Consider the following 144,179-nt stretch of genomic DNA (forward strand, 5'->3'; position numbering starts at 1 on the left):
GGAGCTCCACTTTGGAGAGTTGCAGAGTCGCTGTCAATCAGTGTGACTGGCCTGGGGTAGGGTAGCTGCACTGTGGGCCCAGGGGTGCCTTGCCTAGTGACAAGCAGGTGGGATAGGAGGCTTGTAGGGGAGACAGACTGGTCTTTTCTCCTTAGGGCAATGGCAGCTCACTGGAGGTCTGGCTAAAGCACTCAGGATCTTTGCTCCTTTCCCAGTCTGAGGGCAGCAAAGGCAGCACCACTGTGGAGGCAGTGGCGGAGGGTGTCTGGGAGCTCCACTTCAGAGAAATGTGGAGCCTCTGCTACTGGGATTGTTCAGCCAGGCGGTGAGCTGGCTATGCTGCTTCCCCAAACTGGGGACTGTGCTTGGTCAACAGTAGGGAGTTAAGTGCCTTGGGGCGGAGAGACTGGGCTCCTCTCCTTATGGTGACTGTAGTGTACTGGAAGCATGAATGAAGCCCTTAGGTTCTTTGTTTCTTCCCACAGAAGCAGAAGTGCTACTGTGGCAGTAGCAGAGGAACTGTCAGTTGCCTCTGGGAGCCCCTCCCAGGGAGAACACAGAGCCACCACCACTGGGTGTGCTCAGCCGGGAGTGGTACCGCTGATCTGCAGTCCTATGCTTGGGGTCCTGCCTGGTGGAGAGTGAGGGGTGGGAGCCCACAGGGAGGAGAGACTATGCTCCTCTCTGCATGGTGGCTGCGGTGTGCTGGAGGTGCCAGAGTAGTGACCAGGCCCTTTGTTCCTTCCCCAGCCCAAAGGTACTTAGAGTGATACCACTGCAGCTGCAATGGCAGAGGGGCTGTAGGTTGTCTCTGGGATTTCCTCCTCAAAGAAATGCAGAGCCACCTCCTATGGAAGTGTTCACATGGGGAAAGGGTGGTTGTGGTGGAATCCCAGGTGGAGAGGCCTTGTCCAGTGAGGAGAAGCAGGAATAGAGACCCATGCGGAAAATAGTCTGGCTGCTATTCTGCAGCGCAGCTGAGCTGTGCCGAGGGTCTACACCAGTCTCTCACCACCATGCACCCTACAGAGCCGAGGGCAACAGTAGTGAGGGCTGCAGGGCAGCAAAACGAGCAGCCTGCCTCTCCCTCTGGGAGCTCCATCCTAGGGAAGTGCAGAGGTCCGACAGGCCCAAGAGCCCAGGCAGGGCTGGCGTGGCCATGCTGGAGTCCCACATCAGTAGGCCTTGTCCTGCGAGGTACAGCCTGTGGCTGCTCAGCCCTGTGTATTTGGCTGCTTTTCTGGGGGTAGGTGAGGGACCCTGACTTTCCCTGTTGCCAGAGTTGCAGCTGCGGATGCCAGGATGCCTGGGGATCCAAGGCCCTTGGCACTTCGTGTGTGCCTGAGTGGCAGCTCTGCCGAGACTCCATATGGCTCTCCACGTCAGTCGGGCAGCCCCGTGGGGGCGTTCACAGGTCATCTCCTGAGCCCAGGGTTCCGAAGGTCCATAGCAGAAGGGTGGGTCTCCGGGACTCACTCTCAATCACTCACCATTTCCTGCAGTTGGGGGACCTTCCCTGTCTCCATGCCTCTGACCCAGGTACATGTTCATCCTGTCTTGGTCCTCTAATTCTCCATGAGCTGCGTTGTTTCCTTGATGAATTCCAATGTGTCCATCTGGATGGTCCAGTTGAAGAGCTAGTGTTTTTCAGCTCCTCTTTCCCCTCTCTGTGACAGTGATGCACACTGGCTGCTTCTTGGCCCTCCCCATCCTGTATTGTTTTTTTTTAACTTTTTACCTCTACCTTCTTTTATTTTTATTTATTTTTTATTGCTTGTTCTAGGACTAAGACTATGCATTCTTATAAAAGTCAATTTAACATCGGTAGTATAACACTTCATTCTGCACACTTGATGCTTGGTGCTTACCACTGTAATAACATTATAGCAACACAATTCCGTTTACCCATGACCCCTTCCTTTGTGCTATTATTACTATATCTTTACTTCTATTTATAAGGCCTATCTTATGATGATGTTATTTTTTCTTGCTCTAAATAGGTAATTATCTTTAATGAAATTATAAGAAGAATAAAAACATTTTATATTTACCAAATTTTTCAATAGGTTTTTTTTCACCTCCTCCAGATTCAACCTTTTATTTGGTTTCACTTTCCTTTAGTCTGAATAATTTCCTTTGGCATTCTTGTAGTGCAAATGCACTGAGGATGGACTCTATTGCTTTCCTACCTAAAAATCCCTTATTTCATACCTATTTTTTGAAGTATACTTTTGGAAGGTATATAAATCTTGGATGATTTCTTATCTTTTTTATTTCAGAACTTTAAACATGTCTTTTCATTTTCTCTGTCTCTCATTGGTTTCTACTGAAAAGTGGATCATGTTTTTTATCATTGTTTCTCTACAGGCAATGTGTGTTTTCTCTTGCTGGATTTAAAATGTTCTCTGTAGCTTTGGTTTACAGCAACTGCATTATAATGTGCCTACATGTGGTTTACTCTGCCTGTCTTTTAAAAATTATCTCAGCAGGGCCGGGCGCGGTGGCTCACGCTTGTAATCCCAGCACTTTGGGAGGCCGAGGCAGGTGGATCACCTGAGGTCACGAGTTCAAGACCAGCCTGACTAACGTGGAGAAACTCCGTCTCTACTAAAAATACAAAATTAGCCGGGGTGGTGGCATATGCCTGTAATCCCAGCTACTCGGGAGGCTGAGGCAGGAGAATCGCTTGAACCTGGGAGGCGGAGGTTGCGGTGAGCCGAGATTGCGCCATTGCACGCCAGCCTGGGCAAAAAGAGCAAAACTCTGTCTCAAAAAACAAAACAAAACAAAACAAAAAATTATCTCAGCAATGTTTTGTAGTTTTCAGTGTACAGGCTTTACCCATTTTTGTTTGTTAGACTTATTCCCTAAGTAACATATATTTTAGGGTACTGCAAATGTTATTTTAAGGTATCAGTTTCTGATTGTTCATTGCCAGGATGTAGAAATACAGTAGACTTTGTAGTAGAATGCAGTTGATTTTTGTATATTGGTCCATTCTATAACCTTTTAAAATCCACAGATTACTTTTTATAAGATGAAGATTTTATTCTATTTCATATATCATGTTAGATTATTATAACTTTTGGTTTATTATTTGGTCATTGCTTTAGAATATATCATATTTAATTTTAACTTATACAATCTATCTTCAGATAATATCCTACATCATGTGTAGAAACTGTGTAATAATATACTTTCATTTTTGTTCTCCTTTCCTTAATGTAATTACATACATTTTACTTACATATGCTTTATATGTACCATAATATATTGGTATGATTTTTGTTTAAACAGTTAATTATTGTTTAAATAAATTTAAATGAGGGTGGGCACGGTGGCTCATGCCTATAATCCCAGCACTTTGGGAGGTTGAGGTGGGTGGATCACCTGAGGTCAGGAGTTCGAGACAAGCCTGACTAACATGGTGAAACCCCGTCTCTACTAAAAATACAAAAATTAACTGGTTGTGGGGGCATATGCCTGTAGTCCCAGCTACTCAGGAGGCTGAGACAGGAGAATTGCTTGAACCCGGGAGATGGAGGTTGCAGTGAGCTGAGATCATGCCATTGCACTCCAGCCTGGGTGACAGAGCGAGACTCCATCTAAAAAAATAAAAATAAAAATAAATGATAAGAATCTGATTTATTTACCTATATAGTTACCGTCTCTAGTGTTCTTCACTTTTTTCGCTTCCAGCTGGCATATTTTTTTTTTTCTGTCTGAAAAACGTTTATCCTTTGTAGTGCACATCTGAAAACTCAGCTCTTGTATGTCCAAAAATGTTTTTATTCCACTTTTTTATGAAAGATATTTTCCTCAATATAGAATTTCAGGTTAACTGTCCTCCCCTGCCCTATTGCTTTAAAGATGTGACTCCACAGTCTTCTCTCCTGCCTTGTTCCTAATGAGAAACCTGCTATTAACATTATCTTTGCTTCTCTGTATCAAATATTTCTTTTTCTCTCTGTCTACTTAGAAATTTTTTTCTTTATCATCAGTTTTCAGATATTATGATATTCTCTTGGGCAATTTTCTCATGTTTCTTGTGGTTGGGATTCATTGAGATGCTTTGATCTGGGGGTTTCTTGTTTTCATCGAATTTGTGTAATTTTTAGCCATTAGATTTTCAAGTACTTATTTTTTCCCTTTCTCTACATTGTTCCACAGCTCTCTAGTGTACTTTTAGTTTTCTTAAATCTTTCTTTCTGTATTTTATTTCACATAAATCTCTATATATAGGTCTTCAAATTCATTATTTTTTTCTTCTGCAATGCCTAAACTCCTAACCTAATGCATTGTCTTTTTCATCTCAAATATTGTAGTTTTTGTCTTATAGATTTAGCCTGGTTCTTCAAAAAATCTTTCATATGCATAATTTTTCAGATGAATACAGTCAGGATAATAATTTTAATGTGAATTCTAAACATTGGTATCACCTCTAGGTTGATTTAGGGAGAACTGATTAATTTACTTCTAATTATGGGTCAGCTTTTTCTGATTTTTTGCAGGCCCGGTCATCTTATATGCTAGACATTGTGAAATTTACCTTGTTGGATGGTCCATATTTTCATACTTCTGTATATATTCTTGAGCTTCATTTTGAGAGTAAGTTAAATTACTTGGAAATAGTTGGATTATTTCTTTATTTTTCCTTGTCTATTGTTTTTCTTTTACTTTAATTTTAAGTTCCAGGATACATGTGCAGGACTTGCAGATTTGCTGCGTAGGTAAACATGTGCCATGGTCATTTGCTGCACCTGTCAAACCATCACCTAAATATTAAAACCCACATGCATTAGTTATTTTTCCTGATGCTCTCCCTCCCCCACCACCCTGACAGGCCCCAGTGTGTGTTGTTCCCCTCCCTGTGTCCACGTGTTCTCATTGTTAAACTCTCGCTTATAAGTGAGAACATGTAGTGTTTGGTTTTCTGTTCCTGTGTTAGTTTGCTGAGGGTAATGGCTTCTAGCTTCATCTATGTCCCTGCAAAGGACATGATCTCATTCCTTTTGATGGCTGCATAGTATTCTGTGGTGTGTGTGTACCACATTTTCTTTAACCAGTCTATCACTGATGGGCATTTGGGTGGATTGCATGTCTTTGCTATTGTGAATAGTGCTGCAGTGAACACACAGGTGCATGTATCTTTATAATTGATTTATATTCCTTTGGGTGTATACAAAGTAATGGGATTGCTGGGTCAAATGTAATTTCTGGTTTTGTCTCTGAGGTTTCGCCACACTGTCTGCCACAATGGTTGAATTAATTTATATTCCTGCCGACACTGTAAAAGCGTTCCTATTTCTCCATAGCCTTGCTGGCATCTGCCGTTTCTTGACTTTTTAATAATTACCTTTCTGAGATGGTATCTCAAAATAATAAGAGCCATTTATGACAAACCCACAGCCAATATCATATTGAATGGGCTGGAAGCATTCCCCTTTGAAACTGGCACAAGATAAGGATGCCCTCTCTCACCAGTCCTATTCAACATAGTATTGGAAGTTCTGGCCAGGGAAATCAGGTAAGAGAAAGAAACAAAGGTATTCAAATAAGAGAGGAAGTCAAAGTGTCTCCATTTGCTGATGACATGATGATCTTATACCTAGAAAACATCATTTTCTCAGCCCAAAGCATCTTAAGCCAATAAACAACTTCAGCAAAATCTCAGGATACAAAATCAACATGCAAAAATCACAAGTATTAATATATACCAACAATAAGGAAGCAGAGAGCCAAATCATGAATGAACTCCCATTCACAGTGCTACAAAGAGAATAAAATATCTAGGAATACAGCTAACTAGGAAAGTGAAGGACCTCCTCAAGGAGAACTGCAAACCACTGCTCAGGAAAATCAGAGAGGACACAAGCAGATGGAAAAACATTCCATGCTCATGGATAGAAAGAATCAGTATCATGAAAATGGCCATATTGCCTGAAGTAATTTATAGATTCAATGCTATTCCCATTAAACTGCTACTGACATTATTCACAAAATTAGAAAAATCTACTTTAAAATTCACATGGATTATTTCAAATCTGGTGATTGTTGCTGATAAAGGTAGGCTTTGCATCCCCACCCAAATCTCATCTTGAATTGTAATCCTCATAGTGCCCATAATCTCCATGTGTCAAGGGAGAGAGCAGGTGGAGGTAATTGAATCACAGCAGTAGCTTCCCCCATGTCGTTCTCATGACAGTGAGTGAGTTCTCCCGGTATCTGATGGTTTTATAAGGGGCACTTCATGCTTTGCTCAGCGCTTCTCCTTCCTGCTGCCTTGTGAAGAACCTGTCTTGATTCCCCTTCTGCCATAATTGTAAGTTTCCTGAGGTCTCCCCAGCCATGCTGAACTGTGAGTAAATTACCCAGTCTCAGGTAGTTCTTTATAGCAGTATGAAAATGGACTAATGGAGTAGCTTTTTCTGTTATTATAATAATTGTTATTATGTAATTATTGGAAATGTTGGCAGCACATTTTGCAAACTAGATCTCTTTCCTGAACCCTGCTTCTCTTACCTCTGTACAATGAGCATGTAGCTTCCTATGTCAGTTTGCCTCCAGCAGTAATGTGATGTCTGTGTGCAGTTGGTAAAACAAATTTTGCACGGGTCTACTCAAAAGGTATTTTTTACTTCACACCCAACTCACCTGTTGCCACGATATCCTCATAGTTTTTAGGTTTAACTAATTACTACACCAGTCCCTGGCAAAGCTTTTCAGATAAGGTGCTAGAGTCCCAGCTGCCTTAAATAAGAATTGTTAATGAAGTCTTGGGATGAATAAAATATCATGTCTTCCATCACCCCTTTATAGGATGTCCAGGATTACTTGTACTTTGAAAATGGCTATCATTCTTTAATGACAACTTGTTAACATTTAGATTACCATTTTGTGTTCTATCAAGTAACCATGCTGGCAGACTACAAAAGGAAATTGGTATGAAAGACATGAACAGTCCTCCTGCCTGGAATGCATAACTTGTTTTCATTTGGTTCATATGAAGTACCCACTGAAACAAAAAAATATCCAGCTGCTCCAGTGAGCCCAGAATACTTCTATCCTAAAAAGTGCATTTGATCCTCAAACTGACGATGTGTGTTGTTTCTAGGTTTACAGTGCACTAAAATTGGAGCCATAGAATTTACTGAAAAGTATGTTAAAACAAATGATACAGGGTCTTGCTACTCAAAGTTTGTTGTACAGATCAGCAACACCAGCATCAGCTTGTTAGGAATCTGGGCAAAGCTCAGATTTTCTGAACCCGAAGCTGAATTTTAATAGTGTTGCTAGCTAATTTGCAGGGATGTTAAAATTTGAGAAGGGTGAGTCTACAGCAATTGTTCCCAAATTTAGCTGAATGTGACAATCACCTGAGTTCAGTTTAAAAATACATATTCTCAGAGCCCATTGAAAATTATAGTTATGTGGACCCTAACCCTGAAGATACTTTTTTGATGGATTCTGAAGGTTTGAAAACTGCAAGTAAGAGCTACTGAAGAACCAGTGAGCCGGCTACCATGAAATGTGCAAAAATTTAGCAAAAAAATAGAAAATGAAGTGATTTCTATTGCTTGGTTAAGACTGTTATTGTGTGTATGTGTGTCTGCATATATGCATGTGTGTACATGTATGTGTATATGCATGTGTATATATAGCATATACATGTATATGTATATATGTAATATGGGTAAATGTTCAGACATATCTATAATACAAACATCAATGCAAGAATATGTATTATGCTATATATATGAGCATATATTTAGCTATTAGTACTTATGAATAACACAACAGCAATAATATCTAATACTTATTGAGAGTCTATGTATGTGCCAAGCACTATTTGAAGCCCTTTTACTAACTTATTTCGTTACCATGACAATTAGTAATTATCATTCTAAATATGTGTATATTTAGATACATATAAACATATATGCTTTATATAAATACATAATATATCTGTACGTATAAATTTATAGGCATATATAATATATATGTATGTATATATGTTATACATATTTGTTATAATAGAATCAAGTCCAAATGTTAAGTTATTTTAATTTATGCCAACAATAGTGGCCCATTCCTATTTTTATTTCTGATACTAAAGAAGCGAGTTACAGTTACATTTGTAAATCCCGGCAAAAGGATTTTTATACCTGAAAAATCTGCATTTTTTTCACATTCAAACACACACACAATGCAAAAATGCAGCTTACGTAATGACAAGGCTGGTTGCAGGTGATATGGGGACCCATTCCATGGGTTCCAAATTCTTGCACTAACCTCTGAGATCCTTAAGGGAAGAACGTGCCCTTATTGGTATTTTTACCTCTGGTTCCCGATACAGTGTGTAGCACAGTGGGAGCGCCCCAAAACTAGCTGTTACATTGATCATATAACTTTATTTATTTATTTATTTATTTATTTATTTATTTATTTATTTAAGTCTAGCTCTGTTGCCCAGCTTGGAGTGCAGTGGCTCGATCTTGGCTCACTGCAAGCTCCGCCTCCTGTGTTCACGCCATTCTCCTGCCTCAGCCTCCTGAGTAGCTGGGACTACAGGTGCCTGCCACCACACTCTGCTAGTTTTTGTATTTTTAGTAGAGACGGGGTTTCACCGGGTTAGCCAGGATGGTCTCGATCTCCTGACTTCCTGATCCTCCCACCTCGGCCTCCCAAAGTGCTAGGATTACAGGAGTGAGCCACCATGCCCGGCCGATCATATGACTTTTTTAATGGTCAGCAATTTAATTCTTGATTTTCACTTTCATTGAATGAGAGAAAAATGTCAATTGTAGTGAGAAAAATTATTGCAGAATTTGGATGTACACTACACATAAGTCCCCAAACAGCGCTTCTTGCACTTCAGTGTGCACGAGAATCATTTGGGATTCCTGTTAAATGCAGATGTTGATTCAGTAGTTCTGGAGTGGGGCCCAAGATCCTCTATTTCTAATAATTCCCCTGGGGATGCTGTTTACACTGGTCGAAGGATCAGCGTACCTTGAGGTGCAAAACAGTAGAAGACACATAGGGAAAAGAAAGGAGCTTTGGTTCACATTCCAGCTTCTGCATTACTAACTTCACAACCTCTGTTAATTTCATTCATTCAGTGCATATTTATTGAGCACTTACTATCCAACATGCAGTACTTCAGGCCTAGAAATAGAGTAGTGGACAAGATCAATACTGTCTTGTTCCTATTGGATCTAGTTATCTAAATACCTACACTTTAATAATAGAATCTTTTCTCAAAAGCTTGTCGACAATGAAATGAGCTTATGTAAATAAAACACCCAGCACAATGCCTAGCACATAGTAGGTGTTCCATATATTACTTATTTTGAGGACATAAGCTCAAATGCCCTCATATCGTTTCTGTATGCAAGCTCTTCAGGGCTAGCCTTGATGTTGGCAATACGATAGCCAGCTGGAAATCAATGAAGGGCAGTAAATCAAGGTTCTTATGAATAATACATTAGGTTAATATTATGCAGTATAATGGGGAGCTGACTATATATAATTTAAAGAGGCTGAATGACTTTTTGGAGTAAATTCTTGGTCATGAATCAAAAGCCATGATCTCTAATCTTCAGTTTTTCACTGAAGCTTTTTGAATTTCTAGACAGATCCTCGTAATTTACATTCTGCTTCCTATAAAATAAGGGAGTATGGAATTAACTCATGTGGAAATTGACTGTTAAAACACTTAATAATTCAATTCAACAAATATTTATTGAGCTTCTATAATAAAGTATTCCCTACTGAGGACAAAACATGGAAGTAATAAGTGAATATTCAAAGAACTTTGACATTATCAGGAAAACAAGTTGCATTTGTTCATCTGTTTTATTCATTCATTCGCTCATTCAGTGCATATTTATTTATTTATTTTTGAGATGGAGTCTCACTCTGTCACTTAGGCTGGAGTGCAGTGGCGTGATACTGGCTCACTGCAACCTCCGTCTCCCGGGTTCAAGCAATTCTCCTGCCTCAGCCTCCCAAGTAGCTGGGATTACAGGCATGAGCCACAACGCCTGGCTAATTTTGTATATTTAGTAGAGACAGGGTTTCTCTATGTTGGTCAGGCTGATCTCCAACTCCCAACCTCAGGTGATCCACCTGCCTTGGCCTCCCAAAGTGCTGGGATTACAGGCATGAGCCACCACACCCAGCCTCAATGCATACTTATTAAGTGCAGTTAAGAAGGAACAAAGAAGATGACAGTTCTCGATCTTGAGGGGGCACTAAAAATAGATGCGAACAAATTGCACAGAACTGTTATGGGGTGAAATGGACAATCATATGAGGAAATGGCAAAAAGAGAGTCACAGATAACAAGAATTCCAGAATTCCAAAATTAATAGAGAAAAGAAAAATCTGCATATATTTGAATGTTTAGCAACAGATATTTATATCACTGGAGTGTACTTAAGGCTGATTATTAAGATTTGGTCAGGTTGGATGATGATGGAAAACATTATTGAAGAGAAAAACAGTGCAACTTGTTTCCAATGATATTGATTACTTGCTATGCACGATGGACCATAAGAGCAAGTACACTCTGTCAGGGGAGAATTTCTATCCAACAGCAAAGGCAGGTAAATGAATTAAAATCAATTATACTAGATACCCAAGTAGAACTATGTATGTACAATGTGATTAGAGTACAGAAGTGGAAGAATTGGAGCATAGAGGTGGAAGGATTACATTCTGTAAAACTGGGAGAGTTTTTTTTTTTTTTTTTGAGGGGTGGGAGTTTGATGATTTAGAGAACTCAAGGAACCTTCTTGAGAAGGTTGTGTTTTACAGTTCAAATAGGAGATTTTCAGGTGGGAGAGAGAAAGGGGGACACTCCAGACAGAGGAATCAGCATGAGGAGCAACGTGGACATGTAAAATATTCACTGTCTTTGGGAACTGTAGTCTGCTGTTGCTGGAACCTAAAGAGTGTGAGGCAGGGATTGATGAGGGAAGAAACCAGGGTGATGATTACAGAGCAGGTTTGAAAGGGTCCCAAATAGCTTGATCTCTGAAGGGAAATGTTGTGGCATGAGGAAATAGGACTAACTGAAGAAAAAGGTTTGCATGAGACAACTGTGGTTTTCTCTCAGATCAAATTCCCTAGAAGCAGATCCTGAGATGAAGATCCATGAGAAAGTCACTTAGAGGAGGTGTTCCGGGGAGAAACTGGTAAGGAAGTGAGGAAAGCAGAATAGCAACTGGAGGGGGGGTGTCTAATCCCACAGAGGTGTCCTCAGCCTGATCTTGCAAGGGGTTGGGGATTGTGGACTATGCCTGAGAGTCATCCCGGCCTCAGGCAAAGACACTGGGCTTCCAGAGTCTTGCACCAGTCAGTCACTGGCTAAAGGCTGCCCCTGGAGGGACAGAAAACATTTCTCATTCTCTGCTTTAGAGGACCAAGTGGTTCCAGAAAGCATGAGCAGCTTTCAGAAAGAGACACAAGGGCAGCCGTTTGTAGTTGTAAAAGCACACTGAAGCTGGGAGGGCAGGAGAGGTGAAGAAAAATGCTAGGGAAAAGTAAGTGGTTAATATTTTATAAATCTCATCTTCAACTCGAAAGAGAGCAAGCAGCAAGGCTATTTTCCTCTATTTTACCCATTATCTACATTTTATCCTAATTCCTTTCGTTTCATTTAATATCTGTGTCAATCTAAGATGCACATTGCAATCTCTTGGGAGAGCTTCAAAACTCTACTAATTTCTGTGTCTCATTTCAGACCAATCATATCAGAGTATCTAGAGGTGGGATTCAGGTATTAGTATTCTTTAAGCTTCATGCATTATCCCAATGTGGATCAAATGGAGTGGGGACAATGGTGCTGTGGATTTTTATTGGTTAGAAATGTTGTGATGTGTCTGGGCGTGGTGACTCACGCCTGTAATCCCAGCACTTTGGGAGGCTGAGGCGGGCAGATCACGAGGTCAGGAGTTCAAGACCAGCCTGGCCAACATGGTGAAACCCCATCTCTACCAAAAATACAAAAATTAGCTGGACGTGGTGGTGCATGCCTGTAATCCCAGCTACTCAGGAGGTTGAGGCAGGAGAATCCCTTGAACCCAGGAAGTGGAGGTTGCAGTGAGCCGAAATGGCGCCACTGCACTGCAGCCTGGGTGACAGAGCGAGACACCATCTCAAAATAATAATAAGAAGAAGAAATGCTGGGATATGAATACTAGATACAACAGTCAGTGGAAAAGGACTGACACATCACTCTAACTCCAAGAATGGTTATACCGGCTACAGAATTGCAGTGCCTTTCAAGTAGACTCCCAGTGTGTTTCCAAATGAAGTCCCATCTGAGAGCTGGTGTCTCTAAGGTACGTTTTTATTTTAAGCTGTATCCCTGGACCTGAATAATATATTTTGTACCCATTTAATGGCATATAATAGCATATTAAAAATAAAGAGCTTTTCAAAAGATGAAACAGATTTAAATTACTTTAGATTATTTATATTACTAAAATTAAGTGTTTATGGGCCAGGGAAATCACTATGTTCTATATTTTGTGTTTGGTTATCACCATGGGGAAAAATGGCTTTGTATTGTAGAAGACACCTTAATAAAGTCACATAATGCAGTGATTAGAACCATAAGCTGAGAGTCAGACATATCCAGGCCCAAGTCTACCGTCTGTAGCCAGAGTCCTTATTCCTTCCTTGGTTCCTTATTCTGTCCTTGGCTGGTTTGCTGTTTTACCAAATGGAGATAGACATTTCTACCTTATAGAATTGCTGGGAGGATTAAATGTGATAAATAGGTTAATAGGGCATTTGGCATACAGTGAACGCTCAATGAATGGTTGCTATTATTGTTGTTTTAATTTAATTTTCTCATTGTAGTTCATGTAAATAAACAAATAAACATCCTTTAAAGAGTATTGGAAGTTGTTTTTTTTTTTTTTTGCCCTCCAGGGAAGAGGCACAGAGTCCTTCTTTCTGAATGCCTGAAGCCCTCTTAGTTGTACCTCTGAATTTGAAGCCCCTGGATGCATCTTTTAAGCAAAGGACATATGCATGTTTTGTGTATGCACCAAAAACTCACATTCATGAATTTCTTATGTTGACTTTAATCTGCAAATGACAATCTGTTTCTGGGACTCCAGATTGTGTTCAACATTGATCGATAATTATCACATTTCAGAGTTGGGTGCTCAATGTCGAGCTGCTAAAAGTCTGACAGACATATTTCATGCCAGGCTCATTTGTCATCTCTGATAAGTAGAAAGTACAGAGTTTTCCCAGAGTAGTTAGTGCCATACGCTGCTGTGCAAGATCCCTTCGCTCTGATGTGCGCTCCAAGATTAATTTTCCATCCCAAGTGCTCTCGGAGACAGCCACAAGCCTGATTCTCTTCTCATTAATATTTGGTGGCATACATGCTGCCAGCTTCGTGGTGAATAAGTGGCGATGATTATTCCAGGTCAGGTGTGGACTTCAGTAGCTGCTGTGTCTAAATAGCAAGGTCTGTGTTTGGGAAAGAAACATGCTCATTGGACAAGAATGAGACAGTATAGTAATAAGTTCTGCATTAATTTTGAAAATAATAAAATATCCAGTATAATTTGAAGGTCAGGGACTGTGTGTTACCAGAATTTTTACATACATTATTGGTTTTTCTCTCAGCATCCTTAAATATCATACACTATCAGTTCCATTTCACAGATTAGTAAAGTGAGGCTAAAAAGGTATCTTCCCTAAATTCAGCTGGCTAATAAGTGGTGGAGTCAGGATTTCAATGCACATTTTGCAAAATCTATAGCTAGATTCAGATTTTCCACTGGACCGTGCTGTACCTCATGTTGTCAATTTCTGTTTGTAAAAAATCTTGTATTCAATCAAATATGACCTTGTTTTCACCCTATCATCTCTTCCTATGTAATTTCCAGAGAAAAACTTTTTAAAAATCTGTAGGTAGCACCTTCACTTCTAACTTCCACCCCAAGAGTATTACTGTCTGACCTTGATTGGTAATTTGATTGGTTATAAAATTCTACAATCAATTTGGCTAATTACAGAATTCTGAGTTCGGCATCTTTTGCCCTCAGAACATTGAGGATTGAACTCAGCCTTGAGAGGTAGAATTTTTTTTGTTTTGTTTTGTTTTTGTTTGCGATTTTGTTTTGTGGTGTTTTCTCTTTCCAGTAAATGTTTCATAATCATCTTCTTCATTACCATTCTGAGTGTATTATATATTTCTTTCTACTTAATACTTTAAATTGTCCTTTCAGGCTGAGGGCTTATACCACATTTTTCTTCATCTAAGGATTTTATTCTATTATTCTTTGATTATGTTCTATCCCTCATTATTTCAGTTCTCTACTTTTTCTAACTCTTATTAGTTGAATTCTGGACCTCTTGGATCTTTTTATTCATGTTTTAAGCTTTTCTCTTTTATTTTGATCTTTTTTCCTCTTAGTTCTTTATGAAGAAAACTTGTTCAACTTTATCTAGTTTTTTTCTAGCTCATTAATATGGCTCTGAACTCTACTCTTTTTTTGTCTCAGTCTCAGAATTGTTTATTTCCACATCATAGTTTTAATTCAAAATCTCTTTTCTTAAAAAAAATGTTGAGGCCGGGCGCGGTGGCTCACGCTTGTAATCCCAGCACTTTGGGAGGCCGAGGCAGGTGGATCACCTGAGGTCGGGAGTTCGAGACCAGCCTGACCAACATGGAGAAACCCCGTCTCTACTAAAAATACAAAATTAGCCGGGGTGGTGGCACATGCCTGTAATCCCAGCTACTAGGGAGGCTGAGGCAGGAGAATTGCTTGAACCTGGGAGGCGGAGGTTGTGGTGAGCCGAGATCGCGCCATTGCACTCCAGCCTGGGCAAAAAGAGCGAAACTCTGTCTCAAAAAAAAAAAAAAAAATGTTGTGATTGCTCTTTTTAAATAGCAGCACATTCTTTATTGATGGCTGCAATATTTCTTCTGAGAAAAATGGATGAAAGTTACTCATGGACAGAGCATCTGTCTTATGCTTTTCCTTTGTACCCAGCCCTTGAGCCTCTCTACCACTTCTCTCTCAGGCTCCAAGACTCACCAGGAGCCTTTCCCAAGGTAGTTCACCGCTGGGAAAGCAGTCTACATAAGGCCAGATTTGCTGCTGTCTATAAGAGGGAGCCCCATCTTCCCTGGCTGTTCTGAATGCTGTGCCTCAATGAATTAACTGTAATTAATGATGCCAGTTGCCATACGACTACTGATAAGAGCATTTAGTTTAATTGGAGAGTTGTAGGTCAAGCAAGTCTTTTTGGAGGAAATATGCTTAAGTTGAGATTGGAAGGATGTGGAAGATAGAAATCAGTTTTCAAGATCTGCACATTCTTTTCTAATCTCTCCCATCTGCAATCTCATTCGATGCTTCTGTGGGGCAGACCCTGCTAGTTGCCTACCTAATGCCCAAGACCGCTCCACTCTTTTATTAGCAGAATCCTGATTTTTGTTCAGGGGAAATAATGTGCCAGCCAGATAATTTGCTTTGCTTTCTATCCAACCACTTTCAGAGCTGGAGAGAGGAGATCCTGTAGCACAGTTTTGGTTATTGAGATACAGGTAGAAATCCCTGGCAAAGACAGTCCTTCCTAAATAAAATCAAAAAGCCTGTCTAGGAGAAAGCACTTGATTATTTGCCTTGTTAATGCCTGGTACAGGGATGCAATACCTGGAGTTACAGCACACATTCTGAAACCATGAGGAACCATAAGCCACATGCCATACACACCTGAAATGGAAACGAAACCTCAATTTTTAGTTACAATCTTGAGCAACTACATTGGCCATGGAAATGTTCCTCCAGAACTTTTAAGGAAGAAAAATAAACTCGTGTAATTGAGTCATTGTTGGATTTACTGTCATTTCTAGATCAACATTATCCTAAAGAACCATGCTAGTTCAGTGGTCCCCCAGCTCTTACGAAGCTACTAGATGAGTGGTTCTCCAGGTGAGGACCCCCAGACTAGCAGTATCAGCACCACCTGGGAACTTACAGAAATGCAGATTATCACGCTTTTATCCCAGACCTACTGAATCTCGTACTGTGGAGAAGGGATCTGAGCAATCTGTGGTTTGACAAATGTCTCAGCTGATTCTGATCCACACGCTAAAGCTGGAGAGTCACTGTAATAGAGTCATGATTCAATGGGCTACTTTAAATTTAGGCTTTCTTTCCTTGATATTTTATTAGTACATTGCAAAATAAATATCCTTCTAGTGAAGTTACATATATTGTCTCTTTTCTGCTAAAACAAAACTATCATGTCTCCCCATCACCTACAAGACTGAGTAAAAGCCTCTGAGTTAATTCTTTAAAGTTGTTGAAAATACTGTCTTAGTCATATTCTTCATTTAAACTTTTCTTGTATATTCAATATATATATTTTTCAAATCACATGGGTGAGGCAAAAGTACTAACTTACTGTGGACTGAATACATTTCTCAACTCACTAACCCACCCTGGGATCTGTATGTCATGTCTTTGTCCTCATCTCTTTGTTTTTTTTATTTTTGGGGTTTCAATATTTTATTCAAGTTATTTTTAAGTGATGTTAATTACAGCATTTGAAGGGGAGGATCTGATTGCACGCAAAATGGAGGTCTCTAACATGCATCCATTAAACTGCTAAAAAACAAATTGAGCGGTGAGAATGCAACAGAAGTCCAATTTACATTCTAAGTGTTATCCCCTTGTGATCACAATCACACAGGCTCTTCCAAGCTTATAGCCAGAGCTCCTGGAAGCTATTTCATATTCGGTTGCAAGGGCAAAAAAACACAACACAAGAAGGAGTAAGTCCTCACTGGCTTCATCACATCCACCCTGTCCACCCCAAAATGGCGCAAAAGAAACAGTGACCACACCCTGCCGACCTTTTGGTATAAAAGAGGTGATGATGAACTGGGGTGGGAACAGGTCATGTTTATCGTTATCCTTGGAAACTCTGGTCATCATTCACCATGCATGTTATATACGACCACTTTCATGAAGCCCGGAGGAGGTTCTCTTTCTTTGGATCATGTGAACCCTCATTTGTCCCTTTCAATGATACTTTACATTGTTGTCATGGTATTCAGGTGTTAATTTATGGAACTGAACAATATACCTCAATAATTATGTATAAAAAGAATGCAACATATAATTAAAAATGAACAAAGTTAATTTTATGCATAAATGCATTTTTGAAAAATGTGTAAATGTTGACTCTAATTATTACAATATGAGAATATGAGTGCTAAGTTGCTATTAATTGTTAACTTTTTTTATCATGCCGTCGGGGACTCTGGCACTGAAAGACAGTAATAAGTACTTCCATTATCAACAAATGATTTTAAATTTAAAGGTGGTAAGAGATTTCTTTAAAAATAAAAAGCAAACTTCATGATTACAGCACAACAAGTGTCTTAAATTATGCAGAAAATACACTTTTTTTCTTAAAGAAATATGTTAAGATATGAAATTACATAGGTCTGTCATATTTTGTCCTTTAAAAAATGAGTCTCAGAGGATGGAGAGCTATTCATTTTATTTCAATAACTCCTGGTTAGAAGACTCACCCTTTATTTACATAACTTAACTCACAGTTTTTACATTCCTTGAAAAATTACCATGCAGTGAGTTTTTTTTTTTTTTTTTTTGAGAGGGGTAAGAAACTATATTTAATTACATGACAAGGCTCGCTTTTTCTATTGAGAATAATTTTGAATACTTTACTGAAAAATAATATGCAGAATGTTAGAAAAACATGATATACACCCAAGGGATCACAAAAAAGTTGATATATTTAACACACTTTTCCAACTATTTAATACTGCATATACATAAAAATGCATACACATAAAACTTTGGTAAAACTAAAAACTCACCCCATATGTTCTTAATATCTATCAATTCCCATGCCATTCTTTCATTGCATTTATATGTAGACATATACATATTTTTTCTTACCGCATATGATATGCTACTTTATATCATGCTCATTTACATGCTGCTTTAACCTTTTTAATTGTATCAAATATAGAATTTTACTCCATTTAAAAATAATGTATTATAAAAATACAGGATAATTTATTTAATTAGTCCTTTATTATTACAGATTTATTTTATTTCCAGAGTGTATTATAAACCAGAGGGCAATAATTGTTCTTGAGAGGAAAATTATCACATACAAACATGACTATTTTTTCTTTAGGATACTGTAGCAACAGTAATTGTTGGCTGTATGTTTTTAAAGGCTTTTCATATGTAGTTCCTAGCTTTCCTAGCTTTTCTTTATTATTATTATTATTTTTTTGTGACAAAGTCTCACTCTGTCACCCAGACTGCAGTGCAGGGGTGCAATCTCGGCTCACTGCAACCTCTGCTTCCCGGGTTCAAGCAATTCTCCCACCTCAGCCTCTTGAGTAGCTGGGATTATGGGTGCCTGCCACCATGCCTGGCTAGTTTTTCTTTTTCTCTTTTCTTTTCCTTTTTTTTTTCCATTTTATTATTATTTTTTATTTTTTTATTTTTATTTTTGTAGAGAAGGGGTTTCGCTACATTGCCAGTCTGGTCTCGAACTCCCGAACTCAAGTGATCCTCCCACCTCTGCCTCTCAAAGTGTTGGGATTACACTTGGCCACCACATTTGGCCCCTAGCTTTTCTTACAGTCATTATATTCTTATATATGTACTTGCATTTTTGCCCCAACATTTAGAGAAGTGTTTTATTGGATTTCAAAAATGTAAGAGTTTTATTTTGTTACTTATTTGTAGTTAAAATTATTTGTTACTGTGGCCAGGAAATGTTTACCTTCTGAATTTAATTGATTTTTTTTTCTTAAATAACAAAAGAGGTATTAAATTTGGACATTTAAAAAATCAAGTTGGGGCTGGGCGCAGTGGCTCACACCTATAATCCTAGCACTTTGGGAGGCTGAGGTGGTGGATCATGAGATCAGGAGTTTGAGACTAGCCTGGCCAACGTGGTGAAACCCCGTTTCTACTAAAAATACAAAAATTAGCTGGCCGTGGTGGCAGATTCCTATAATCCCAGCTACTTGGGAGGCTGAGGCAGGAGAAAGGAGAATTGCTTGAACCCAGAAGGTGGAGGTTTCAGTGAGCCGAGATTGTGACACTGCACTCCAGCCTGGATGACAGAGCAAGACTCTGTCTTTAAAAAAAAAAAAAAGCAAACAAAAACACAAAAAAACAAAACAACAACAAAAAAATCAAGTTGGACTGTCAGAAAGTGAAAGAAGTGTTCATTCATGTATTCTTTAATGTGTTCATAAATAAGTCATACATGGTTCCTGTTGCCTTTAGATAGATTGGGGCTATTCCTACATAAAAACTCATGACATTTATATGTCTGACCTTTTACTGAAGTAATTTAGTTATGTTAATTCAGCTTGTTCAATTAGCTTGTATTCCAAGTATTTTAATAAGGAATTGTAATTCTTTTGAGTTTTTAATTGTGATTTGTTTATTTTTTATATGCTTTTAAGTTTTTAATTTATAGATTCAATGCTATCCCCATCAAGTTACCATTGGCTTTCTTCACAGAATTGGAAAAAACTACTTTAAAGTTCATATGGAACCAAAAAAGAGCCCACATTGCCAAGTCAATCCTAGGCCAAAAGAGTAAAGCTGGAGGCATCACACTACCTGACTTCAAACTATACTACAAGGCTACATTAGCCAAAACAACACGGTACTGGTAGCAAAACAGATATATAGACCAATGGAATGGAACAGAGGCCTCAGAAATAATGCCACACATCTACAACCATCTTTGACAATCCTGACAAAAACAAGCAATGGGGAAAGGATTCCCTATTTAATAAATGGTGCTGGGAAAACTGGCTAGCCATATGCAGAAAACTGAAACTAGACCCCTTCTTTACACCTTATACAAAAACTCAAGATGGATTAAAGACTTAAACGTAAGACCTAAAAACATAAAAATCCTAGAAGAAAACCTAGGAAATACCATTTAGGATATAGGCATGGGCAAAGACTTCATGACTAAAACACAAAAAGCAATGGCAACAAAAGCCAGAATTGACAAATGGGATCTAATTAAACTAAAGAGCTTCTGCACTGCAAAAGAAACTACCATCAGAGTTAACAGGCAACCTACAGAATGGGAGAAAATTTTTGCAATCTATCCATCTAACACAGGGCTAATATCCAGAATCTATAAGGAACTTAAATAAATTTACGAGAAAAAAAAAACATCAAAAAGTGAGTGAAGGATATGAATAGACACTTCTCATAGGAAGATATTTATGTGGCCAATAAACATGAAAAAAAGCTCATCATCACTGGCCATCAGAGAAATGCAAATCAAATGAGATAGCATCACACACCAGTTAGAATGGTGATCATTAAAAAGTCAGGAAACAACAGATGCTGGCAAGGGTGTGGAGAAATAAGAACACTTTTACACTGTTGGTGGGAGTGTAAATTAGTTCAACCATTGTGGAAGACAGTGTGGCAATTCCTCGAGGATCTAGAACCAGAAATACCATTTGACCCAGGAATCCCATTACTGGGTATATACTCAAAGGATTATAAATCATTCTACTATAAAGACTCACGCACACGTATGTTTATTGAAGCACTATTCACAATAGCAAAGACTTGGAACCAACCCAAATGCTCATCAATGATAGACTGGATAAAGAGAACGTGGCACGTATACAACATGGAATGCTATGCAGCTATACATAAAAAAAGATGAGTTCATGTCTTTGCAGGGACATGGATGAAGCTGGAAACCATCATTCTCAGCAAACTAACACAAGAACAGAAAACCAAACTCTGCATGTTCTCACTCATAAGTGGGAGTTGAACAATGAGAACACATGGACACAGGGAGGGGAACATCACACACTGGGGCCTGTCAGAGCGTGGGGGGCTAGGGGAGGGATAGCATTAGGAGAAATACCTAATGTAGATGATGGGTTGATGGGTGCAGCAAACCACCATGGCATGTGTATACCTATGTAACCTACACGTTCTGCACATGTATCCCAGAACATGTATCCCAGAACTTAAAAGTATAATAATAAAAAAAGAAAAAAGAATTCACCATTTTTCAATTTGTGTTAAAGATGTAAGCCTGCTAATGTTAAAGTAGTTGTGATATACAACATTTTACCCATTCTCACAATGATACAAATATCTAAGACCTTAAATTGGTAGTATTTTTTGGATCAGCACCATATATAAGCTATTACGTTATTTGTAAAATACATTTCTGTCACCTTATAATTTTCATAATTCTGTCAAGGATCTACTTGTATTGTCACTGTGAGAATAGATCATTAGGTGCAAAATGCATCGTAACTATGCCTTATGTTTGCACTATTATATGTTGTTTTGATTTTTAAATAGTTTAATAATTTATTATATAGCAATAATTCTATTTTTTTTCTTTTGAGATGGAGTCTCACTCTGTCACCCAGGCTGGAGTGCAGTGGCACGATCTTGGCTCACTGCAACCTCCAACCCCTGGGCTTAAGTGATTTTCTTGTCTCAGTCTCCCGAGTAGCTGGAATTACAGATATGTGCCACCACACCTGGCTGATTTTTGTATTTTTAGTAGAGATGGGGTTTCACCACGTTGGCCAGGCTGGTCTCAAATTCCTGACCTCAAGTGATCTGCCTGCCTCAGTCCCCCAAAGTGCTAGGATTATAGGTGTGAGCCACTGCACCTGGATATACAGTAATAATTCTAATATTGCTATATTTTATCCTAATATTACAGTCCTAGTACTGCTTCTTTATTTTTTGGATGAATGAAAACATTCATTCTGCTTTGAGAGTCCTGACAGTAGAGAGTAAATACATTGAGAGACATTAACTGGAGAGGCAATTTTAGATATAAATTAATGAGGAAATGGAAAAATTTAAATAGTCTTAGTTTGCACAATAGGTAGTAAGTTTATGGAACTCATTGCCCTGAGTTATAATTAATAGGTTAAAGAACACTTAGATAAATACAGAGACTTTTGTTGATGCATAGCTAACAGTAGAATTTGAAATGAAAGGACATACTCTCAAATAACTAGCGCTTCACAAAAGCAGAACAGAAGCTGCAGCTGGGGTAGTGAGGACCTTATGCTTGGATGTGCCCAAGTATAGACCGGGTTTCACGGTTGGGGATGTCGTAAAGTAGTTTCCAGTACTGGGTGATTTTTCAACTGCCTCCAAGTGTTCGTGTCTATGATTAGTGACCATTCTCTATGTTCATGATTTCCTTGCCAAAGAGATGTAAGTGAGCTGGAAAAATAGAACTTTAAAACTTGATTCACCATCATGGTATTCCCCATAGCATTGCTTCAGACTGAGGAACTTACTTCGCTGCAAAATTGAGTGCAGCAGTGGGCCCAGGCTCGTGGACTTCACTAGTCTTACCATGTTCTCCACCATTCTGAAGCAGCTGGCCTGATGGAACAGTGGAATGTCCTTTTGAAGACTCAGTTACAGCACCAGCTAGGTGGCAGCACCTCAGAAGGCACGGGTAAGATTCTCTACAAGGCTGAATATGCTCCAAATACTGTCCAATATCAGGTGCTGTTTCTCCAATAGCTAGGATTCACGAGTCCAGGGATCAAAGGTGGAAATGGGAGTGGCTCCGCTCGGTATCCCCCTCAGTGACCCACTAGCAAAAGTTTTGTTTTCTATTCTCGTGACCCTAGGCTCTGATGATCAAGGGGTCTCAGTTCCAAAGGGAAGAATGCTTTCATGAGAAGACACAACAATTGTTCAAATGAACTGGAAGTTAAGACTGTCACCTGGCCCCTTTGAGCTTCTCATGCCTCTGAATCAACAGGCAAAGAGTGAGTTAATACCATGCGGGATGAGGTGGCTAATCCTCTCTACAGAGGAGAAATTCAACTGCTACTCCACAATAGAGGTAAGAAAGAACATGCTTGAATTTTAAGAGATCCCTTCGTGTGTCACTGAGTGCTACCATAGCTTGTGATTATAATCAATGGAAAGCTACAACAACCCAATCCAGGAAGGACTACTAATGGCTCAGACCCTTCAGGAATGCAGATTTAGGTCATTCTACCAGGGTAAGAACCATGATCAAGTAAGGTGCTTGCTGAAGGGAAAAGGAATATAGAATGACTAGTGGAAGAAGGTAGTTACAAATGTCAGCTACAAGTGACCAGTTACAGAAAAAAAGAGGATTGTAATTGTTATGAATAGTCCTCCTTATTTTGTTTAGAATGTGAATATGTTTTAAATATATTTGTATGTATTAAGAAAATATCTTGATTCACTTTGGGAGGCCGAGGCGGGCGGATCACGAGGTCAGGAGATCGAGACCATCCTGGCTAACACGGCGAAACCTCATCTGTACTAAAACTACAAAAAATTAGCTGGGCATGGTGGTGGGCACCTGTAGTCCCAGTTACTCAGGAGACTGAGGCAGGAGAATGGCTTGAACCCAGGAGGCGGAGCTTGAAATGAGCCGAGATCGCGCCACTGCACTCCAGCCTGGGCGAGAGAGCAAGACTCAAAAAAACCTTTGATTTTCACTCTCTCTGATTCTTTTGTCATGTAACAGCAGATGTATTGACTTTATATCATAGTTAAGTATTGTTAATTGTCCATCATAGTATTTCAGTTACAAGACATCAAGGAGACGAGTAAATTTCAAAGACTTTGCCCCCTCTTCTGGGGAAGGGGTTAGTGCATTTTTAGTTGTATGCAGGATAGTTATATCATGTTTGGTGAAATTATGACCTTGTTATTGCCTTTATTTTGAGGTGAAGTATGGCTTAAGGAGATGTATATGGGTGACAAGTTGACAGAGGTGGACTTGTGATGGTTAATTTTATCTGTCAATGTGACCGGGACATGGGGTTCCCAGATATTTGATGAAACAGTATTCTGGATATATTTGTGAGGGTGTTTCTGAGTGAGATTAGCGTTTGAATTGGTAGACTGAGGAAAGCAGATGGTCAGTGTTTTTAGTCCTCCTCATCCAGTCTGTTGGAGGCCTGAATGGAACAAAAGGTGGGGTAAGAGAGAATTTGCTATCTCTGCCTGACAGCTTGAATTGGGACATCAGTCTTCTCCTACCCTTGGACTGGGATTTATACCATGGGCACTGCTGATTTTTAGGCCTTTGGACTTGGACTAGAACTATACCACCAACTTTCTACCACCACTTGCATCATGAATTCTCCTGGTCTTGGGCCTTCAGACTTGGACTGGAGCTATGCCACCAGGTTTCCATGGTCTCTAGTTTATAGACCATAGACCGCGGGACTTCTCAGCCTCCATAGTCATGTGAACCGGTTCCTTATAATCTCTGTCTCTCCATATATATATATATGTGTGTGTGTGTGTGTGTGTGTGTGTGTGTGTAAGATATAGCTATCTCTCCTACATATACATATAGGAGATATAGATGTATATATCTCCTATTAGTTCTATGTCTCTGGAGATCTCTGACTAATATAGTTGATCAATTCTTGCATTCATTCAGCAATAAACAAATATTTACTGAATGTTAAAAAAATAAATTTTGCTTTGTTTTGTAGGAGAATGTGTATGATTGGCTGTTTAAATATTTCAGCACCAAACAAATGGAGAAATGGTACTATCAATGTTCATATTGCATGCCTTTACTTCTCTTTCGAATTTGAATTTGCCTTTTATGTTTTGTCTGTTTTTGCCTCTGAGGCAGGAACATTATGGATCTACCACTGAGCCACTGTGTGGCTTTAAGAAAGTAATTTAACTTCATTGTAATTTTAGTTTCTAAGCTGTAAAATGATTATAAGAGGTCCCTACCTTTTGTAATTGTTATTAATATAAAATAAACAATACTTAGAACAGTGACTGCTAAGCATTAAGTGCTCAACAAATGATTTCTAGTCTTTTGTTTTCCTCTTCAATAATTTTTATTTTAGTTATGTTTCTTGTAATTACTCTTTAGTTAAATGTTTAAAAACATAGCAACTAAGATCTTTTGTCTTTTAATGAAGTGATTTAATCTGTTTTTATATTTTCTATAATGAGGTTGAGTTTAGCTTTTTTTGTTTTTCTTGAGATGGAGTCTCGCCCTGTCACCCAGGCTGGAGTGCAATGGCCGCGATCTCGGCTCACTGCAACCTCTGCCTTCTGGGTTCAAACAATTCTCCTGCCTCAGTCTCCTGAGTAGCTGGGATTACAGGCACCTGCCACTATGCCCAGCTAATTGTTGTATTTTTAGTAGAGATGGGGTTCCACCATGTTGGCCAGGCTGGTCTCAAACCCCTGACCTTGTGATCCGCCCACCTCGGCCTCCCAAAGTGCTGGGATTACAAGTGTGAGCCACTGTGCCCGGCCCACGTTTAGCATTTTTATCTGTGCTCTGGGGTGTACATTTATGTATTTCTCTGTTCAAGTGTTTCCTATTCCTTCCTTTACATATGATGCTGTTCAAACAAAACATGATCTGGAAGTATGTGCAAACATATGTTTCCTTATTTTTTTTACACTAATAAATTTAAAACTTAACCTTACCCCATCCCTAAGCAACATTGCTTGATTTTTCCTGGTCTCCACCACTTGGCTTTTCCCCCTTGTGCCTTTACATGGATTCTTCCCACAGTCTTTTCCATTTTGGGGACTTTTCTTTCGTATGTGAGGTTATTCACTGTGATTCCTTTTTATTACATAACATATTAGCTGTAATTTGTGGTGCTAGACATTCTAAAAATTGCAAACCCCTGGCCAATTTCTCAACGGTTTCTGGTATGAAATAGATTTCCTTTGATTTTTATATGCATTGGATCATTTGAATGGGAATTTGAATAAGGAGTGTAGGGAAATAGGTAAACTCAGGTTGCCACTTTGACCTGGAAATACACTATGGCATTTTTTTTCAAGAATATTATTCCCTTTCTTTTTCTTTCCTGGTAACAGCAAAGGCTGCACCAATATTGTGCTTCATATTTTTTTAGCTGGTGAAATAAGCAATCCCTCTGCTTACAGGATTATAAGAGAAAAGCTGGACCTTTGGATTATCATAGCCTGGTGTCTCCCTTTCATTATTAGCATTCTCTGTCATAAAGATGTGCAGAAGTCAATATAGCCGTGGCTTGACAAAGCAAAAAGAAAACCCAACTTTGATTTCTTTATGTTAAATTTATTATTTAGAACTAGAATCTGGTTTATCTTGATGGTGGGCTCCATGTTGAAAGAAAATATAATGCAAAATAAACTCCTTTTGCTCTTTCCCTGTGATGGAAGCTGCACTTCTGTGCACATTTCTTCATCAGGATCTCTTTTACCTCTCTATATCCAGGGATTCACTGTTCTGCTTTCCTTATTAAAACAAAAAGGTAGCACTTTGGGAGGCTGAGACGGGTGGATCACAAGGTCAGGAGATCGAGACCATCCTGGCTAACACAGTGAAACCCTGTCTCTACTAAAAAATACAAAAAACTAGCCGGGCGAGGTGGCAGGCGCCTGTAGTCCCAGTTACTCGGGAGGCTGAGGCAGGAGAATGGCGTGAACCCGGGAGGCGGAGCTTGCAGTGAGCTGAGATCCAGCCACTGCACTCCAGCCTGGGTGACAGAGCGAGACTCCGTCTGAAAACAAACAAACAAACAAACAAACAAACAAACAAAAAAACCTAAAAGGTAGACATAAAATTTGAAAAAGTCTTCAAAAGAAAATAAACTTAGGAAAGCTATGGTAACAAGTATATGGAATTCTTTTACAAACTCATAGAGATGAAGAAGTTGCCCCAAATAAATGATCCCACATTTCTGCCTCCTCTTTTCTAGTTTTGTTTGTTTTTCCAAAGCAACACTTTCTCATGACACATTACATGTGTCAACAGAGAATTCGTTTCATGGAATATGAGTGTCGGAATATTTTATTCCTAAATCCATCAAGATTACTCATTTTCAGTGAAATCTGAAACAGGATGTTAGATCCTGGCTAAAAACATGGGTAAATTTTCATTCTGGCTTCTTTACTTTCACATCTCGCTTCCAGTTGCACACAGGTAGCCATAGCGTACCCTTCCTCTCACCCTCCAGCCCTGGTCCATACTCATGACCACACTCATCATGCTTCATCTTAGAAAACTGCCTATACCTTGCCAAAAGGGCAGGTTTGGGAAGAGAGCCTCTATCCAGTCTCTCCTCATTGTGATCATTGACGTCCCGTCTGTCTATTCTACTCGCCAGTTGGAGAGTGGGCCAGGAAGTATGTTCACAATGGAGAATGAAAAAAATTCTAGTTACCCTTGCAAAATTGTCACCCTAGTCAAATGACCCCTGGCATTTTCCAGAACTGATATTTTGCTTCCTTGAAGCAATGGCCACTGATCTGCCAACACTTATTTTATGCATCCTGACTACACTGATATTGATGTGCATTCAGAACAGAAACATTCTTAAGTTTTTAGGGTTAGTTCAATCACTTGTATTTCTAACCCAAGTCTCCCCACACCCACCCCATAGTTTCATGTTCTGCGTGGTGTAGATATACCTCCCAGACTCCTCTCTGGACCATTCCCCATGAGTACATTCCTCATTGCACCACGTGCTACTCTTTCTTGAATAATGCCAATTTGATTTGCACATGCCTTTTAAAAATTATTACTATGACATTTACATGAAGAGAGAGTGTGGTTTCTGAGGACAGCAGGACTGGTATGGTTGCCTTTGGTCTTAGTTATATTCTTCACTTCATTTGACTAAATTTCAACTGGGTTCTTGGCTCATTTAACTTCTGTGGTTTCATGAATATAACCACTGTGACGTGTTATCCATGTTTTCTTGGCTGATTCCCTAAATACACACTTGCCTGAATTCCCCGGTTAATGCTTTCTCTTGGTATTAATTAAACTTGATATGTCATATTCAAAATGAATTGTTCTGACCTTTCTCCTTTTGAGCACCATCAACATCTCTCTCTCTCTCTCTCTTGCTCTCTCTTTAATTCTCTGGCTTGTTCTTTCTTTTTAAAATATCTTCTGGTTTCTTTCTTTCTCTCTAAGTCTCACCAAATGCTTAATAATGGTCCACTCATAAACTGCCTAGTCTGCCTCCTAGGTATGGGTTTGTGAGACTATGTGCATTTACAGTTGGGTGACCTAAGGCAGTAGAAGAGGAAGCAAATATTCCTCATTTGGTTTTGGATGCTTTCTGTGCCTTTGTTGTAAAGATAATCAAATGAGACTGTAAGAATAGCAATATCTTGGTGCCTGCTGCCCCCACTCCCAAAAAAATCTCTGAAAGGGCAAATAAGATACTGTTTAATTTCAGTATCCTCTCAGCCATTCATAACAACAGATAAATGAAGTAATCTCTCATAAAGAGTATCCTCTGAATCAACCAAGAAAAAAAAGAAGCATGACTGATTTCAGTGCTAATAAAAGTTTAGAGACTTGTGTAACATCTAAATTCCCTTATTCTACAGAAAATAAACACAGTTCAATTTCTTCAGACTTAGAATGAATGCTTGCCAATAAGGGGTGTAATATTATTCATGAGGGTGATGGAGAGGAGTCTATGAACAAGGCAACTGGAAGAGGTCTGTGGAGGATCCACGTGTCCCCACACCTCCACCTCCACTGCGTGCCTCAGAGATGGTGGCAAGACTCTTCTGTGGCATGAGTGTGAAGCTGAGAGCCAGGCATGTTACTGCATACCCATAATCCCAGCTACCTAGGACTCTGAGATGGAAGGATCACGAGGCTGAGAGCTGGGGGATGCAGTGCACTCCAGGGATGATGCCTGTGAATAGCCGCTGCACTGCAACCTGGGCAACACAGCAAGACCCTGTCTCTAAAAACAAACAAACAAAAAACAGACTACTTTTTTTTTTGAGACAGCGTTTTGCTCTTTTTGCCCAGGCTAGAGTGCAATGGCACGATCTTGGCTCACTGCAACCTCCACCTCCTGGGTTCAAGCTACTCTCCTGCCTCAGCCTCCCATGTGGCTGGGATTACAGGTGCTTGCCACCACGCCTGGCTAATTTTTTGTATTTTTAGTAGAGACGGGGTTTCACCATGTTGGCCAGGATGGTCTGGATCTCTTGACCTCATGATCCACCCACCTTGGCCTCCCAACGTGCTGGGATTACCGGCATAAACCACCGCGCCCAGCCATCAGAGTACTTCTTAAATGGGCTCTTATTAGGCATCAGGTTTTCTTCTAAGAGTCTCATCTGTGTTGTTTTAATGTTTATAAATACCTCATAAAGTTGACAACTAACATTTTCTATGTGCGTGCAGCATACAGGCATCCCAGCTGGGATAAAAACTAATTGGGCTGATTCCATAATCCCTAATCCATATTCCTACATTGTACATGGGATCTTTGTGTTACAGAGGGGGAGGCTTCATCTCATTTGAGGTTAATTGGATGTTCTTGTGCCCTATAATTACAAGTGCTATTTTAAATGAGAGGAGGAAAAGAGGGAAAAGCGGGGAAGGGAGGAAGAAAGAGAAAGGGGGGGTAAAGAGAGAGGGAGAGAATATAATTTATTATTAAATAATAACAATAATCTAATTACCCACTGTTGAGAATGTAGATTATTTTTTTTGTGGTAGATATTGCTTAATCCTTTAGCCCAAAAGAAAAAACCAATATGCAGGCAAAATGCAACCCAAGCAAAAGACTACATTGGCCTTTTTCCCTTCCTTCTTTTTGCTATAACATTTTGTTCTAAGGCAGTAATGAATTTCTGATTTGATTTAATTAAAAATCTGCTTCATTTCTAAACTAACACTCAGGTAAGTGTCAAACTTCCAATTATACACATAAAAAATATGTTTGGAACCTAAGTTAAAAACTCTATTTGCATTAGGCTTTAATCATCATAAAAGAAAAATGTAAATGTTTCCAAGAGGTCCAGTTACATAAATAATCATCCATTTCTTAAGTGCACAGTAGAGTTTTCCCCTGAGAAAATTCTTAACTTTGAGAGTAATGCAATGGTAATTAATTGCCAGAAAGAGATTAATACTGCATGCCAAGAATGATAAAGAAATGCACAGAGGCCCTAAAAATGCAATCTGAAGGACAGAGAGGGAAATGTACGAGCCTATTTAATTTAAATTTCAGGCTTATTTCATGAAAAGTTACCCCCTCCTTTTTAAAATTAGTTATTTCAGTTGAATTCCTCTTCAACATCACCTCAACACTTGTGATAATCTTTTCATTGGCCTTCATGTTTCTAAGATTGTATCTCACCTAAACTTTTGTCTTAGGAAATCTATGTCTTGCTGCTCCCAAATCATCTCATAATGTCTCAGTTGTCATTGTTCTCTGCTCAAAAATTTCCAGTGGCTTCCTATTGCTTTCAGGATATACTGCAGTCTTTTAAGAAAGACTTCGAGATTTTTCATCAGTATGACTTTGACTAAATTTATTCTATTCCTACATTACTTGCTCCTAAGAGGCCCACCTTTTACCTACCCGTTGTTTCCTCAATGTGAAGGCTAAAAAATAATTATTGGGACAGTTATGAGTTAAAACTACAGATTCCTAGGCCTCTTCCCAGGAATCAGATTCTCCAAGAAAAGGAACTTGGAATCTCCATTGTAACAAGTGATCCACGTCTTTCAGGCAGGTTTGGAAACTCCGTCCTAAGCAAACCCCATCATTTGCCATCCCCTGAACATGAGCCACACTTCCCCTTCTCTACCCTCTTTGCTTACCACAAACCATTTTCCTCACTGAAATCCCATTATCATGAACAGTTCGATCCTGTGTGTCTTTAGTATAGTTTCCTGAAAAGTAGAGCTTACAACAAGACTTTGAATGCAGGCGGTTTATTTGGGAGGTGATCATGGGAAACAGGAATGGGGAATAAGGAAAGTGAGTCAAGGAAGGGAAACACATAAAAAATATGTTTGGAACCTAAGTTAAAAACTCTATTTGCATTAGGCTTTAATCATCATAAAAGAAAATACACATACTTTATCAAGGTTATTGCTGTAACTAAGGACAGGTCAATCCTACTGACTCATTGACAATCTCCTAAAAAGACTTTCTGTCTTCTAGAACTGTCTGTCTGCAGGGTGAAGCCTTGGCATGTATCCACCTGCTCCCTTCTTCTTCTGTGTGGGTGACTCCCAGGGCATCAAATTCCCTGCTCTTCTAGCCTAGAGATCCTTCAGTGTTGAAGCAGTCCTTGGTGCAAAAAGGGGAAAGAGGGACAGTGCATATTCCAGACGTGACTCTGCCAGTTAGGGGAGGGCCTGAGTGCTCATGGCACCATTCACTGCAGCTGGAGTTAAAGTCAGAGGAGGGCCCAGGGATAGAAACTGGGCTGCAAACACATTCACCGAATGCATCCTCCATACACCACATTAGTTAACTATTGTGTAACAAATTACCCCAATAACAAATCATGTAGCCCCATTTTTCACAATGCAATTATTTGACATTTCATGTTAGTATCAAAACATCTCATGTACCCCATAAATACATATACCTATATACCCACAAATTGTTTTAAAAAATTAAAAAAACAAAATAACAAAACAAATCACACGGCCTTCTATACACCATTCTTACTGAGAAGCTTCTGTGGGTCAAGAATTCAGGTGTGCAGTATGGCCATTTTCACGATATTGATTCTTCCTATCCATGAGCATGGTATGTTCTTCCATTTGTTTGTGTCCTCTTTTATTTCACTGAGCACTGGTTTGTAGTTCTCCTTGAAGAGGTCCTTTACATCCCTTGTAAGTTGGATTCCTAGGTATTTTATTCTCTTTGAAGCAATTGTGAATGGAAGTTCATTCCTGATTTGGCTCTCTGTTTGTCTGTTACTGGTGTATAAGAATGCTTGTGATTTTTGCACATTAATTTTGTATCCTGAGACATTGCTGAAGTTGTTTATCAGCTTAAGGAGATTTTGGGCTGAGACAATGGGGTTTTCTAAATATACAATCATGTCATCTGCAAACAGGGACAATTTGACTTCTTCTTTTCCTAACTGAATACCCTTGATTTCTTTCTCTTGCCTGATTGCCCTAGCCAGAACTTCCAACACTATGTTGAATAGGAGTGGTGAGAGAGGGCATCCCTGTCTTGTGCCAGTTTTCAAAGGGAATTTTTCCAGTTTTTGCCCATTCAGTATGATATTGGCTGTGGGTTTGTCATAAATAGCTCTTATTATTTTGAGGTACGTTCCATCAATACCGAATTTATTGAGCGTTTTTAGCATGAAGGGCTGTTGAATTTTGTCAAAAGCCTTTTCTGCATCTATTGAGATAATCATGTGGTTCTTGTCTTTGGTTCTGTTTATATGCTGGATTATGTTTATTGATTTGCGAATGTTGAACCAGCCTTGCATCCCAGGGATGAAGCCCAATGGCCATACTGCCCAAGGTAATTTATAGATTCAATGCCATCCCCATCAAGCTACCAATGAGTTTCTTCACAGAATTGGAAAAAACTGCTTTAAAGTTCATATGGAACCAAAAAAGAGCCCGCATCTCCAAGACAATCCTAAGTCAAAAGAACAAAGCTGGAGGCATCACGCTACCTGACTTCAAACTATACTACAAGGCTACAGTAACCAAAACAGCATGGTACTGGTACCAAAACAGAGATATAGACCAATGGAACAGAACAGAGTCCTCAGAAATAATACCACACATCTACAGCCATCTGATCTTTGACAAACCTGAGAGAAACAAGAAATGGGGAAAGGATTCCCTATTTAATAAATGGTGCTGGGAAAATTGGCTAGCCATAAGTAGAAAGCTGAAACTGGATCCTTTCCTTACTCCTTATACGAAAATTAATTCAAGATGGATTAGAGACTTAAATGTTAGACCTAATACCATAAAAATCCTAGAGGAAAACCTAGGTAGTACCATTCAGGACATAGGCATGGGCAAAGACTTCATGTCTAAAACACCAAACGCAACAGCAGCAAAAGCCAAAATTGACAAATGGGATCTCATTAAACTAAAGAGCTTCTGCACAGCAAAAGAAACTACCATCAGAGTGAACAGGCAACCTACAGAATGGGAGAAAATTTTTGCAATCTACTCATCTGACAAAGGGCTAATACCCAGAACCTATAAAGAACTCAAACAAATTTACAAGAAAAAAACAAACAACCCCATCAAAAAGTGGGCAAAGGATATGAACAGACATTTCTCAAAAGAAGACATTCATACAGCCAACAGACACATGAAAAAATGCTCATCATCACTGGCCATCAGAGAAATGCAAATCAAAACCACAATGAGATACCATCTCACACCAGTTAGAATGGCGATCATTAAAAAGTCAGGAAACAACAGGTGCTGGAGAGGATGTGGAGAAATGGGAACGCTTTTACACTGTTGGTGGGATTGTAAACTAGTTCAACCATTATGGAAAACAGTATGGCGATTCCTCAAGGATCTAGAACTAGATGTACCATATGACCCAGCCATCCCATTACTGGGTATATACCCAAAGGATTATAAATCATGCTGCTATAAAGACACATGCACACGTATGTTTATTGCGGCACTATTCACAATAGCAAAGACTTGGAATCAACCCAAATGTCCATCAGTGACAGATTGGATTAAGAAAATGTGGCACATATACACCATGGAATACTATGCAGCCATCAAAAAGGATGAGTTTGTGTCCTTTGTAGGGACATGGATGCAGCTGGAAACCATCATTCTTAGCAAACTATCACAAGAACAGAAAACCAAACACCGCATGTTCTCACTCATAGGTGGGAACTGAACAATGAGATCACTTGGACTCAGGAAGGGGAACATCACACACCGGGGCCTATCATGGGGAAGGGGGGAGGGGGGAGGGATTGCATTGGGAGTTATACCTGATGTAAATGACGAGTTGATGGGTGCAGCACACCAACATGGCACAAGTATACATATGTAACAAACCTGCACGTTATGCACATGTACCCTACAACTTAAAGTATAATAATAATAAATAAATTAAAAAAAAAAAAAAGAATTCAGGTGTGGCTTAGCTGGATCGTTCAGCTCAGGGGTTCCTATAAGGCTTAAGTCATTTCGAAGGCTTTACTGGAAAAAATGTGTGCTGTGGACTAAATTTTCATGTCCCCCCCAAATGTATGTGTTGAAGCTCAAATCTCCAATATGATGGTATTAGAATGTGGGATCTTTGGGAGGTAGGTAGGTTGAGGGTGGGGCCCTCATCTGTGAGATAAGTGCCTTTATAAGAAAAGACAGGAGAGACCGTGGTGTCTTTCTCATCCATGTGAGGTCACACCAAGAAGGTGGCTATCTGCAAATCAGAAAGAGGGCCTTCACCAGGAACCCAGTTGACCAGCACTTTGATCTCAGTCTTTCCAGTCTCCAGAACTGTGAGAAATAAAGTTCTGCTGTTTAAACTACCCAGTTTATGATGTTTTGTTATAGAAGCCTGAACTTACTGAGACAACGTGCTTCCCGGCTTACTATGTGGTTGTTGCAGTATTCTGTTCCTCGGGAGTAATTGGACTGAGGGCTCCATTTGATTGCTGGCTGTTGGCCAAAGGCCTCCCTGGGTTCCTTTCCATAGGAGCCTCTCCACGGAGTAGTTCATAACATGGCAGCGGGCTTCATGAGAGTGCTCCTGCAGAAGGGAGGGTGAGAATGAGACAAAGTCGGCTTTTTGTAACCTGCTGTAGGAGTGACATCCCTTTGCTTCTGCTGTATTCTGGCTATTAAAAGAGAGTCACTAGGTCCACCCCACCCTCAAGGAGAGGGAACCCCACAAGGGCGGAATACTAGGTGGGGACCATTGGGTACTATGTCGAAAGCTGTCCCTCACAGTGGTCTTTTCTAATTTTCTCAGGGTGACTTCTATTTTTTCACACTTTTGTTTGCAGCTCCCTGGTAGTATCTATCTCATTCAGCTTCTTCTTAAATGTATTGGTTTATATATTTTATCCAAAGACAGAATAGAATAATGATGAAAATTTCGGTTCTGGAGTCAAATGCTGGCTCTTTCCTGTGATATCTTTGTGATATTGGGTAAGTTGTTTAGCTTCTCTGAGCCTCAGTCTTCGAACAGTATATAATCATGTCGGCTGTGAGGTTTAAAGGAGACAAAGGGCATTTCCATGCCTGGAGCTCACTGTGTGTTCTTATAAATGTGAGTCCTCGTTATTAGAACCTGCTATATGGTAACATCCTTGAGGGCAGGAGTCATAATTTCCCAAACCTTATAGTCCCCCTGTGACCCATTATCAGTGTTTGAGAAATCATCCATGAATTAATGTCATGATAAAACTTTATGACAAATGTCGTTTTGCTGTTTTCCCTGTCAAATTTTAAATGTGTTTTTCTCTACATTTGAAACGTTTGTAAATTTACGGTAGTATAGAACTATGGAGAGGGAATTTGAATAAATCACTTGACATCATTCTCAAAGAATGTTCTTTTAAAATTAATTCCTATGAAGCTAGTCAAGAGACAATAAGAACTATGAAAATGTAAGACGCTGTTAGCTTGTAATTAATTTCTCATGCTACGTAGGTGTGAAAAACAATGTAAACCATTACAGTTATGAGACTTACTCAAAGCTTAAAGTGCTGTTGTGTTAAACCCTTTGTTTATCAAACCAGCTCCCTGTTACATGGCGAAGAGAGCACTGGACCTACCCACTGAAGTCCTGGATCTGAGTCACATAAGTTCTTAAATCATCTGTACCTCAGTTTGTCTCCTATTCAATGAGCGGCCCTAATTTGAACCTCAGAGAGTTTATCACATACACGGGTTCGCTACTTATGATGGTTCAACTTGTGATTTTCAACTTCACAGCGGTGTAAAAGTGATAGGGCATTCAGTATAGTCCTTGGCTTACAGTGGGGCTACATGCGGATAAACCCATTTTAACCTGGAAATATAGTGAAATCTCACTTTTGACTTACAATATTTTCATTCACAGTGGATTTATCTGGATGTAACTCAGTCATAATTCAAGTAGTAGCATCTATACAGATTAAGCACCTACTATGTGATAGTCTCTGGAAGGCACTAGTGAAAGTGCCCACATACTGTCTGGCATACTGTTGGTATGTAATAGATGCCAACTGAGCCTATCTTTGGTTCTAAGTAGAGAGTTATTTATCACTAACGGGAGCTTCTAAAGATTTGTCTAGCCCAGAGTGGGGGACTGGAAAATTGCATTTATAATGTAATGACATTTATATAAGGCAGCTTGAAAAATTTCCAAGAGTGGAAAATGTTGTTGCAAGAGTTTGTTCTTACTTATAGTTTGAATAACTAGAAGGAGTTGGAGTTCTGAGTCTACTATAGAGCATCAATTATTCAACATATATTGATGGAGTCCCTCCCACGTTGCATATCCTCGTCCCTGGGGATACTTGGTCGAATGAGACAGGCATGGCCCTGACCCACTGGGGACTGCAGACAGCAGATTCACGTGGGGAGAGGAAGTGCCGTCACATGGGGCCGGAGCAGTTATGAGCAATAGGTGAGCAATTGTGTTTGTGTGGGTGAAAGAGGATGCAGACATGTAGGGGGTTGCCGGATGCTCATGTTCATAGTGACACGCTTAGCCAGCACTGAGGGGCTGATGATAGCATTTGTGGCAACACTGAGGTGTCTTTTTCTCTGTCACAGCACAGGGCTTGACAGCATGTCCTCTGCAAACAGCCTGCCTGGGTTTGATTCACGCCTTCATCATTAATTCCCTGTGTGATCTTGACTGTGCTACTTGATCCCTTTGAACTTCAGTTTCCTCATCTGAAATGTGACGATAATAATGAGACATATTTCATGGGGTTATTATGAGGACTGAAGGAATTGATACCCATAAAGTTTTTAGAGCAGTCTGGCAAACAGTATCTTGCAGCTGCTAATGCTGCTGCTGCTGTTGTGTTGTTTCTATTGTAGTTGTTACTGCCCCTGTTGTTCTGACCAATCCTATTATTGTTATTCTCAACAGAAGTGGTAAGCCTCAAAGTCCTGTCTTTCTTGCCCACTGCTCTTCTCTTCTATGTCTTATTTTCTTGGGTCTCCAGCATATTTCAGCGATTCCTTGATTTATGATTTTTAGTTAAGAATCACCTATGCTGGGTGTGGTGGATCACGCCTGTAATCCCAGCACTTTGGGAGGCCGAGGTGGACAGATCATGAGGTCAGGAGTTCAAGACCAGTCTGGCCAAGATGATGAAACCCCATCTCTACTAAAAATACAAAGTTAGCTGGGCATGGTGGTGTTTGCCTGTAGTCCCAGCTACTTGGGAGACTGAGGCAGGAGAATTGCTAGAATCCAGGAGGCTGAGGTTGTGGCGAGCTGAGATTGTGCCACTGCACTCCAGTCTGGGTGATGGAGTGAGACTCCATCTCAAAAAAAAAAAAAAAAAAAAATCGCCTAGAAAATTAAATCCAAGGTTTTTAAAAAATATCTGGGGTGTAAGTTAAAATGCAGATTTGAGGGACCCATTTGGTTGAGTCAGTTGATCCTGGGGCTCAGACACTGGTATTTTAATAGGTCCTCAGGCAGACCACACTTTGAGAAAAGTATTCCTTAAGTGCTGTAATTGTGAAAACCAGAATTTACGGCAACTCTACTTCGCTTCAGACACTGGGTTAAGAGCTTCATATATATCTATATCATTTATAATCCTCAAAACAGCTCTGCTGGGTCAATATTGCTATCTCCATTGAGTGATGAACAATCTGAGGCTCTGAAAATTTAGATATCTTTTCGAAAGTCACAAAGCTAGAAAGTTGCAGAGCCCATCTGTCTCTTAAGCCTGTTCGTTTTCTGCTATGCTGTGCTCTGCTGCACTGTATGAAGACCTGCTGGGTCCCTTTTAACCCGTCAGCCCCCAATACAAAGTCATTTGGCTGACCTGAGCAGGCTCACCTCTAGCTTAGTCTCCGGGTTCAGTGTAACCTCAGGCTGGGGAAACACAAGAACCTCCAGATCTTAAGCATGATAGTTGCACATGAAACCATCCTTGAGAGCCTTTTTCTTACTTCTAGCTCTGGTTCCAAGAGTAGTACCTTTGCCTTGTTCTTGAAGACCAAAATCTTGCCTCAGAAATAACCTTGAGAGTCACCTTGTGTTTTACACCTGTTTTTCATTTGGCCTTATATTCTCTAGTTCCTCTGAGATAAAGGTCTTTTATAACTCTTATTAATTTCTTCCCAACACTGATAAGCCAACCAAAGGAGTCCAGAGTCTGACTCTGATTTTCAGGCTTAGGCTATGCTGGTGTAGGTATAGAGTCCCAACCAAGCCATGGAGAATGAGTTTTCCCAAAAATAAGAAGGAAAAGGAGTGCTTGGCAAACAAAAGTAACAGCTGTTCACTGTGGTGAGATTTTATAGGGGAGGTAATAGCAGAGTGGCATTTTGAAAGCTAAAGGTATCCTAGACAGGTTTGGTATTGAGAAAGGTAATGGCAGAGGAGGTAGAAAGATTGGGCCTGCCTGGAGGATTGAAGGGAGCTTCTTGACACAGAGCGAAGTGCATGCAGAAACATGGTGCTTGGGGTGATTGGAGCGGTCAGAATGATCCTTATAAGGAATAATATGGCAACTAGTGCTCAGGAGTTGGTGGGGAGCCACTGGAGGATTTTAAGCACCAATGGGATATGATTTCCATTCATTGAGTACCTAGAATGTGCAATATATGAATGCCAATGCTAAGATTTACATGACCTGTAAAACCAACATGACCTGAGAGTGTTTGTGTTTGTCTCTGTGTGTACGCGTGTGTGTGTGCATGTGTGTGTGTATACTCATGTGCACACAAGGACCAGCATATTTCACCATAGAAAACTTTCCTTTATAGTTTTAACACATTTCATGGTTCTTCTGAAGTTTTGCTGCCAGAGAGATATATGGATGTACCAAAGTAAACTTAAAAGTCAACCAAGTATTTGAAAGCAAAATTAACTTCTTGCTAATGGTTGAATCTTTTTTATAATTTTATCCTAAATAATTCTCTGCATGCTTTTTCTTGACAAGGATATCATTTAAAGTCACAGTGGAGTAAATGCAACTAATACATTTCTCATTCCCTCTCAGTGGCAGATTTTTAATATAAGTGTCAGCAGATAAATCTTCAAAATCCACCCTACCACCTCTCCATCAACTCTCTCCACTTTAACACTTTAGAGATGGTGTCAAGAACATCAGCAGAGGAATAAGTGTATCACTTTTGATGTCCCATTAAAACAATTTTGGCAACTATTAATTGAATTTCCTGGGCACCAAGGCCCACACCAGACAATAGGAGCTCTAAGATGAATTCAACATGGATTGTGCCCATCCAATAAGTGTGTTGATGGGTACATATTCAAGGTGTAAGTTTGGGGAAAGAGTTGTAAGTAGAGTGATGGTGCAATATGTTGGGCTGGGTACATGAAGTCAGTTTCATATGACTGTAGTATTAATAGTAAATGCAAAAAGACATGAATGACAAATGTGTTGAAAAGCTTTATAAGCTATGTTAAAAACAGGCATGGATTCTATTTATTTTATGCTAAGAACAGTGGTGTGAAGCTTTTGAAAGATTTTAAACAAGAGGCTAACTCTAGACAGCATCTTAGAAGAGACACTTTGATGGATAGTGAGTAGGGCTAACACTAGCCCATTTTGAGTAAGTGATAACTTTTTTTCAAAAAATGTGGCCTTTCCTCTAGGGAGGTGGTAGAGGCTGGCACCTGGATTCATAGCACAGAGATTGGGGTGGGTAGTCTGGGAGGGGGGTGTTTTGAAATACAGGCATGGCTGGATAACAGCCTCTGCTCCTCCTGGGCAGACAAAACTGGCAAAATGGCCAGCCCTGAAGGGTGCAATGGGGAATGCAAATAGGAGGCCATTGTACTAGTCCTAGGCAAGGAGTAATGAAGTCCTGAACCAGGCAGTCACACATAGGAAGGAGGAGAAGACAACTTTAATAAAATCAGTGGAACTTGGGCTTGCTTGAATATTGGATTGTGAGGAAAATAAAGGTACCTAAATTTCTGACGTGGTAATTTTAAGATGTCCAATATAAATATCTCCATATGAGATTACATTATGTTAACATTCAGAATATCATATGGTTTAAAATATGGACTAAGATGCTTGCACATTGTTTAATGATCATTATTTCTGATGATTTATGATAACCTTTTTAGACTCTCTCAAATGACTGCTAACATACCTCTCAAGCAAAACGAGATTTAATTTTATTTTCCCCTCATTTTGTTGTTGGACGATATTCTGTCTGGAAACCACCGGTGTATAATTTCTGAGTCCTTTATGATGCCCCATTTCATGGATGTCCCTGTGCCTGTTTCAGCAATAGTCAGAACCTCTTCCTTCCCTCACCTGAACTGCACACAGTGATATGGTTTGGATGTGTGTCCCCACCCAAATCTCATGTTGAATTGGAGGAGAGGCCTGGCGGGAGGTGATTGGATCATGGGCACACACTTCCCCTTGCTGTTACGGTGAGTGAGTTCTCACTGGATCTGATGATTTAAGAGTGTAGCACTTTCCCCTTCTCTTTCTTTCTCTCTCTCTCTGTGTGTGTGTCACACACTCTCTCTCTTTTTTCCTGCCACCAAATGAAGAAGATGCTTGGCTCCCCTTCACTTTCTGCCATGATTGTAAGTTTCCTGAGCCTTCCCAGTCATGCTTCCTGTTAAGCCTGCGGAACTGAGTCAATTAAACCTCTCTTCTTCATAAATGACCCGGTCTCAGGTAGTCCTTTATAGCTGTGTGAAAACCAACTAATACACACAGAAAATGAGTTAATCCTGTAAAGGCAATATCCCCCCTGCCCAATATCATACTGAAAATGTTTGGCACTAAGAGAAATTCACCTTGTGGGTCAGCTCTTCACCTTAGAAGGGGCAGGTGGAGATGAAAAAGGTCCTGCAGCAATAGCTACCTCCTCTTCTAGAAACTGCCTGTGTGTGTTGCCATGTGGTGGATCATTTACCTGCTTTTGCCCATGCCATTGAGTCGCTGAAGACATTTAGTGAAAAATGAAAATAATATCTTGCTACTCAGCACTTCAAGGACACTAAATTTTAACCAATCCAACCATATAATTTAATAAAATATCCCAATGGTCAATTTTCACACAAAATTAACGCCTGTTTCTCAAGGCTCTAATCACGTTTCTTGCCCAGCCCCAATCTTAAAAGCCTGCTTTATTACTTTGCTTTCAATCTTTTCTTTTTATTTTTTGTAACCATGATACATGTGTGGACAAAAGCAAAAACAGAATAAAAATGTAAAGAAGAAAAAGAAATTCTTTCCTGAACAAAGGTTTTCTGAAGTGTTTCTTCAGAGTGGGTTTTTAAAGAATTTCTTCAAGGACAAGAGGCCAAACTCACAAAATAGCAAATAAATACATTTTCCCCCCTCTTTGCGTAGTTCCTGACCTTGAATAAATGCTGATCCTTTCAGAAAATGGATTTGCTGTGGAGTCGAGAGGGCTGTAATGTGTCCGTTTTACCTTGAGAGCCACCTGGATTCTTCTCAGAGAAGCACAGGTCAGAATTCTCCTTCCCTTTACAAGCTGGAGAAGGAGGAAAGGAGGAGAAATGACGTCTTTGAAAGTGTGCCAGGAACAGACATGGAAAGACTATAGACAGGAGAGAGGTGTTTCAGGGCCATCCTCATGTCAAGTACCTTTACCTGTTTCTGTTTTATTTGTGTGATTGTTTGAGTAGGTAGCACGAGCTGTGCCCATACCATGTCATCCTGCCTAGTGGGAACACAAATCCGTCTCTAGAAGTGGAGGAAAAGGTTGTGACTGCTTCTGTTTTGTGATCATTGTAGTTGGCACTTGCCACTGACTAGTCATTTTGGTTTTACAGCGACACAGAATGAAAAATGTTCAGTATGACTAAATATCTGTCTAGCCTCCTGCATCAACAATTGCCTCATTCTCTTTAAAATTGCCATTTCTGGATTTTATTTTTATTTTCTATCATTTTTATCCGACATGGTTTCCAACCATCCAATGGCCTTTGGGTTACATTTCATGGAACTCCTGGGATGCTCCATTGACCACACACCAGACGACCCTTGCTTTAATGTTTTTAGCACTGTGCCTTTGCGGTGTGATAAAGGAAGATACGTTTATGACATCCTCATTATCTCAAATTGCAGCCTGTTTGTCTTAAGTTTAAATACAATATAATAACACAATGGATTTAAAATGAGGAATGAAAGGTAACCACTGACACAAGCCATAGTCTGTGACCTTTTGTTACGGATAAACATAACTTTAGTGAATTGTTCTGTCATTTTTCTAGTAACACAGTTAGAACAGTTAGACTGGAGGAGGCTGTTTAAATTTCCTGCTTATGGCCTCTTGCATTAAGAATGATTAAGTGAAAAATATGGATTAATTCAATGAATTACAGCCAAGTATACTTCTCATGAAAGTGAGAGTGTGTTTTACTGAGTGATGTTTTCTAAGGTCATACTGTTTATTGTGTTACCAAATTTATTTAATAATCAAATTTGTGTGTGTGTGTGTCTACTATGTGCCAGGCTTGGGCATATTAATATCAGATCAATGCTGTATTGTCAAACTTAATTCAGTAAACAATTATGATGGAACATCTTATTTTCTTATTTAGAACAACGGTTCTCATCAGAATGTCACAAAAATCATTGAATAATACTTGGGAACTAAATTAAGAAATAAGTGCAATTAAATCTCAATATTTGTTGCTGTAAGTTGTGAAGAAATTTTTACCAACTTTGGAGGGTACTTTTACAGTGGATTGCCTTTAAAATAGTCTGAGGGGTATAGATACAATTCATTGTGGGTATGTGTATTTTGGAAAGTTCCACAGGAAGCTGCCGTCCTCCAGAAACTGAAGCCAAGACCAAGACAAGACAGGCTGGTGCGCTGTGTGGCTGGAAAAGGCAGGTCATGCTTATGAAGTGACTGTAGAAAAAGAAAAACTCACATTTTTGTTTGTTTGTTTGTTTTGTTTCGTTTTTGAGATAGAGTCTCCCTTTGTCACCTAGGCTGGAGTGCAGTGGCGCAATCTCTGCCCACTGCAACCTCCGCCTCCCGGGTTCAAGCGATTCTCCTGCCTCAGCCTCCTGAGTACCTGGGATTACAGGTGCCCACGCACATGGTGCCCAGCTAATTTTTTTGTGTGTTTTTAGTAGAGACGGGGGTTTCAGCATTTTGGTCAGGCTGGTCTCGAACTCCTGACCTCGTGACCTGCCGGCCTTGGCCTCCCAGAGTGCTGGGATTACAGGCATGAGCCACTGCACCTAGCCAGAATCACTCACATTTTTAAGAAACACATTAATTGTCATATGGGTGTTGGACTGCAGCTTCAAGCACTGACTCATGTATGAGCTGCTTCCTATGTGAGCAACTCTGTAAGAGCTACCCAAGGGTAAACAGCAGAAAAGTTTTATTTACAGATTAAACAGTGGCTTTTAATACTCCTGAGGATTAAATAGCAATAGCCAGGACTGGTTGGTGATAATAGATAAGGTGGTACATTTTGCAGATGATTCACTTCTGTTGTAAATTATTGACAACTCAAGATTCTACTTGTAACTATACCTCTTGTCACAGTTTCCCATCTGACATGCTTTCTTGAATGCCTAAGGGTAAAATTTCACCAAGTGTCCTAAGAATCTAGGGCCCTTGGGCATGCTTCGAAAAGTACTTTCCATGTACTTAACTATTGTTCTTTATATGTGATGTGGCAGAAGGTAGGCTGAGACAGAAGGCAGGCTGTCCAGGTCCCTTGCTCCTCAAAGTGTGGTCCTGGGACTCTGGGCAGTATTGATACCCCAGGAGCTTGTTGGAAATGCAGAATCTTAGCTCCTCCCCAAACCCATTGAATTAGAGGCTGCATTTTAACAAGATCCGTAGGTGATTTGTATTTATATGTGCATTAGAGTTTAAGAAGCACTGGTCTTGAAGGCTTTTTTTTTTTTTTTTTTTTTTTACGCTTTGCCTTCTATTTGTCAATTTCCCAATGCAGTTATGATGGCAGTATAGCACCACCTCCCCTCACCCCCGCTAAATCAAAACGGTTTTTGAAGCAGAAATCACTTAGACCTTGAAGGAGAAAGTGGGGAGGGGGAAGAGGTTGCATTTGGAACTCAATGTTGGATAACCATGATTTTTAAAAATACTAAATTTGTTCATTTAAAAATTCTAAACAGCCTTGTCTCCAGATGTCATAATTTCAACAGATCGCTTTATCTCTTTACCTATATTCAGGAGGAATAGATGTGTATTTTAAATGCACGTGTACATGGCTTCCTTAATGAAAGTTTTACTGCAAAAACATTTTGTTCCTAATGCATCCTTAAGTGAAGTTTTGCATTCTTAATTTTCCACTCAAGTAATTTAGAAACCATTAGTTAAAGTGGAACTCGAAGATAAAGTAGGATCCTTGTAAGTTTAGATGGTTTCCTCTGAAGATTGCTCTTATAATTGTCAGAGAAAGATAAATTCTTAATTGCATTTCATTACATCTGGGTAGCGGATGTATGTTTGCTTTCCAGATACCTGTCTGGCAAGAATGAAGGAGAATGGGAGATTGAGTGATATGCTAACATCAAGCTAAAATACTCCAGAGTTCATGACTCATGCAGGTGGCCCCTGGAAGTTTCTTTCCTCCTTACTAGAAAAAAAAGAAAAAACCAACGTTTTTCCTCATCTATCTGCACCTCCTTTCTTAAGTAGTCAAGTCAAAGGCATCCTGTTTTTCTATTGTTCCTCTTACTCATATGGTTTACTATGTAGCTGGATAAGAGAACGATGGCTGCTCTGAGGTTAGAGATGTTCGTTGTTGCCTTCTGAAATTGGCAATCCCAGATGGTGTTGGCAGTCAGGTCCGAAGGAGGTGCCCTTTAGTTATTTCTCTCCTGAAAACTGGCTCTGCCTTGTGACTCTTTTCAAACCTCATCTCAAAATCTTTTTCTCTTGTGCCTGAAAGGTTTGATTTCTCTTGCAAGTTAGAGGTCTCCCAGAGAAAGACTTTGAAGTACAATCAGATCCAAATTTCAAAAGTAAAGAGATGTGTTTTACTGATCTAAAGAAAGGAATTGCATTTGCAGATACTAATATTTGCCTAGTGCCCTTTCCGAAGTGTAAGATTTGCCCACGTAGATAAGTCTAAATGTGTTTTGCAGCTGTAACTTAAGATCGAGTTTCTAAAATACCTTTCAATATACAGATCCTATGTAAGCTGCTTATATGGAACATCTGACTTCTGACTTCTCTTTTTCAGATTAATGACAAACGTTATAAACTGAAATCAGAAATTCTACCACAGTTTCTAGTTTTATATTTTAAAAATTACTAACCTATTTGGTATTTCTGAGTGTATTTGATGCAATTCAATACCAGAGAACTGTAAGAAGTAAAATTTAGACACTCAGAAATTCAAATGAAGGGGTTTGCACTATGAGCAATATTTTTCTGGTAAATTTCTCTTCTTCTGGGAAGGGAAATTGAGGTTAAAGGGATCTACTTACACCTCTAGGTCAAGAGTATTAACAGTTGGATGATCTGGGAAAGACTGAGTTTGTATACATCCTTATATGTGTATTACATTTTTTCCCCTGGGCAAAAGGCACAAACCTTCATTGGATTGCAAAGGGGCCCATGTTAAAAATACTTAGCATTTATGGCTTGAATTATTCACAACTCATTAATCTCTAGGCCCATTAAAAAAAAATTTGGGGACCCTACAGAGGTATGATTTTCATGTTCTTTTTTTTTTTTTTCCTTATTTCATTCTCTGCTCCAGTCAGAACAATATCTGTTTGATATTGAAGTATATAGATTTGAGCTTTCAGGAGAAATATTTCTTCTTCATGGGTTTTGTAAACCATACTGGTTGTTGTGAGCTTTATATTGCCTATATTACCTATGCCTGTCTGTATATAAGTGTGTTCACATACACATATATATATACATATACACATGATATGCACATAAACACCTGCATATATTATGGGTGGACACATTTGATGGATATCTTGGTGTATGTAAGTATGCTTATATGTATTTTGTATGCATGTAGTATATGCTGTACACATGCTTGTGTTTATATATGTATTTATCTGTGTATATGCATGCTTACATGTGGATTCATATGCATGTATGTATTTATATTTGTATATATTTCTATATATGTACTTGCATGTATATTCAGGTATCTATACATATGTGTATATATAGTATTTGCATTCACCTGCTTGTGTGTGTGTGTGTGTGTGCATATACAGGTGTGTAAATATGTAGATGTATGTGTCTCTATGCCATATAGATGCTAGTGTTTTTGCAGTCATGCATGTGTCTGCACTGTTATTTTTCCTTTTTAAGTGGGAACCTTGCAGTTATAAACCGAGCATAAGGGATGCTGCAGAAACATAAGGAGGATGGGTCATGGTGTTCAGACGAAAGAGGATGGGTCATGGTGTTCAGAGGAAAGAGGATGGGTCATGGTGTTCAGAGGAAAGAGGATGGGTCATGGTGTTCAGAGGAAAGAGGATGGGTCTTGGTGTTCAGAGGAAAGAGGATGGGTCATGGTGTTCAGAGGAAAGAGGATGGGTCATGGTGTTCAGAGGAAAGAGGATGGGTCATGGTGTTCAGAGGAAAGAGGATGGGTCATGGTGTTCAGAGGAAAGAGGATGGGTCATGGTGTTCAGAGGAAAGAGGATGGGTCATGGTGTTCAGAGGAAAGAGGATGGGTCTTGGTGTTCAGAGGAAAGAGGATGGGTCATGGTGTTCAGAGGAAAGAGGATGGGTCATGGTGTTCAGAGGAAAGAGGATGGGTCATGGTGTTCAGAGGAAAGAGGATGGGTCATGGTGTTCAGAGGAAAGAGGATGGGTCATGGTGTTCAGAGGAAAGAGGATGGGTCTTGGTGTTCAGAGGAAAGAGGATGGGTCATGGTGTTCAGAGGAAAGAGGATGGGTCATGGTGTTCAGAGGAAAGAGGATGGGTCATGGTGTTCAGAGGAAAGAGGATGGGTCTTGGTGTTCAGAGGAAAGAGGATGGGTCTTGGTGTTCAGAGGAAAGAGGATGGGTCTTGGTGTTCAGAGGAAAGAGGATGGGTCATGGTGTTCAGAGGAAAGAGGATGGGTCATGGTGTTCAGAGGAAAGAGGATGGGTCATGGTGTTCAGAGGAAAGAGGATGGGTCATGGTGTTCAGAGGAAAGAGGATGGGTCTTGGTGTTCAGAGGAAAGAGGATGGGTCATGGTGTTCAGAGGAAAGAGGATGGGTCTTGGTGTTCAGAGGAAAGAACTGGCTTCCTTCTCCTGAGCAGGACTGAAGGAAGAGCCAGGTGGAGGAAGCCTTGGCACATTCTACCTCAGAGCCTTTGGCTTCCCTAAGACTGAAGTTGCTTAGATGATCCTTTCATTAGCAGCTTCCCAGTTACATGTGGCTGAGGTCAAATGATTTTTTCTTAGTGATTTAAAGTGTGCATGCCCAGACGGTTTTCCTTGTGTTAATGAGCAAGTGGAGGCCGGTGTTTCATGATGAATATCCCTTTTTGCTTTTGCTGGCCCCTGCTTTGAGTAGGAGCAGAAAATCGGAGGATTGGCAGTGGCTATGGATACTTGGTCATCTTTTCTTGCTAGAGCATGGTGTTCTATTTTCCTTGCCCAGACAATCTCATTACTCAGAAACACTGAGGAAATATGTTATTAAGCAGCTGTGAAATGTGCTGCTTCTTTCATTGGGAACAGAAAACAAAAGTGCTTAAAGTTCTCTTTTCCCTACTAGTTGGCTTATGGATGCTGACAAAAGAGATTGGTCAATTTTCTACATTCTTCTTTCTAACTCTTAATCAATTTACTTTAAAAATTAAAAAGAAAACATTTCTTTAATTTTGCACATTGAGTATACAATGGTTGATTTCCCTGTTGTTTAATGATAATCCTGTTCTCAACCATTAAATTGTGAACAACTTCATTTAATAACTTGATCAGTTATTCATGACATTGTAAACTAACTCTCTGTAGGCTGGGTGGGACTGTTTTTATTTTTCTAGTATATTTGCTTTCGGGCAGTGTTAAAATTGTATTTATTCATAATTGATCAGAGACAGATAATGTTTTACTGCTATCTAATCTCCCTTAAGCTATAGTAAAACTTACATGCTTATATTTCCAAATAAAGTTTTCAATCAGTTCTTCTTTCAAGCAATACAATGTGAGGGCTGGAGAATTGAAACAGCAAGTAATATCGAAAATGTCTAAATAATAGTCTCACTGTTTCATTTGATAGTACTGGAAGAAGACGGCTTCTCTATCCTGTTACCTCTATGGCTTAGTTCAAAAGGAGTATAATTTTTAATGGAAAAAACTTCAAGGACACAATGAGTGGGAACACTTTTGGTTTTGAGAATAATCTAAAAAACTTGATAAACAGAGCTTCTTGTATAGAGTCTATGTTTAGGATAATTATTTGCTATGATAGTATTATTATCTATTATTTAAGCTGATGTAAGTTTTCATAGTGATTCTGAAAAAAATAGGCATATAATTATTTATATCATTCAAGAAACAATGATAATGTTGAAAACTGTAATAACAAATCACCCATTGCAAATTCTCTTTCTGTTCCCCAGTTGTGTTGATAGCATCACCATTATCCTCATTCCGCTAGTCACCATGACATCATCCGCCCCTTCTCCTCAATCCTCAAGCCCACCCTCTTGTTGAGTACAACTTTACCTTGGCTTTGGTGTGTTGAATCCCTTGTCCATGATGCTAGTTTCATATTCCACACTACTTCACAAATTGTAGCATCCCCCTTCCTGTCCACGTGCTGTGCTTTTCTGGGTTCTTTTCTCCTTATCAACCACCCTGTAAAATATTCAGTTGAAAGCCCTTCTAATGCTCCAACCTCCAGGCTGCTCCCATGTGCAGCAATTGTAATTGGTGCCATGCAGTCGTCTCTACTCAATTCAAATGGACAAACATTATTCAGCCAAGTGTCTGCCACATGCCAGGGACTATGCTGGGATATAGGAAATATACCTATGAGTTAGACTTTATCCCTGTCTATGGGAAGCTCTTGGTCTAAAGAAGGAAGATAAGACAGAAGAGATACCATGTTACAATAGAACATATTAACGAGTACAGGGGAAGGAACTGAAAAAGAACTGTGGCATTTTGGGGGAGGTACCAACCAATTCAATTGGGTGCAAAGAGAGAAGGTTTCACAGAACTAGTAACAGCAGGGATGGATCTTGAAGATGAATGACTTAATACCCACCTTTCTGTGTCTGCCATGGATGTGTTTCCGAAAGCTGGTGCCATCCTTCTGTTATTACCATTATCTATTAATAAAGATTAGGTGACTTTTTAATAATAATCTAATAATTACAAAACTATATGATTAAATAATTTTTAAAGAGCATATGATCATTACTAAAGTTACCATTTGTTAAACAATTACTAAGCCAAACCCTTTCTTTAAATTTAAATTCAAATTTTAAGTTCTGGGTTGCAGGTGCAGGACATGTAGGTTTGTTACGTAGGTAAATGTGTGCCATGGTAGTTTGCTGCACCTATCAACCCATCACCTCAGTGTTAAGCCGAGCCTGTATTAGCTATTTTTCCTTGCGCTCTCCTTCCCCAACCCCATCCCCTGACAGGTCCCAGTGTGTGTTGTTCCCCCCCAAGTCTTCATGTGTTTTCATTGTTTGGCTCCCACTTGTAAGTGAGAACATGGGGTATTTAGTTTTCTGTTCCTGCATTAGTTTGCTGATGATGATGGGTTCCAGCTCCATCCATGTCCCTGCAAAGGACATGAGCTCGTTCCTTTTTATGGCTGCAAGAATTCCATGGTGTATATGTACCACCTTTTCTTTATCCAGTCTATCATTGATGGCATACATCATCTTATTTAATCTTAGCAAGTCTGTTTTAGAGATGAACAAACAGAAGCATAGAGCAATCACCTATCGGGATCACTCAGCTAGTAAGAGGCAGAGCTAAGCCCCAAATGAAGGTCTTTGAGACTCCTAAGTCCTTGCTTTTACCAGCTGCCTCTGCTGTACTTCACTCCTGCCCTGTGTTATGGCCCAAGCACTGCAGAGCTTAAATGGCCACATGGTCTTGAAGACAGTAAATGAGCTTGGAAATCTTGTGCTTTGTTACATAACTTGCTATTACTCTCTCTAAGCAATTCACTTAGGCTTTCTGAATCTCAATTTCTACATTTGTGAAATAATAGAAATAGTATCTGGCTCTCAGGGTCATTCTAAAAATCAGAAGATGATGTATGGAAAAGCACCTAATAAATGCAAAATATTCAGTCTTTGTTCTTGTTCTTTTTCTTATTACTAATACTACCAGCAATACAATTACAATGGTAAACCAGAGTTAATAAAAATCCTCAGAAAAGAATGCAACTGTTATCTACAAGTAATTAAGGAATTTTGGCTTCTACAGATCATTATTTTATTGATTCATTATTAATAGTAGTAGATAGGCTGGGCGCGGTGGCTCACACTTGTAATCCCAGCACTTTGGGAGGCTGAGGCGGGTGGATCACCTGAGGTCAGGAGTTTGAGACCAGCCTGGCCAACATGGTAAACCCTGTCTCTACTAAAAATACAAAAATTAGCTGGGTGTGGTGGTGCGTGCCTGTAGTCCTAGCTACTCAGGAGGCTGAGGCAGGGGAATCGCTTGATCTGGGGAGGTGAAGGTTGCAGTGAGCCGAGATCGGGGTCACTGCATTCCAGCCCGGCAAAAGAGCAAGACTCTGTCTCTAAATAAATAAATAGCAGTAGCAGTAGCAGTAGCAGTAGCAGTAGCAGCAGCAGTAGTAGAAGTAGAAGATATTCAAGGACAACTGTGCTTTGTGTGGAAACCTTTGGCCCCCAGGTGTTTTCTGTCTTTTATGTACAAAGTATTCTCTTTTTCAGACACAATGGAATTGTGGATGTTGCTTGTACTCTTTGCTGAAAAATAAAAACCTATATAAGCATAAGTGGGCCAGGAATGAAGGCCATTTACATCTGTTTAATGTAACCCTGGGTTCATATTAAAAGTGACAGGATATATCCAGAGCTGGTAGTCTAATTAGGCTATTGGCACGTCTGAAAAAATAACTGGGTGTCAATGTGATCAGATTTAAAGGTAGTGCAAAATGTTTTCTTTGGCCACAAAGTCGTACCGTCATGCCCCCTTAGAAGAAACAAATTGCTAAGGTCTTCTATTGCAACCTAACCATTTCACGTTACGGTATAGGAAGGGTGGGCCCTCTGTTAGGAAGTTTCATAGATGACGGATTTAATTTCTGATTGTGATAGGTATTTACGGAGACTTATATTGAACCTAGGAACTATTTTTTCCAGAGATTACTAGAATAGAGTTGGATATGTAAATTATATGCTGAAGTAAATAGGAGCAGATACAGATTCACAACACACAGGAAAACAAAGCTGCATTAGTTATTAGGCTTAAAAGTGGGGCACTTCTTAACTTAGAAATGGCTTGGTTTAATTTCTTCCAGTGCTCTGTAGAGTCCAGTAAGAATCATTTAGTAACCATTCAAAGTCATTTCATCCAAGACTCCAGGGCAATTGATTTATGATAAGAGAGAGCCTTCCTTTTTATTTCTCCAGACTTAATTGATTAAATATGTTAATTACTCTACTTAAATTTTTCCTGTGATACTGTGTGTTAAGGTGGATCATTGCGGCAATTGCAGAAATAAAAAAAAAAGGCCTGCTAAACCAGGATAATGAATATTGACATTCTTGGCTTTTACAACCAGTGGAAATCACATTTCCAAGTTCTCTTTCCATGAAGAAGTTAATAATGTAACTTCCCCAACCATCTGTGTTAGGGAGATGGACTCTCAGGAAGTATGAAGTGAATAAAATGTAGAAGCCGTTTATAGAATCACATCAGCATCTGTACAGGCCGAGCCTGTGGCTGGGAGTTGGGAGATAAAAGCAGACCTAACTCTGGAGTCATTAACCGGAAATCTCTTCCCCCTGCTGGGTCTGTTCCATTAGAGTCAAGGAACATTAGCACATTAAATGTGGCCGGAGTCCCTGATAAAGAGTCTAATTGAAGAGGAACTTTTCCAGCAACTTTTCACTTTCTATGATCCCTTCAACCTTTATCTGAGTTTAACAGAGCGGGGGGGGGGGGAAAAACCGTTGAGATGGTGACTTGAAGAGAAAGCTGTTTCTCTGTGTTTTCAATGCCTCTTATGTAAACATAGTCTTCTGCTAATATACATCTCCAAAAACGGAGAAGAAAAAAAAAATCCTTTAAAACACTTAAAAAATAAAATCACACTCTTCCAAGGAATATTATAAGTTTCAATCCCCAGACTTTGAAGCTCTCCTAAGGGGCATTTTTCTATGAAGGTCTTTAAATAACGCCTCTTAAAAACGTATTAGCCGTCTCTCTCTGACAGTTCTAGTTTACCAATCCATGATTCCTTGTCAAGTTTTGTTTTTAGTGCTAACGTGCAAAATAATAGCACTTTTTTTTTCTTTCTTATAGCTCTCATCTCAAAGAATCCCTTTTTATGATGAAGTTCTGCATATTGTTAAAATTTTCTAGGATCCCATAGACTTGTGGCATTTCAGAGCCAGAGTGGACCTTAGATATCAACTTTCTTTTCATTTTATTTTTTTAAAATTATTTTTATTTTGAGACAGTGTCTCCCTCTGTCACCCAGGCTGGAGAGGTATCAACTTTCATATATCTCAGGTGAGGAAACTGAATTCCCACCTTAAGGGATTCACTTAAACTTATACTTGGCTTTGGATTGATTATGCCAAGTTTAGAACTCAGGTTATTTGACTGCCGTTCTCTTTTGGCCACCACAGAACTGATAGATAGGTGGTTCCTGTAAATTCAGAAAATTAAAAAAAGATATCACTTGACAGCTTGCTGTAGCTCTAGTTCATCAATGTCTGCTTTTCCACAATTGTTTTGAAAACCCAGCGTGAACAGATAAGAATGTCTCCTTGTGAAATGCCCAGGCATAGAAGGCCTTTTACATTTTTCTAGGTGATAAGGTTTGGCTGTGTCCCCACCCAAATCCCATCTCGAATTATAGTTCTCATAACTATAATGGTGGGAGGGCCCCGGTGGGAGGTAACTGAATCACGGGGGTGGGTCTCTCCTGTGCTACTCTCATGATAGTGAATAAGTCTCATGTGATCTGATGGTTTTATAAAGGAAAGTTCTCCCGCACACTCTCTCTTGCCTGCCGCCATGTAAGACATGACATTGCTCCTCATTCACCTTCCGCCATGACTGTGAGGCCTCCCCAGCCATGTGGAACTGGGAGTCAACTAAACCTCTTTCCTTTATAAATTACCCAGTTTCAGGTATATCTTTATTAGCAGCATGAGAAAAAACTAATACACTAGGCCTCTTGCATTCCTACTGCATTCACTATGAAGTTGACTTTTTCTCAATAGGAAGCATAGTCATTTTATCCAGATTTTCCCCAATGACCTGAAAAGAGGACTTGGTATTTGAAAGTGTTCTGATACTCTTAGCATAGGTGATCCCACTGCAACCCCAGTCACCCTTGGGAAGTGAGGATGGCGGTCGCCTTATAGACTCTGCAAGCGATTTCTGGCTATGAGAAGAAACCTTCCTGAGTCCCTGAGAATGAGATTACTGTCATAAAAGTACAGGACTATACAACTTCAGTGGAGATACTTCTGTCTAACTCCTTTCTTTTGCAGACAAAGAAAATGGTTGTATTTGTCAGGGCTTTTGACTGGTTACAACTGGTATAAATCTAACTCAGACTCAATAAAAAAAAAATGATAAAAAGTAATTTAACAACATTACTGGCTTATGTAAATCTAGGTGACATGCTGATAGTTTCAGGGGCTCAGGTGATTCCATTCTTCTATTTCCTTCGCTTTCTCCTTCCTCTGCCTTCTCCTCTCCATTTCCTCTCTTTCCCTCTCTCTCTCTCTCTTCTTCTCTCTCTCTCTCTTCCTTTCTCTCTCTCCATCCCTCTGTCCCTCCCTCCATATTTTCAGTCATCCTAAGGTCAGCTTTACCTTCTGTTGGCCTCAATTAAATCAAAATAACTTGACTCATATTGACCCAATCTAGCTTTGTCACATTAGAAATAGAGCACATATACTTGGCTCTCTTGGGCTTCCTGCCTCCTTTCAAGCTGGAAGGAGTTAGGCTAGTGGCCTGTATTAGCCAAGGTTCTCTAGAGGGACAGTATATATGAAAGAGAGGTTATTGGGGAGTATTGACTCACACAGTCACAGCATGAACTCTCGCAATAGGCTGTCTGTAAGCTGAGGAGCAAGGGAGCCAGTTCAAGTCCCAAAACCTTGTGAGTAGGGAAGCCAACAGTGCAGCCTTCAGTCTGTGGCCAAAAACCCAAGAGCCCCTGGCAAACCACTGGTGTAGGTAGGTCCAGGAGTTTAAAAGCTGAAAAACTTGGAGTCCAGTGATTGAGGCAGGAAGTATCCAGCATGGGAGAAAGATGGAGGCCAGAAGACTCAGCCAGTCTAATCCTTCCACGTTTCCCTGACTGCTTTTGTCCTAGCTGTGCTGGCAGCTGATTAGATGGTGCCCAACCAGACTGAGGGTCTCCTAGTCCACTGACTCAAATGTTAATCTCCTTTGACAACACCCTCACAGATACACCCAGGAACGATACTTTGCGTCCTTCAATCAAGCTGAGACTCAATATTAACCATCATATGGCCCCACCTAAAACTCAAGGATTACAAGAAGAGGGAAAAGAGCTGTTTTCCTCAAAGGAAAAATAGGGTGCAGCTGTTATCAGAACTAGGTGGATGAATGCTTGGAAGATACTAATAATAGTAACAAAAATAAGAATATAATATTAATATGTAACAACTACCGAAGTCTTACTATTTGTCAGGCACATTTCAAATGTTTAATATCTTATGTTTCATTTAATTCTCAAAACATCAATATAAGGTGGATATGAATACTACTTTCATTTTATAGATAAACAGGCTGAGTCACAGAAAGATTGTCTATGCTCATGATTTAGAAGCCAAATATATCTTAAAGTGGAATAATCTTTCAGCCAACATTCATTCAACTGATATTTGTTCAGCACCAACTTTCCTAGGCACTGGGAAGCAAGATATTTCTGTTCGTATCTTCATGGCATATACAATCTAGGGGTGAGAGACAAAGACATCCTATTTCCAAATTAAATGTCTAAATGCTGACTATATAATTTGTAGAGATAAATGCTATCGAGTATGTGTAGAGCCTGAAGGATTGTGACATGGAAATAATTAATTCTCTCTTGGTTGTTTAAATATAAAAAGAAAGCTCAGTGAACTGTATTAAAATGGCTTTGTCTCAAGAAAAGTTAGCACCAAATGCCAGTCATTGTTCAGCAAAGAAGGCCTAGTGGTTGTAAATATTATATCTTTTCTTCTAGTTGAACTGGATCTTGCTAAGCCTGGGGGTGGGAGCAGAGGATGATGTGTGAAAATTCTTAAAGAGTATCTGTCTGGAATAGATAAATAACAAACAGTTTTAATGGAAAAAACATTTGGTCTAGTTTGTGTTTCGTTTTTCTTAAATAAAAACAAACTTCAAAAACAAAACATTAAGATTTGCTCATCATAAACTATAAATAATATTTCATTGTTTCTGATTGGCAAAGGTATATGGAAGACATTTTCTTTAAATTTAGAATGTTTGAGGTTTAACTCCTGCTCCAAAGACTTCATTTAAAACCTTAATATTAGCCCTCTCTCAATTAAAGCACGTGAACCCTTTGGTCCATTAACAAGATTCATCACCCCATATGCTTCCATTTTTGTACCCGTTGGCCACATCACTCCTTTTAACTATTCAAAAAAAGTTAATGTGCATTAACAGCCAATTTCACAAAGTAATTAGTAGATAACTCCAAAATGAGTTGTGATTCTAATCAGAAAACCTATAGGGTGCTACTTAACAGATACCTAGTGATCAAAAAGGATTGGAAATCAGGAACATGGTTGATGAATACCTGAAAATCAAAATAAAATGCATCTGAAAGATGTTCCAGAGCTTGGAAAATCCAGCTTATCCATCTTTTAAATCTCTGTCAAGGTTTCTGAATATTGTCTCTAATGCACAGCTTACCATAACTACGCAGACACAGTTTGTTTGCAGAAGAGAAGGCCATTAGATATGACTCAGGTACTAAAAGAGATTCCTTCAAATTTCTGGAAAAAGCTGACTTTGAAGGCCAGTGAAGTATAATACACATGGGCAATTATATTGGGAAGTTTACGAAACACATGGAAGTGATGTTTTAACCAGAAATGGGAGTGAATAAATTAGCAGACTCTAGGTCTGCTAAATTGCAGTCATGGCTTCCCTAACTTGTCATTCTTCATAAATGATTATAGTGTGTGTGTGTCTGTGCGTGTGTTTCCCATTATATCCTTCTTAATGTATGGCTAGAGAGGCAGAATAACCTGAAATAATTCCAGGAAGATAGCAGTCACTATTCATTTGGCTCCATCTGTCACATTAATTCTGATCAGATACGAACCCTCTGAGTAGATAGCAGGTGTCAGAGAGAAGTGAATGTTTTGTGTGTTTGTTTTGCTTTTCTCCTCCCCATCATATTTGCAGGGTTATGAGTCTAAAGATAATGCACAATGGAATTACAGAAATGTGTTCCTGTAAGAGAATTTTAGAGCATGTTTTTAAAGGATTCAGATAACCTCATATCTAGGACCCCAAAATGTAACTTCTGCATTCTGAAGCACAAAGTGGGGACAGGCAAGGTCTGCAAGTTCTGAAGTTTTTTTCTTTTTCTCGTGATGCATGAGAAGGAATAATATATGCATGCAAGCTTTAGTCCTTTTTCTTCTTCATTTGAGCCCTGGTTCTACTGTGCAATAAGGATATAATAGAAATAAAAAATGAATTCAACAATCAAAAATCCTTAATTATGACTGTGCTAGAATTACAGTGAATATACAAATATACGGACACTCTTCTCTGAGAAGTGTGTGCTTTTGAAATTGAGCATAGCTCTATGAGTCTATGTAGGTAGGGCAAAAACAAGGCCACATTCTCCTTCATATCCTAAGTACTTACAGCAGGACCTAGGACACTAAACAATATGGCACAAGCTAAAGTTATATGGCACTTATTCTGTGCCACGCATTGTGTAAAGCGTTTAAACATAGGAATTAATTCACTCATTACAGCAGCTGCCACCTTACAGCAGATGCCCTCCCCACAACTGCCCATCTCAACCCCTGGCACCTGCAAACACTTTTCTATCATTCTGGTTTCTCCAGCACTATTGGAGCTTGCTGGGCCAGATGGAGGAGATGCAACCAGGAATTGCGGTAGATGTCATGTTCTGGAGAGCAACCTTCAATCAGTGGAGAGACGGAAGATAGTGGGTAAATGACATAGCTTGCCAGTTTCCAGTAGGATGACTCCAAACTGTGTTCTCTGTATTTCTCAGAGGGTCTCTGGGGAGTTGATAGGCTTTGGACATTTGCCTCCTCCAAATCTCATGTTGAAATGTGATCCCCAGTGTTGGAGGGGGACGGATCCCTCACAAATGGCTTGGTGCCCTTCCCATGGTAATGAGTGAGTTCTTGCTCTCTTCATGAGAGAGCTGATTGTTTAAAGGAGCCTGGCACCTCCTCTCTCTCCTTTGTTCCTTTCTTGCCATGTGACACTCCTGTCCCCTTTTGCCTTCTTGCCTGAGTAAAAGCTTCCTAAGACCTCACCAGAAGCTGAGCAGATGCTGTTGCCATGCTTGAACAGTCTGCAGAACCATGACCTAAATAAACCCAATTTTTAAAATAAATTAACCAGCTTCAGGTATTCCTTGATAGCAACGCAAAATAGATTAACACCTAACCACAGGTGCCCACAGCTGGAATTTGCTCATTGCCTTATGCTTTGTTGACATTTTTCCCTTCCTTGATTTGCTTTCTTCACTTTCCTCACTCTCTCATTGTGCTTCCTGGAATTACCTCCCAAATAATCAATCTGCACTCACATCCTTTTTATCTCAGGGTCTACTTTTGGACATACAAAAACTTAGGCATTTTTGCTTATATTTTTGTGGCATGAATGAACAAATGAGTGGATGAATTTCAGAGGTACCTCACTTCCAGGCCAATCGGAAACCGTTCCGTTTTTCATGGATTCTTCCATTAAGTTAACATACTCGGGTCGTGATACAGCTGCAGTTGTTAATGAAGCAGTAGGGAGTTACACTTAAGTGGAGACACAGCAAAGAATAAATTAACCGAATGCAAAACAATCATTGGAAGGGTCTGGGTTAGGTTAACATAATTTGAGTACTATTGAACTCCTGGCGAACATCATCTAGAGATACCTTGTAGCCACACTTCTCTATATATTCATGTTAGCAAGAATTGAAGCAATTATTCAAGGCAAAATGCGTGAAATGATAGATAATTGAGAGAAAACAAGACATTGAAAAGACTATTTCTTTGAATTATCTTAAAAATGACTCATGATTTGCATATGTTAATAACATTTATTTACCATTTATTTTTGGCTTCAGCCAAGTGAGTTTATTGATTTTGTGTACACACACACACACATTTTGTTGTTGTGAGAGTAACTGTCCTCATTTTTTCTCCTCCTGGAAGTAAATTGATGATTCCAGAAGTTGTTTTGATTCTATTCATGTATAAAAACAACAATAACAGCCATCAGCAATAATGTAGGCTGACTGATAATTGTCATTTATTGAGGATCTTTTACATGTCAGGTTTATTTCAATTATTTACATATATTGTCTAGTCTAATCCCCGAGGAGAGATTAGAGGTCCTAATTTTAATTATGAGAAAACTGAAATTCAAAAAGAGGTAGGGTAATGTGTCCAAGTTCAAATGGGAATTAGAATTCCTGTTTATGTGTTTCTTCAACTAAGTGTTAAGACTGCCAGTATGAGGAGGAGAACATGGGAAGTGTTAGGTTTCCTGGAGAGCATCACTCACTGGCACTAAGAACAGGTAAGAACCCAGAGACTGGGCGTGGAACTGATGATTAGCAGTGGGTTCATAAAAAAGTAGCAGGACAGTGTTACTGACCTAGTTAAAACCCTGATGTCTGTTCATTTCCTTCTCAGCAAAATCAAGTTTCTTGAGTTGGCTCCCAAGTCCTGCTGACCTCTGGCATTCACTTCTCCAGGATGATCCCATTCTATCTTCATGGGAAACAACATAAAGAAACAACTGGTTTGCCCTGTAAAGCTGTTATAAACATTTTCTTATTCTTGTACTAATTTGATTGTTCATTTTTCTCCTTAATCTACTGGTATTTGTACCTTATGTTTAGCTTGTGCAGAAGTCTTTGACACAGAAATTAGGTGATGGTTGGGTAGCTTCAGTTACGGCTCAGGCCAGTCATTTTCCATAGGTACGATGTCCCAAGGAGGTTTTAACTCAGTGTCCCAATACATTTGGTCATCAGTATCAGCAGTTCGTGTGAATTTCTTGGTTTCCCAGATAGCACTTTTCACTTTTGGAAGCCTTCTTTTCCATCCCATTCTTCTTTTCTTTGCCAACCCAGGTCCCCAGTTAGATGTCATTTTCCCTAGATAAGATCTCTATCTCAACTCCTCCACTCTTCCTGCCCCTCAGCTGGGCTTAAGTTATTAATCTATGTGTTTCCATAGCTCACTGACTTCTCTGGGATATAAATGGATGGTTATTCTAATGAAAAATAAACCTTTTCTTCTCCTCTCACATATTAGTCAAGACAACACCTCTCACACCAGATGTGTGGGGTTTTTTTTCCCCACGCAAAAAATAATTTTCGACAGGACCCACCAACTTGGTATCCTACAACTTTACTCAATTCTGATACTATCTACCTGGAGGTAGTGTCAGATCCCACAGGTAGAGAGCCCAGTTCCACACAATTACCCCTCTCCCCATCCCTGCCATCTCAGATGCTAATCACAAGTCCCTAGGTTGTAACCTGTACTTCTGACCAACCGGCTTGGGGGTTCCTATGACCCCTGTATTTGGTTTGATTGATTTGCTAGGACAGCTCGCAGAACTCAGGGAAACACATTTACTGGTTTAATGTATGCACAAAGGTTATAAAGTTTACATATGAAGAGATGCATAGGACAAGGCCAGAAAGAATCCCAAAGACAACAGCTTCCAGCCCATGGAGTTGGGGTGTGCCACCCTCCCAGCATGCAATTGGGTTGCCAACCCAGAAGCTCTCTAAACCCCATAGTTCAGAGATTTTTATGGAGGGTTTGTCATGTAGGCGTGATTGAATAGTAGTAACTCAATCTCTAGCCCTTCTTTCCTTCCTGGAGGATGGGGTAGATGAGCTGAAAGTCCCAAGCTTCTAATTATGGCTTGGTCTTTCTGGTGACCAGCTTCCTCCCTATTCACCCATCCAAGAGCCCACCAAAAATTGCTTCATTAGAACAAAAGATACTCCTATCATCCAGAAAATTCCAAGGGATTTAGAAGTATCAGATGTTTCCGTCACTCAGAAAATTACAAGTTTTAAGAGCTCTGTGTCAGGAACTGGGGTCAGAAACCAATATATGTATTTGTTATCATTTCAAGGACCCTGGTCTCTGGCCACAAACCCCTTATAGCAAATGCTCATATCTGTCTGAGTGTTGACATTTGATGTAGCATTTGTACAACGGATAAAGCATAGTACCAACACAAATATGCCTAACATGTTTGAGAAGCCAGAGAGGGGTAGGGGTAAATTTAAAGAAACAACTAGGTTTGCCCTGTGAAACCATTATACGTATTTTTTTATTCTTGCACTAATTTGATTTTTCACCTTAATCTACTGATATTTGTACCTTATGTTTAGCTTGTGCAGAACTGTTTAACATAGAAAGTAAATGATGGTTAGCTAGATTATCTGGCCTGCATTATCTAGCCTGATCAGGCCAGTCATTTTCCATAGCTATTATGTCCCAAGGAGGTTTTAACTTGATCTCCCGATACATTTGGCTATCGATATCAGTATTATCATAAGACTTATTTACATATAGTAGGTGAATCTTACCAGTATAGTGCAGTTTTTTTGCAAAACAAAGAGTAAGAATTACACAGGTATTTGGTTTGACTTGCCAACAGAATCTATATTTGTCCATATTCCAGATATTCTTAAAGACAGTCATTGTTACAAGTGGTCATGACTTGGTTTTTTCTGGGTTCCAAGTTAATTGGGAACAAGACTAATCACTGTCTCATCTCACACACCTGTACTAAGGCTGGTTTCCATTATCTGTTGTTATACTACACGAGCTCCCACGAACCTAAGTTTATCTTTTACTAGACAGTGAGCTTCATGAAGACAGACCACTGTGCCCTCAAAGGCTAGCAGAGGATTTAGCAGAGACTAAACTCTCAATAAGTGTTTATTGAGTAAATATATGAATGAGTGTGATGAGAAAATTTAAACAAGTAGGTAGAACAGCAGGTCTTGTTGAGAGGAGGTCACTGGTGGAAGTCCTGGCCAGCCAGTGGAGAGTGCCAGTTCTAACAACTGGTAATGCTGAAGGAAACTGCCTATCCATTGGAAAGAATGATGAGAGTCTAACAGTTTCCTTCAAACCCAAAAAACCAGTTTCTGCTCCATTTTTTTTTTAACATACAGGGAAGAAACACATGACCCAAAGCTGGACAATCCATTGGATGGTCAATGACCAACCAGATACCCCTGTTAAAGAATCTGAGTTGAAAGATATTGTGTTAGTAATTAAGAAAGTAAGAGTGAGTTGAATTGAAAAGAATGCAGTTGTTTGGACTCTGGGACTGTACAGAACCACATACTAGGCCTACACAGAGGCATGGGTGAAGATACCAATGGAATAGATCCATGGACACGAGCAGAGATGAGAAATATTGTGCAAGCTCTAGAAAATGGAGAAGTTGGCATGAACTTTCGTTATTCCATTTCTATGGTGAAACCACTGTATTTTAGTTATTTTGCTGTATAGTCATCAAATTGTTTTGTACTTACAATGACCACAAGACTACCAGAGCTTGCTAAAGGAGATTTATATTGGTTGCAATCAAAAGACCCTTAATTAGAATGGCCCCTATTCTAAATGAACTTGTCCACTGGACTAGGGGCTCTGGCCAAGGGAAATAAGAAAAAGACTCACTTTTGGTTATGAAGCAGGAAACTGGAAATGAGATTCTTAAGTCAGGTGAGTGCTAAGGGTGATTTGATGATGGTATAGGGCAGACACAGAGACAAAACAAGCAGAGTGCCTATGGAACAACATGTAAGAAGATTTCCACTCTCAGGGGTTGACCCTGCGCTGTCCCTGCACTTGTACAATCCTGAATGTGAACACCACCCATTGCCCTAGGTGCCTCACCCTAGTTTCATACCTACTGATTTACTTATGAATTCAACGGGTAGACATTAAACTCCTGTTGTGTGTTAGGTGGTGTTAGACAATGAGGAGAGATACTGTTGGCCTTGACCTCATGGAGAACTTAAAGTCTAAAGAGGAAGATAAACAGAAAAAAGCCAGCAAAAACAAAACCATGATTTGTACCATAAAAAAAACAAGGAGGAAACAGGGAGAATAAACTCTGGTTGGGGGAGGTGGGCATTTTGATAAGGAATTTTGGGAATTCCCTCTCTGAGGACGTAATGTCTAAATGTAGCTTAAAAGAATTAGAAGTGGGTAGGGCTTAGGAGATATTCTAAGCAAAGACTACAGATATTCAAGGGCCTAAGGCAGATAGAACTTTGCCCAAGTTATGAATGAGCAAAGTTCAGAATGTGGCTGGTGTAGGGGAAGGGAGAAAGGCAGCAGGCATGGATCATGCAGGACCTTGGAAGCCACATTAGGTAGTTTACATTTGATGTTAAGGCCGTTGGAGGTGTTAAGCGTAGAAATGATACAATAACTTTTTTTGTGAAAAATAAGTAATAATAAAGATGATATGGCTGTGAGTGGGGAATGGCTTGGATTGGTGGAAGATGATGATGGTAGTCTAGGTCAATAGGTTGGCTTGAACTTGGGTGATACTGGTAGATATGTTAAACACTTATTTTAATGAGATTAGATTTAGTTATATGAGCTAACAGCATTTGCTGATGGATTGGATATGAGTTGAGGGAATCAAGGATACTCCTACATTTTGGTCTTGAGTAACTGGACCCTGGATGGAGCCATTAACTGAAATTCATTTATTTATTAAGAACATATTGGGCCATGCATGGTGACTCACACCTGTAATCCCAGCTCTTTGGGAGGCTGAGGCAGGAGGATCGCTTGAGCCCAGGAATTTGAGACTAGGCTGGACAACATTTGTGAGGCCTTTTCTCTACTTAAAAGTAAATAACTAAATTAGCCAGGTGTGGTAGCACAGGCCTATAGTCCTAGATACTCGGGAGGCTGAAGGGAGGATCCCTGGAGCCCTGCATTTTGTCATGATTACGCAATTGCACTCCAGCCTGGATGACAAAGCCAGACTCTGTCTCAAAAAAGTAATAATTAAAAAATGTGTTTATTGAACCTTCAGTATGTGATGGGTGTTGTTCTGAACTTTCATTGTATAGCTGAGAGCTAAGTCCCGACCTTATTGCGTTTTTGTTCTTGATGGGGAGATAGACACTTAAATACATAAAATATGTAGCAAATTGGGTGGTGGTAAGAACAGTGAAGACAAACAAACCAGAGAAAGAATATAGGGAAATGAAGGTGGTGGCAATTTTTTAAAAAAAGGTTTTAAGTAAAGATTTCACTGTGAGGATGACATTTGAGCAAAGATCGCAGGGGCTGAGAGAGTGAGATGGGGAAGGAAGAGCTCTTATTCCGATGTTATTGAAATTGTCCCTTAGGCACAGGATGGGGCCTGCAGCTAGAATCTGGCTGTCCTGAGGGATAGTGGCTTGTCATTAGAAAATTCATCTTCAGCCTCTAAATAGGGGGCATGTAAATAAGTTTCTGAGGTTTACCCTTAATCTATGGAATGAAGCAAATTTGCAGGCATTTTCTGATGAACCATGAAAGCTTTAGTCAGAATTTGAACTAGTGGCTCCAGGGACTTGCAATATCATTAAGTCAGATTTAAGTCTCCTTAAGCCACATGCTTAATCCATTAAGTCCAGTCTTTAGTTTGCTAAGCTACCTTTCTGTGCCTGCTTAGGGAAATTATGTCTGTTTGCTCCCAGAGGTTTTCTTGAAGGCAAAGCCAAATGGAAGTCAGATGCCGTTGCAACCTGCTGCAGAAAGAACAGGAATTCTGTGCTTCTGCTGGCATTTATTGTGACAAAGGATTGATGGAAGTGGTGATTGCCTGCAGTGAGATTTGGTGCGTATTTTTGTTATGTTCATACTATAATGTAGAGCTATAATGTTCATTGGATATGGATTGGAGGGAAAAGGAAGAATCAAGAATACTTTCAGTTGTTGGTCTTTGGAAATCATCCAACCGGCATACAAACTCTTCTCCCTCAAGACTCTAGGCATTTTTTAATTAAAAATGTTTTGACTAATATGTGGTGTTCATACATTTGTATGGTATTATAGGGAAGTATCACAAACTCAAACCCTTTCAAGGGATCCTGCAGTTAACATATGTGAATGAAGCAGTGAGCTATATTAAAACATACCCATTGTCTTTTAAACACAATGACATCATTTTTTAAGCACATCATCTTAAGCACAGTGCCTTCTTCCCTGACAATGAAAGCTTGCTTGTCAATTTTGGACTCCAGACCCTAAGTTTCTGGGTTTGATTCCTTACACTTTTGATTCTTTATTAACTATGTGACTGGGAGCTTCCCTAATTTCTTCATCTGTGAAGCAGAGATGATAGTTTCTTTCTCATAGTGTTGTTGCATAAATTCAGTGAGATGGGGTTTGCTAAATGCTTAGCACAGGACCCGGTCAATGATAGGCACTTCGTAAATGGTGAACTTTTATTAGTTTCATCAATGTTCATATTGATTATACTGCATGTATATTTTAAAACTTTCAGTATATTATGATTTTTTGACATCTTAGAAAACCTTTCCGGTTAGGGATAGACTACCTGCCCAGGGCCGGTCAATTCTTAGAGACAGTAATTCTCAGCCAGCAACACATCTCTGATAGGTGAACTAATCAATTCAGATGGGTTTGTACATTCCAGGAGGCAATATTCCTCGCCTTAGTCATGCCAGGGACAAGTACCAACAACTAGGGATGACCCCTATACCTTAGAGACCACAAATATTACTCAAACCAGCTGACCCGAAGCTTTATCCTACCCCACCCTGCCTTTCCCACAGAAACCCCCATGGAGGCCCTGGCCATCAGCTTCCCCCTCGCTCCTCTCTTCTGCTTCCCTAGTGTCTTTCCCATGTGGTCCGTACGTGTGTGCGATGCCTCCTGTCTCTAGGACCTGTGAATATAGTGAAATTTGTTTTCCTGAGCCTCTGCTGTCTTTCCTCCTGTGGCCACACCTCACCAACCATCATATAAAAGAATACAAGGCAACAATTCACTAAGTTCTAAAGGAACAATTTGTGCTTCAGTGAGAATCGTTCATTATCCAGAGTACATCCTTTCGGGTTATCTGATTCTGATTCTGTGAGAACTATTCTACACTTCTGTAAGTTATGGATAACTGTTAGGAATGCAAAATAATTCTTGTCTATAGACATGTAAATAAATCCTGCTCCTCTTTCCCCAACAAAAGCTAGTTTTGCTGCTCATTTGAATATTCATTTTAATACTTTATACATATTTGTGCTTTTTTGACTTCTCCATGAATCTGGGTTATAACATTTCTCTGGTTTCCTTACTTAATCAATGAATATTGAATAAAATCTTTAAAGTGGGTTAATGTTATATCTGTATGAGATTCATAATGTTAGCTGATTTTGAAGCTTTTAATGGCGCAGAATACCATTCAAAGGACTGTGAATAAGGAAAAAGAACTTTAAAGACCTGATTGAGATGTAGATATGCTTAGATATGGAAAGTGAAATTCCAGCAATAGTTTCTGTATGATTAAGTTCTAAAGTGAATGGAAACAAAATGTGAGGTTAAGGAACAGCTCTGCTCTGGTGTCAGTAGGCTGTATTTCACTAAAGATGTTATTGGGTAGATAACATTATAGGGATTTCTTTCTTGCCTCATTAATTTGTGAAAATAAATGAAGGCCCCTGCCTCCAATGAGAACAATTATTCAGAGCTCGCTATTTACAGCAAGGGAATTGGCTATCGTCACTTGTGTTTTGGCAGAGACTCAAAGGCAGGTAGAGAAATGGGTCAGGTGTATGATGGAGTAAGGGAAAGACCCTGATGCAAGTACGTTCGCAGGAACCTACTTGTCAGCAGCCATTTAGTAGCTTATGTGATTGGTTAGAGGTGCATGTTTGGCTTTCTCTGCTTGATCACAAATTGAAAGTGGGGTGAATATTGGGAAATTTTTTTGGTTATTATCAAGTCTGGGCCATTTTGGATTAATTACGACAAGGGTTATTGTTTGGCTTCTTGGGCTGGTTGGTAACTAAGTCTGACGTCCTGGGCTGGTTACTATGGATATAGTAGCTTGGTTTCCTGGGCTGATTGTTTCCGGTTGTAGGTCAAAGTTCCATTTTTATAGATAGTCTGGCCAGTATTCACTTGTATATTCAGTCTCTCCACTTCAGAGTACTAATAGTACTGTGTCATTGAATAGAAGGAAAAATATGTATTATTCATAGTATAATTCTTCCCAGGATGAACCTATAATATTCACAGCACTTTATATGTTGAGAACAAGTGTGTCTCTATGTCCCCAGGCATGGCTGTATCTTATTAATCTTAGCATGCTTTGTCACAAAGGGCCTAAAATATATTAGGGGCACAGCATATATTTATTGAGTCAATGAAGGAAATATGTATGTTAAATTCTCTGGTAGAAGAAAAATGCTTTACTAATCTAGACTCAATTGCCAGTGATATAAACACAACTTAAAATGGGTTAAGAGGGTAACTTGTGAGCACACAGAACTTAAGAAAACTCCAGGCTCAGTTCTATTTGGGGGCCTTGCATCATTTCATTAAGCTTGAATTTCTCTCCCCTCTCTCCACAGTTTCCTCTTCATGTCATCACTCTGCTTTGCTCTAGGGTAATTTTATTATCAATTATTATCTAGCTTGTGGCAGCAAGATACTTGCCTCGTCTCCAAAACTTGTGCTCTTAATCACTACATTATACTGTTATTCTACTTGGGGCTCCATACATTTTTGTGGAAGAAAGAACACAGGTGTAATGAGAAAGAAAGAAAGAAAGGGAAAATGAGCTGGAAGGAGGCCGGCTGGAAAAAAAGAGAAAATATTCAGGTTAAATTTTCTAATAGATGCATCATCCACAGGGTATGTATATTTATGGAGAACTGCTCCAAAATTCAGGTTGCAAGTGAGTGCTAAGGTGACTTTAAAAAAATTATTATTTTTATTTTGTAAAGACTTATACCTATAGATAGAACTTTTCATTAAGGACTATTCATTGGTGCCTTGGTGAGAAAATTATCAATGGGGTCAAAAAATCTTGATCTTTTACTCGATTGGTTGTCATGCTGGGATTCTAGGATTAGCTTTGAATCTAATGGCTCTAGTGGGAAGTTCCAATTTCTCAGTTTATTATTTTTTAATTATTTTAGTTCATTTTATTTCATGAAAAAGAGGTCTTCCTTTTTTTCCAAAAACCGCACCAAGGTGAAGTGATGCTCTAGTTGAGACAGGTGTGTTATGTAGGGTTAGGAGGACTGCTCTTGCCGTGCAGTCACCGGACAGTAGCAGAACTCCAAGGAAAGGATGGTGACTTCTCTGTTTAATTTGCACAATGCAACAGGACAGCATCTGAGAAGGTCTCCAGAGCAGGGCTGTGCGGGCACCTGAAGAGCAAACATTCTTCCCAAGGCTTCAAAGGCCAATAAAGGCTTGTTTTCAAGCCCTCCTAATCTTTAGCAATTCCAAATCATTTCCTACCCTATTACAAATGCTTGCCTACCATATCCTTTGGTGAATAATAGTGCAATTCAAATGACGTCTAATCAGAACATCATTTTCATAATTGATTTGATATTTGCAGGGCCTTTTGTTAATCTTTGAGGATGTTTTGTAGCAGGGACTCTGCCTATCTGTTTGAATTAAATAGGAGAAATGGGAGTATCAGCTCTTAGATAACAATGGATTTAAAATCAGAAAGAAGATAGAATGCAAATGATGGCTTATTTTTAATTTGTGCCTCTGAGAAAAAGATTTTTATCATGGTGCAAACAAAACTTGCATAAGTTATGCAATGCATTATTGAAAACTAGCTTGTTTTCTCTTAATGAATTATAAACGTGTATTTGCCTATGAAATGTAGCCTGAAAAGTTTTAAACAGGAGTTGTACCTTGTTTTTCCTCCTTCTTTAATGTTCCAGTGAAGATTATCATGGCATGCACACAGGAATGCGTGGAAGTTTGGTTGTGATCTGCATTTTGTTTTAATTAATTATCCTTTTATCTAGGAAGTGGCAGACATTTTAACCTTCATTTATTTTCTAAGTGATTGATAGAGATACCAGTATTTATCATTTATTATTCTTTATTCCCCTCTGTGATATTGCAGATGAAAAGATAAGACTCAGGACTGCTCTGAGATATTGCTACAACAGGGACACATCGTCAATGGTAGGAAGATGGTAAACCCACTTCCAGTGCCCTGATCTTGTTTCTCTGTTGTTCTCTTCCATGTTTAATGATGCCAGAAGGGAGACTATTTTGGCTTACTTAGAAGAAAGACAGGAAAGAAGGAAGTCAGGCAAACACACACACACACGCACACACACATACACACGCACACACACACATGCACATGAGTTAGGTAGAGCAAGACAGAAGAAGAAAAACTGAGAAACACAAAAGTAGCAGACAGAAAAGGAAAGGAGAGAAGGTGAAGGGAAAGGAAGAAGGGAGAGAAAGAAACAAGAAAGGCACGAGAGGTGAAGCACAGCAGAGAGGGAGAGGGAGAACAAGAGAAAGGGAGAGAGCTGGGGAGAGCCAAGAAGAGAAGGAGGAGGAGGAGCATATACTAAGAGAGGATACAGAGAGAGACCCACACACACAAAGGAATAGTGGGAGCTTTGTGAGGCAACTGATAATCGCTTCTGAAGAAAATAAATCCAGCTGTTCATTAAAAATCAAAACCAAAACAAAACAAGGCAGAAACCTCTATACCTCTTACTGTCTCTGAGCATTATAAATGTTGACATTCACCTACTGTGCATGGATTTTTAGGGACAGGTATTAGTGAGAGTGAACAGGGGACTGCTGTGGCTCCAGCAGCTAGCAGTTCACAGACCTTGAGAACACCCTCCCCAACACCTCTCTTGTTATCTCTCTATTTTGGAAGGCTGATCTGACGTCCCTCACCTTATTTCTATCTTCCAGTTCCTCAACTGAAATCTTAGCTGGTTGAGGCTTGGCCTGTGACCTCAGCCTCTCTGAGTGTCACCTCTGCCATTTGAAACAATAGTGATGTTGGCATCCCACATTGCATATGGGAGGAATCAATGAAGCACCAAGTATGCCTAGCTCATGACTTTAGACACAGAGCAATTATTGCTCAATGAATGTTGATTTCTTTCTCCAACTTGCCTATCTCTCCACCATCTCCTCCTTCTACATAGACCTCTCTCTCATATAAATGGGCTGTAATAATTAGCACAGTTGTAGAATCTTAATTATTTTGAATCACACGGGGCTAATGTTCCAAAAGCTTAATATTAATCTTAAAAGCATCTTATTTTCAAAGAGATTTGGGCTAAAGGGCAGACAGCTTTGGAGTCTGCCTCCTTCCTTATCTAACAGTCTCCCCTCCATAGCTTCAAATGGCCCTGTGTTTGGTAATGACTTCCCTGTTTATATTTTGTTTATTTCTGTTACCCCCAACTAATTGGTGTTGATTATTTCCCCTGTTTCCTTCAGTTCCTCTTGTAATAACTCATCCTAATTCTATGTAAAGTTTAGAAAATTGGGGATCTTAAGGCACACTCTGAACTTATTCATAAAAGGAGAAAGAGATAAGGTCCCCAGATAAGATAACAGAGACCCTTTCTGTTGTCATAGAGAGGAGGTGGGATAAGCTATTGAAATAACGAGGCTTAGATAATCCCTGGGAAGTGCTCTGTCATGTCAGGTTTCAATCAGTTTCCAGATGTTGCCTAATCCAGTAACTTGCTTAATGCCAAATTATTGCTATAATCTCCCAGTCTTCTTGCTGTCTCCATGTATTTTGTGTTATTTCAAAACCCTCATGAGAGATTGCAAACAGGATAATGAGCTCTGGTGCTGATCGCCTGATCATATGCAGTTTTATTGATTGATTATTTTCTGTGTTATATCTCCCCCACCCAATTTATCAACTCTTTGTGAGTAGATGCCAGTTGTTTGTTATCACTTCTGAATTTTCCACAGAACCTAGCAGGTTTTGAAGCACATATAAAGTATTCAATAAATAACTGTTGATTGACAGCTGATCATATCCCTGCTTCTAGGTCCAGAAGCAACACATATGCAAATGGATTGTGTGATGCAATTCCTGTACCTTCCAAAACGATTTCTGTACCATAGACAAGGCTTTTATGATTGGAGCTCTTTTAAAATAGTGTAATTTTCACCTTGCCTTTCAAGGCCTTCATAACAAACCTATTATCTTTTCAGGCATCTACATTCAGGATACATAATAAAAAATTGGAGGAAAGCAGTTAGATTTTTGTTTCAACCTTGTATTTGTTATCTGCTGTAGAAAATGAAGTGTAAATATCTACAGACTAAAGGTTGATTCCAAAATTCCAAGGTTGGTTCCTAACACTGTGAGGGAGACATTAATGTCTTGTCTTGTTCATTCAGGTAATTTTTCAAGGATATTAAACTTGAAACAGTCTCTCTGAAGTTACAGTTATCTGAGCTATTTGAAAGGAATTAATATGAGTGTGTTAGGGAGGGCAAGGTGTTCATTGTGCAGCCTTACTCTGTGTAATGAAAAATCAAATTTGAATATTAAGAAAACTAATTCAGCTGTGGCAGAAAACGGAACTTGCACCTCAGCTGTGGTGTACTGCAATGCATAGTGATAAGATTGGCAATGAAAAATATTCTCTGTCCTGACTGGGTAATTCCTTTGTTGATAAATAGAGACTTTGGAGAAGCAATACTTGTCTAACCATTCTTAATACACAATGCATCTGATCCGATCCTGTCTAAATAAACACTGGGTACATGACTGGTGTTGTCCCAATCAGCTTTGTTTATGCAGCTGAGCCAACTTATGATATGCACTGATTCAGAAATTGCATTTCACAGCCTGCATCTTATACTTTGCCACATGGCAGTGACAAAGATCAGGGATGATTTTTTTTTTCTATAAGGAGAATACCTCAGCTGGGTTAAGCCATTATAATAAATATAGCAATTTGAGATGAATGAGAAAATCAGAGTTAATGAGGCTTGGAATCATGCGGAGAAAATGCAATCACTTTTGTGGTAGGAAACACAAACACGCATACAGACAAACTCTTATAAACTGGCCTACCTTTACTTTTTTGATTCACTATGAAAAGATAAAATGACACTGTACACTCAGTAATATTAAATTCACTTAGTCCTGATGTTTCCAGTTTTATTCATGTCTCAGTAATGGAGAGGCTAATGTTATAGTTCTGTTGCTAACAATATCAGTTATTTTTAAAACATACAATTGGGTTACAATGCTCTTTTAACTAAAAACTCATAGTTTTGGCATCAACATAAAATATCTACCATCAGAGAAGTCCCCTTTAGACATACCCATATAAATGTCCACATCCTTTTACAAATTGGAATTGCAAGACAGGGTAAAAAGTTGAACTATGAAAAAAGAAACTAATAAATCCATTTTGTTCACTTCGCATGTAGCGCAACCAAAATACTGGTTTGATTTAAAATTTCAGTAAATTGACTTGTTGATATCATGTACAATTTTGGTGCTGGTACATGCTAAGAACTATATTCCAGAAAACTTCTGGATCTATTCATTATATGTACATTCTGTGGTTATTTCAACACTTTTGGAGGTCTCCTCAGTTGCTACATTGCAATTGTAATTGTTTAGGTGTTTTACCAGCATCTGTAAAGGGTTCATAGCTTTGATTACATCTGCAACATACCTATAAAGGGAATTACTTCAATGTCAACTTTTATGGATGGTTAATTCTGTCATTTTGAAAGAGGGTACTGTCTTAGTCCATTTGTGCTATCACAGAATGCATTACCTAGACTGTGTGATTTATAAATAAGGGAAATTTATTTGTTACTGTTCTAGAGGCTGGAAAGTCCAAAACCAAGTCACTAACATTGGTGTCTGGTGAGGGTCACTCTCTGCTTCCAAGATGGTGCCATTATTGTGTCCTTAAATGGCTGAAGGTGAAAAAGCAAGAGAGTGTTCCTTTTAATCCCAGACCCTTTTTATAAGGATGTTAATCCCATTCATGAGGGCAGAGCTTCATGACTTAATCAACTTCCAAAAGCCACACCTTTATGTACTGTTGCATTGGGGATTGTTTCAACATAAATTTTAGGTGAGATACCATCATTTAAACCATAGCAGGTATCTAGTAACATTTTTCAAAAGCATGGATTTAAAATTTTTAGCAGGTGAGATTAGGCACATATGGATAGAGTTTCAGAGTTAGGTGGGTGATCTCTAGGAAGCCTGGGTCCTCTTACTAAAGTAATTCTAAAGGATCATTTGCCCAAAAGGTGTTTTCAGGAGGCTGGAACTCTGTGTGATTCTGCACAGTCCAGAGACGTGGACAGTGGAAGACAACAATGGAACAACGAATGGGAAACTGTCATAAATAGACGATATATATTTTTACGTGAGAGCGTATATTTAGTCTTCTATTTCAGGATTAAATCCTCAATCACATAACTGTTGACATTTTGGGCCAGGTATTCTTTGTTGTGGAGCTGTCCTGTGCATTGTAGAATGTTCAGCAGCAACATCCCATGCCTCTTTCAATGAGCTGCTCGTAGCAGGCCCCTCCCCACAGACTGTGACAACTAAAAATGTCTCCACCTTTTCACATGTTCTCTATGTGGCAAAATCCTCCTACTACCCTCGATGAGAACCATTGCTATGAAGTCAGTAAGTGTAATTATAAAGATGTACCCAGAAGCAATGCATACAAATTTAGCATACACCCTTTTCTCCCACACTATGTTGATGTAGTATTTGGTGATCAGGGCTCAGTTTTCTCAGTTCAATGTATTCAAGCTTTGAGGGACCATACATGAAAATTTCAACCATTTAATTAATGTACCAATACACTAACAGATAATTAGGAAAGAAGAGGATGTGGATTGAATGGGAGAGAGAAATTAACCATGCCTTCCAAAATATTTTGCAGAAGAAAATTGTGATGGAATATTGGAATTTTAAGATTAGAAAAGGCTTTAATATCCTGTAACAGAATTAGGATGGTTGGATAAATCAAAACCCAAACCAAAAGAAAACCAAAAACATAAAGAAAAATCAAAGCAATCTGACAGGTTTAGGCATCTATTTACTTATCTCCACCTTGAAGAAGAAATACCAGGGTTTTTTGTCTAAAGTTTCACTTAAAGGAAATTATGCAGAATGGCCCTTCAGGAGGGTTTGGGACAGATACATTTTTTGGGGAAAAGGTGGGTAGAAGAACATTGAAATCAAGGTGTCTGGGGCCTGGGCATGGTGGTTCACACCTGTAATCCCAGCACTTTGGGAGGCCGGGGTAGATGGATGATTTGAGCCCAGGAGTTCGTGATCAGCCTGACCAACATAGAGAAATCCCATCTCTACTAAAAATAAACAAAAAATCAGCCTGGCATAGTGGCGCATGCCTGTAGTCCCAGCTACTCGGGAGGCTGAGGCAGGAGAATTGCTTGAAACCGGGAGGTGGAGGTTGCAGTGAGCCAAGACCATACCACTGCACTCCAGCTGGGGCGACTCAGTGAGACTCTCTCAAAAAATCAATCAATCAATCAAGGTGTCCTGAGAAAATTTTATGTGACTGAGGACAAAGAAAGGTTGGAGGAAGTTAGCAGCTGTTCTGTGTTATAGGTCTTATGTTCAAAGTGTGCTAGTAAATGTTTAACAACTGGTTCTTTGTTAGGTCTCAAAATCGATGAGACAATAAATCAAGACCTGATTTGCAGTATTTGCCAGTTTCCATGGTGTAAATACTCTTACCATCACTGACTGCAAGCCACCAACGTGACAGCACTAAATGTGGGATTGAGAGGAAATGTGACGTGAACTCCACCGTGTATTATTCCCATCGTGCAGATAAAATAAGTACAAATAAACACGGCGCAAATAATCATAAAATCTAGTAAAATAATTAGGCAATAATGAGTATTGCTTATTTATTATATTCTTGAATATTATTTAATTATAAGTTTACATTATTTAATTTGGGATAATAGATGTTTTTTAACAACCAACTTGCAAAATACCAGAAAATTTAACAGTCCGTTCTTGCAAGTTTGAGCAAACCAGCTTCTGACTCACTCCTACTCAGGCTCCCATACTGAAGGTGTTTCATGGACTTCTAAGGACCTCCATGGGAAATGTCTGGGTGATAACTTCACATTTTGATCAAAACTTTTTTTTTAATGAAAGAGCCCCAGTAACAACTGAGAAGGGTGGAACCCCAGTCACTCTAACACTGAAATATGTACCAGCCCAACCAGGGGATGCTTTGGATTTAGACTAAATTCTGTTTAGAAAAATAAAAATGTGTCCTTTTTTATAGCAAGTCTACTAGAATATAATTCATACCCACCGAACTCACCACAGTGTTGTAGGATGAGAACAGCCATTGAATGCAGAGCTATGCTCTGAAAAAGGGAGCAGAATATCTCAGAATTTTAAATAAATCAACTGAGGCTTCAGGTTCCTCTGTCCTACTCTAAACGATTTCAGCTAAGTTGACTGTAAAACGGGTTCATTGGAGTTGTAATCTTGTTTTTATGCCCTGCATATACCTGCCAGCCCATAAAGGAGAAGAAAACTCTAAAGCCACATTGAAATACAATTCATTAGGAGAGTCAAAGAGGAAAAGGGGGAAATCTAAAGGGAAAAGGTTATTATTACCTTTTAGTAGGATATGGTTCTCTTAAATCTAGGCAGATAGACTGAATCACACTGACGTATTTATTTTCTCTCCAACATTTCACATTTTTCTGGTTCAAATGTCACACTTTTTCTTAAATAATACCAGTTATCACAGTGTATCAGGTCTTTAAATATAGCTATTAATAGATTATATTCAAATAGGACTTCTAGTAAATTTTCTATGACTCTTGTGGACCCTGCTATTTCTACTGAAAGTTAGCACTGCTCTACAAAGGTCACTTTTTCATTTACTTATAAATGACTCACTGTTCTACTAATGCATACCTTAGAATTCAGGTACAATTTTATAATAAAATCAAAGAAGCATAAAGAACATGGAAAAGCATAACATAATGCTAAAACAAATTACGAGATCAGTTGAAATAGTTATTTATCACCAAAAGCCCCAGATTATTTCTTTAAATCACAATTGGCTAATTGGATTTAACACTAAAGATTTTTTTTTAATTATTATTCCAACTAGCATGTAAACATGCCTGAAATGAATTCAAGGACAAATCAACCACCTTAATGTTAATGATATAGTTTTGCCCAATTTAGACATAGGATGTTTAATAGTTTTTCCTGATGGCATACAGTCGAAACCTGATCTACACAATGCAATACTATCCAGACCTAGAGGGCTTTAAAAAATCATATTTTAAGTCATTTTTAAAATAAACTTTTATATTTGGGAATAATTCTAGATACGCAAAAACATTCTACAAATAGAAGAGAGTTCCAGCTTCCCCTAAAGTTAACATCTTACACAACTGTTGTAAGTTTGTTGAAACTGAGAGATTAATTCCGGTACCTTGTTATTTACTAAATTCTAGATTCTATGTTAACTAAACTTTCTATTCTGATTTTACTAATTTTCTACGAATGTCCTTTTTGCTGTCCTAGGATTCAATCCAGGATACCACACTGCATTTAATTATCATATCTCTTTAGTCTTCTTTGGTCTGGGCAGTTTTTTAGACTTTCCTTGTTTTGCATTACCATGATAGTTTTGGAGAGTATCAGTCAGGTATTTTGAAGAATGTTTCTCAATTTGGGTTTCTCTGATATTTCTCAAATGTTAGGCTAGGGTTATGATATTTGGGAATGAATTCTGAATTCCACAGGGGTGAAGTGTCCTTACCACATTAAGTCATGACCATGTGATATCAACATGACTTATCACTGGTGATGTTGACCTTGATCACTTGGTTTGCTGGGTTTGTCTGATGTAAAGTTCCTGTTTTTCCATTTCCAGGCTCTATTCTATGAAAGTAGCCCACTAAGTCCAGTCCACACTTGAAGTGATGATGGTGGTGATAATAAGACTGAATTAAACTTAATCTCCGAGGGGTAGGGGTAATATATTCATATTGCTTAGAATCCTTCCCTAAGGAAAATTTGTCTCTTCTCCTTCTGGAGGAGGCTTAAAAGCAAGATTTCCCAAATTCAGCTGTGAACTGGTTAAAAATTACTAAGTCCACACATAGTACATAAACGATTTGCAATTTACACATGTAATTCATTTTAGAAGTTACAGACAATGAAAAATACAGCAAGTAGGACATAAATTTCCAGATGCTTCTGTCCTACCTGCTGCACCCCAGAATGTACCCCAGTATATTTATTTACAAATCATATGTATGCATCATGGAACTAGCATAGTATGTATACATAGGGAAAACTAAATTTAAATAATATGCTCAGAGTCTCAATATAAATAGGATAATAGTAATCGCTAATATTTATGTGCTTGATGTGTTCCAAGCATTGCCTTAAATGCTCTGGCATGTGTAATAAATTTGATTCTAACAGAAAACCTGTGAAGTCAAAACTATTTTATTCACTTTTCACAGATGGGGAAAATGTAATGAGAAACATTACATGCTTTGCCCAAAGTCCCACAGTTATTAAGTGATAGAGGGAGGATTAACCCTAGGCAGCCCGTGCTCTTAATACTGGACTTTGTAAGAAATTCTTGCATTTCTCTTCTCACATCTTTTAGATGCATGTTTAAGGAAACTTCCTTTAAAATATTGTTCTCTACCATGCTCTAGAATGCACGCAACCCATCACTGAGAACAGTATTTTCAAGGATGTTTTCAAGGTATAATTCAGGACCTGTGGTGATTTGTCCCTATGTGTCCTGTGCTGATTTTATCCTGTGTCTGGTCTGTGCCGAGTTGTCCATTTTCCCCTTAAGTCTTGCTGGGAATAAAATTTACTTTTTTCTTGTGCCCTTGATGGGAATACAATCATTGAAGACTTTGCTTTTCCTGCTTAGCTCTGATGACAGCAGTTTGTTTACTGCTGCTGCCTCATTTCTCTCATATGAACCCTTCATTTCTTCATGAATTCTTACTATATGGCAGTGACTAACAGCAGCTCTTCCACTGTGTGCTGGAAGGACAGAGGGGATTGTCATTCAACCAGTGGGAAAAAAATCAATTTCTGTTTGGGATGTCATCATAAAAATGACTTCATTGAAACTAAGCACTATGGAAGTTCTTTCTATGTCTTGCCTTTAAATGTCTCTGAGACAGCAAGTCACCTGTGTTATTGTTGAATCCCTTCATAGACATCATGCTATGGGTTGCATAGACTCACTTTTTTCTGATAAAGTATGTTGCTTTTTTTATGTGTGGATGTGCCACAGTTTGTCTATCCAATGACTTACCGAAGGACATCTTTGTTGCTTCTAATTTTTGATAATTATACATTCAGGTGTTATCAGCAAAAGAAACTATCAACAGTAAACAGACAACCTACAGAATGGGAGAAAATATTTGCAAACTATACATCTGACAAAGGTCTAATATCTGGTTTCTATAAGGAACTTAAATTTACAAGATAAAAACAACCCCATTAAAAAAGTGGCAAAGGACATACACAGACACATCTCACAAGAGGATATATATGTGGTCAACAAACATGTAAAAAAAAGTTCAGTATCACTGACTATTAGAAAAATGCAAATCAGAATCACAGTGAGATACCATCTCATACCAATCCGAATGGCTATGATTAAAAGTCAAAAAATAACAGACACTGGCGAGGTTATGGAGAAAAGGAAACATTTATACATTGTTGGGGGGAATGTAAATTAGTTCAACCATGTGGAACGCAGCATGGCGATTCCTCAATCTAAAAGTAGAACTACCATTTGATCCAGCAATCCCACTACTGGGTGTATCTCCAGAGGAACAGAAATCATTCTACCATAAAGACACAGGCATACAAATGTTCACTGCAGCACTGTTCATAATAGTAAAGATGTGGAATCAACCTAAATGCCCATCAATGACAGATTGGATAAAGAACATGTGATACATATAAGCCATGGAATACTATGCAGCCATAGAAAGAATGATATCATATCTTTTGTAGAAACATGAATGGAGCTGGAGGCTATAGTCCTTAGCAAACGAAACTAATGCAGGAACAGAAAACTAAATACTGCGTGTTCTTTCTTATAAGTGGGAGTTAAATAATTTTTATTAATACAAAGAATGAAATGACAGGCATTGGGATCTACTTGAGTGGGGAGGGTGGGAAGAGAGGAGCAGAAAAGATAGCTATTGGATACTGGCCTTAATACCTGGGTAATGAAACAACATGTACAACAAACCCTCATGGCACATGTTTGCCTATATAACAAATCTTAATATGTACCCCCAAACCTAAAATGGAAGTTAAAAAAATAAGGTGCTATAAACATTCATGCACATGCTTTTGTGTGTACACTTGCTTTTAATCATTTGAAAATAAAATTGATAATTTATCATATGATAAGAGTATACTTTACTTTGTAATACACTGCCAAATTGTCTTTCAAAATGAATGGATGTGCCATTTTGCATTCCTACCAGCAATTAATGAGAGTTCTTGTTGCTCTTCAATTTTTTTAACCACTCTAATAGGTATGTAGTAGCATCAAATTATTTGAATTTGCATTTTCCCAGTGACAAATAACAAATGAAATTGAACATCTTTACATACGCTTATTTGTCATGTATCTGTTATCTGTCTGTCTATCTAATCTACTCACCTACCTATCTAATTTATCAATCATCAGTTTCTTCGGTGAAGTGTCTATGTAGGTCTTTGGCATATTTTTTAATTGAGTTGTTTTCTTATTGTTGAGTTTTCAGAGTTCTTTGTGTATTTTAGATACCTGTTCTTTATCAGAAATGTGTTTTGCAAATATTTTCTCCCATTCTAGGGCTTGTCTGTTCACTCTCTGTCTTTCATAGCACAAAATGTTTTAATTTTAATAAAGTTCAACTTATCACAAGTTTTTAGATTACAACAATAAAAGCATGATCAAAAGCACATTTTATCATGCTTTTGTTATTGTAATATGAAAACTTGCCATCAAATCTGAGTTCACATAGATTGTCTTTTACGGTTCTTTCTTGCTATTGTATAGTTTTGTATTTAACATTTTGGTCTATGAGCCACTTTGAGTTAATTTTTGTGTAAGTTTTAAGATCTATGTCTAAACTTTTTGTGTATAGACACATAATTGTTCTAGCACCATTTGTTGAAAAACTATCCTTTCTCCAATGAATTGCAAGTTAACCTCCTTTTAAAATGTATGTTTTATTGTGTTGTGGTCAGATATCAATTTGTAGTTTTTATAATTTAAAAAAATATTTTTGAGACTTCTCTTTCTGGCTTGATATGTTAAAAATTTTAAAAAACATTCTTAGATTTATTCTTCATAGGCTGCAATTATAACTTTTAAAACGATATGAATTATATTATTTAAATCATCTAACGTCTTGTTGATATTTTAGCTACTCTTCTATATGTTAGACATTGATAGCTTCTGGCTATTAATTTATTGCAGTTCATTCCTCTTTGCACTTTAAGATTCTTCTTTATTGATTTTTTTATGTTTTGATTTCGTATAAGAGTTTGATAAAAATACTGTTTTACTGTCGTTTCCTAACTCTGTTAATCATTGTTAGTTGCTAAATATCTATTTTCTGTCTTTTTTTTTCTAATAGAATGCTAATTTTCTTTTGAATGTAAGTGGGTTCATTTTGAACAAAAATGACCTTATTTTCTGGCATACCTTCAACTTCAAGATGACCTTGTGATGAATATCAGGCTATTGAAACATAGACTGCATGTTGGCTGAGAATTTTAGACAGCTTTTCTTTCCCAGTGTAGAGTCCCTTTTTCCCTGTACTTGTTCTTTCTTCATCTTGTCTTCAATACAACTGGGGAGTAGGAGATGGGGCAGCCATCTATGACAAACACAAGTTTCCTTCATCTCAGAAGTGTGGTTTTCTTTTTGTTGTCGTTGTTTTTACTTTTCATCTTTTCCATATTCTTTCTTACCTTCTTTTAGCATTTTGAATATGTGTATGTGGAGATGTGAGAGAGAAAGTGATACAGAACAGCAAGAGAGAAGACAGGGAAGGAAAAGAAGGAGGAGTAAAGGAGAGAAGAGAGGAGAGCACTGAGGGAGGGAAGGAAGGAGGAGGAGAGGATGTGTTGGATTTGCTCTCCTGTTTCTTGATCTTTTCTCTTTACATTTTCATTCCATTTTAAATTTCACCTGTTTTCTGCAAGAATTTCACTAGCTTGCTTTCCTCTTCACAGACTTATTTGTCATCTCTAATCTACTCTTTAATCATGACAAAATCAGCATTTAAAGCAATTTATATTTTAGTAATTAATATACCAGTAAAGCATAAAATGTAAGAGTACAGCCTCAGGAATTACAAAATTGGGTTCTAATCCCAGTTCGGTCACTAATTATTTTATTTCGAGCAAAGAAACCTGACTTCTACCTGCTTGTTTTCCCGTTTGTAGCAATGGATATAAAAATGGTACCTCCTGATTGATAGGATTTGGGGAGTATTCAATGAGAAGCTGCATACAAAATATCTAAAATGGGTCTGGCATGTATCAAGTTCTAGCTAAGTTTTGTCCTGTGCTATTATATAATTATCAGTTTATTATGTTTTTAGTGTTAATTGGAAGGTTAAGAGAATAATCGAGCTTAATAATTCCTAAACAGTCAGTTCCTTCAGATAAGTTCAAATGCTAAGTATGCCTGCTAGTTAAAAAGCACAGTGTTTCAATACTGGTACACCAGTGTCATGGCAGCATTATTCATAAGAGCCAAAAAGTGGAAGCAATCTCAATGCCCATCAACAGATGAATGGATAAACAACATATCTACACATACGATGGCATATATAATTGGGTAGTATTCATCTCTATGTAGGAATGAAGTACGAATACATGCTGCATTATGGATAAACCTTGAAAACATTTTACTAAGTGGAATAAGCCAGACACAAAAGGACAAATGTTGCAAATGTGTGATTCCGATTCTCTGACGTACCTAGAATAGGCAAATCCATAGAGACAGAAACTAGAATATAGGCTACCAAGACTGGGAGACGGGTAGCACGGAGAATTATTGTGTAATGGGGATGGAGCTTTTGTGTTGGATGACAAAAACATTTTGGAGATGGATGGTAGTAATTATTGCACAATACTGTGAATGTACTTAATGACACTTCATTTGTAAACTTTAAAAAGTGGTTAATTGGTACTTTTACATTACATATATTTTACCACAATATAAAAGAAGAAACAAACAAAAACACCCAGAAGTAAAGTTCAAAGTATCATTTGGATGTTTCCCTTTGCACGGTTGACTTTGCATTATCTGCAATGACTAAGTCTATATAAATCAGTCTACCATCACAAAACTGACAATGTGTCAAACATAGTGTGAATGTGATGTCCTCACTATTTCTCAGATCTTTAGAATGTCATTTGCCATATATTAAACTAGAAAATATAAAAGATGGGACCAGGCGCGGTGGCTCACGCCTGTAATCCCAGCACTCTGGGAGGTTGAGGCAGGTGGATCATGAGGTCAGGAGATTGAGACCATCCTGGCTAACACGATGAAACCCCGTCTCTACTAAAAATACAAAAAATTAGCCAGGCGTGGTGGTGGGCGCCTGTAGTCCCAGCTACTTGGGAGGCTGAGGCAGGAGGATGGCATGAACCGGGGAGGCGGAGCTTGAGGTGAGCTGAGATCGCACCACTCTACTCTACCTTGGGTGACAGAGTGAGACTCCATCTCAAAAAAAAAAAAAAAAAAAAAAAAAAAAAAAAAAAAAAAAGAAAAGAAAAAGAAAAAGAGGAAAATATAAAAGATGGAAGCAGGGGTTAGTGGTTGGATCTGAACTGAAGGAACTGTCCTGTCCCCAACTTTCTAAGGAATTTGTAAAGACTCACTCATAAAAGCTCACCACAAAGTTCACTGTTACTAGGCACTGGCTTTGGCTTTCTTACTGATTTCTGCAAGTAGAATTGTGGTACGCTGTGCATTAAAATGCACTAGTATGGATCAAAGTAGGAAATTTCACCCTTAATTAGTATGAAATGAGCTTAACTTGAAACATCATAAAGCTGACATGCTATATGTTCTGGGATTTAATCACATTTTCCTGTGTCTGCAGATTGAGAAATCAAAAATATTATTTTAATAGGATTCTGAAACTCAAGTCTACTGGGGTGACAGATAAATACCCTGCAAGTAATAAACAAAAGGCAATGCTCTTAATAATCTTTCTTGAATATTGGAAAATGTACTGGAAAAAAATAATTATTCTGGGAAAATATGTGGTAATTATGAACAAATTAAAAGTGAAAACAGTCTCATTTTCTTTTGAAATATAAAGTAAGACATTGTATTTGAAAATATTTAGCCAAATTTGCATTTTAAACATTAGAATTAGTTTTTTGTAAGTATTCTTAAGAAAATAGGATTTTATGAACTGGATGCATCATTTATTTTACCGGAAAAGACACTTGGTCTCAGTTGAACAATTTGCCAATTCAAGACGGGGTTAGAGGGGGAGTCAGATTTTTACCTTTTTCCATGAGTGGTTAAACCTGGACAATTTCTTGGGCATCACGCAGACAATTAAAATGCAAGTTAAATTCACGCCTTTATTAGAGTTTGATTTATGGTAAAAATATTGTTACGGTGGCATCATTTGCAGATCTGGTAAAATGTTAGTGATTGCACATTGGTGCATAATCAGTGATGAATTCATGGCATTTCATGTGTGTTTCATTTGTGGGTAGATACTGACTTGTTTTGGCTCCCTTGGACTACTAGATTCAATTTATCTACATTATCCAGCAAGGCTAAAAGGCAGGATTCAAAGAAACCTTTTCCCATTAGCAAACAGGCCAGAATGTTTGAGAAAAGATGAAAGACAAAGTAAACTTTTCTATAAAATACCCTTTGGGTTTTTTTGCTAAAGTAAACCCTTTCTAGGTTCTTGTCAGGTGGAACATGCCTGCTGATCTGAAGTTTTTCACTTGTAAATACTGTACATAAATTATGTGATTGGGGAGTTTACTGACATTTATTTGATCCAGTCTTTGCATGTAAAATAGTTGTTTTTAAAACTGCCAACCACTAAACATGCATTGTAGGTACAAATAATTTTTGAATAACAGGCCTTATAGGGAATTATGGCGAGAATGCGTCAACTGATGAAATGCTAACTACATTTTTTTAAAAGGACGTAGAAAAATTATGGGTGATGGGGTGGTGCTACTCAACTGTAGAAACATCCGTGGGCTGAACTCATAGATGACTGATTCTGCTATGGTCTTAATCTTTGTGTAACTTTATATAGGAAATGATTAGATATATTGGAGAGATCTAAAAACTATGTGGCCTAAGCAGAAGGAAGACAAGATTTTTCTGCATTGGAAAGGACAGTGTATGAATGAGCTGACTTCCATGGGCATCTTTTATCCATCAATCAACTCAATTTTAATGAGCAAATAGAAGCAATATCTTATAACAGAAAAAAAGGGCACTACTGAAATCCTAAGTCTAGGTTTCAGAGGCAGTATTGAGTTGCAGTTAAGGGCCTAAAATGTAAAGCTAAACTTCTTTGGATTGAAACTCAACTCTGTTTCTTTCTGACGACTACATGATCTGGTCAAGCTATTTAAACTCTCTGAGCGTCTGTTTCTTCAAATATAAAATACAAATGATGACAAGTCTACTCCTCTACTTTAGAAAAATAAATATAGGGTTTTCATAAAGAATAAACGAGCGAGTATATTGAAATACCTTAGAGTAATGCTTTCATAGTGTATGTACACATTAAGCTTTAGGTATTCCTAGGATTGCACTTGGGTCAGTCATTGATGACCCACAGGAATTTTTACTTATCTGACCCTTAGTTTTTCCTTCTAGAAAGTTAGAAGGATGAAATGGATCCATGGGTTCCAAAAGTATTTTAGGCATGGACTCTTTTCTTGAACAGCTCTTCTCATGCGCTCATCCCGTACATAAACCAGATGACACGCAGATTGTCCTGGCAGAAGCAGACATGAGAGTCAAGAGCACTGGTGGCTTCTCATACTCCCTGTCAAAAGGTCACTGAAGGGTTTTGGCTGGACGTGGTTGTTCACACCTCACTTTGGGAGGCCGAGGTGGGTGGATCACCTGAGGTCAGGAGTTCAAGACCGGCCTGGCCAATATGGTGACACCCCGTCTCTAATAAAAAAATACAAAAATTAGCTGGGCCTGGTGGAAGGCACCCCAGCTATTCAGGAGGCTGAGGCAGGAGAATTGCTTGAACCTGGGAGGCAGAGGTTGCAGTGAGCCGAGATTGCGCCACTGCACTCCAGCCTGGGAGACAGAGCAAAACTGTCTCAAAAAAAAAAAAAAAAAAAAAAAAAAGTTGCTGAGGGGATTCTAAAGAACTCTACAGCTCCATGAAGTATGGAATTATTTTCAAAACCCTGATTTTAAAGACATACTTGATTGTCAGCTTTTAGCTGGCTGTATAGTCTAAGTAAATTACACATTTATCTGAACCTCAGATTCCACATCTGTAAAATCAAAGTAAGAATGAAGAATGACTTGGAAAATGAATGGAGTAGAAAATGTAGAGTGCTTAGCTCCAAGTCTGACCCTGAGAAATCATAGGTCAGTAAATACAAACTAAAAACATCACCACAAGAAAGAAGATAGATGGTCAAGCAGCTCTCTGACGAGGGTGAGGTAATTTGAAGTGTGATTCAGCCGGGGCTTGTCTCAAATCCCCTTGAGAGAAGAGATCACGAAGTTTTGCGAAAGGTTGATCTTGATCAGGAAAACCTTCCGTTTTTCTTTACAGTCAATACGTTTATATGACCTTAAGAAATTTCAGCTGAGATATTTTTTCTATCTCCACTTTAACCTCTGGCTTTCCATGTCTTTCCCTTACATGGGTGCCTTGGGTTATATAATAGGGCAGAGCTGGGTTAAATAATTGATTTTTTAAATTCTAGGTTTTTTTTTTTTTAACTTAAAGATTGAATTTTAAATTTAGTAACTCTACTAGTCCCTCTCTTTTCTCCAAAAGGTTTTAGGTTTCTGTGGTGTTGTTTAAAGTGAACTGGGGTTGAGAAATTATTGCATAATACACTCTTAGGAGAACGATCTTCTTGAGAATCATGATATTGGTAGGTTTGAGATAAGATGTTGTTCTCTTTATGAGGATTCATATTTCCCAACTTGCCATACCCATGCTTGTCTTCTTTCAAGTGATCCCAGGACTCGGTGGTCACTATTACTAAGGTGCAAGGTGCATTCCTGTGGAAGTAATCATAGCAGTGGGTAAGTAGATGGAGAAATGAACAAAGAGATAAAGTACAGAGAGAAGAAAACTGCATGCGAAATCACAGCTGCTCTTCATAAATAGTTTGGCTGCAGTGTGTAACAATAAAAAGTGAACCTTTTTCATATGACCTTCCAGTGTTTTTCTCTTTAGATTATAATCTCTTAGATTTACAAGATATTATATTTATATAATCTAGATTACAATGAATTAGACTGTAATTAATATAAACAAATTTTTAGATTACAATTAACATAATCTAATCTCTTATATTGATCCAAGAGATTATAATCTAAAGATTATAAGTGTGATGTCTTTAGGTTATAAACTCCTAGAGCACAGGTATAATGTCTTATTTTTCTCTTTTAATAAATTTTTATTAAGCATCTTCTAAAATGCATAGAACTATGTAAGGCGATAAATACTTGTTCAATATACACATAAAAAGGAAAATAATGCAATGAAATAATATTTGAAAAATCTTGCCAAAACTTTCTTTTATTTTTGCAATTTAAATGTAAAATGTTTGTTTTCAGATCGTTGCTGCAAAGATCAATGTAAAGTAGCTACCAGTTAAGATTTAATGATAGGTTTTACATAAAAACATAAAAAAAAACATTCATTTTACCTTTTATTCCGTGATTCAATTCCATGAAAACCCTCCCTACAGATTTCGAATGCGAAGAGTTCAATTTCACGTTGCTTCTAGATTCCCAGTGGTGACTTTTCTCACTCTTAAATGGTTCTTCACATTGATGTTCATAGTAATTGTCTCAGACATTAAAGATGAAGTGTGTTTGTGATGGGAAAAAAAAAAGTTCTTTAAGTCACCTGGAAATAGTGGCCTCTATTTATGTTTAAATACAAAGCGAGGATTGATTTTCTTCTCACTGGTGAAGTGTTTACGTTGATGTTTGGAGATGCAAAGTCCTCTAAGGAAGCATTGGAGTACTGACGACAGACCTGTCAGCATTGACACCACGGAGTGTAAGATTCAGATGAGTTCAGTCAAGCTATGAAGAGGTGTTATTATTTCTTTTCTTCTTTCATTTTCTTTCCTTTTTAATTTGGAGAGGCACAGTTAACTTTTGTTTAGCACAGTATTGCAATTACATGTAATCAAAATGTGATTACTTATGTAATCAAAATTATGTGAGTAATTGGATTACTCATGTAAGTAATCTAATACAGGCATTTCATATAAATCATGTCATTTAATACTCACAGCAACTTGAAAAGTTAGATAATATTACTCCCATTTTATAAAAGAGCAAACCAAGATTCAGAGGTGTTAAGTAAATTTTTAAGGGCACACAGTGTGAACACAGATATGTCTGTTTAGAGGGTTTATGCTTAGCAATTATGATAGACTTCAAAACATATTTACAAAATGCCATCTTGTTTCTTGACAATGAAGTAGATTTTGAAACAGAGGCTGCAATGTATTGGTCCTCCCAAAGGAGAGAAAACCAATACCTAAGCAATTAATCCAACATGTATTTAATGAACAACATTGAACTCCCATAACCTCATATGATGTTCGGTTCTAGGATAAAATGATGGGGAAAAAGACATTCACAGAGTTTATACTCTAGACCAAGGGTCAGCAAACTGTGGCCCAAGTGTCAAATCTGGGCAACAACTTGTTTTTGTAAATAAAATTTTGTTGGAACACAGCCATACCCAGTTTTTTTTTAAACACATTGTCTGTGGATGCTTTTGCTCTACAACAGCAGAGTTCCATTTAACAGAGGACACATGGTGTGCAAAGCCAAAAGTATCTGCAGACCTCTAGTCTCATTTGCTGACTTCTATTCTAGAGCAATAGCCAGGCATTTGGGGAAAGCCAGAGCTTTCTGGGGTAAATGGTGTCTGAGATTTCATGCGGATACAAACTCTCCAGGAGTAGTGGGGTGGGAAGGAGGGGACAGCAAAGGGGTAAGTATATTTGAGGCTTTGAAGCCCCTTATGAGAAATCCAAGGGTGATAAAGAATAGTTCTTTAGAAGATCTGAAATATTCAGCGTAAATATAGGATGAACACCCAGTGTCTCAGCTCAGGAATCTTGGTATTTCTAGTTACTTCTACATATAGGGGTAGGGGTTTCTCACCACCACTAATCCCCACATGTTCAAGACAAACCCCATTTTGGACTTTCATGAGTTCTGGGACATAGTAAAAGACACATTCAGGACTGTCAGACTGGTATTGAGTGAAGGCAGGATAAATCTGGTACTGGCAGAGTCTCCATCCTGTGCCAACAGCAGAAGGAAGTGGGCCATGCGTGAGTGCACGTGACAGATGAGAGATTCTTGCTCCAGTGAAGCTCCTGGGCATTTCAGCAGACAATCTTTAGATTCAATCAGTCACTAGTTGGTGGGTAGTCTGTGCTACCTCCCGGGGAATACATCACAGGACCCAATCCCAACCTACTTGCTCAGCTCTCATCCACCCAAATGTTTGCTGCTTACCCTCCAAATCTCTCTTGCTATGCCTCATTTTTGTTTTTTCTTTTTTTTAGATAGGGTCTCAGTGTGTCACAGGTTGGAGTGCGATGGCTTAGTCATAGCTCACGGCAGCGTTGAACTGCGAGCCTCAAGCCATCTTCTTGCCTCAGCCTGCCTAGTAGCTGAGATTACAGGTACCTGCTACCATGCCTGTCTATTTTTTAACTTTTTTTTTTTTTTTTTCTTGTAGAAACAGGGTTTCATTATGTTGCCCAGGCTGGATTCTTGACCTCTAGTGATCCTCCACCTCAGCCTCCCAAAACACTTATGGGTGTGAGCAATTATGCCTGGACAGTTTATTCTTTTTGTTTCTTTTTAGAGAGACCTCAACTGTTCATTAAACAAGAGCTGGAATCACTGAGACTATAGAATATAGTGAATACAAGTGTGAATTCTGATGCCAGATTTTCCACGTTCAAAGCTAAAAGCTGTGTGATGTTGAGCAAGGCTGATGTGTTTCTCAAGGTTTAGCCATTGTATACTTGAAGTGAAGAAGTGAACTTGAGGTTCTGCCTCTCTGAGTTGTTTCTCTTATTGAGGAGCAGTGATGTTACTAATGTTAGAACTTTGCTCACAGCAAATGCTGTATATGTGAGAGTTATGGTTATCATATCATTGACTTAAAACCCAGTTCCCCCTTCCTAGAAGGCAGGGCTTCTACATAGAGGGTTAGGGAAACCATTGGTCTTCTTTACCAATATATCTATATTGGGTATAGAGAGAAATGTGAGGAGTAGGCACGACAAGGTCTAGGGTACCTCACTCTCCTTGGAACCAAATTTTGAGGGTGCAGAAAAACCAAGACTCAAGATAAATAATACTTAATGCAATATTGTTAGAAATAAAAAGTATTGCAAAAATCTGTGATGAACAAAATATCGAACATTTAAATTAAATGCTGTGTTGAGCTACAAATGTACTGGAGACAAAATGAAAATCATAACGCGAATGGAGGTATCCTCCCTTTGCACCAATATAGCATGACAAGGAAAATAAAACAGCAAAATGTCCAGATCACAGCACACTGAATATCCATGACATAATGCTGCCTGGAATGAAGACTGTGAAGAAGGGAACAGGGAGAGATAAAAGCAGAGGGGGAGCTGCTGTTTGATCTGGCTTGTTAAAGATTATAAGCTTTATCCCCAGAGCAAAAGGGATCCTTGAAGGGGTTTAAGCTGGGAAGTGGCATAATCTGATCCTCACGGCATATAAATCAGAGAAGTTCAAATCTGTAGATTCTAAAGCATACAGGGTAACAAATACTTAGCCCTTTGAAATAAAAAAAAAAGTGGTTTAAATAAACTAAGTAAATCTACATGTATTGTCTAATGAATAAATTTTTAGATCAGACAGGCATAGATGTAATTCTTTTCAGCATTAGCTGGGGTGGGGGAAAGAAAGTTGATTCAAACAAGCTTTACTTTTGAAACTCCTCAACTCTGATAACTGCAAATTTTATGAGCACCCCTGCTTGAATACTTGTGACTAAGATTGGAAAAAAAAAAAAGCTATTAAAAGTATTCCTGGATGATGCTAAGTCAATGTACATTTCAGGATGATATTTTTGGCAAGAAAGGATCCATGATATGTAGTCTCTCTTTGTTGTAGTTTGAAATTACCTGATGGTAATTCTTTAAATTTTTCATTTAAAATGAAAGGTTAATAGTTATCCTGCACAGTTCTTGCAAAGTGAAAATGAGATTGGAAAGTTAAAATATAATTAATTTACTTTCCTATTATCCCTTTCGCTGGAGGAATATTCATGCATTCTGAACAGATAAGTTTTAAAAGAGGCACTAAATTGTAAGTGTTCACACTTGGATTCAGTTTAAAAGTTAAAAGCTTTCAGGCCAAATAAATTAGACAAGCATGCAAGATGAACCTCTACTTTAACATTAATGAGTAAGCGTCTACCTTTCACAACACTGTGTCTGTAGTTTCAGTATGAGCACCAAAGATGTTTTCAAAAGTTGCCATGGGGTTTTATTGATATTTATTTTGTGAATAAATTATTTTAATCTCTCTCTCTTGAAATGCCAACTATGGCCTTTCATAAATGAAGAGAAGTCCAGCTATGTTTTGGTGACTTGACACAGATGATGATTCTTCAACTTGTTTGTCATCTCTCCAGCTTGCTGTTGCATTATATTTCATGTAAGTTTTCTCTGGTTGCAAGCAACAGAAATGATAATAGCAAAATATAGATAAGTTCCTAAGATCCAAAGAAAGGACAAAAACAAATAATGAAGTTGTCTAGGAGGATCCAGCCAATCAAGTGATCACTGTGCTACCTAAAGATAACTTTGTAGGATCCATGAGATCAAAGGTGAGCTGTATTTAATTTTCCTTTGCTTTCTAATTCATTTACAGCTTATACAGGTGCCATTCATGGGTGAAATTATAGTAGGATTTCTGCCTGAGGATTCCCTTTATAAATTCCTGATAATTATTTTGCAGTTTTTTTTATATTATCAGATGTTTCTAGAGTATAAAAATAGCATGTTGCATTCAAAACACTGAAGGAATTAAAGAGAAAATGATTGTTTTACTGATTTATGTATTCTTTCAACAATTATGAGTTGATGGCTTAACTGTGTACCAGATACTGTAGCTGAGAATACTGCAGAAATCAGACAGATGTGGATAAATGAGATAATGCAGAGGATAAACAATAAAGTGGTTTTAAGAAAAAGATAGGTTCAGAAGGTTATGGGCACTACAAAAATAAAAAAAAAACACACACACTCACAACAGAGTGATGCCCCAGAAAAGTAATACAAGTAGAGAAGTGGCACTAATTTAGGAAGTTCTAAGAAGGCATTTTTAAGGAACTGGCATTTGAACTGAGTCCTGAAAAAAGTCCTGAGGGAAGCAGTTATGCGAATATCTGGGAAAGAACATCCCAAGCAAAGAAAACCAAAGGCTGTGAAGCATGAGCAAGCCCGGAGTATTGGGCTTCCATCAGTGAGCCTAGCATATCGTGGACGATCAGGTTTGAAAGGGAAGTTGCAAACGGGGGAGCAACAACCATCCTTGAGATCTTACTTACCCACTTACTGGGTCCTCTGCCCAACTGAGAACACTCATACCTTAGGACAAAATCACGTCTTGAATTGTGCCTGCACAGTGTTCCCAGAGGAAGTAGGGAACAATTTAGGGAATTCTCATGCAGATACCTCCAACTTTCAACTCACAATTCTATGTATTGTCAATTCAATTCAACTCACAGCTCTATGTATTGCCAATTAAATTCAAAACCATTAGACCTGAAATCTGGTCTGCCGATTATTTAATTTAATCTTGTTTTGGCAGGGTAGTAAAGCATTTTGTAATCATTTGAATGTCTTAAGTTTTTTCGATGGATTTTCTTCTCAAATATCCCTAAATTTATGTGATTGTAGTTATATATTGTAACTGGTATCAGTAGAAAATTAATTCAGAAGACAAATATTTCACATTCTAATTAAATTTATATACCTTTAATAATATGAAGTTGGTAAGACCTGTTTTAAAAGTTTTACATCTTGTGGCCTTGTCAATATGGATATATTTGATATATTTAATGTGGTTAGAGATCATGACATGTTTTCTTTATCCCTCCTAAATACCATTTCACACATAAACATCTGCAGTTAGAAAAGCGATTGGAAAAGGGGTAAACCTGCTGGGTATTTGCATCACTTGGGATGAGTTTTGGCTATGAATAACAAAGACCAAAATAGCAGAGTACATTAAACAGAAGTTTTCCTCTTATGGATACTCAAGGTGTTCAGTTAAAGGTTAGTGTCATACTTCTGCTCTTTGGACCCTTAGGGACCTAAGTTCAGGCCTTCATTGTTTTGTAGAAGAGGGCCTGGACTTCATGGTATGAAACTGTGGCTAAAGTATTAGCACATCTGCATTCTGTGACGTAGAAAATGGAAAGAACAGAGAAGAGAAAAGACAAAGGATGAATATCAGCTATCATTGAGACAAAATTCCCAGGAGATGCTGTATGATACTTGTCCCGACATCCCATTTATTCATAATTTGCTCATTTGATCATAGCTGGCTATGAAGGAAGCATAAATATTTTTTTAAATTATGGATTACCATATACTCACCTCCAAAATATAGAAGTTTCTCTAATATGGAAGAAAGAAATGGAATATTGGCAGATGATCAACCAGTACCTGCAATACAAATATATTATTTCTAATTCTCTTAAAATGTTCCAATCCAAACCATAATAAGAAGCTATGAATAAAGCTTTAAACACTAACTTCACTGTACTTATAAACCTTTAATAATTACAGATTATTTTACAGTAAATAGCAATGTGAATTCAGTGAAAAAGTCAAGATTTATTTTTCTGGAAAAATAAAAAAGAGAAAAAGTTACTAAAAGGAGTAACAAGAACTGGAAAGAATTTTGCAATCATAGCAATCATAAATTTTGTCATTTTTAGGGATGGTTCTATCTTTATTTGCAATTTGACAAGTCTTCTACTCTATTTGATTTGAAGACCAGGTACCTCCACTAAATAGCTCTGATCTTGAGCAAATTACTGAATTAGGGAATAATAGTAACTGTATCAGCAAAAAAAATATTGCTATGAATAGAAATCTTATTACGATTTTTTAAAAGACTATTGACCTCACTGGTTACTTTGAAAAATAAATGGACTGATATGTGTAAAAGAGTTTTGTAAGCTGCTAAGTACTATGATAGCTCATCATTCAGAGCATTGGAGGTTCAAAGGAAGTGAAACTTTTGTGGCTTTTCCAGCTCAAGGAATTGGTTTTGCAATTTGAATTCAAGACTTAACACATGGATGAAGGTTCCAAAGATCCAATACGTATCAATCTCAGAAGTCTGGTCTATAGACACTTCTCATGAATATACCATTCATGCATGGCTCAGCAGGTTTCAAAGGCCCATTGTAGACCTGATGACAGAATCTCCTTCACTTCTCCATCTACATCTAATTCCATCAGAACTCTCTATTTCCCTAACTGCAAATAATGAACTAATATGCAAGTAATTAAAATGAACAAATATTTATTGAGCTATGAGCAAATTACTCTCCTGTGCTCTGTGGCTGATACAGGGATGAGTGAGACAATTCTCTCCTCTCAAGCTGTTTATAGTCTAAGATGGAAAATAAAATATAAGCTACTCATTACATTGCTCAATTTGACAGTTCTATTCAAGAAAAATGATGGTAACAGTAACATAATGTTTCTGAAATCCAGTTATATTGGAATATGACTGCTTTTGAGCTAAGATGGCAGAGTTGCTTTGTTGCCAAAGATATTTTATTGCATGCAAAGCCAAAAATATTTACTCTCTGACACTTTTCAGGGAAACTTTGGTAATTCCCGGAACTGAGCCACAAGCTTGGTACAACTCAAGAGTCTTAATTCCTTCTGTTCTCCATTTCGGTAACACTCTTCTATCTTTACTCAGCTTACTGGCTCTTATTGACGTTCAGATCTCAAAGCAAAAGTCACTTCCTTAGGGCTCCTCAAGGAAACTTCCTGTCTCAGAAAACCCAGCCTCCATCAGCTTCTGAGCCTCCTGAGACGCTGCTCCTCCACTTCTCTATAATTGTGCCCTGTTGTGTTTCTCTCAGAGTAGTTTTCATATCTGAAATTGCATTGTTGTATATTGGTTTATATTTTCCTCCCCATTAGAATATAGATTCTATGAAAGTGGAATTCTTATCTATCTCTTTCTCCCCCTTATCACTCGGGTCTGAAGAGCTTAATTCACCCTCCTTGGTGAGTGTTCACCAAATGAAAGTGAGCTCAGTCACTGTGGCAGCCATCTTGGATGTGTTTCCAGAGGCATTCACGTTGATGTCCTGACCACAGTCAATGTAACTCTGGGGTTCCATGGGGTGTGTGGGTATGTGCAGGTGGTGCTAGGTTAAATGGCTTTTTTTTTTTTAAGAGACAGGGCCTCACTCTGTCACCTGGACTGGACTGGAGTGCATTAGTGCAATCACAGCTCACCGTGGCCTTGACATCCTGGGCTCTCATGATCCTCCTACCTCAGCCTCCAGAGTAGCAGGAAGTATAGGCATGCACCACCAATCCTGACTAACTGTTATTTTTTTGTAGAGACAGAGTCCCTGTGTTGCCCAGGCTTGTCTCAAACTCATAAGCTCAAGCAAGCAATTCTCCTGTCTCTGCCTCCCAAGGTGCTGGGATTATAGGCATGAACCATAACGCCTCTCCTAAATGTCTTCTTAGAAGGTGAATTTCTCACTCAATTTCCTGAAATGTTTGCTTTGAAAGTTTCAGGATATGAGGATATGAAGAGATTTATAGAAAATACCATAATAGTTGTACATCACTATTTCTTCTGTCATGTTAGGGCTTATCTTACCTGTCAGAGTTTCTTACACATTTTTGCAAAGGTGTGCTTGTGAGAGGGAATCAGAGCTTGCAATATAGACTGAATGTGTCCAGGCATGGTGGTTCGCCAGGTGCAGTGGCTCAGGCCTGTAATCCCAGCACTTTGGGAGGCTAAGGTGGGAAAGTCACTTTGAGCCTGGGAGTTCAAGACCATTCTGGGCAACATAGTGAGACCCCATCTCTACGAAAAATTTAAAAATTAGCTGGGCATGGTGGTGTATGCCTGTGGTCCCAGGTACTCAGGAGGCCGAGATGGGAGGATTGCTTGAGCCAAGGAGGTTGAGGCTGCAGTGAGCCAGGCATGCCACTGCACTCTACCCTGGCAGCACAATGTTCAGGGGCTTTAAAAAATACTACTATTTGGCCAGGCATGATGGCTCACACCTATAATCCCAGCACTTTGGGAGGCCAAGGCAGGCAGATCACCTGAGGTCGGGAGTTTGTTACCAGCCTGACCAACATGGAAAACCCCGTCTCTACTAAAAATACAAAATTAGCTGGGTGTCTTGGCATATGCTTATAATCCCAGTTATTCGAGAGAGGCTTAGACAGGAGAATTCCTTGAACCTGGGAGGCGGAGGCTGCGGTGAACTGAGATCGCACCATTGCACTCCAGCCTGGGCAATAAGAGTGAAACTCTGTCTCAAAAAAACAAAAACAAAACCAAAAAACACTACTATTGCTACTGCGAATAAACTAAATGTCAAGTATGGTTTTGTCCTATTGTCCCACAGCAACAAATTTGGAGAATGTGACATTGGGCAACTCAGTTCATCTTTCTGATTAACTGACCTGAAATTGTATCCATTTGCTTAATGTGATTGCCTTCAAATGTATTTTTTCTTTTCAGAAAATATATACTACTAAATATTTAATTCAGCAACACCAAGCTCTGTTTATGGAATATTAATTACGCACCTTTACTGAAGTTTTTTTAATCTTCAATTTTGGCACTGAAAAATCTCATGTCAGAGTGTTTCAAATTGGCTGTACTTTATGTCACTGTTCCTTTGTAAGATGAAGCAAAATGTGATAGAGTGCTCAGAAACTCAACTGTGTAATCAGACAAGACCCAAGACACTCCACTGCATTCTCCTGAACTTCCATACTAATAACCTGATCTTCCTAACTATCCTTGACATAGATTCTTTTGTTTTGCTCATCAGACTTCTCAGGGAAAATACAGTGGCCCAAGTGTCCTATCAATTGACAGTACTTATGTTTTCAATGTCTTGATAGATCATTTTGCTTATTTGCATATTCAACAAATGTTGATTGAGCCATTTCTGTGTTGTGTTGGGCTGTACTGGGACACAGCCATGAGCTTGCTCAACCTATCATGAAGCTTCCTTCTAGGACTCCGTTTCCAATTAAGGAGTGATACAAGCAAAGTGAAATGAAGATTTGAAGACTACATGTGGAAAATGGAAATACAACATACCACTTTTCACATGAAAATACCCACCTGAAACCTACAGACATCTTACTCCCCTCTTGAATTATCTGGGCAAAATACCTATGTATTTGTGAATAGAATGTGTAAAGATAACAGCTGACATTTCATGAGTGCTCGTTGTATGCTAGGTGTTTTATGAACTTTATTTCTTGCAATATTGTTCCTATTTCCAGGCAAGCAGGTTACCAAGGACATGTAGCTAATGGCTGACTGACTCTGGTTTTAAGCTAATGTCTTACTCCAGAGATCTAACACTTCTCGCTACCCTCAACTGCTTCTCACTGCTTGTGTGACAGGTACACCAAAATCTCAGAAATCACCCCTAAAGAACTTATCCATGTAACCAGAAACAGCTATGCCCCCAAAACTGTTGAAATATTGTAAAAATTTAAAACAATAATAAAAATGACAAAACATGACAGAATATGTATGTTTATAGCAGCACAATTCACAATTGCAAAATCGTGGAACCAACCAAAATGACCATCAATCAACAAGTGGATAAAGAAACTGTGGTATATATATAGAATAGAATACTACTCAGCCATAAAAAGAAATGAATTAACAGCATTTACAGTGGACCTGGATGAGACTGGGGACTGGTATTCTAAGTGAAGTAACTCATGAATGGAAAACTAAACATTGTATGTTCTCATATGCCTAAGCTATGAGGTTGCAAAGGCATAAGAATCACACAATGGACTTTGGGGACTTGGGGGGAAGAGTGGGAGAGGGCCAAAGGATAAAAGACTGCAAATATGGTACAGTTTGTACTGCTCGAGTGATGGGTGCACCAAAATCTCTCAAATCACCACTGAAGAACTTACTTATGTAACCAAATACCACCTGTACCCCAATAACTTATGGAAACATAAAATAACAAAAAATTTAAAAATATATCAAGAATCAAAACATGTTTGATTTTTCCTCATACTGATTGTTTCCTGGAAAGATGCATGTGTGTCACAGAAACCTAGGGAAAACCTAAACCAGTGACCCTCAAACTCATGAATGCCAATGTTTCAATGACCATATTAGAATCACTAGTGTGGTTCTCAGGGTGGTGAGCAAAAACAATAGCGACGATGTACATGCATACACACACACACACACACACACACACACACACACACACACACACACACGTACCCCATACATCACATCATGGATTCCACTCAAGATATTTTGTTTCAGTGCTTCTAAAGTGAAACCTAGGAATATCTATTTTTAGTAAGCTCAATAGGTTACTCTGTTGTACTTTTAGATCTAAATATTTAATCTATTTTATCTTACTCTACAAAAGTTGATTTTTGCCTTTCTATTTTCTCTTTGTGGACTTACTTTTTTCCCTGCTATTACTGGGTTTTGTTTTTTGACTTCATCATCTCAGGGAATGAGACTACACCAATACCCTCTGCCATGTGTGGTCAGATTATTTCTTTCTAATTTATTTTTCAAGTTGTCTATTTCATATGAATTGGAGACACTGCCTCTGATGTTCTGCTTATTTACAGAAATAATTTTTCTGTCTCAGACTTTTACCAGTGAGTTGATTCTAAAAATCAACACTTGACATATTCACCAGAAAATTTCCATAATTATATTCTGAAGTGGTCCAGAATATAACCGTCTAAATACTTTTGAAAAACGAAGGTGGGCATATATTGGTAAGTGGTTTTTGGAAAATCGAATTAGGACTTTTGCAAGTAATGACTTGTGTAATCATAGGTAGACATTATTTAGACTTCTATTACCACAGATTGGCCTGGACTTTTTTTTTCTCTCTATTAAGCAAAACAAAATGTTATAATCAGGCAGTGCTTTAGATGAAAATAACTAACATTACAAGGGCTTCACTTGAATCCTCAGAATTTTCATCCCAAAGACAAAATGATAAGGTAATAACCCCTTTCAAAAACTAGCTGTCGGGAACAAGATGGCCAAATAGAAGCCTCCACTGATTATCCTCTCCATAAAATCACCAAATGTAACAACTACCTACATAGAAAAGCACCCTCACAAAAAGCAAAAATCAGGTGAGTGATCACAGTACCTGATTTTAACTCCACATCACTGAAAGAGGCACTAAAGAGGTTAGGAAAGACAAGTCTTAAAGCCGATGTCACCAGTTTCCCCCACTCCTCAGCAGCAGTTGCATGGCATGGAGAATCTGTGTGCATAGAGGAGAGAGAGCACAGTGATTGTGGAACTTTGCACTGGAAATCAAGACTGCCCTGTAACAATGGAAAGCAGCACTGGGCAGAACTCAGCCAACATCAATGGAGAGAACATTTAGACCAGCCCTAGCCAGAGGAGAATTGCCTATCACAGAAGTCAGAACTTGAGTTCAGGTAAGCCTCGTCAATGTGGGCTAAAGTGGTCTTGGATCCTAAATAAAGTTGACAGGCAGGCTAGGCCACAAGGGCTGTAATTCCTGGGCAAGTCTTGGTGCTGTGTTGGGCTTGGAGCGAATGGACTGACAAGGTGTGCAACCCAGTAAGAACATCAGCGAGGGTGGCCAAGAGAGTGCTTTCACCACTTCTCCCCCAACCCCAGACAGCACAGTTCATAGCTCCAGGAGAATCCTTTCATCTGTTTGAGGAGAGGAGAGGCAAGAATGAAGAGGACTTTGTCTTGCAATTTGAATATTGGCTTAGCCACAGTGGGATAGGGCACCAGGCAGAGTCCTGAGTCTCCCATTCCAGGTGCTAGATTCCTCGTGACATCTCCAGACACACCCTGGGCCAGAAGGGAACCTGTTGTCTTGGAGGGAATGACCCAGTTCTGGTGGGATTCATCACCAGCTGACTGAAGAGCGCTTGGGCCCTGAATAATCAGCAGTGGTGGCTGGGTAGTTCACACTGTGGGCCTTGGATGAGCCTCTCAGATGTGCTGGCTTCAGGTGAGATCCAGCACATTACTAGTTGTGGTGGCTATTGGGAGAGTCTCCTTCTGCTTGAGAAAAGGAGGGGGAAGTGTAGAAAGGACTTTGTCTTACAGTTAAGGTACCAGTTCGGCTACAGTGGGGTAGAGCACCAGGCTGGCTCTTGGTGTCCCCGCTTCTAGGCCTTGGCTCTTGGACAGCATTTCTGGACCCGTCCTGGGTCAGAGGGGAGCCCACTGTCCTGAAGGATGAGACCCAGGACTGGCATCATTCACCACGAGCTGATGGAAGAGCCCTTGGGCTTTGAGTGAATGTGAGTGGTAGTCAGATATTACTTGCCCTGGGCCTGGGGTGGGAGTGGCCATGGGGAGATACTCCTCAGCCTGTGGAAAGGGAAAGGAAGAGTGGGAAGGACCTTGTCTTGCAGCTTGGGTGCCAATTCAGATGCAGTAAAGTATAGGTAGATTTCTTAGGTTTCTGACTCCAGGCCCTGGCTCCTGGACTATATATCTCTACACCTGCTTGGGGCTGGTAGAAATTCTTTGCCCTAAAGAGAAGGACACAGCCTGTCTGGCTTCACCACCTGCTGATTGTAGAGCCCCAGTGCCTTGAACAAACACACATGGTAGCCAGGCAGTTGTTCCTGTGGCCTTGGGTGATACCTAGTGCTGTATTAACTTCAGGTCTGACCCAGGTCTGTACTAACTTCAGGTGAATCACAGTGGCAGTGGCCACAGGAGCACTTGTGTCACCCCTCCCCCAGCTCCAAGCAACTCAGCACAGAGAAAGATACCCCATTTGTTTGGGAGAAAGTAAAAGAAGAAAACAAGAGTCTCTGGTAATACAGAAATTTCTTCTGGATCTTATCTAAGATCAGCAAGGTGGTACCTCTATGAGTCTGTGAGAGCCACAGAACAGTGGGCTTGGAGTGACCCTAATACAGATATTGCTGCAGTGACCAAAATCTTAGATCAAAACACCCTAATTCTCTTAAATACCTGGAAAGCCTTCCCAAGAAGGACAGGTACAAACAAGCCTACAAAGACTACCTAGCTACTTTGTACCTACAAAGGTACCTACAAAGACTACGATAAATACATAACTCTTCAATGTCCAGATACATAGAAACATCCACAAGCATCAAAACCTTTCAGGAAAAAGTGACCTCCCCAAATGAACAAAATAAGGCACCAGAGACAAATCCTGGAAAGAAAGAGACACGTACCCTTTCATACAGAATTCAAACTAGCTGCTTTGAAGAAACTCAATGAAATTCAAGATAACTCACAGTAGGAACTCAGAATCCTATTAGATAAAGAGATTGAAATAATTAAAAATAAGCAGAAATTCTGGAGTTAAAATACACTTGTTATACTGCAGAAAGCATCAGAGTCTATTAGGGCAGAATTGATCAAGCAAAGGAAATAATTAGCTTCAAGACAGGCTATTTGAATAAACATGGTCAGAGGGACAAAAGAAAAAAGAGTAAAGAATGGAGCACACCTATGAGATCTAGAAAATAATTCCCAAAAAGCAAATCTAAGAGTTATTGGCCTTAAAGAGGAGGTACAGAGAAATACAGGGGTAGAAATTTTATTCAAAGGAATAATAACCAAGACATTACCAAATCTAGAGAAAGATATCAATATTCAAATATAAGAGGGTTGTAGAACACTAAGCAAATTTAACCCAAATAAGACTACCTCAAGATGTTTAATAATCCAACTCCCAAAGATCAAACATAAAGGATACTAAAAGCAGCAAGAGAAAAGAAACAAATAACATAAAATGGAGGCTCAATATGTTTGGCGGCAGACTTTTCAGTGGAAACCTTACAGGCCAGTAGAGAATGGCATAACATATTTGAAGTGCTGAAGGAAAAAACTTTTACCCTAGAATAGAATATCCAGGGAAAATACCTTTCAAACATGAAGGAGAAATAAAGACTTCCTGAGGCAAACACAAGCTGAGGGATTTCATCAGCACCAGACCTGTCCTACAGGAAATGCTACTACGAGTTCTTCAGTCTGAAAGAAAAGGATATTAAGCAGCAGTAAAACCATCTGAAGGTACAAAACTCACTGGTAGTACTAGGTACACTGAAAAAACATAGAATATTATAACACTGTAATTGTGTGTAAACTACTCATACCTTGAGTAGAAGGACTGAAAGATGAACTCATATAAAATAATAAGAACAACTTTTCAAGATACAGACAATACAATAAAATGTAAGTATCATTAGAATCAAAAAGAAGTTAAAAAGTTGGGTGATGAAGTTAAAAAGTAATGTTTTCATTAGTTTTCTTTTAGCTTGTTTGTTTATGCAATCAGTGTTAACTTGTCATCAGTTTACACATTTAAAACAGTGTGTAGAGGGAAATTTATAACACTAAATGCCCTCAAGAGAAAGCAGGAAAGATCTAAAATTGACTCTGTAACATCACAATTAAAAGAACTAGAGAAGCAAGAGCAGACACATTCAAAAGCTAGCAGAAGGCAAGAAATAACTAAGATCAGAGCAGAACTGAAGGAGATAGAGACACAGAAAACCCCTCAAAACATGAATGAATCCAGGAGGTGGTTTCATGAAAAGATCAACAAAATTGATAGACTGCTAGCAAGACTAATAAAGGGGAAAAGAGAGAAGAAACAAATAGACGCAACAAAAAATGATAAAGGGGATATCACCACCCATCCCACAGAAATACAAACTACCATTGGAGAATACTATAAACACCTCTACGCAAATAAACTAGAAAATCTAGAAGAGATGGATAAATTCCTGGACACATACAGCCTCCCAAGACTAAACCAGGAAGAAGTTGAATCCCCGAATAGACCAATAACAGGCTCTGAAATTGAGGCAATAATTAATAGCCTACTGACCAAAAAAAAAATCCAGGACCAGACAGATTCACAGCTGAATTCTACCATAAGTACAAAGAGGAGCTGGTACCATTCCTTCTGAAAATATTCCAATCAATAGAAAAAGAGAGAATCCTCCCTAATTCATTTTATGAGGGCAACATCATCCTGATACAAAAGCCTGGCAGAGATACAACAAAAAAAGATAATTTTAGACCAATATCCCTGATGAACATCGATGCAAAAATCCTCAATAAAATACTGGCAAAATGAATCCAGCAGCACATCAGAAAGCTTATCCACCATGATCAAGTTGGCTTCATCCCTGGGATGCAAGGCTGGTTCAACATACACAAATCAACAAAGGTAATCCATCATATAAACAGGACCAAAGACAAAACCCACATGATTATCTCGATAGATGCAGAAAAGGCCTTCAACAAAATTCAACAGCTCTTCATGCTCAAAACTCAATAAACTAGGTATTGATGTTATGTATCTCAAAATGATAAGAGCTATTTATGGCAAACCCACAGCCAATATCATACTGAATGGGCAAAAACTGGAAGTATTCCTGTTGAAAACTGGCACAAGACAGGATGCCCTCTCTCACCACTCCTATTCAACATAGTGTTGGAAGTTCTGGCCAGGGCAATCAAGCAACAGAAAGAAATAAAGGGTATTTAATTAAGAAAAGAGGAAGTCAAATTGCCCCTGTTTGCAGATGACATGATTGTATATTTAGAAAACCCCATCGTCTTAGCCCAAAATCTCCTTAAGCTGATAAGCAACTTCAGCAAAGTCTCAGGACACAAAATCAATGTGCAAAAATCACAAGCATTCCTATACACCAACAACAGACAAACAGAGAGCCAAATCATGAGTGAACTCCCATTCACAATTGCTTCAAAGATAATAAAATGCCTAGGAATCCAGGTTACAAGGAACGTGAAGGACCTCTTCAAGGAGAACTACAAACCACTGTTCAACAAAATAAAAGAGGACACAGACAAATGGAAGAACATTCCATGCTGATGGATAGGAAGAATCAATATTGTGAAAGTGGCCATACTGCCCAAGGTAATTTATAGATTCAATGCCATCCCCATCAAACTACCAATGACTTTCTTCACTGAATTGGAAAAAAACTACTTTAAACTTCATATGGGACCTAAAAAGAGCCCACATTGCCAAGACAATCCTAAGCCAAAAGAGCAAAGCTGGAGGCATCATGCTACCTGACTTCAAACTATACTTCAAGGCTACGGTAACCAAAACAGCATGGTACTGGTACCAAAACAGAGATATAGACCAATGGAACAGAACAGAGTCCTCAGAAATAATACCACACATCTACAACCTTCTGATCTTTGAGAAACCTGACAAAAACCAAGAAATGGGGAAAGGATTCCCTATTTAATAAATAAATGGTGTTGGGGAAACTGGCTAGCCATATGTAGAAAGCTGAAACTGAATCCCTTCCTTCCACCTTATACAAAAATTAATTCAAGATGGATTAGAGACTTAAATGTTAGACCTAAAACCATAAAAACCCTAGAAGAAAACCTAGGCAATACCATTCAGGACATAGGCATGAGGAAAGACTTCATGTCTAAAACACCAAAAGCAATGGCAACAAAAGCCAAAATTGACAAATGGGATCTAATTAAACTAAAGAGCTTCTGCACAGCAAAAGAAACTACCATCAGAGTGAACAGGCATCTTACAGAATGGGAGAAAATTTTTACAATCTATCCATCTGACAAAGGACTAATATCCAGTATCTACAAAGAACTTAAACAAATTTACAAGAAAAATTCGGACAACCCCATCAGAAAGTTGGCAAGGGATATGAACAGACACTCCTCAAAAGAAGACATTTATGCAGCCAACAGACACATGAAAAAATGCTCATCATCCCTGGCCATCAGAGAAATGCAAATTAAAACCACAGCAAGATACCATCTCACACCAGTTAGAATGGTGATCATTAGAAAGGCAGGAAACAACAGGTGCTGGAGAGGATGTGGAGAAATAGGAACACTTTTACGCTGTTGGTGGGACTGTAAACTAGTTCAATCACTGTGGAAGACAGTGTGGCGATTGCTCAAAGATCTAGAACTATAAATACCATTTTACCCAGCCATCCCATTACTGGGTATATACTCAAAAGATTATAAATCATGCTGCTACGAAGACACCTGCACAAGTATGTTTATTGTGGCACTATTCACAATAGCAAAGACTTGGAACCAACCCAAATGTCCATCAATGATAGACTGGATTAAGAAAATGGCACATATCGGCCAGGCGTGGTGGCTCACGCCTAGAATCCCAGCACTTTGGGAGGCCGAGGTGGGTGGATCATGAGGTCAGGAGATCGAGACCATCCTGGCTAACATGGTGGAACCCCGTCTCTACTAAAAATACAAAAAATTAGCCAGACGTGGTGGCGGGCACCTGTAGTCCCAGCTACTTGGGAGGCTGAGACAGGAGAATGGCATGAACCTGGGAGGTGAAGCTTGCAGTGAGTGGAGATGGTGCCATTGCACTCCAGCCTGGGCAACAGAGCAAGACTCTGTCTCAAAAAAAAAAAAAAAAAAAAAAAAAAAAAAGCCCGTATACACCATGGAATACTATGCAGCCATAAAAAAGGATGAGTTCATGTCCTTTGTAGCGACATGGATGAAGCTGGAAACCATCATTCTGAGCAAACTATTGCAAGGACAGAAAACCAAACACCACATGTTCTCACTCATAGGTGAGAATTGAACAATGAGAACACTTGGACACAGGATGGGGAACATCACACACTGGGGCCTGTTGTGGGGTGGGGGGAGGGGGGAGGGATAGCATTAGGAGATATGCCTAATGTAAATGATGAGTTAATGAGTGCAGCACAACCAACATTGCACATGTATACATATGTAACAAACCTGCACATTGTGCACATGTACCCTAGAACTTAAAGTATAACAATAAAAAAAAAATAGTGGGTTATGAGATATTATCTACAAGCCTGATAGTAATCTCAAATCAAAAGAACATATAGCAACTACACAAAAAATAAAAACCAAAAAGTTAAAACATATCACCAGAGAAAATCACTTTCCTTAAAATGAAGACAGGAAGGAATGAAAGAAGATAATACCAGAAAACAAATAATATGACAGGAGTAAGTCGTTACTCATGAATAATAACATTGAATGTAAATGCACTAAACACTCCAATCAAAAGACATTGGGACAGGCTGAATGAATTTAAAAACGACGCAATTATCTACTGCCTGTAAGAAACATACGTCACCTATAAAGACACAAATATACTGAAAATAAAGAGGTAGAAAAAGATATTCCATGCAAATGGAAATCAAAAAAGAGCAAGGATAGCTATAGTTACATCAGACAAAATAGATTTCAAGACAAAAACTATAAAAAGATGTAGAGAAGGTCACTATATAATCATAAAGAGGTCAATTCAGCAAGAAGATATAACAATTGTAAATATATATGCACCTAACACTAAAGCACCCAGATATATAAAGCAAACATTATTAGAGCTATTATAAGAGAGATAGACCCCAATAGAATAAGAGGTGGAGACTTTAATATCCTACTTGCAGCATTGGACAGATTATTCAGACAGAAAATCAATTCAGAAAAATCATATTTAATCTGTACTGTAGACTAAATGGACCTAATAAATACTTATGGAACATTTCATCCAATGGCTGCAGAATACACACTCTTTTCCTCAGCACATAGATCATTCTCAAGGATAGAATACATGTTAGGTCACAAAACAAGTCTGAAAATATTCAGACAAAATAAAATCATATCAAGTACCTTCTCTGACCATAAAGAGATAAAACTACACATGAAAAGAGGAATTTTGGAAATTATACAAACATATGGAAATTAAAAAATATGCTTCTGAATGACCAGTGGGCCAATAAAGAAAATGTTTAAATTTTAAAAGAAGAAATATTAAAATTCTTGAAACAAATGATAATGGAAACATGACACACCAAAACCTATGGGATACACTGAAAGCAATACTAAGAGGAAAGTTTATAGCTATAAGTACCTACATCGAAAAAGTAGAAAAACCTCAGATAAACGACCTAATTATGCACTTATAAGAATGAGGAAAGCAAGAAGTAATGAAACCCCCAATCAGTAGAGAAAAAGAAATAATGAAGATTAGAGCAGAAGGAAATTAAGTTGAAACAAGCAAAACAATACAAAAGATCAAGGAAAGAAAGAGTTGAAATTTTGAAAAGATAAACAAAATGGAAATACCTTTAGCCAACTAAGAATAAAAGAGAAATGACCCAAATAAATAAAATCAGAGGTAAAAAAGGAGACATTAGAACTGCAGAATTTCAGAGGATCATTAGAGGCTACTATGAACAATTATATGCCAATAAATTGAAAAAATCTAGAAGAAATGGATAAATTCCCAGTCACTTATAGTCTACCAAGATTGAACCATGAAAAAATCTAAAACCTGAACAGACCAATAGCAAGTAATGAGATTGAAGCTGTAATAAAAAGTCTTTGAACAAAGAAAAGCCCAGGACCTTAGGCGTTCACTGCTGAATTTTACCAGACACTTAAAGAACAACTAATACCAATCCTACTCAAATGATTAAAAAAAATAGAGGTGTGAATACTTCCAAACTCATTCTGTGAAGCCTGTGTTACCCTGATACAAAAAATCAGAAAAAGTCTCATCTAAAAAAGAAAACTTCAGACTGATATTTTTGAAGAATATTGATGCAAAAATCTTCAACAAGATATTAGCAAATTGAATCCAATAACACATTAAAAAGATCTTCATGAGCAAGTAAGATTTATCCCAGGAATGCAAGGATGGTTGAACATATACAAATCAATCAGTGTGATACATCATATCAACAGAAAGACAAAAACCATATAATCATTTCAATTGATAAGAGAAAAATTTGATAAAATTCAACACCCATTTGTGATAAAAAAAAAAAAACCCTCAAATATCGGGTACAGAAGGAACATACCTCAACACATAAAAGCCATTTATGATAGACCCATCAAAACACTGATGACTTTCTTCACTGAAATAGAAAAAAATAAAAATCCTAAAATTTGTGTGGAACTTCAAAAGACCCAGAATAGCCAAAGATATCTTGAGCAAAAAGAAAACTGGAGAAATCCCAGTACCTGACCACTGATATACTATGGGGATACAGTAACCAAAACAGCATGATACTGACTTAAACCAGACACATAGATTAATGGAACAGAATAGAGAACCTAGAAACAAACCCATACATCTACATTAAACTCATTTTTGACAAAGGTATCAAGAACATACATTGGGGAAAGAACAGCCTTTTCAATAAACGGTGCTGGGAAGGCTATATATTCATATGCAGAAGAGTTAAATTAGACCCCCTACCTCTCACAATATACAAAAATCAAAATATATTAAAGACTTAAATCTAAGACCTCCAACTATGAAACTACTTAAGAAAACATTGGGGAAACTCTCCAGTACATTGATCTGGGAAAATATTTTTTTAAAAAATACCTCACAAACACAGGCAACTAAAGAAAAAATGGACAAAATGGATCACATAAAGTTAAAAAGCTCTACACAGCAAAGGATGCAATCAATGCAGTTAGGAGACAACCCACAGAATGGGAGAAAATATTTGCAAACTATTCATTTGACAATGGATTAATAACCAGAGTACATAAGGATCTCAACTCTATAGGAAAAAATTCTCATAATTTGAATAAAAAATGGGCAAAAGAGCTGAATAAACGTTTCTCAATAGAAGACATACAAATGGCAAACAGGTATATGAAAAGGTGCTCAACAATCATTGATTATCAGAGAAATGCGAATCAAAACTACAATGAGATATCATCTCATCCCAGTAAATATGGCTTTCATCCAAAAGACAGGCAATAACAAATGCTGATGAGGATGTGAAGAAATGGGAACTATTTTTGGTGGGAATGTAAATTAGTACAATCACTATGGAGAACTGTTTGGAGTTTTCTCAAAAAACTGAAGATTAAACTACTGTATGATTCGGCAATCCTGCTGCTAGGTATATACCCCAAAGAAAGGAAGTCAGTATTTTGAAGAGTTATCTCTATGCCCACGTTAATTGCATGTTAATTCCATGTTAATTGCATGTTAATTCCATGTTAATTGCAGCACTGTTCACAATAGCCTAGATTTGGAATCAACCTAAGTGTCCATCAACAGAAGAATGGATAAAGAAAATGGGGTATAAGCCAACAGACACATGAAAAAATGCCCATCATCAATGGCCATCAGAGAAATGCAAATCAAAACCACAATGAGATACCATCTCACACCAGTTAGAATGGCGATCATTAAAAAGTCAGGAAACAACAGGTGCTGGAGAGGATGTGGAGAAATAGGAACACTTTTACACTGTTGGTGGGATTGTAAACTAGTTCAACCATTATGGAAAACAGTACGGCGATTCCTCAAGGATCTAGAACTAGATGTACCATATGACCCAGCCATCCCATTACTGGGTATATACCCAAAGGATTATGAATTATGCTGCTATAAAGACACATGCACACGTATGTTTATTGCAGCACTATTCACAATAGCAAAGACTTGGAATCAACCCAAATGTCCATCAGTGACAGACTGGATTAAGAAAATGTGGCACATATACACCATGGAATACTATGCAGCCATAAAAAAGGATGAGTTTGTGTCCTTTGTAGGGACATGGATGCAGCTGGAAACCATCATTCTCAGCAAACTATCACAAGAACAGAAAACCAAACACCACATGTTCTCACTCATAGGTGGGAACTGAACAATGAGATCACTTGGACTCAGGAAGGGGAACATCACACACCGGGGCCTATCATGGGGAGGGGGGAGGGGGGAGGGATTGCATTGGGAGTTATACCTGATGTAAATGACGAGTTGATGGGTGCAGCACACCAACATGGCACAAGTATACATATGTAACAAACCTGCACATTATGCACATGTACCCTAGAACTTAAAGTATAATAATAATAAAAAATAAAAAAATAAAAAATAAATTAAAAAAACCTAAAAAAAAAAAAGAAAATGGGGTATATATACACAATGGAGTACTATTCAGCAGCAAACAGAATGAGATTCTGTCATTTGCAACAGCATGGATGGAACTGGAGTTCATTATGCTAAATGGAATGAACCAGGCACAGAAAGACAAACATCACATGTTCTTGCTTATTCGTGGGAGCTCAAAGTTAAAACAATTCAACTCATAGAGACAGGAAGTAGAATGATGGTAACCAGAGGCTGAGAAGGGGAGTTGGTTTGGTGTGGAAGGGGAAATGGTTAATAAGCACACAAATATGGTTAGATAGAGTGAATAAGATCTAGTATTTGACAGCACAATGAGTGACTACAGTGAAAAATAATTTATTCTACATTTAAAAATAACTATAAAAGTATAATTAGCTTGTTTGTAACACAAAGGATACATGCTTAGGTGAAAAAGACCCCCATTTTCTCTGATGTGATTATTATGCATTGTATGCCTGCATCAAAATAGCTCATGTACTCCATAAATATATACACCTACTATGTACCCACAATATATCTTTTTAAAAAAACTGATCAAACCAATGAGAAAATAAGAAAGAACTCAGAAAACCTGTCATCTTTCTTCCTAGATTTCATGAAATGCTAAGCAAACAAAATGAAAATATTTTAGAAATAGCTAATATGTATTTTCTAATACAATGAACTACTTATTTATTTGCTTTTATTGTATAGTTTACTTTTATTTCGTTTTTATTTTTTGAGACAGGGTGTTAATCTGTCACCCAGGCTGGAGTGCAGTGGTGTGATCTTGGCTCATGGCACCCTCCGCTTCCCGGGTTCAAGTGATTCTCCTGCCTCAGCCTCCTGAGTAGCTGGGACCACAGTCATGTGCCAACACGCCTGCCTAATTTTTGTATTTTTTATAGAGACGGGGGTTTCGCCATGTTGCTCAGACTGGTCTCAAACTCCTGAGCTCAAAGCAATCTGCCCACCTTGGCTTCCCAAAGTGCTGGTATTACAGTAGTGAGCTACCGCACCTGGCCTATTTTTTTTTATTTATTTATTTATTTATTTATTTATTTATTTATTTATTTATGTATCATTCATTCATTCATTCATTCATTTTTTTAGACAGGTCTAGCTCTGTTGCCCCAGCTCGAGTGCAGTAGCACAAACATAACTCATTGCAGTCTCAACCTTCTAGGTTCAAGTCATCCTCCTGTCTTAGCCTCTAGTGTAGCTGAGACCACAGGCACCCACTATCATGCCTAGCTAATTTTTTAATTTCTATTTTTGTAGACATAGAGTCTTACTTTGTTGCCCAGGCTTGTCTCAAACTCCTGGGCTCAAGTAATGCTCCTGTCTCAGCTTCCCACAGTGTTGGGATTAGAGGCATGAACCACCACACCCAGGCTAATACTTTATTTTTAATTGACAAAATTGTGTATATTTATAGTTTACAACATGATATTTTGAAATATGTGTACATTGTGGAATGATTAAATCAAGCTAATTGACATATGTATTACTTGATGCTTATTTCATTTTTGTGGTGAAAATACTGAAAATGTACCCTCTTGGTACTTTTGAAGTATACAATACATTGTTATTAACTCTTACCATTATGGTATGAAACAGATCTCTTGAATGTATTCCTCCTAACAAATTCTGTATCCTTTGACCCACATCTCCCCAAATCTGTACTTGCCTGAGCACCTGGTAACTACAGTTCTGCTCTCTGCTTCTATAAGTTCAACTTTTTAAGATTCCACACATACATGATATCATGCAGTATTTGTCTTTCTGTGCCAGTCTTATTTCACTTAACATAATGTCCTCCTGGTTTAACCATGTTGTCACAAATGACATGATTTCTTTCATTTTTAAGGCTGAAAAGTATTCTATTGTGTATATACACTGTATTTTCTTTATCCATGCATACATCAGTGACCACTTAGGTTGAGTCTATTTTCTGGTCATTGTGCATAATGTTGCATAGAACATAGGAGTGCAGATATTTCTCTGGACTAATGATTTAATTTTCTATGGGAATATGACCATTATGATAACTAGAACATATGGTAGTTCTACTTTTAGTTGTTTTAGGCAAATCATACTTTTTCCCGTAATGGCTGTACTAATTTACATTCCCACAGTGTAAAAACATTCTTTTATTTTTCCACATTGTCACCAACACTTGTTATCTTTCATTTGTGTTAATAGCTATTCTAACAGATGTGAGGTCATATCTCATTCTGGTTATAATTTGCATTTTCCTGATCATGTTGAGCATTTTTTCATACACCTGTTGATGATTTGAATGTCTTCTTTTCAGAAATGTCTATTGAGTTCTTTTGCCCATTTTTAATTGGGTTACTTGTTTTCTTGCTATTGTTTGAGTTTCTTGTACATGTCAGATATTAATACTTATCAGATGTATGGTTTGCGAATATTTTCTTCCATTCCATAGGTTGTCTCTTCACTCTGGATTGCTTTTTGTTTGTTTTTGTTTTTGCTGTGCAGAAGCTTTGTAGTTTGGTGAAATTCTACTTGTGTATTTTTGCTTTTGTTGCTGTGTTTTGAGGGTTGTGTATAGAAAATGATTGCCCAGACAAATAGACCAATTAGGACTTTTTTTGAACTTCTTCAGCATTAAAGCATCACCATGGACTTGGTTGTGCCTAGCTTTATTTACTCATCATTATGTCTGTGAGAGTCATTCATCTTGTTGAATGAATCAGGGTTTTATTTTATTTCTGTGTGGTGTTCCATTGTAGGAATAACCAGAGTTTCTCCATTTTACTGCTTATGGTTATTGGGGTTGTTTCTGGTTTTTGGCTTTTGTGAATACAACTGTTGGAAACATTCTTTTGCTTATCTTTTGGTGAACACAGACACTAATTATTTTCAATACATACCTGGAAGTAGAGTAGACGTATTGATATTGCCAAGGACTTTTCCAAAATGGTAGTATGAAATACAGTCTCAACAGCGATGTTTAGGAATTCTTGTTGTTTCACATTATTGTCAGGACTTGATATTATCAGTCATTTTACATTTTAGCTATTCTAGTGAACGTGTTTTGTTATCATATTGGGGTTTTGTTTTCTTTGCACTGATGTGCTCTCATTCTTTATAATGACTGCATGGTTGTCCAAATAAGAATCTCTCCCGTTTCATTTAACCAATCATCTATTGATGGGACATGAAGCTGTTTTTAATATTTTTCTCTTACAGACCATCTTCTTTTTTTTTTGTACACATACTGTTATGAAAGCCCAGAACTTGAAATGTTGGTTCAAAAGGTATGCTTACGTTAAAATTTGATGGCTATAGTTTTCCCAAAGAAATTGTAGCCATTGATATATCTATCACCAGTTTATGAAAATTCCCTTCCCCACACCCTAGACAAAACAATATTATAAAGTTTTCAAAATTTACATCAATCTAATCAATGAACAGTGATAGCTTATAGAGGTTTTATTTTGCACTTTTTTTAACTGAATGAGGTGGAATGACTTTTCATGTTTAAAAGCCATTTGGCCCTCATTTCCTGTAAGCACCGAATTATATTATTCATTTGCCTAATTTTTCTATAGGTGTGATAATGTTTTATGTTTGGTCACAGAAGCTCTTTACATATTTAAAATAGATTTTAAAAACTGTAAGTGAAAGACTTTTTTGATAACCAGCGTTTTAAAGAAAAAGAAACCAAATATCAAAATAAAAGTGAATCCTTTGTCCCAACATTATAAATCACAAAGTAATACTTTCCTTGCTCTGTACATAACAATAACAGTAGTTCATGTTCACTCCATACATCATACTTATAAAGTATTTGTTTATGTGCTCTTTCATGTAATCTTTATGCCAATACGCTTAATTTATGTCTGAATTCTTGTTGAGGAGATCAGGAAACTTAGATTTTACGTGATTTGACCAAGATTGCATGCCAGCACGAGGGAAAACCTATGCAATATACCTAATTTCAAACATATTATAATTGCCTGTAAACTTCCCTCCCTCTTGAGGCTTTGGCAAGCTGGTCCACCTTGGAGGTCCTTTCATTCTTCTTCACTGCTGATCTCATTCATCTCTGTTCATACAAACTGTTTCATACAGTAGGACTGAAATAAAGAAGAAGATGTGAATTAATTAGGTCTCTTATGATTTCTGATTATAAAGCAATTGGAAGTTTACATATACTGAAAAACTGAGGTTAACTAAATATGCAAAACAGGGAATTAAATGAGTAGAGTGGTGTGTGTGTGTGTGTGTGTGTGTGTGTGTTGGACTATTGACATATTTAAAATGTAGAAATATATGAATTGAAGTTGGAAATTATTGATGATTTTTTTTTCAGAGGCAAGCGTATAGCAGAATACCATGTGTGGTGTCATTTTATTGTATAACATGTTAATATATAACAAGTGACACTTATTGAGTGCTTCCTACTTACTGGGTGCTAGTCTAAAATTTATTCATGGTAACTTAATCCTCATAATACCTTTGTGAGATAGGTACTTTCTGTATACAGGAATATAACTTGCTCAAGGTTTGTGAGTTCTGACTCTGGGATGCAGAGACTAATTACTAAAGAAAGAAGGAAGGGAGGGAGGGAGGGAGAAAAGGAAGGACAGACAGAAGAAAGGATGAAAGGAAAGAAATAACAGCGGTTATCTCTGAGTTGTAAAATGAAAGTTAAAGTTTGTTTTCTTTTTTCTGCTTCTTTGTATTTCTTCCTTATATTCATATTCTTCTTATTATTTACAATTCACATGTACTTCTTAGAATAAAGTAAAAATTATATTATGCTTGGGAAAAGCCTTGATGAAGGGAAAAAATCTTTTTTTAATAAGCTTTTATTAGCTTAGTTTCCAAAAGTTATGGGTGTGTTAGGGCTATAGATATACAACTGGAATTAGTAAAAGTCTGGTAAATTTTGAGTGGACACAATGTAGAAAGTCTGAAGAATTTCATGACTCATCAAGGGTCTCATAATGTGATTGTTTTGGGCAAAACAGTCTTAGCCATGTTGGTGGTAATATGGAAAAGACAGAGTCTTCTGATGCTGACACTTTATTTGCTTTATTAATTCATGTTTTAGATTTGTCCCTTAATTACATTGCAGAAATGATTCTTTTTTTTTTCTTTTTTTTTTTTTTTTGAGACGGAGTCTCTGTCACCCAGGCTGGAGTGCAGTGGCCGGATCTCAGCTCACTGCAACCTCCGCCTCCCGGGTTCACGCCATTCTCCTGCCTCAGCCTCCCGAGTAGCTGGGACTACAGGCGCCCGCCACCTCGCCTGGCTAGTTTTTTTGTGTTTTTAGTAGAGATGGGGTTTACACCGTGTTAGCCAGGATGGTCTCGATCTCCTGACCACGTGATCTGCCCGCCTCGGCCTCCCAAAGTGCTGGGATTACAGGCGTGAGCCACCGCGCCCGACCAGAAATGATTCTTAAACAAACTAGCCGCATGTAAGGACAAGTCTGCCTGATGCTGGATGCAAGCACTGCTGCTTATTATTGGGAGGAGTCAAACATGACTCTCCCATGGTAGAAGAAGGGAGGGACCACTAAGGGTTCTCTTAAACGTGGGGAGACTGGACATTTTCCTGTTTTCTCCCATTAGACACATACCAGGTGGATCCATAATTGTTTTTAAATCAATTCCCATGTCTTCAGAAATGTCCATCATTGAAGGTGAATATATGATGTATTCCAGACGGAGATGGAGAGTTTTGCTGTGTTACTCAGCTGGCATTTGAATGCCAGCAGTCTCATCTCGATGCTATGCCTTAGATTTCTCAGCTGACCAACAATTTGGGAGATTTTGCATTTTCAAGGAAGAATTTTAAAGAAAAGGTTTTAAGGTGTATTTTGTTAATTTTAATTGAGAGTAAACAAGTTGAATTTTTTTTCCACTGTGGTTTTAGTAAATAATAAATCATCAAGCTCATACAGTCCTTCACCAGAAATAGATGAGTCTATATTTTAAGGGAAAACTGAGCTTGTCTTTAAAATTTATTAGGAATGAGACACACATTCTGAGGTTTCTTAGAAAGTGTACATGAAGAAATAAGATATCTAGAGGCAATTACAGAGTTGGGCTTCAAAATTACTTTTATGAAAAGAAACAACATTTGTCATTTTTGTTTAGAATCTTGATTTATCACATTCTGAGCAGAGCTTGAAATGTTGTGTTTTTATTTTACCTAACAGAATGCCTTGCCTAAAGGCAAGCAGAATGTTGGATTAAAACTTTTAATACTCCAGGGCAAAATCTGCTGATTTTAATAAGAGACAAAGGCTCATTTGGATCTTTCCGTCATTACAAAAACAAGCAGAGCTTCTGTTTATCATGTTCATTGCTTTAATTCTCGGTGCATGGCATTGGAAAAGGAGATGGTTACTAGGGCACACATGGCCTGGAATGAGCAATAAATCTGAGGATCTGTCAACAGAAGAGCTTGCTCTCACAGGTAATTGTCTAACTCCATCTTCTTTCATCTGTAGCCAAGAAGATGTCAAATGAATATTGTTGACAAATGTATCACTTTATGCAAATTGCTTAAAAGAAAAACAAAGTAGAACTTCACAGAAATAATATCAGTGAGGTCATCTGTCTGTAAAAATAAAAGTAGTTCACCTTGATTGAATCCTTCTGGCACTTCATATGTATCAGTATATTTAATCCTCATAATAAGTTATTGCTTTGGCTATGGTTACTGTTCTGTTCTAAAGATAAGAAAACACAAAGTTCAAGGTGATAAAATGACTAAGTTAGCAGATTCTTGAGGTTTTACCCCAGGAATCTGACTTCAGAATCCAAGCTATCACTGATACGTTATGCTGCTTTTTATTTAGAGCAAATACTAAGACATAACCTTTTTCCTTCTGACATGAGGATGAGATAGAGCAGGTCAGAGGCCAGTTTCTGACATGGAATGCCACCAACATGTAATAACCAGGCATGAAGCAAATGGGTCCAGGTGTGAGGAAAGGTAGCAATCGTAATGCCACAGAGATGTGAAAACCCTTGTATTTGTAAAAGAAAAACATTGCTGAGGCATATATTATTAGTACATGTGTTTTATCTTGTAGACTGCCATTTTCTCTATACATTGTCTCATTTATCAGGGCTTGATAGCATTATGGAAAGAACTGAGAACTACAGCAGAGATTGGTTTAAGATCTTGCCTCTACTGTGGCATCTAGGTAATTAGCTATATAACCTTGAACCAATAATGAGACTTAGATTTGATTTCTTATCTCCAAAATGGGCATAATTGCCAACACTTTGTAGTGCTTTTGTGAGAATTTCAATGAGATGATATTTGCAAAGAATTTTTCAAAGAGATCTACGATGTTGATAAGTAGTAGTGTAATCTTCATCATTAGAATCCTCCTATTATCATCTAGTCAGCCTGTGACAGCACACGGGAGTTGTGTGTTTATTGTGTAAAAATGACTCACCATGACAGTGATTTGGGGCTGAAAATGGGCATAATTATGATCTCTAAGCTGCAAATGTCCATGCAGAGTGAAATAGAGAGTTGAACTTTTTCATTTTTTCATAATTTAGTCATTGTTCTCAATGAGTTTGTATTAAAGGAGCAAAAGCAGCTGCCCCAAATCCGTCCATCATTTATTCATTAACCCATCCATCCATCTATCCAATCATCTACCAACTGAAAAATAGCAGGAGATAAAATATATATGCCAAGAAAAATATTTGGCATCTGATAAGACTCCAAAATGAAAATGATGCCTGATTTAAGCATAAATAGAAATTGCTGAGGGGTTTATGAGTAATGTTCGTGTATACACTCATTTATTTAGTAGATACTATTTAGCTACCAACTTTATACCAGGCATGGTGCTTGGTGCCCAGAGTATAATTGTTAGCAAACCTAGAGATGACTGTACTTGATCTCATGCAACTCCTAGTTGATTTGTGAAATACATTAGGTCTGCATTTTAAGTGATTTTGTGGTGACAGTGTAAATCACATAGCAGAGTGGAATAGCTATCGAATGTCAGGAAGGAAGAGATACTTGCAATAGCCCAGGTGCTATTTTATGAGGAGTTGAGGTAAGGCAGGGAGATATATTGGTCAGAATTATCCACAAAAATAGATCAGATTATGGCCTCGTAGTTTCTTGTTAATCTATATGCTGTTGTATTATTCCATTTGCATTGCAATAAAGGAATACCTGAACCTAGGTAATTTTTAAAGAAAAGAGATTTATTTGCCTTGTGATTCTGCAGAAAAGAAGCATGGATCTAGCATCTGCTTCTGGTGGGGGCTTCAGGAAGCTTTCAATCATACAGGAAGGAGAAGGAGGAGCAGGTGTGTTACTTGGTGATCAAGGGCACAAGAGAGAGGAGAGGAGATGCCAGGCTGTTTTTAACAATCTGATCTCCTGGAAATGAACACAATAAGAACTCACTTATTACTACAAGGAAGGCACCAAGCCATTCATGAGGGCTCCACCCCTACTACCCAAACATCTCCCACTAGGCACCAGCTCCAACACTGGGGATTGCTTTTCAACATGCGATTTGGAGGGAACAAATATCCAAATGATATCAGCTACCAACATAGCATTTATTTAATAAGAAGAGGTATAATGTAGGACAGTATTTCATTGTCTACCTTGAATATTCAAATTTGTGGTTATTTTCAAATGATGTTGCTCAGAAGGGTAGAAATGGAAATAGAACCAACTCTCAATAAGATAGAGTAGATGGATCTTCAAAATGAAACAGTGAATAATTGTCATGGAAATGACAGCCTGGGATGCACACAAAAGGAACAAATTCTAATTTCAGATTGTGCAGTCAGGCAACAGAGCTAAACAAAAATAAAAAGCTTTGTAAAAATCTCATGTTATATTCTAATTTTGCACGTAAAACATCCACCCACTCTAAGAACAGATAAAAAGTGCTTAACCTTAACAAATCTGTCTCTGAAAACTTTTCTGAGAGGTCCTGATAAGATGGATGAGATTTGACTATTGGGCTATTGGAAATTAGCTTGCTTGTCTGTGATGCTCAATATTTCTAAAACTGTGCATTGAATTTAGCAAACATCTATTAAAAATCCTGCACAGTGTAAGTGTCATAGACAATACGAACTTGAATAAGACTTAGTTTATTGTCCAGAAGATCTCAGAATTTACTGATATGCAAATCAGAAAGGTAGAATAACACAGTGCTAAACAGGATGGACTTGAAGTAAGACATCCCTGGGTTCAAATTGTAACCGTCCAACAGGTTCATTTTGCCTGCTGCTTGGATAGAGCCGATTTATCAAGACAGAGGAATTACAATAGAGAGTTTAATTCATGTGGAGCTAGCTGAATAGGAAGCCGGAATTATGTTACTGAAATCAGTCTCCTCAAAAATTTGGAGACTACAATTTTGAAAGGATAGACGGGTAGGTAGGGGAAGAGGGAGTAAAGAGCACTGATTGGTCAGGTTGGAGATGAAATCATAGGAAGTCAAAGCTGTCATCTTGCACTGACTGGGTTCCTGGGTGGGGACCACAGGACCAGTCAGCAGGTCTTGACTGGAGCCATTCATTATCAGAAATGCAAAAACCTGAAAAGATATCTCAAAAGGCTAATCTTAGGTTCCACAACAGTGATATTATCTGCAGGAGTAATTAGGGAACTTGTAAATCTTATGCCTAATTTGTTGGTCCTATAAAGGCAGTCTGGTTCCCAGGCAGGAAGGAGGTTTGTTTTGGGTAAAGGCTGTTATCATCTTTGTTTCAAAGTTAAAATACAAACCGAGTTCCTTTCAAAATCCCAGCGCTTTCTCCTAACATTAGTGGTCATAAGGACATTACAAAGTTTTCCAATAATTCCTGGTTTTGCTATATCTCAAATGAAAATAATATTAGTATTGCTTAAGTTTTGTATTCTACATAACTAATAACCACAAACTTAGTGGTTATTAACCAACAACATTTATTATCTCATGGTGTCAGTGGGCCAGAATTCTGGGTACATCTGCTAAACTTTGTCCTCTGCTCAAGCTTCCAAAAGGCTGAAATGTGGATGACAATTGGGCCGACTTCTTTCTGGAGCTTGAGGTCCTCTTCCCAGGTCACATGATTGTTGGCAGAATTTGTTTCTTTTTGGTTGTATGCCTGACATCCCCACTTGATGGATGGCTGTCAACTGGAGCCTGCAAGTGGCTCCTGAAGACCCCCACAGTCTTGGCCATGTGGCTTTCTTATGATCCCTCTAGCCACAAGGAAACTCACATATTTAAAACCAGGAGGGAAGGTTCTCCACTGTCTAGACCTCTAGACTAACAAATAAGCTTAGCTTCCCGATATTCTCCCTTTTCATTAACATAATGTCAACTGCTTCAGGACTTTACATCTGTTAAGATTCCTTCACTTTTGCCATATTCTGTTGTTTAGAAGCAAGTTGCAGGCTTGGTCCATCTTAAGGGAGAAGGGATTATCATGGAGCAGAGAATATGGAGTGAATCTTAGAATTCTGTCTACCATAAGTATTTACTTCACTGTTGTTTTCTTCATAATACAATGAGGTAATGTGCAGGTCTCGTGCATGTTAGGAGATATGCAAGTTGCATATCTTCAAAACCCAAAATGCCAAGTGGCTGAAAAATACATTATTGTGGTCACCAGCAGAGGCAGATGGAGCCCCACCCAAAGTTTGGTTCAGATTTTGAGGCTAATGATGCCATACACACAGCAGGCGGGTATGGGCATAGGTGAAATAAACCAGGCACAGGAAGACAAATGTGGCATGATTTCACTTCTCTGGGAAACTAAAAAAGGCAAACTCACAGAAGTGGAGAGTAGAATGATAGTTGCCTATGGCAAAGGGAGGAGAAAAGGAAGATGTTGACAAAGGGTACAAAGGTTCAGTTATGCAGTATGAATAAGTTCTGGAGCTGAAAAAAATATCATGGTGATTACAGCTGTACACGTGAAATGAGTGGGGATCTTGAGTATTCTTTTTTTTTTTTTTTTTTTTTTTTTTTTTTGAGACGGAGTCTCGCTCTGTCACCCAGGCTGCAGTGCAGTGGCCGGATCTCAGCTCACTGCAAGCTCCGCCTCCCAGGTTCCCGCCATTCTCCTGCCTCAGCCTCCTGAGTAGCTGGGACTACAGGCGCCCGCCACCTCGCCCAGCTAGTTTTTTGTATTTTTTAGTAGAGACGGGGTTTCACCGTGTTAGCCAGGATGGTCTCGATCTCCTGACGTCGTGATCCACCCGTCTCGGCCTGATCTTGAGTATTCTTAGCACAAAAAATTATAAAGTGATGAGTATTTTAATGGGCTTGATAGTAGTAACCATTCCACCATGAACACTTGTATCAAAGCATCACATTGTGTGCCTTAAGTAAACAAAACTTTTATTTGTCAAGAAGATTTTAATAAAGCTAAACCAAGGGTGTGGAAAGGCTAATTTCTTATATAACTGAGGTTTCTAGGAGAGCAGGGCAGGCCTCTCAAGCAGGCTGGAAATGGCTTGCGAGCCAGGATAGCGACTGGCCTGGGTTTCTCTTAAGACTCAGGGTGGGGCCAGTGTGAAGGTTCCTACATGGACACAGGCTTGCATGGTTTGCATCTCCAGGTAGAGGCTGAAAGTGGGAGGACTGAGGCTTTCCTATCAGACTGTGAAGATATGGACACGAGGAAAGCAGGAAGGATGAGGCTTCAAAGCTGTCAGCAGTCAGACATCAAAACATAGAGTCAGACTCCTGATTACCCACGTGTTACAGCAAGACTGAGCCTGCCAGCTGAGAGGCGGTGGGGCAGCCCAGCACAATTTTGTGTGATGCAGCTTCCTTGTATCTTTCTGCTGTTCTATTCTCAGCATCACTCTTCCTTCTCTAGGGTCACTGTATGATGCATGATGGCTCCTGAAACTTTAGCCTTTTTATCCACATCCCAGGCAGCTACAAAGAGAAAGAAGAAAAAGTCTAAAAAGTGGCTTTCCCCAGCTGTCTGTCCCTCATTTACAAAGCTTCCTGCAAGTTCCTCAGAATAATGTTGGCTCACATCTTGCTGCATGGCCATGAATTATGAGAGAGGGCTAGGAACAACAAGGGAGAAGGAAAAGACAGGCTTTTAGCTAAGCACAGTGCCAACCCTCATGATGTAGGAGTTTGGTGAGGGAGGGAAGTCTCTTTTTAGGATGTCAATTACGTAGCCCCTACCTAGTGACTGACTTTTTCTAGAAATGTTATTTATTTTATAATACTCACATTGAGTTTGTTAATTCATCCCCTCCCCCTGTTGTTATCCTCTCACAGATCATGGTCCATTTGTCAAAACTAAAACACACACATTGGTCCGTTACCATTAACTAAACTCTGGACTTTATTTGGATGTCACCAGCTTTTCCTCTCATGTCTTTCCCACGTTGTGTTTAGTCAACATGTCTCCTTAACCTCCTCTGGTCCATGTCATACTTTCACAGATTTCCCTTGTATTTTTAAGACCTGTACAGTTTTCAGGATGATGGGTCAGTTATCTAGTGAGCTGTCTCTCAATTTAAATTTTCTGATGTTTCTCGTAATTAGAGTTTTGGAAAAAATACACCCATAGCCCCTCGTGCAAAGCCCTTCATGCAAAGCCCTTCTTGTCCCATCATATGAAAGGATATGTGACACTCACATAAGATTGTTGACATATTCACCTTAATGACTTACCTGGCAAGGTGGTGTTTTCAGGTTTCTAAAATTGCTTTGTTTCCCCTTTCCCTCTTTGGACGTGGGTCACTGAATTTAGTTCGTACTCAATCGTGTGTGGTGCAGGGAGGGCATAAAGTTCTATTTTCTACAGGGAAGATAACTACATATATTATTTACAATTCTTCAGTAAAATAATTTGTTTCTTTTTCCTCATTCACTCATTTATATTAGTATGGATTATGTATTTTTATTTTATACAGTGGCTTACAATCAATACTATATTGCTTATTGTATTGCCAAATACAATACAAAAGCTCCAGCTTTGGCCATTGGGAGCTCTTTCAGCTGGCTCCTGTGACCTTTTGATGACATGCCCCCATCCTTTGGTGTGTTTTGAGCACTTCCTTACGTATACAAAACTTTTATTTGTCAAGAAGATTTTAATAAAGCTTCCTTAACGTATGGCACTATAAGAGGCTGCTGGTTCATCTTGAACTTTCCCTGCCCCAGCCCTAGAATCAGCCATTTCTCCGAGGAGTCTTTGTTCCTTTGATTAGAGAATGGTGCTAAAAACTGAGCTCTGGTCGCTAGGTGCACTTTGAGTTTTATATATGTCAGCTGAATACTGACATGATGGAGATAAAGTTCTATAAAACTACAGATAGGACATTCAGTGGAGACTGATAGTGTGATAACATGAAATGTGCTTTGTGAATGACATCAGAGAGTTTGTATAAACACCATCTCATTTTATTCTCCTGTTAGCTCAACTGGGAGACATATTGAATAACACAATTCCCCAACTAATGCATGAGAAAGTGGAGACTTAGATGATCCAGTTACTTGCACATATCACACAACTTGTGACTGGCAGAGGTAAACCTTGAAGCCACATTTCTCAGCTCTCTTTTTTGTCACAACGTGCTGTCTTCCAAAGATAATTTTTTTACAGGCTTGCTTCCAAGTGTTAAAAAAAGTTATTTATTTTATTTATAAATGAGTCAACAAGCATTATTAGTTCCACCTATTGGCCAGACATAGTTCTAGGCACGTTGGATCACTCAGTACAACAGAAAATTTCCTCTTCACCATGTAGTTACAGGCTAATGGAGAAGAAAGTCAGTACACAAATGAAAATTAAGTAAGTAGTTTATTGGAGTATTAGGTATTGTGCAGAAAACAACACTTGCCAGAAGAATGATGAAAAGTGGCTACACTTAACATGTGGCCAAGAAGGCCACACGTGCATTAGGACATGGCTGACATGAAGAACCAGATTTAAAATGATACAAGAGCAAAGAAAAAGCACTCCCCAAGGTCAGAAGGGGCTTGGCAGGTTCCATGAATGAATGGAGGCCAATGTGATCCCACAAGATAACTGAATGAAAGCCAATGTGGCTGAGCCATGAAGACTCTTTGGGTGTGTGGAAGCATGATAAGGTCAGGGAACTATGCAGAGGTCAGATAACAAAGGGCCTCATAGGGCATGTTAAGGAGGTGATATTTTGTTTTATTTACTTATTTATTCTCAGAGCAGTGGGAAGCCATTGGAACAGGTTTGGTAGGAGAGAAACACATCTGATTTTCATTTTAAATGTTTTATTCTTACATTGGTGTGGAGGATATATACACTATATATTTCATCAAAATTAAGATACAATTGATTATAATAGCCACCCTTGTTTTTGAGATGTTGAAATTTGAAAGGAAAAAAAGGAACTAGTGCAATTTTAAAGTACCATCAACTGATTGTAAAATGCATTCCAATTTCAGAAATTTTACATATGAAAAAAAGGTACATCTAGAATATAGAAAATGCAGACACAGCTGACAAGTGTGCCAGCAGGGAGGCAAACAGGAGATGACTGCAAACATGCAAGAGGAGTACGCCAGTGACTAGGCTGGTGTCACTGAGATGGAGATAACTGAGCAGATATGGGGCATATGTGATTAGAGGTAGAATGGGCTGGGATTGTTGATAAATCAGATATGGGGGTGAAAGAGAAGAATAACTTTTAGGTTTTTGGTTGGAACGACAGAAAGATGATGCTACCTTTACTAGGATACAAAAAGATGTTTTGAAATGGGTCTTCACTCACCTTTTCACCTCATTTTTCGTTGTATGAAAGTTGGAATGCCTACTAGACTTCCAAGTGAGATTGTTGAGCACATGGTTGAATAGGAAAGTGTGCATGCAGTAGAAACAGGTGAGAGCTTAGGATGTTGATTAGAGAGTCATCCACATGGTGTAAAGTCATGAAATTGGATGAGAAAGAGACCGAAGAGCAAAGATTATTAAAAACCCTAGAAGTAAGCCTTGGGCATAGGAGGAGAAGCCAGCAAAGGAACTTACAAAAGTGAAGCCAGCATGGTAAATGGTGACAGGCCAAGTTTGGCATCACTAAGAAGGGTGTGAAGGGGGAAAAGGGAAGAAGTACTAATTTCCTGGCATGCAGTTGCAAATTTGAGTTTGATGGAGAAAGAATAGTGAGTCTGGGCTTTCCAACATGGAGATTATCAATGACACCGTAGCCTTGTGCCACATTTAATATGCTGATTTATACCTTGAATGAGAGCATCTCACCTTTTCAGGAATTAGTAATGCTGAATATTGACTTTGACTATGTTCCCCTTTGTGTGGCTTTCCTCTCTTTCACAACTGAAATGATGCTACAAGATACAGAATATTTGCACCTTTATTTTTTAAAATGCTACTAATGGCACATTTTAAACCAATTTTGAAATTATTTAGTATCAATGATAAAATCAAAGAATTAAAATTTGGACTTGCCTTATATCAATATTAATTATTAGTTTATACAGTCAGTAACCTTTCTTTTTTCAGAATATGTTTACAGGGGTTTTCAAATGTCTAGAAGAATAATTTTCTTTTGAAAATTAACCACACTTTGGGTGTTCTGAGTTTGGCTAATTATGAGAAATTCCTTTATTGACCATTCTCTGAGTATTTTACATTTGTATGATTATGAAACATTTTCGATGAGTGTAAAGACAGGTACCATCATCAGGGAAAGACAACTTTATCCAAGTTCTATGTTATAGGGAAGTAAATGTTTGTGTCATGGTACTCCTCATTTATCTGGAACACCAGTAATATCGTGGGGGTAATTAGAAAGTAAAGAGCCTACTGTGGTGGGTTTATTAAAACTCTTTATATATTTTCATAAACCGTTTATTTTAGATGTAATTTTCGACTTAGGGGAAATACTGTGAAGATAGTACAGAGAGTTCCTGTATACTCCAGGTACCGTTTCCCAGATTAATGTTGTACAGTAATGTGCACAGTATTGTGAAGTTATTGTCACAACTAGTAAACCAATATTGTTAATATTTTATTACAGTCCGTATTTCATTCTTATTTTCTTAGTTTTTACCTTATGTCCTTTTTCTGTTCCAGAATCCTATTCAAGGTACCACATTGCATTTGGCCATTCTTTCTCCCCAGGGTCCTCTTGGTTGAGATACGTTCTCAGATTTTCTATGCTTTTGACGACATTGAGAGTTTTGAGGTACATGACCATAGTATTTGGTAGAATGCCCCCTCCATTTACATTGGCATGAGGTTTTCCTCATAGTTTATACTGGGGTTTTAGATTTGAGGAAGAAGTAAATTGTCACTGTCATCATACCCAGGGTACAGATCACCAACATGACTCATGATTGATCACCTGGCTGAGGCAATGCTTCTCAGGTTTCTCCACTTTACAGTTATTCTTCTTTCTTCCTTTTCATTGTACTCATTGGAGGAAAGTCACCATGCTCAGCCCATACTTATTTAGTAGAGAGTTATGCTCCACCTCACTGAGGGCAGGGTTTCTCCATCAATTATTTGGAATTCTTCTGCACAGAATATTTACCTCTTCTCTCCTGTGTATTTGTTTGTTTATTCATGCATTCATTCAGTTAAGTCATTTACTCAACAGTCTACATCAGTGTGGATTCACATATACTTTATACTTTGGGCTGTAATCCAATATGACTTATTTACTATATTGCTGTAATTCATTCGTCCATGTTTGCCTTTGGCAGCTCTTCTATTTATCCCCTGTGTCCCTTTGACACATCTCCATCTGTGTGTGTGTGTATGTGTGTTTGGCACTTTGTTACATCCTGGCACTGCATGAGCTTCATGTTGTGTGTTAATTGTCCTATTATCAGCCATTTATTTGAGGAAACTTGGCTTTTGTTTTCAGGCATGGTATTAGAAACTAGTATCTGGATTTTAGGTGTGCTCATTACTACTGGGATGTCATTTATTTTAAATGATCTCAGCTGACAGAGCAAAGAAATATATATTTGTATACTAAGCTATAAATATATATGTATATCTATATTTCTACATGTAAGCCTCTGTATATAAATATTAAGCTAAGCATAAGCTCACACTGATGTCTTCAACTGTTATCCATTACTGTTATCATCAGTCTTGTTTCTTTCCATTTCCTATCTATGTATTATACTCCAACCATGAGGAATCTAGCTCCTACCATTCACCACCCATTTACCTAATTGTTCAGTTCCAGTATACATGTACAGGGGTTCCAAAATTTTTAATATATAATATAATATAATAATGTAACTCTTTGAATATATATTTATTTCATTTTGTGCATCTAATGTTGGTTATAGAAAGACATTTTTCTGGCTGGGCGCAGTGGCTCGTGCCTCTAATTCCCAGCACTTTGGGAGGCCGAGGTGGGAGGATCATGAGGTCAGGAGATCAAGACTATCCTGGATAACATGGTGAAACCCTGCCTCTACTAAAAATACAAAAAGTTAGCCAGGTGTGGTGGTGGGTGCCTGTAGTCCCAGTTACTTGGGAGGCTGAGGCAGAATGGTGTGAACCCAGGAAGCAGAGCTTGCAGTGAGCTGAGATCATGCCACTGCATTCCAGCCTGGGCAACAGAGGGAGACTCTGGTTAATCTGAAAACCAATGTGCATAATATGTTGAAATTTACTCAGCTTCAATAAGAATTGAAATTTTTTGCTTTAAATTTTATATTTGTGAATATAATTTATATAGTTTTTTCTTTTTACTTAAGTAGTATGGATTCATAATAGTTGTATGTAGGTAGGTAGTTTAAAAAAATAAGGAATAATGCATGCAAATATCTTAAAAGTAACAAAAGCCAAACTTTTTCTTTTAAGTAACATGAAACAGCAGTCTGCCTCCCTGCTCCATTCTTCATACCTGCTCTCCAGGAAAAAGCCATGTTCAGTTTTTTTTTTGAGACAGGGTCTCACTCAGAAGTGCAGTAGTACAATCTCAGTTCACTGTAACCACAACCTCCTGGGCTCATGTCATAGTCCTACTTCAGCCTCATAAGTAACTGAGACTACGGGTGTATACAATCATGCTCAGCTATTTTTTTTTTTTTTTTTCTAGAGATGGGGCCTCACTATGTTGCCCAGGGCAGTCTCAAACTCCTGGCCTCAAGTCATCCTCCCACCCTGGCCTCCCACAGTGCTGGGATTACAGATGTGTAAATGCCCAGCCATATTCAACTTTTCAAGCTTTTTTTCTCCCTATATTTACTTCAACATTTTAAAATAAATGCTTATATTCATCTTTCTTCATATAAACCTAAACCTGAAAATTTATATCTAATAACGTTTTTGTGAGGAGATAAGAAAAAACACTAAGATATTTAATTGGTTCTTAAATAAATTTTGACCAATCTTTTTGTATTTAGCCCTACCCACACACCTTGCTTATAGAGACACCAGGTACCTTTTCATCACAGATTCTTAACTTTCAATACTCCTAGGTCAGATATGTTCTTGCCACTTGCTCACCAGCTTTCTACTTTCCAAATTTGATTAACATATTTCTTTTGCTCTTCTTTTGTTTCTTATTGTTTTTATAAGTGTGTGCCTTTTTAAATGACTTTACTGCTGTTTTAGTGGGGTTTTTGGAGAAAGCAGAAATAAATGCCTACATTTAATTCACTTATGTGTAACTGGAAGTTAGAAGTCAATTTTAAAAAATATACAAGTTTACTTGTAAGTAAATTATGAGATTTTTGTCAGATGATACTACCTGTATTATTTTTATTATAAGAATACATTAATTTAAATAATTAGCATATTACACAGGAAAATGCAAGTTTCTCCATCATGCTGCCTTACCCCTCCCACTCACCCAAGTTCCACTCTTTAGATTGGCATACCTTTTGTTGGATTGATTAATTTTTGCATCGTTACATATTTTTATTCACTTTTCTTGATATATATTAACCTATATCAATTTCCTCAAGGCTGCACATTATTCTGTTGTTCAGATGTATCATAACTTATTAATTAATTCATGATTTATGGCCAGTTGCTAATATTTTAAAAATAATAATTTTACATGGGCATCCTTAAAAATAAAAAAAAGTTGAAATGTAGATAAAAATGGAAATGATGAAAGTTAAACTTGTAATTGTTACTCATAGGCATGTTGATTTTTTTAAGAAGTTAATCACATTCTGTTAGCTAATGTAGTACAATGACATTTTATGAGAAATATGTTTTCCTAAAGACCTTTTGTGATCCCAAACTCACACAATTCAAGATTATTTTTGCACTAAGAATAAAAATAAAGTGTGTGGGAGTATATTTTCAGATCATATAATTCTGCAACAATCGCAGCATATGATTTGTCATTGTTACTTTAAATTTTTACAATATGATTGTTTGATATTTTTTATTCTTTACTTAACATTCTTTAAATTCACAGCACAGCATATCACTTATTTTTTTTAAGTTTTAAAATTTTTTTCTTGATTTTACTTATTGAGTTTTTTTCAGACCTCTGAGAAGCTGTGAATTACATAACAGCACGGCATATCCTTGTGATTATTTAAAACTTTGTTGTGCTATGTTATCACAACAAATATCATTTATTTGCAGGTATGGTTTCTAGTGTTAGCACAAAACAAACATCCCTTATTGGATACTTGGAATGCATCGTTATGAGATCTGAAAAGAGTTTAAATTATAACAATCTATATTAAGTGACAGCAAAAGAGTCACAAATTCATTTATGGGATTTTTTTTAAAAAACATTATGCCCATTTAATCTGTCCAAAGTTTGGCACTCATTTCTATTTACCAGCTAGAGAGTTGGATAACCATGAAGCAAGCATAAAAGCCAGATTTGCAGCTCATTCAACCCGCTCTAAGATGATAGTGCTGGTGGTTTCTTGAGATATTCACATTATTTAAAATGTTGAGCTTAAGTTGAGATTTATTAATATCTTAATGTCACACTATTTCAAATTTACATAATTCATATTTGAATTAAATGTGATTTTACTGTATATGTACACATACAGACACATAATAATATATATGTTAATATATAGAGAGGTGACATTATCCATTGTATTTATATATTTACTGTAGCAACTCATGTCCAATTATAAGATAATCAGATTTGGTGATATGAACTATTTGACATGATTTTACTTATTTTCTCACTGCTTATGATACAGCCTGACTTTAGAAATCAATTTATATGTGTGTATAGACATATACATATGTGCATACATAAGCATTATATGTATGTTGTGTCGCATTTATAAGATTACTAGGCACTCTAATTTTTTAGCTAATTCAATTACTATCACATGTGGCATTAAGTATTATAAAGGAACAGACTTTTAAAGCGATTATAAGTCCATTAACCATCCCTAACTCCCACCTCCCCCCAACCCTCGCTACCCTTCCCAGCCTCTGGTAACCCATCTTTCTACTCTCTGTTTCCATGAGTTCAATTACTTTGATTTTCAGGTCCAACAAATAAGTGAGAACAAGTGATGTTTGCCTTTATGTGTCTGCCTTATTTTCTTTAACATAATGATCTCCAAAAATTAAAAATTAAAAAAACTAAAAAACAAAAACAGATTAGACAATAAAGAGAAATATTTTAGTTAGTTCTAAAGAGAATTTATCATTAGTCTATTTCCAAGAAATAATTTAAACCATATATATTATTGTTAAGTCTTAGTGCTGACTTGCAAATTAATAGACTACAACCATGTAGCTTTTAACCATTTATTATTTTTTGTTATAATTTTCCAGTATTTTAGGATTTGGGGAGGTGACCATATCAATAATCAAATAATCCAAAACATTAATCAAAGTGTATTTTATAGTTATTCCAAAGTCCAAGAATATTTTTGTAACATATCTAAATAAATATTATTAAATCAAAGATTTTTAATTACAGATTTTGTCTTGCAGATTGAAATTATTTAATTTGAAGCATCTCATCTGTCTCTACAGAGCTACATGTAATCCAGTGTTAGCATTCAATTTTCCCTAGATGTCCAACCATTTGAGATCATTTTTCCCATTTGTATGTAACAGTGTAATTATAATGACTATGTTTACAAAATCTCCTTCTCAGTGTCTCTGGACAGTCCGGTCGACACTTACTTTTATTCTCTACTTTCACTGAATTCTTAATCTCATTCCAATTCTAATATATTGTCTTCTTTCTCTGGATCATCTGACCCAAAAGGAGAAGACCAACATTTTAAAAAAAAATTTTTCCCCAAAACATGATTGTAAATATCTGTGTTAAGTAGGCATTTCTTTGTGATTTGGAGTTAGTGGAAGATTACTTTGAAGCATAGCATAAAATTGAGTATTATCCAACCTTGTTCACTGAAGGTAATTCAGCCTCTTTCACCACCACCAATTTCTCCCTGACCAACTTTTCCCCAGTCTCCCTGTGTGGACAATATCTGACCCCTGTTCTTTCTGTGTGGATCCCCTTCATAAGACTGTTTTTCTCCAAACACAGCCATCAGCTGACTAAAAATTCAGATTTCTCCTTGCACAGTAGTTCTCACATCTGTACCTTTTCGGACCAGTCCATTATAGAAAGGCGTCTAGAATGGCAAATTTTACATGTCAATTAACTAGGTCATGAGGTGCCCAGATAGTTAGTCAAGCTTTATTCTGGGTCTTTGTGAGTGTTTGGTGGGTGAGATTAACATTTTAATTAGTAGATTTTAACAATGAATTAGATTAACATTTAAGTCAGTACAGTAAAGCTGATTGTGCTCCACAATGTGGGTGGGCCTCATCCAATCAGTTGAAGATCTGAATAGAACAAAGAGACCAACCCTCTCCCAGGTAAAAAAGATTTTTCCAGCTGACTGCTTTGTGATTTGTATAAACCCAATGCTTCAACTCTTCAGCATCACATATTAAAACCCTAATATGATGGTATTAGGAAAAAGGAATTAGGGAGGTTACTAGGATTATATGAAGTCATGAGGATGGAGCCATCATGAACGGGATTAGTATCCGCTAGAGCACCAAGAGAGCTTGCTTCCTCTCTCCACCTTGTGAGGGCGCCACTAGAAGACTGTTGTCTATTAACCAGGAATTGGGCCTTCACTAGACACTGAATCTGCCAGTGCTTTGTCTTGGAATTCCCAGCCCCTTGAACTATCAGAAATAAAAGTTTGTTTAAGCCATAGCTATGCAGTTTACAGTATTTCATTACAGCATCCTGAGCTGACTAATAAGACTTCATCTGCTGCATTGTCTCTCCCTGGGTCTCTTGCACCATTACCAGCCTCCATAATCCCATGAGCCAATTCTTTTATTTTTTAAATTGTGTGGACACAGGAGGTACATATATTTATGGGTTACATAACATATTTTGATACCGGCATACAATGCATAATAATCACGTCAGAGTAAATGGGGTATCCATCACCTCAACCACTTATTCTTTCTTTGTGATACAAACAATCCAATTATACTCTTAATTATTTTTAAATGAACAATATTATTGACTGTAGTCCCCTGTTGTGCTATCAAATACTAGATCTTATTCACTTTCTCTAACTATATTTTTGTACCCATTAACCATTCCTACTTCCCCCGACTACCCTTCCCAGCATCTGTTAACTATCATTCTATCCTCTATCTTCATGGGTTCAATTGTTTTAATTTTTTTAGCACCCACAAATAAGTGAGACCATGTGAAGTTTGTCTTTCTGTGGCTAGCTTATTTCACTTAACCAAATGGCCACCATCCACGCTGTTGCAAGTGAAAGAATCTCATTCTTTTTTATTACTAAATAGTACTCCAGCCGGGCGCGGTGGCTCACGCCTGTAATCCCAGCACTTTGGGAGGCCGAGGCGGGCGGATCACAAGGTCAGGAGATCGAGACCACGGTGAAACCCCGTCTCTACTAAAAATACAAAAAAAAAAATTAGCCGGGCGCGGTTGTGGGCGCCTGTAGTCCCAGCTACTCGGGAGGCTGAGGCAGGAGAATGGCGTGAACCCGGGAGGCGGAGCTTGCAGTGAGCCGAGATCGCGCCACTGCACTCCATCCTGGGCGACAGAGCGAGACTCCGTCTCCAAAAAAAAAAAAAAAAAAAAAAAAAAAAAAAATAGTACTCCATTGTGTGTACGGACTACATCTTTATCCATTCTTCTGTTGAGGAATACATATATTGCTTCCAAATCCTGGCTACTGTGAATAGTCCTGCAGTAAACTTGGGAGTGCAGGTGTCTCTTCAATAAATTGATTTTCTTTCTTTTGGTTATATACCTAGCAGTGGGATTACTGGATCATATTTTACATGTCAACTTAACTAGGCCATGAGGTGCCCAGATAGTTAAGCAAGCTTTATACTGGGTCTTTGTGAGGTTTTTTTTTTTTTTTTGGCAGCAGGGGATGAGATTAACATTTAAATTAGTTTAAATTTTAACTAATTTTTTAGTTTTTTGAGGAATGTCCAAACTATTCTCCATAGTGGTTGTACTAATTTATATCTCCACAAACAATGTACAAGGGTTCCCTTTTCTCCATCCTCACCAGCATTTGTTAGGGCCTGCCTTTTTGTTGTAAGCCATTTGAACTGGGGTGAGATGATATTTCATTGTAGTTCTGATTTGCATTTTCTGATGATAAATGATGTCTAGCACCTTTTCATATGCCTGTTTGCCATTTGTGTGCCTTCTGTTGAGAAATGTTTATTCAGCTCTTTTGCCCATTTTTTTTTATCAGATTAGGTTTTTTCCCATCAAGTTGTTTGAACTTCTTATATATTGTGGTTTTTAATCTTTTGTCAGATGGATGGTTTGCAAATGTTTTCTCCCATCTTGTGGATTGTCTCTTCACTTTGTTGATTGTATCTGTTGCTGTACACCATGAACCAATTGATGTCTGCATCGTGTGTGTGTGTGTGTGTATGTGTGTGTGTGTGTGTGTGCGCGCGCGCGCGCGCATCTTATTGTTCTATTTCTCTGGAGAATACTGACGAATACAATCTCTTCAATCCCCTCCTATGAACCACGAAGCTATTTTGCTAAAAGGAGACATCTGCTACGGGCTCTTAAATTTGCAGACTTTAATATTATCATAGTCTTAGTTATGTGCACTTTCTCATCAATCTCTAAGGGAAAAGGGAGCTATGTAGCAATTTATTTTCACACTAATATTAATTATGCTGACTCCTTTATCTACCTCCCTGCCTGAGTTAAGAAATGTCCCCATAAGAGGTTGTTGTTTTCTAACTGAGCTTAGTTTACATGTTTTTATTTTAAAGAGATATTTATTTTATTATTACATTTATTCCTATTGGTTGCCGTCTTTAAAAAATGAGTGTCTAATTTAACAGTTTAAATCTAATTTAGAAGGTTGCAGGTGCTGAGAACTTGAAAAATTTGATTGTGATTTGTCCACATGCAGTAGTACGTTCTATAATTCTCAGAGTCCCAGAATCAGGAGAAAATCAATAAAATGATCAGCTTATATCGCTCAGGAGGCAATGTTGCTGGGCCATAAAAGACCAGTCCCAGTAAATGCTCTTATATTATCTCCTTCTAATACAATGATGTAGAGCTAGCAGTATAGTACAGGAAAATAACTGGAAATGTATTTTGTTAGTATATTTTTGGGAGAATGGTAGTATCTGCTACAATTTTTTAGTAGTACTTTAAAGTATACTTTATCAGCCTCAGCATTGTTGAGCTTTTGGACTGAATAGTTCCTTGCTGGGAGAAGAGGAGAGGAAGGAAGAAAGGAGGGAAGGAGGGAAGGAAGGGATGTAGGGAGCTAAATAGGGAGGAGGAAAATAGGAGGGAGGGAAGGAAGAGAGAGTTAGTTGTAAAGGGAGGTGCTGATGAAAGTCCGCTTAACACAGACACTCCACTTGGTGCTATTGCTCTGGTTTTAACATCCTTCATATGGAAACATCCATCAATTAAAAATTATATTGAACTTTCATGCTTAAATTATTTTTTTTCAGAATTGAAAAAGGACACTTAAAACATTTTCATTACAATATTCACCATTCCTTTGAGAAGTGAGCTTTCAAAGACATTTGAATGTTTTCCTCACCTACCTACTTGGCGGTATAAGAAAACTACTGTAAGAAAAGATTATTTTGAAAAAGAATTCTCGGTCCATTTTCCTACAGGGAATTGTGAGAGCTTATGACTCATTTCTGATTACTCAAATAAAAGTCATTTCTTTAAATAACTTACGATAACGCCCTTAGTAGTTATCACAGGCAACTTCAATTTTTTTTTAAGAAGGTGAAGATGTCTTATTTCTTTCTTTCTTTACATAGATTTATTTTTCCCATTTACCTCTCATGGATAATGTGTCATAGATTTCCTTCATAAGACAGTATAAATCTCTAAGCCTACGTTTGGAGATTTTGTTTTAAGGATCAAAAAAGTCAAATAAAATCAATACTTTATATTATTATATGCAAGGTTGTATGCGGAGTGCTGTAGTGGATACTCAATTCTGTGAGTCCTCAGAGAGATTTCAATATAATCTGAAAGGTGACATTAACAGCGAAGTTGGGAATGTGAGAGAATGAAGGGTGGGAAGTGTGGAGAGAAAATGTTAAGAGCTAATCACAACAGGGCAGAAACCACGAGTCGGGGTGGGTGTGGAGAAGCATGATTATTAGCCAGATATATGATTTTCCTGCTATGAAATTTTGAAGATGCTAAATTTAATTGAGATTTGAATATAATTAATATCTCACATTGAGGTAGGTTAGATAGGGTGTTCACAGCCTCCTTCAGCAGAAAACAAGAAACTTGTCAAATTGATAGAAAGAACAAACCACCCAAATGTACCCAGACCACATCCTGAGCTTGTAGTAACAAATCCTACATTAAAGAGGTAGAGGAACGTAAGGGAAAGCCCCCAAATTCACAGAAGCACAAAACCCCTGAGCCCTGAGCCCATTCTGATCTGCTGTCAGAGTGTGTTTTCGCTGTGCAAGCAACTCTCCTGCTCACTCTTACTTTAGACTCCCTCACAAATTCTGAATTGGCGCACAGACAATGGAAATATCTTTCCCCTTTGTCTCCCACTTTCCAACCCACTGTCTCTGCAGCTAAGTGTTATTATCCAGATTTCTTCGTGGCTCAAAATAGATAAGGGTCCCAACATTTGGAATTAGGTAATACTAATGCAACAAGTTGTAAAGGACACACACTGAGTTCTCAGGAAGCGATTGGGTTCTGAAATACATATCTGAAAAACACATTTAAAAGAGTGGGGTCACTGCTTTACATGTATGAAATTTTATATTTTTGTTTCTCATTTGGATGAGCTTGGAAGGTGTGAAAACATTTCTTAATTGTCATATCAATATGCCAACTATTGGCATTCTCTTCAGTATTTGTTGTATACTATGGATAATTATTACCTTTTTCTTCCCCCCAAATCACAAGTTCTTCTGAGAATGTCCATTCTGTGTTCTTTGCGAAAGTGAAATACCAGTTTCTTCTTTATTATTTCTTTCTAAGTGTGAATTTTTCTTGTCTTTTCTTTCCCACAATTGTGAATTTGTCTTCTCTTTTATTGTTATGCTAAAGTTAATTTTTTAATCCTTTGCTCCCAAAATGAATCATTCTCTCCCAAGCACCTAAGGAAGTGGACTTATGCATATGTTCTGTGTAATGAGTTTCTTTTATCCCTCACTTCTTGAAGTTTTTCTCTTTTGCTTTTTCACTCTGGTAACATTTATCTACTTTGTCTCTTCCATGCCACAAAATAATGAGTTTTGAAGAGTGATTATTTTTTCCACTTTTCTGTTAAGTGAGGAAGCAACAAGGGACTTAAAGTTGCAGTTGTAACACTCTTTCCAGTGTCTTCTTTTAGGAATTCATGCAACTATTTATTTTGTGAATTCTTACTGGGTTGGCTGACTCCTTCCCTCTTGGTAGTATTCCTGAAGGTGTATTTCTGAAATGTAACTACATATTCAGTAAACATAAAAGGCTTTATTAAAACATTAAAAATATTCTACTTTCTGCATAATTTTAAAACTTACAATGCACTGCTAATGCGCTTATAATGACTGATGGTAAGCCTATTTTTAAATGACTTCCTGAGAGGTTACATTTCTGTTTCTCATTTTTCTCTGGTTTACATGATAAGAACTGGTCAGGACAACTCTTCTACTTGGTCATCTTACTCTTATACACAGACATTTATTCATTCACCAAATAATTATTGAGGACCTATTATGGGCCATACAAGAGGCTAGGGGCTGGGTATAAGTAGTTAATTATAGAGATCTGGTCCCGCTCCTATAGAGTTAACAGTTTAGTTAGAGAGACAGTCTTGAAATCAATAAACCAAAAAATGATCCATGGAACTGAATACACCCTGATTTTCCATTGGAGGGAGATGCAATTCCTTTTTACCCTCTACAACTATCTGTTTTCCCCATTTCTCACAATAATTATTGCTGGCACTTATTGAGAGGTTACTATGCCAGAGCCTTTTGTTAAGTCTTTTAATTACATTATTTTGTCTGATCTCCAGACACCTTATAAGATCTAATATTATTATATGCAGTCTACAGACATGGAAACTGAATCTGGGAATGGCTAAGTGTCATTGTGAAAGCCAACTGTGGAGCCAAAGTCAAACCCAGGTGGTCCATGGACCTCCTTGAGCCTGAAGCAATTCACTTGACTCTTTCCTGTTACTGCCAGACAAATAACTACTTCCTTTTTCTAACAGAGACCTTCTGTCTCCAATCAATCAGTCAATCAATCAATTCAAGGGCTTTTTTTCCCCCAAAACCACTAATATGCATTTGGGACAACTTCACTGGAAGTTACCCAGTCATTTATTTATTTTTTACTCAGTCATTTATTTATTTTTCACTCACTTGTATGCTTGGGAGTCCAATAGCACGAATGAGAGTTTATCACAAATGCTTTCAGGTAGAGGCTCAGTAAATATTTGTTGCATTAAAGAATGTGAGAAAAGACTGGGCACGGTGGCTCACGCCTGTAATCCCAGCACTTTGGGAAGCCAAGGCAGGTGGATCATGAGGTCAGGAGCTCGAGGCCAGCATGGCCAACATGGTGACACCCCATCTCTACTAAAAATACAAAAATTAGCCAGGGGTGGTGGGGCGCACCTCTAATCCCAGCTACTCAGGAGGCTGAGGCAGGAGAATCGCTTGAACCTGGGAGACAGAGGTTGCAGTGAGCCAACATCATGCCATTGCACTCCAGCCTGGGCAATAGAGTGAGACTTTGTCTCAAATAAATAAATAAATAAATAAATAAATAAGTGAATAAAATAAGAAAAAAAACTGTGATTAAGAAACCTTTTCTTATTTAGAAGGACCTCACAATCCAAATGAACCCAAGAAAATCTCATCCAATATAAAGCAAAATAATGTGTCATTAGAGGGATAAGCACAGAGGGATAAAAAGGAACTATTGTCTGGATTTCAGGCTTAGAAGTTAAAGAGGAATCCCTAAAGGCATGAAATTGGAAATTGAATTCCAAAGATTAATTTGATAAGACGTGAGAAGTGGTGGAGGAGTACATGCTAAGATGGTCATAACCTAATTCAGAGTGTTTCAGCTTTGCACTGTTGAGATTTGGGTTAGGGAATTGTTTGCCATGGAGGGCTGTCTTGGGTTTTGTAGAATGTTGAGCAGCATCCTTGGCCTCTATCCACTAGATGCCAGTAGCACATCTCATGCCCAAGTGGCAACAACCAAACATGTATCTGGACTTTGCCAAATGTTCCTTTGGGGCTAAAATCACCCCTGGTAGAAAACCACTGGCCTGATATTTAAACATATGTTTCAATGTAGTTGTGAAGATTAGTGATAAGCAATAAGCGTGAGACCCAGATTGAATGACGCCGTTATCAGAAGGAAGCTGGAATCAATTAAAGGAAAGTTTTCGATAAAGGAACTAAGGGATTTCACTGTAGGATTTGACTCATTGGGCTGATTTCCAAGGGAGAACAACTTCAGATATTAATTTCAGAAGAAACAGTGCTTGAGAGGAAAAGTTGCGTTGTCTACTCTTGTAGACTTCTTGCCCCTCTCCTGAGAACTGTCACTTGATACCTGTGGATATGCGTGTATGTTTCTATGTACACTTTATTAACTTGGAATAAGAAGGCAGGTTGTGTCAGACAATTCCAGTGCTCATAAGCCTCAGGAAGCTGTTTCTATAAGCACTTTCAGATGCCGAACATGCCTGTTACTTATCAGGTAGTGAATTTGAATGGAAACTCTCTCCTAGAATTGAGAATCCATTATTTTAATACCTTTTATTGAACTCCATTTCTTCCCATGTTCACTTAAAGTGAATATGTTCAATTCAGCTCCCTAATTACTGAGAGCCTGGACAGCACTAAGTAAGATAAGGTAAAACACTGTTCTTGATCTCGAGGAAGCAGCATTGCTCGAGCACATGAGGTTGGAAGTTACCTAAATTGGAGTTTGTATGTTGTTACTTGACAGCCTTGTGACATTACAGAGGTTATTCGCTTCTGTAGGCGATGGTTTTCTTATCTATAGAACAGGGGTGATACTGGTAACACAATTCTAGAGCTGTCAAGATGGAGGAGTGAGTGACCACAGTTTGCTGCACCTGTGCCCCTCTTGTTGCTGGACAGAGGAGCACCATGATTTGCAGGCAACTAGGTAGGTACTGTCTATTAGTGATTGAAACAATAGGGCCAGAGAAATCCTTTTGAGAGTGTATGGAGTGGGCTGGGCGCAGTGGCTCACGCCTGTAATCCCGAGGCGGGAGGATCACAAGGTCAGTAGTTCGAGACCACCCTGGCCAATATGGTGCAATCCTGTCTCTACTAAAAATACAAAAGTTAGGTGTGGTGGCAGGCGTCTCTAGTCCCAACCATTCAGGAAGCTGAGGCAGGACAATTGATTGAACTTGGGAGGCAGAGGTTGCACTGAGCCAAGATCACACCAATGCACTCTAGCCTGGAGACAGAGCGAGACTCCATCTCAAAAAAATAAAAATGAAAAACAAAAAGTTTGTGGGGTGAAATGGAGAAATGATATCTTAGTAGGAGGGGATCCCCAAAAACACTGATAGGGAAGAGGGAAGGGATAGGAAAGACAGGCAGCTAATGCAGCCAGTGTAAAACATGCACCTTTGAGTTATTCCACTCAAGGAATGAGAGAGCTGGGGCATTCATACAAATTCTGTCAGTTAGTATTGAGGATTTTTTTCCAAGAAGTGAGAATTATCTGGCATGGTCTGGGTACCATGTCAGACATACCACATCATGGCAGAGTGCGTAGGGTTGCCAGACATAAAAATTAATAGTACAGGATACCTAGTTAAATTTGAATTTTGAGTGAACAGCTATTTTTTTTTCTATTTATATAGGTATGGCCCATGCAATATTTGGGACATATATACACTAAAATATTACCTTTTGATTATCTGCCATTCAAATTTAACTGTGCATCCTGTTTTTTCTCTGGCAACTCTGAGTAGACTCTGGTTGCCAGAGAAAGTTCTTAAGCAAGGATATGCAGTTTCTGGCAGTTGAAACTCAGACTGGCATGCACCAAAAGGGTAAGGCTTGAGAGAACATAGGCGAGGCACCATCTGCTCACTACATTGGACATCAGCATACGTGCTAGTGTCTGAATAGCATCCATACTATTTGTAACTGGCCATGAAAACCTTGGCTTACACTGACTAGCTCAGGGATGGGTATAGGACAGTCAGACTCAGGTCGTCAGTTTTGGTTTTTCCCTGGAGATACTGAGAATGATGTGTCTTCTTTTGACCTCAGTTTCTACATTGGAATTATTTAAACCTGAAACAAACTTTCCTGATCTCAGGTACAAAATCTCCTATAGCATGAGCATCTTAGAATTCTGCCTACTACACGATCTTAGGAAGGAGCTGAAGAAGGGAGGGGTTGGGATTAGAAGAGACCAAACAATTATTGCCAGAGAGTGAGCAGTACTTTTGCACCACTGAATTGTAGGATATATACAATTTACAACCTCACTAGGTACTAGCTAGATAACAGGTAACTCTCTTACTACATAGTTAGCACTTTATTGGCTTGAAAGCAGTAGGCAATCTCACAAGGTATGAAAACTATTTCTGTATTAAAGCAAAGATGGCAGGCCTGGGGACAGGCAGAGGGGAGGTCTGTCTCATTAAATGCTCAGTTTTAATGGTACTAAACAGGCCAAAGAAATCAAAGATACAAAAAGGAGGCCTGTGATTGACATCAGCTTCCCCCATTTTTCCAGGGGCCCCCAGGAGTGACACATAGATATGTGTAGCAATGAGGGGTTGTCACACTGTGTCAAAGGAAACGTCATCTGCCACTCAGAGCGGAATGTTGTAGAGCTAAGGAAAACACACCTGGGATGCAATATACACACTGAGGTTGACATTAAATCAAAGCATATTAGAGGAGTTTTTGCAGAAGTGAGGCTGGTCTGAGCACTGTCAGTTTCTCTGGGTTCCCAACCAGGCATGTTACAGAAGAAATTCATATCAGCCACGTGGACAATTCATCTGTTGATCTCAAAGCAACTGCCAAACTGTCTTTGGTACGTGACAGCTGGAAGAAATTTCCTTCTCAAATCAATGATTCAAATACAACGACTCACTGGATTAAAAAGGGAGGAAGAGTAAAGGAGATGAAGATGGGGAGACTGGCGATGTGAAAGGCAGAAGGAGCTAAGGGAGATCTGATGAAGACAATTAAATGAACTTTAAGCAGCTCATAGAGACACCTCTGTAGATTTCAGATAAGTCACCTGTCAAAAGTCATTTTCTTACAGGACACAGTTCACTCCCTATCAATTATGACAGACTTACACTTGATTCCAAGCCCTGTTTTCAAACTTGATTTTTACCTGTGTTTCATAAAGCATCAGCTTATCTCAGATAAATGGGGGAGGCTCTCTACACTTGTGATATTTAACATTATTTTTTCTTTTCTGCCACTGTAACACTTAAATTCACCCTTTCCAATTCACTCTTTAAAACCAGCTGTGTGGAAATATTCACAAAGAATGTAGAGACAAGGGGCACAACCATGGCAGGTCTAAGGGCTGTGACATTGTTACTATGTAATTACTGTTTGCTGGAATGCCACTTACAGTACATGCAGCCTGTAACCAGTTTGCTAAATAAATAACCCTTTTTAATTTAAAAAACAATTTCTCAGCCAAGGACAGTGGCTCACGCCTGTAATCCCAGCACTTTGGGAGGCTGAGGCAGGTGGATAACGAGGTCAAGAGATGAAGACCATCCTGGTCAACATGGTGAAACCCCATGTCTACTAAAAATACAAAAATTAGCTGGGTATGGTGGCACGTGCCTGTAGTCCCAGCTACTCGGGAGGCTGAGGCAGAAGAATCGCTTGAACCTGGGAGGTGGAGGTTGCAGTGAGCCGAGATTGTGCCATTGCACTCCAGCTTGGGCAACAAGAGTGAAACTCCATCTCAAAAAATAATAATAATTTAAGAATTAGCAAGGTGTGGTGGCACATGCCTGCAGTCCTAGCTACTAAGAAGGCTGATGCAGGAGGATCACTTGAACCTGGGAGGTGGAGGTTGTAGTGAGCCGAAATCGTGCCACTGCACTCCAGCCTGGTGACAGAGTGAGACTCTATCTTAAAAAAAAAAAAACAAAAAAACAAAAAAACCCTCAAACATTAAGGCATTAGCAGGCGAGCATTATCAAATAACATGATCTTTTTTTATCTCCCAATTTTTGTTCTTTTGTCCACTGTATTTCTTCTTTTGAAACAAAAAAATATTGCTTTTGTAATGTGAAACCACTGTATGTAGAATTCAATTTAAAAAGCATGTGTACTCTATATTCTGTTACATTTTTTTCATGATACATCTACTTCATGTGTCTATTTCCATGAATATAGACCTACATTAATGACTGCATACCAGTCATTACATTCATTGAAAAAATTATTTTAACCAGTGACTTCATGATAGATTTATTTCTTTTGAACAACAATACAATGAAAATTTCTATATGTGCATTTTTGTGCACTGCCGTTTTATTTCCTTAGAAAAGCATTTCTAAAAGGGAAATAGTTGGAAAAGAGCGTACATGTAAATTACATTCTAATATCTGTTGGCGAATGAGCCTACAGAGAGATTGTTCCATCCATCAATAGCATATGAAGCTGCCTGCTTCATTTGAATCAACTGAGAAATGCTAAAAATAACAATTCTGTTCCTCTTCCCTCCCACAGCCAGGTGGGTCAAATGCTTAGAAAAGTAGAAAATTGCAATGGTAATATCCACATTTTCAATAGTTTACAGCTTTATCTTCAGTGTGCCTTTGATGAAATGACTGGAGCTGGCACAAAGTTGGGTGGTAAGATGGGGTGTGGTAATGATGGTAGTGCTGGTGACTCTTAAAATATAAAAATTATCTGCTCAAAGTTAATCTGAAGGCTTTATCTGAGAAGAAAAGTGTAACAGGGAAGTTAGGAAAGCAAATCCTACTAGTTCTCAGGTTTTTTCATCATATTGTCATCAGTTATCAAGAACATCCCAGTCACTAAAAATTTTCAGACTTTATAATTCTTGTATTAGCTCTCCTTTTGATATGTGCCTAATTATGTAAATATTTGGCCAAAATAGAAATAAAACTGATGCTGTAAACATCTATATAAGTACAACATACATACTCGACTAAATTACCTGGAATATCTTCTGGAAATTGAGTATATGTATCTTTTGAATTAATATGTCATGTGATAAAATTTGCTTACAAATGATTCAATTTTCTTATTATAGTTAAGTACTAAGAGATTATGCATAAGAATGGTAACCCTGCATACTATGGACTTTATAAGAAACAAATATATTTTTTAAATAAAATGTTATGTTAAAATCCTGAAACCATATTGCTTAATTGTTAAAAATACTGTCATAGACTTTCCAAAGTAGAAAACTTAAAAGTTTCATAAACATATATGAAAATTATCATAACCATAGGAGAGGCAAAACATTTTTAGATAGGGTAAACACACAAAAGTAACTAGAAAATAAAAAGATAAATTGGACTTCCTCAAAATTTAAAACATATGCTCTTGAAAGAGATCATTAGGAAAATGAAAATTTTAGACACAGATTGGGGAAAAATATTTGCAATGCCCATATTTGGAAATGCCTTAAATTTAGAGTGTAAAAATGAATTCTTAAAATTCAATACGACGAAGACCAACAACAGAATTTTTTAAATGAGCAAAATATTTTAAAAGACCTTCTACAAACCAAAATACATAAATGGTCTATATATATTACACATAACAGGATGGTCAACATCATTTGTTATTAGGGGAATGCAAACTAAAATCACTTTGAGATACCACTAAATACTCATTAGAATGGCTAACACTAGAAAAGACACATAGTATTAAGCGTTAACAATGACATGGGGCAACTAGAACTTTCATATGTTGCTGGGGGAATGTAAAATGACACAACCACTATTGAAAGCAGGTTTGACAGTTTAATATAAAGTTTATGCATTAACCATATCATTCCACAATTCTCTTCTATGCATTTACTCAAGAAAAATGAAAACATAGATTTTTACATGATTATTCATTGCAGCCTTATTCATATCCAAAGAATGGAAATAAGTGCAAACATTCCTCAACAGGAAATAAAGGATTTTGCTTCATCTATACAATGAGATGCCACTCAGCATTAAAAAAGGAATGAACTTCTGATACATACAACTACGTGGTGAACTTCAAAACTCAAACACATTATGCTGAATGAAATAAACCAGACACAAAATAATACATTGTATGATTGTATTTATATGAAATTCCAGAAGAGAAGTCTTTATCTATTGTTACAGAAAACAGACTACCAGTTGACTGTGAATGATGTTGAATATTTCAAATGTGTTTTCTGCAGCAATTGAGTTGATCATGTGGTTTTGTTATTTCATTCTGTTGCTGTAGTATATTTCACTGATCAATTTCTTATGTTGAACCATCCTTACTTTCTAGAAATAAGTTTTACTTTGCCATGGTGTATAATCCTCTTAATATGCTGCTAAATATGACTTGATAATACTTGTTAAAGATTTTTGCATTGATATTCTTATGGGATGTTGCTCTGTAGTTTTCCCATAGTTT

Source organism: Macaca mulatta, chromosome 10 (genome assembly GCF_049350105.2).
Source record: "Macaca mulatta isolate MMU2019108-1 chromosome 10, T2T-MMU8v2.0, whole genome shotgun sequence".
NCBI lineage: Eukaryota > Metazoa > Chordata > Mammalia > Primates > Cercopithecidae > Macaca > Macaca mulatta.